The sequence below is a fragment of the Rhizophagus irregularis genome, chromosome 7 (assembly GCF_026210795.1).
Source record: "Rhizophagus irregularis chromosome 7, complete sequence".
In the NCBI taxonomy this organism is placed as follows: Eukaryota; Fungi; Glomeromycota; class Glomeromycetes; order Glomerales; family Glomeraceae; genus Rhizophagus; species Rhizophagus irregularis.
The window spans coordinates 1,239,135-1,364,178 of NC_089435.1; the positions used below are offsets into that span (position 1 = coordinate 1,239,135).

A 125,044-nucleotide genomic window follows, 5' to 3' on the forward strand; every position below is an offset into this window, starting at 1 on the left:
CCCATATGTGCTCCTACAAGTGTGTTGCCAAGTTGACGAGCATACTTGAAGGAGGGCTTGCGAACTTTCTTAAGGAATTTCTTTTCATCATTTTCATTGATCATTCTCATAAGCTTGACATCCTGATACTTACGTACATTCTCCATAGTCTTGCCATAGACTGAGTTATTCATGAGTTTAAAGAAGTCTTTCTCAAATGAATTCTTGGATTGTTGACGTAAATTTGTATTTTTTGCAATATAAGGAGCTAACCAGTTATCTTGATCAAATGATAGGACTTGTGTAATCTCATCTACAACCATGCCTAACTTAATGTAATACTGGAGCTCTTGGTAATGTATAACATAATCTTCATGTTTACTAAGATGTGGAACTAACTTCTCTGTTTCAGGAAATCGCCCTCCATCTAAGTTATCAACAAGTTTGGTTATATATGGGCTTAACCTATCCTTTTTTACAGCTATACTATCAACTGCAGGAGGTAAATCTTGTAGATAATCATGAGTTTTAAGGGGGAAGTGCGCTTTGATATTTAGGAAGTAACCACGGGCAGCATCTGGTTTTGTATTAAGAATTACATTAAGTATCTGCTTCTGCTTATCTAGATTCTGTTTGAAATATTCTGGAGATGCTTCCCATCTGTAGTTACCAATAGGCAAGTACTGGCTCATAGCCCATCCATACAGATTGTTTGCATCTACATAGGAAATCCAGGTAGTAGGTTTAGAGGGATTAAAGGAGTCACCCATCTTAGGGTTATTGGCTTTTAAGAAACGGTGTCCTGCCATAGCTATTCCTCCACGTTTAGCCTTTTCAGTAAAATCATGCATGGTCATGTCAGTGAATAGCTCTATTTTAACTCCAGTCATCTTAAGCATGCCATCCCAAGAAAGTGCAGGAGCAGAGACATAATGACTTGGGTCAAGTCCATAATGATGCATCGCTGTCTGTCTAAATTTTGTCCAGACATCTGCTAGGAGAAGAACATCAGTCTTAAGGTAAAGGTCATGATACTCGCCCAAGTTTTTGCAGCCAAATTCCTTCCAAACTTTTTGTGCATGTTTGTAATTATCCTGAGTGATCTTTCCTCCAAGAGTACTATGAAAGTCATGAATAGATGGGAGTTCTGTCTCCTTGAAACGATCATGTGAATCAATATATTCATAAGGATAAACCCCCTTACGTGTGATTAAGTCAATATGTTCAGACGAGAAGTTGTTGAAGTGTCGCTTTTTAAGGGGTTTATCTGTCCCTAAATTCTTTGCAAGGTTTGCAAGACTGGAAGCCATGAACTGCATGCTATCAATGTACTTGAATTGCCCTACTTTCATGGATTTGTAACGTTCGAATGTCTCTGCAATAACTTTAATTTGATGTGCTCCAATTGATCGTCCAACAGATTCACAAACTAAATGGGAGTCATAGCCACGGAAGTTATGAAATACTACAGGAATTGGAGTCTTCCATGCTTCGATTTGAAGCTTAAGATTGCATGCATTATGAGCAGCCCCACGAAACTTACCTGTGATGTGGCAGTGATCCCAAACTTTTTTGTCTTGCACGTCCTGATTGAAATTCCCATTACATATCCAACAACTAACTGCTTTAGTGAATTCCTTTTTAGCTTCCTCTGTTACAATACGTTCTACTTTTACTTCTAAAACATCATTAATCCTTTTTAATTCTTTATCAAGTCTGCTGACAAACTCTTCTGTTGCATTTGGTCCTCGGTATAAGAATGGCCCCCATGTCTCATCAGTTTCAATCCAGTGGACCATATAGCAGAAGCTGTTAGCCTTTTGCTCCATAATCTTATGCATATTTCCACCATAGTTTTCATTACACTTTCTGTTATCAGCCTCAAAGTCTGCAATAATTACACATGGGGCATACATTGTTCGGTTAAAATTCTTAAACTCCTCAAAATCATTCTTACCTTTAACTGGTAACTCAACTCTTTGTGGTGACTCACCTAATCCAAAACACCATTCCTGATGATTAGTTAAAGATTTAGACGATGGAAAGCTTTGGAAGCACCGATTGCAAAGATGCTTCTTTCCCTTGTGGGATGTATCTTTGTATATTAAAGCATCAGGATTCTTAATCCAAAGGAAGTGATTCTTCTGACCATACTTTCCTTCATCTGATTTTGTAATATCTGTAAGGGCCATAAGGTGAATGATATGTTGACGGTTGTAATTCTTACTTGCAATAACAGGTTTTGGAATACCAGTTTTCTCCTCCCATTCCCATACATTAATGGAGATCTCAGGATTGAGGTCCTCAATCTTGCTAAATATGCGTGGACAAACAGGAGTGGGCATGGGAATTGCATTGAGATTGACTTGTTCCAAGTATGGCTTAAATTTTTCTGCCCGAAAGATTCGCTCAAGTTTTTGTGTATGACCATCTTTATATGCAAAGTAAGCACCTAAAGCCCCTTGCAAACATTTTTCAGAAGGCAAGCCTGTGTCTGGATCTATGAGATCTTTGTTATCAGGATTGATAGTGCACTTCTTATTTGCAAGTGCCTTAGGTGTAAGAATGTATGAGCCTCCTTTTGCTCGGCGGTAAGTATACGTCTCAATAGTTAATATATCTATACTAACAATTTTCCAACCAGACCCTCCTTTCATAAATTTGACAATTTTATCCGTGATATCTACTGCTGATTTTGTTAAATGATCATCTATATCATTCTTTAAAAGAAGTACACGCATGACTCCTCTATGATAAACTTGCTTATATGTTCCACTATTATCTGTATATGTAGCCAATATAGTGATAGCTGATTTGATTTGCCCCTTTTCTTCAAGTTCCCTCTCAAGAATTTCTGTTATTTTCTGGCGGGTATCAGCTATTATACTTGGAAAATATGGTATATCTCTAACATTTGGTTTAAGATCAGCTTGCCATACTGTCTTATGTTTTAGAGATTTATGTGGACGTGCAGGATCATGACCTCTTTTTACAAATTGAATATCACACCATCTTCCTCTATAATCTCCTTGCATATAAGCAAACCATTCATTATCTGTTTGTGGAACTCTTCTTTTTCGTGGAGTATATTGATTGTAATCACCAGGTCCTGCTAACCATTTTGCTAGTTCATCAATTGTTAAGTTAGGAGTTTTCTCTGTATGAGCTGGGATAACTTCAGGTGTGGGATCCTGGAGTTGCTCCGGTTGTGGTTGCAATTGTACAATCTCAGGTGTGGGATCCTGGAATTGCTCCGGTTGTGGTTGCAATTGTACAATCTCAGGTGTGGGATCCTGAGGGTTAGCTGTAGACTTGCATAGAAACTTTCTATTTTGATGCCCACGAAGCTTTTGTGGAGTTGCAAAAGTCTTTCCACATCTATCACAAGTTCGATTGCTTGTTGCCATACTGGTTGTGTACTAATAACCTAAAAATTTTTTTCTTCAATTAATAAATTCTAAAATGTTTCCCATCTTATTACTATCAAAATCGGTATGAAAATAGGCTTCGTCAAAGAATCAGAGCAATTTATGATTAGGGTTAAATTTTGGTTAGACTTTATTGTCCCAGATTTTTTCGTATTGCAGGGGAAGCTTTACAATATGTCTAGTTGTCTTCCTGCTGTATATTTTTTGGTTAGACCTCGGACGGATTTTTGGTTAGACTTTTGGTTAGACCTGTTGTCCCAGATTTTTTCGTATTGCAAGGAAAACTTTACAATATATCTAGTTACCTTCCTGCTATACATTTTTTGGTTAGACCTGGGTCGGATTTTTGGTTAGACTTCGCTGTCCCAGATTTTTTCGTATAGGAGGAAAAGCTTTAAAACATATCTAGTTGCCTTCCTGCTATACATTTTTGGTTAGACCTGGGTTAGATTTTTGGTTAGACTTCGCTGTCCCAGATTTTTTCGTATAGCAGGAAAAGCTTTACAATATGTCTAGTTGCCTTCCTGTTAAAAATTTTTGGTTAGAGCATGAATGGCTTAAATTATCGAATGAATCCATTTTAGAGTATCATAAAAATAGTATGCCACAATGGATTGCTGAATCGTGCTATCAGTATTACAGACACTTCGTGTCTGTAATACTGATAGCACTTATAAAGGCAATCTGATATAGCATAAAATTATGATACCCTGGAATAGATCCATGTGTGGTAATAATGTTTAGGAATATATGATTTTAATCTTATCTACAACGTTTGGGGTTCTTTTTAGCTATCAAGTAATAACATATCAGGAATCAAGGTTAGGTGGTCTGGGGATAGAAAAATAGGTATAGTGTTATCATATCAGAAAACAAAGCTAGGTGGTCTGAGGGTACACTAAATTATGGTTAGACCTATGTGATAGCCGCTGTCCCAGAACCCCCAAGTTTGTCCTACTATCTATTACTAAAAAAAATCCAAAGATTTTTTTATATGCATCTATTAGCAATATCAATCAATTATTATTAAAAAAAATCTCAAATAAATTTATTATATCTGTCTATTTTACTACCAATAAATTTGTCATTAAAAAGATCTCAGAAATTTTTTTATACTAATCTATTGAATCTATTGTTATTAGAAAAGTCCCAGGGAATTTTTTTAGATCCATTATATTATACCAATTTATTGTTATTAAAAAAATCTCTAAATAATTAAAACAAATAAAAATATTAAATAAATTAGCATATTTTTTATTATTTATATATAATTAAAAATAATAACAATTACTCCTTTTTTTAAATAATACCATTATTTAACATTTTTCTATATGCAATTTTACAATTACTAGTATTTAAACAACTAAGGATATAAATTCATAATGATGGCATGTAAACAATTTACTCTAATCTAGTATTTAAAATATCATCAACTATGTCAATAGGATTAAATTCTATATTTCTTTATAGTATTAGGTATATTTAGTTCTTCACACAATCCATTTTCTCCATCCTGAAAGATTGGATTTTGTAAATCTATAAAATCTTAGTAGTAGTATATGGCGATGTGTTAAATTTCGAATTTAAAAAATTTAAAAGCAGTTTTCAAATAAAAAAAAAAGTTTATATTAATGTTAAGTATATTAAGTTTAAAAGTAGTTACAATTATATAAAGTCTAAAAAATATAAAAGTAATTACATAAAAAGTTCAAGTCTAAAAGTCTAAAAATTCCATATGGCAAAAGTCATTTATGGCACCATACAACAATGTGACAGGATGGTCGGGATGTTGAAAAAAATGACATAACTACCTAAGGTTCAAAAGTCTGCACCACTACTAAAAAACAATCATTAACTTAATAAGTTAATAATAGTCTATTACCAATCTACTGTTATTAAAAAAGAGTCTCAAGAATTTTTATTATATCTATTTATTGTCTACTGGTATTAAAAAAAAAATTACCAAAACTTTTATCATATCTATTGTTATTAAATAAAAAAAAAATCACAGAAAATTCTATATCTATATATAATACTATAAAACCCCAGAAAATTTTTTTATATCTATCTATTGTATTATACTGATCTATTGTTATTAAAAAATGATTCCAAAAATTTTTTATACTTATTGTTACAGTATTGTTACTAAAAAAAATATCAGAACAAAGAATTTTCCATCTATTATATTCTGATAGAAAACTTATTTTACCAAATTATTTTTTTTTTACCAACCTATTATATTAAAAAATTCCAGAAAATTCTTTTTTATACCATACTGATCTATTGTATTAAAAAAAATCCCAGAAATTTTTTTTGTATCCATTATACTATATTGATCTATTGACTCTAGTCTACTTTAGAATTAATTGATTGGCATTTTGATCACAAAAACTAAAAACTAACAAAAATTTGCGATTAAAGTTCAATTTTGAGCAGATGATTTATTGATCGTGATAAACTATTAACCAACCAATTAATTAGTATTTTGTTGTTTTTGTTTATTTCTGTCAGTATTATCTACTTGATCAAAACGATCTACGTTTTTGGTGGTTCACGTTGAACGGTCAGTTGGTCATAATTTTTAGTGTAACAGGACCCCGAAATATACATAAAAGGGTCAGGTCAGAGTTTGCGTATAATGAGCCAAAAAAATCATGTAGATCATTCCTTTTATGGATAATTCCAGTCAAAATAATATTTCCTAATTTAGATAATGGCTGAAATTATCGTAATTCTGGCCCTGAAAGAATGCGTATTTTGGACCACTTCTGGACCTGACCTCTACATATATATTTCGGGGACCTAGTGTAACTGATCAAAAATCACGATCAAAAGTAGAAAAAAAAATTCAGAAAATTTCTTTATATCTATCTATTATATATACTATACCAATCTATTATTAAAAAAAATCCCAGGAAATTTTTTATATCTATCTATTGTATTATCCTAATCTATTGTTATTAAGAAAAGATTCCAAAAAATCATTTATACCTATCTATTCTACTATACTCATCTATTTTTACTAAAAAAAAAACACAAAGAATTTTCTCTCTATTATGCTATACCAATTAATTTGTCATAAATCTCAGAAATTATTTTTTTACCAACTTATTGTATTAAAAAAATTCCAGCAAACTTTTTATATCTATCCATTATTCTATTGACTCTATTGTTAAAAAAAATCTCAAAATATATTTATACCAATCTATTATTAAAAAAATTCCAAAAAATTTTTTATATCTATTCATTTTACTATACCAATCTAATATAAAAAAAATCCTAGAAAAATTTTTTTATATCTATTTATTGTATACACTGATCTATTCTTATTAAAAAATGATTTCAAAACTTTATCAGTAAGTTTCAAAGCAAAAAAGTGCTTTGAGCTTTTTTTAAAAAATTAAATTAATATTTTTTTGTTGTTTATTTGAATTAATAAATACCACTTTCCTATACTAAACATATAAGTAAAAAAATTTTAATATTTTTTTTTTATATTAACCAAATTAATTAATCAGCTATGATCAGTAAGATTATTAATATTATTATTGAATCAACCTCTAATTTTTAGCATAAATTTTATTTTCAGCATAAAACTCACAGATCCAAATGCACACTATTTTTTTATTAAAAAAAATGGATCATCAGATTTTTTAATAAAAAAATTGGTTCATTTTTATTAAAAAAAAATCAGTTTTTTTTGTTAAAAAAAAACATCAACATACCGATTTTTTTAACAAAAATCATTTCATTTATTAAAAAAAAATCAGTTTTATTAAAAAAAAATCGGTAGTCTATTTTTTCATTAAAAAAAAACTGATATACCAATTTTTTTTGTTCATTTTTTATTAAAAAATGAAAAAATCATCAGATTTTTTAATAAAAATCAGTTTTTTTCATTGAAAAAAACTGAAATACCAGTTTTTTTTAATAAAATCGGTTCATTTTTTATTAAAAAATGGATCATTAGATTTTTTAATAAAAAATTGGTTCATTTTTATTAAAAAAAAAACTAAGACCGATTTTTTTAAAATCAGTTCATTTTTTATTAAAAAAAATTGGTCTATTTTTCATTAAAAAAACTGATATACCGATTTTTTTCAATAAAAATTGGTTCATTTTTATGTATTAAAAAAAAATCGGTCTATTTTTTCATAAAAAAAACTGATATACCAATTTTTTTTAATAAAATTGGTTCATTAACACAGATAATCATTCGCATATTTTCTGCAAAAAATGGATATTCCAATTTTTTTTAATAAAATCAGTTTTACTTTCATTAAAAAAAAATTGGTAGTCCAATTTTTTAATAGTTTTTAACTGATATACTGATTTTTCTTAATAAAATCAGTATTATTTTCATTAAAAAAATCGGTAGTCCGATTTTTTAATAGAATCAGTTTTTTTACTAAAAAAAAAACTTATATACCGATTTTTTAATAAAATCGGTTTTACTTTCATTAAAAAAAAATCAGTAGTCCAATTTTTTAATAAAATCAGTTTTTTTATTAAAAAAAACTATATACTGATTTTTATTAAAAACCATGATAGAACGATTTTTTTATTTTTTTATTAATATAATCTGATTCGGACCTATCAGATCGGACACCAGTTCGAATCAGAACAAATCTTAATCCAATCCGTTCTATGCGGAATCTTAGCTGTAATGCTGGAAAAATTTAGATCAGATAATCAGATCAGATAATCTTTTTTTACTTTGATGAAGTAAATGGTGAGTCTCGTAATATTTTATTACGAAACTCTAATTTTTTTTCTAAAAAAATTTGAAACTTTTATTTTAAAAAACATTTTTACCATTTTATATAATATATTATAAGTATTTCAACTTGTAAAGTTACAGGTATTTTGTACAGTTAATAGTACACAAGTTTTTAAATTTTTTTTACTTTCTCATATTGATTTTTTAACTTCAGGTTATAATTTCATCATTTTAGCCAAATAAAATCAACTTTCTGCAGGATTGAAACTACTTGAATATTAACTATCATGTATATAGGTGTAATACTTGAGAAAAAGTTGCATTTTTCTTGATGATATTAACTCTCTTTTCTGTTTTTTAATTTAGAGCGTATTATTTCCATTTTGGACAAATGAAATCAACTTTATTTATTAATTGAAAGTTGTTCAGGCAGGTTGAAACCACTTGAATATTAATTTTCATGAATGTAATTGTAGTGTTTAGAGAAAATTGCATTTTTCTTGATAATATTAACTCTCTTTTCTGTTTTTTAATTTAGAACGTAATATCTCCACTTTAGTCAAATGAAATCAACTTCCTTTATTAATTGAATGTTGTTCAGGCAGGTTGAAACCACTTGAATATTAATTTTCATGAATGTAGGTGTAGTGTTTAAAGAAAATTGCATTTTTCTTGATGATATTAACTCTCTTTTCTGTTTTTTAATTTAGAACGTAATATCTCCACTTTAGTCAAATGAAATCAACTTCCTTTATTAATTGAAAGTTGTTCAGGCGGCTTGAAACTACTTGAATATTAATTTTCATGAATGTAGGTGTAGTGTTTAAAGAAAATTGCATTTTTCTTGATGATATTAACTCTCTTTTCTGTTTTTTAATTTAGAACGTAATATCTCCACTTTAGTCAAATGAAATCAACTTCCTTTATTAATTGAAAGTTGTTCAGGCGGGTTGAAACTACTTGAATATTAATTTTCATAAATGTAGGTATAGTACTTGATGAAATTGCATTTTTCTTGATGATATTAACTCTCTTCTCTGTTTTCTAATTTAGAGAGTAATATCACCACTTTAGTCAAATGAAATCAACTTCCTTTATTAATTGAAAGTTGTTCAGGCAGGTTGAAACCACTTGAATATTAATTTTCATGAATGTAGGTGTAGTGTTTAAAGAAAATTGCATTTTTCTTGATGATATTAACTCTCTTTTCTGTTTTTTAATTTAGAGCGTAATATCTCCACTTTAGTCAAATGAAATCAACTTTCTTTATTAATTTAAAGTTGTTCAGGCGGGTTGAAACTACTTGAATATTAATTTTCATAAATGTAGGTATAGTACTTGATGAAATTGCATTTTTCTTGATGATATTAACTCTCTTCTCTGTTTTCTAATTTAGAGCGTAATATCACCACTTTAGTCAAATGAAATCAACTTTCTTTATTAATTGAAAGTTGTTCAGGCATGTTGAAACTACTTGAATATTAATTATCATGAATATAGGTGTAATACTTGAGAAAAAGTTGCATTTTTCTTAACGATATTAACCCTTTTCTTTATTTTTTAATTTAGAGCGTAATATCTCCACTTTAGTCAAATGAAATCAACTTCCTTTATTAATTGAAAGTTGTTCAGGCGGGTTGAAACTACTTGAATATTAATTTTCATAAATGTAGGTATAGTACATGGAGAAAATTGCATTTTTCTTGATGATATTAACTCTCTTCTCTGTTTTCTAATTTAGAGCGTAATATCACCACTTTAGTCAAATGAAATCAACTTTCTTTATTAATTGAAAGTTGTTCAAGCAGGTTGAAACCACTTGAATATTAATTTTCATGAATGTAGGTGTAGTGTTTAAAGAAAATTGCATTTTTCTTGATGATATTAACTCTCTTTTCTGTTTTTTAATTTAGAACGTAATATCTCCACTTTAGTCAAATGAAATCAACTTCCTTTATTAATTGAAAGTTGTTCAGGCGGGTTGAAACTACTTGAATATTAATTTTCATAAATGTAGGTTTAGTACTTGATGAAATTGCATTTTTCTTGATGATATTAACTCTCTTCTCTGTTTTCTAATTTAGAGCGTAATATCACCACTTTAGTCAATGAAATCAACTTTCTTTATTAATTGAAAGTTGTTCAGGCAGGTTGAAACCACTTGAATATTAATTTTCATGAATGTAGGTGTAGTGTTTAAAGAAAATTGCATTTTTCTTGATGATATTAACTCTCTTTTCTGTTTTCTAATTTAGAGCGTAATATCACCACTTTAGTCAATGAAATCAACTTTCTTTATTAATTGAAAGTTGTTCAGGCAGGTTGAAACCACTTGAATATTAATTTTCATGAATGTAGGTGTAGTGTTTAAAGAAAATTGCATTTTTCTTGATGATATTAACTCTCTTTTCTGTTTTTTAATTTAGAACGTAATATCTCCACTTTAGTCAAATGAAATCAACTTCCTTTATTAATTGAAAGTTGTTCAGGCGGGTTGAAACTACTTGAATATTAATTTTCATAAATGTAGGTATAGTACTTGATGAAATTGCATTTTTCTTGATGATATTAACTCTCTTCTCTGTTTTCTAATTTAGAGCGTAATATCACCACTTTAGTCAAATGAAATCAACTTTCTTTATTAATTGAAAGTTGTTCAGGCAGGTTGAAACCACTTGAATATTAATTTTCATGAATGTAGGTGTAGTGTTTAAAGAAAATTGCATTTTTCTTGATGATATTAACTCTCTTCTCTGTTTTCTAATTTAGAGCGTAATATCACCACTTTAGTCAAATGAAATCAACTTTCTTTATTAATTGAAAGTTGTTCAGGCATGTCGAAACTACTTGAATATTAATTATCATGAATATAGGTGTAATACTTGAGAAAAAGTTGCATTTTTCTTAACGATATTAACCCTTTTCTTTATTTTTTAATTTAGAGCGTAATATCTCCACTTTAGTCAAATGAAATCAACTTCCTTTATTAATTGAAAGTTGTTCAGGCGGGTTGAAACTACTTGAATATTAATTTTCATAAGTGTAGGTATAGTACTTGGAGAAAATTGCATTTTTCTTGATGATATTAACTCTCTTCTCTGTTTTCTAATTTAGAATATAATATCTCCATTTTGACCAAATGAAATCCTTCCTTTTATTAATTGAAAGTTGTTCAGGCGGGTTGAAACTACTTGAATATTAATTTTCATGAATGTAGGCGAGTACTCGGCAATTTTCATGAATTTTCTTTTTATTTTTACTTAAGTAAAGTGTTTACTAATATTTGGTCCTCTTTTTTGTAAGTCCAGTGGTCTATTGGACTCCATTTGTAAAGTATAACCATTGAAAACAAAATTTTTTTATTTTTATTTGATAAACATTAAAGCTTATTTTACATATATCATTTTTAACATTTTTTTATATTATAATAAATGAATAAATGGAAATTATAAATATTACCCAATTAATAATTAATTTCATTATATTAAACAATATGGACAATTGGACATGACATAAATAAATTTGTGTTAGATTTGTATTAAATTTCATTACATATGAATATAATTAAATTTATGATGTACGTGCATGCATGATTCTTAAAATTTACTTTTAATTTAATATACAATTTTTTATAAATAATTTTGATTTTTTTTTTGATTTTAAATGTAATATCTATATTTAAAACAATTAAACCATATGCATGAGACTTTTAACAATTTAAATCATGTATTATCAATTTTATTTATAAATTGATATTTTACAAAAAATAATAATAATTAATCCTTTTAATATTCTAATCATACCCATACATATATGTATATTTATTTATATATTAAAAACTCACTGTACCTAAAGTACACTAGTTATAATTTAAATAAAAAACTAAATTAAAGCAATTGCTATTGAACAAACGTGCACTACTTAGTCTTCGAGTAGCTTGAGTAAATCAGCGCTCTACAGTAAGTAATTTCTGTTATTATAGTTGGTTGGTTAATTGTATTTTGACATTATGATTTGCACTCGAAAGATTTAATTTGACCCGACTTGACTTTAGATCGGCACAATATTTACGACTCGAAACATAATCGTTAAGCTAAAAAATAATTATTATTAAATTACTATTATTTTATTTAATCAATAAGTAAAAAATTATATGATTATTTTACCTCATTTAATTGGTTAAAAGTTTCGGCAAGTTCCTTAAGAGCAACTGTCATTTCACCTTTACGTTGTTTTGCATAATTCCAATTAGTTATTGGACCATTGATCCAAGTCTCTTTCAAATCCTCCTTCGGCAATCAATATATTGTATTCTATATCCTTATATTTTTCATAAGGAACAAATTCCATTCTAGAAGCGTGTTTTATAAAATTATCAATAAAAACATTTCCGCTTTATTTTGTTTGATTCATAATTCATCTTTTTTTTTACAAAAAGAATTAATTTTATTTTTTCTCGAAATTATCTCTATTAAAATATAGAACAAACACGTAGACTAACTAAAAAAAAATTTAATTCAATAGTGGATCATAAAATTAATTTTTTAAATTTTACTTTTCTTATTTATTTTATTTTATTTTATTTTTTACTACAATCATTTTACGTAAATTTTACGTAATAGAATTTTTAAATGACTAATTGTTTTTAATATAAAAAAAGAATTCATCATAAAAATTCGGTTATTGAAAGAAAATTCTAAAGAAACAATAAAAAGATCGTGTAATATCGAACATAATTTCTAAGTACTTTTTAAAATCATAGATGGGAATTTTTTGCATTTATTATAAGAACTACAACTAGACAAAAAGGAAAAACATTATTACAAAAAAAAATATCTAAACTAAAATTAGAAATTAATCATTTTTCATTTTCTTTATTCATTTAATAATCAATATTCAACTCATAGCCTATGGAATATAAAGAAGAAACTTCACACGTCGTGCTACAAACCAACGTTAACTCATTTCCGAAACCCTATCTCATACTATCCAAAATCATTTTAGTGCGAAATAAAATTATGAATATGTGAAAAATGTTGTAATGACATCAGCACTGAAATCGATTATAATGGAATTTGTACATATTTAGAATTTAGCTATCATTTTTTTTATGTTAATTACTTTTACGAAATTATTTTCCGTCATTTGTGCACAATACTTTCAATATAATATTGATTTTATTAAAAACTTCTTAGTTGTTTTAATTCTCTTAAATTGATTATTTTAAATAGTAAAGTACTTTTAGGAATAGTCAAAATTGTAAAACAGCGGGAATTATCATGAAAAGAAATAACAAAAATGAAAGGTGATGGAAATAATAAACCTCTAAGAAAATATAATAAGTACATCTAATGCCTAATTACATCCACGCGTTTACCAACTTGTCCTATATCTCATATTTTTTTTATATGTCCAAATTGAACAACTAAATTTTTACAATTATTTTTGTAATAATTAGTTTTTATGAAGCGCCGGCGGAAGGTTCCTACAAAATAAAAAATAGTTAAAAATATGGTGGGTAGCTCATCGGACATATAGATTTATCAGATTGTATGTGTTAATGTGCGTTCGGTATATTAAAATATTCACATTTAAAAACGACAAAAATAGGTTATCAGTTATACAACATTTTCGCATAATTATTTAGTATATATTCGTTGTGTTCGGTGTAAAATGTTCGACACGGCAATAAACCGGAAAAAAAGTAATAGCAAGATTAAAAAGCGGATAAGCTAAAGTTATGTAGTAAATAATCGTAAATCAGCAGTAAATCAGCACAGAAATTAAAAATAAATTTGTAATTTATTAAAACAGCTATGACAAACGATTTTCTTACAAGTGAACACTGCTAATAAAATGATCAACAAGCTGCAAGCAGTTTTACAAGTATATAAGGGTTAACCGTTCAACAAAATTGTCAATCATTTTCTTTTCATTTCTTTTTTAAAATTTATAAATTATGGATGATTATAATCTCTTACCAAAATTATTTCAAAATTTACTTGAAATTTTAAATGATGATGAATATTATGATGTTACTATTGAAGTTGGTAATGATCCTTATATAAAGATATTTCGTGCTCATATGGTTATCTTACATTATCGTTCCACGTATCTACGAAGAATGTTGTCAACAAATAAAAAGAATAATGATGGGACCTTGGTTCATATAAAATTACCAAATATTTTACCTGAAATTTTTCAAATAATTTTGAGGTAATAATTAAGAAGAAAAAATAATTAAATTAAAAATTACAAGATGAATATAATGTATAACAACATATTTAAATTAACGCTTTTTTATTTTTTAGATATATTTATAGTGGAAGAATTTCCTTGGAGGAATATGATACTTCGGATATAATTAGGATCTTGATTGCCGGGAGTGAACTTGGTCTTCAAGAACTAATCACTTATATACAATCCTTCTTGATTAAAACTAAGGCAAATTGGATGGAACAAAATTTTAATTTGATATATCAAACATGCTTTGAGAACGATTCTTTCTTGGAACTTCAAAATTTTTGTACTAATTTAACCTCCAAAGAGCCAGATAAGATATTCAAATCTCTAAATTTTGCTTCAATTCCAGTAAAACTTTTGATCACAATTATTCAAAGTGATAATCTTCAAATGGAAGAAATTCAAGTATGGAAGTATGTGCTTAAATGGGGACTTGCTCAAAATCCAGAACTTCCTTTTGATCCCGCAAATTTTTCAAAGGAAGATTTTAATACTTTGAAAAATAGTTTACATAATTTTATTCCATTTATTAGATTCTATAATTTAACTTCTGATGAATTTTCAAAAGAAATATTACCTTATAAAAAAGTTTTACCAAAAGAATTATATAAAGATTTATTAAAATATTTTTTGGATTCTAACAACCAATCAATTAAACAATCAAAACCTCGTATGACTACTAAGAAAAATTATATCGATATTGATTCTAAAATCATTACAACTCAACATGCTGAATTAATCTTGAAATGGATCGATAGATTAAAAATTACAGATGAAATAGAAACCGCGTACAAATTCCAATTGTGATTTCGTGGATCTCGTGATGGATTTACAGCTATAAAATTTCATGAAATCTGTGATAATCAGTCTAATACTATAACAATTGTTAAAGTGAAAGATAGTACTGAAATTCTTGGGGGATATAATCCAATTGAATGGAAATCTGATGATTCTAATGGCATTACTAAAGATAGTTTTATATTTTCTTTTAAGAATAGTGATGATATTGAAAGTTATATTTTAAGTCGCGTAAAAAATGAAAGATTTGCTATATACAACTATTATGATAATGGTCCAAACTTTAGTAATTCCCTTACTTTAATGGATAACTTTGGTTTTTGTGAAAATGATTATTACGAAAATCAAATCAGAGAAACTTATGATAATTTTTTTATGGAAGAATATGAAGTATTTCAAGCTATAAGAGAAATTAGTTCGTAATAATTGATATGGCTGCTTTGTAAATTTTTTAAAAAGAAATAAAATATAATAAATAAACATATAATCTTCAGAAATTAGAATAATTATTAGAGAAATGTTGTTATGTTATCTTAATGATTGATTGACTAGTTTTTGTATGCATATTATTAAAAATTATTTTAGAAATACTTTGGTCGCAAATTGTTTTTAATTTTACCTATATATTTAGCTGTTGAGAAATTAATACCGTTACCGTATTAATAAACAAAAAATTTAAGTTTGGAACATGTACATATCTTTGGGCTGCATTGGGTTGTGGGTTGCATTATATTGAATCTGATCAAAATTATGGTCTTAACCGATTAACTAATTTTTAAGATTAGTATCTACGTCAAAAAAAATAAAGCTCATTTATAGTTATAATCAGAAATAAATATTGTCATGTGATTTTTTATTATTATTGTGATTTCATCTTTCGTTTTTGTAATTAATGCTTAAGATTGCGATCATTATTTAAAAATATTCCAGAGCTTAATTTTGAAATAATTGAATAATTGACGGTCAAACTTTTATTCTTTTAATAACTTGGCGAATATACTTAAAGCTTTAATCACTGACCATCAGCACTGTCTTGAAGATGAATATAAAAAGTTTTTATATTATTTATTTTGATTTCACAAATTGGAGATGGTTTTACACTATATGTATAATCTTGATAATTTATATTTAATAATTTGATAAGTTAAGAAAAATCAAGATTTATTTAAATTACAAACTAAGAATTTTGTAAAATATTCATTACTCTAACATTAGTTTTTAAATAATTCTGAGTAAAAAAAAATAAAAAAAGAATATACAGTATATATTTAATATTTGGATAAGCCATATAAAAAAGAATTATTTAAATTACAAACTGAATTATAAAACTAACATAATCTTAAAATTATTTTTTTGCACATATTTCTTTCAATAATTTTTCTAATTCCTTTAATTTCTCTAATTCCTCTAATTTCTCTAATTTTTCATCATAAGATTTTAATTTCTCCAATATTGCCTCATTGTCAATAGGATTATGTTCAATTTCAAGTTTTTTTAATAAAATATTCACCATCTCTGTGAATTCCTTTGTATTCCATTCACCCTCTTTAATCAATCTTTGAACTTCTCCTCGAGTCTTATCAAAATCGGCATAATAATGTCTTGAAAATAAATTTGAATAATTAATAAAATTAATAAAATTATAACATTAAATTTTTTTTAAAAGTAAAACTACATACATTACTTCAGGGAACCATGTTTGCCAACGTCTCTGATGTGGTAATAGGTAAAATAACTCAATCTCAGCCAAAATCTTCAAAAATGAAATCAAGATATATTAGTATATTTACAGAAATGAAATGTTTAATAATAATATTATTTACCTCTGCCTTCTGCATCAAATATGAGACTCTATTATTATCTTCTTCAATTGCATCATTGAGTAATCCAATTAACAAATTCATAAGATATACAACAACTAAAAGGGAAAATAAAACAATCAATACTGCAATTGATGGATTTTCTGTATATGTCCAATTGGATAATGCACTTGAATCACCTATTGATAAGAAGAATTGCTTAAAAATATTAGAAAATATCATATATATTTACATAACTATGAAAAATTAAAATATACCTATTAAAAATAAATATATAGCAAAAAGGGAAGTTTTAATATTCATAAACATGTTTGTATTTCCATCAGGAATTTGAATCATAAGTGGATTTGAATTTATATTTCCATTATTATCAATTTGACTATAACTAGGAGCTAAATTCCAAGGATTATTTGGATCATCATTATTATTTGTATTATATTGTTCAAGTGAAAATTCAGATTTTGGTGATAATAAAATATAAAATGCATGTGCAAAACTTATTATAATAATGAATAAGACTAATAAAAAAGAAAAAATCTTTTTTCCAACACTAATAATTATTGCAAAATATACACCAAAATATTCAAATGCTCTAAAAAATAACAAAAATTTTATATCCAAAAATAAGCATGAAAAAGAGTGAAATTAAATTAGATACTTATTATTGTTCTTATCATTTGTTTGAAGCCAATAAATAGAAGTGTAGATTGAAAGTACATAAGCAATTATATCTACAATATTAAAATATTATATAATTAATTTCATTTCTTAAAACATAGTAAATAAACTTTTATATTTACCAAAAATATTCCAAAAATTCTTGAACCACTCAGTAATTTTATAAAAAAATTGACGAATTTCTAAAATCAGATGAATAAATCCAAGTATAATCGAAGCAATAAAAAGTTGTTGTCTAACTTCTTCATTAATATATTTCTGAGGAACTGTTGCAGCAGTAGTAAAGCATCCAAGCAAAACCATAAATAACATCCAAATCATTGCATAATAATATTTTCCATAAGCATTCCATTTAAAATTAATTAATGCTTCACCATTCCATGTTTTATAAATATTTCTATTTATTGTTTCAGTAAATGGACTAGGTTGAGGTCTAATTAATTCTAAAAACCAATTATAATCTTTTGAATAATTAACAAATTAATATAAGGAATCATAAAAGTAATTGTTGGTGTCATTGTTATGTATTTTTTAAAAATTTTAAAAATTTTATGTTCAGTATAAAAATAAATAGAAGAAAATAAATCTTCATCATAAATATTATTGATAAAATTGTATTTTGATAAAATATAAAATGTAGCCAAATAAAGGGGTAAAGTTAAAAGTATTATTAAAGCTTGCAATATATTAATAAACAATAGTATTCCTGAATCAACAAAATAAAATTAGTATTTTGTCCATAAAAGAGATTTTGACAAATTAGCTATTTGAGAAGATTGAAAAAAAGAATCAAGATGTAAATTTTTATTTTGATGCTCTATACTATAAAAAGAAGAATCTATGATCATATTCGTTTCTGATGAATATTTTAGAATATATTCTGGATAATATTCATCTAGTAATGGCATTGCGGAAGTGATAATGCTTAAAAATGACTTATTGTTCATTAAATCCTCTTTAAAATAAGTCATACATTTTTTATAAATCTCATCAATTAATTCTAACTTATGTTCTTTAATTGCAAATGTTAATAATTGAACTCCATATTTCAAAAGACTTGACTTATTATTTATTACGTCTGAAACCCATCCATCTAATCTAAAACTATCATAATTTAGTAATGGTAAAGTAGATTTTGAAAACATTCTTTTGTAAAATTGAAGTGTTTTCGTATTTGTATAACTATAGAATTTCATAAAATAAAAATAGTTTAAAAAAATAGATTTGTCTTTTTCACTAGATTTGTTATTTTCACTAAAAGTATAAATAAGAATACCAAATGTTGTCAATATAACAATATCATCATTACTAAATAATAAACTCGCAATTAAATAATGATTATTGCAGAAATCACTACCATCATATTTATAAGGATAATAATAATTTTCAATTCTTATGTTAATTAATTTCCATTTAGTATTAATTTTAGAGCTCCGAACGGGAATCGGGTAGGGTCGGGTAATTGACTTAACCCGACCCGAGGGGGAGTCACGAATTTGATGACCCGACCCGAATATCACGGGTCAGTTCGGGTACCCGACCCGACCCGTTGACCCGATATTTTGGATCAAAAAAAACGTTTCGGCGTTTTTTATATATCAAATTATAAGAAAAAACTCCAAACGTTTTTTTTTTACAATTATTTTGTGGAAAAGAACGGTTTGGCATTTTTTTTACATATTAGATTACGCCAAAACGTTTTTTATATCGGGTTGGGTCGGGTACCCGACCCAACCCGTTGATGTTTAAAAAAAAAACATTTTTTTGATTCATTTAATGAAAAACGTCGGGTCGGCTTTTTTTCATTAAAAAAATGTTTTTTTTTGATTTATTTAATGAAATAACGTCGGGTTATACGTTTTTTCATTAAAAAAACGTTTTTTTTTATTCATTTAATGAAATAACGTCAGGTTCGGCGTTTTTTCATTTAAAAAACGTTTTTTTTATTCATTTAATGAAATAACGTCGGATTCGGCGTTTTTCATTAAAAAAACGTTTTTTTTTATTTATTTAATGAAATAACGTCGGGTTCGGCGTTTTTTCATTAAAAAACGTTTTTTTTTCATTCATTTAATGAAATAACGTCAGTTTCGGCGTTTTTTCATTAAAAAACGTTTTTTTTTGATTTATTTAATGAAATAACGTCGGGTTCAGCGTTTTTTCATTAAAAAAAGACGTTTATTATTATTATTTTTATGAACAAACGTCGGATTCAGGTCAAAAAAACGGGTTGGCATTTTTTATATATAAAAAACGCTGAAACGTCTTTTATTGACCCAAAATATATTGGGTCAACGGGTCGGGTCAGGTACCTGACTTGTGACTGACCCGACCCGAGGTCGGGTCATTAAATTTGCTACCCGACCCGAATTTTTCGGGTCAACCCGTCGGGTCACCCGGGTTGACCTGACCCGTTCGGAGCTTTAATTAATTTTTTTTGAAAACTTCCAGTTTAATTTGACCGTTACCAACAAGTATATCCCATTTAATTAAATTTCCAGCTAGTTCAGTTGATTCTTTTTCTCCATCAATGGCTTTTTGAAATAATGTAGACACAGTATCCGTATATAAATTAAATGAATGAACATTTAAGTATTCATCACATTCAACAATTTTGTTATTTTCTTTATTTAATTCATCAAAATTTTCAGATGAAAAGTTCATCTTTGACATCTTTTCGTCAAATTTAGATTTCCAAACACGTTTATTTTGAATTCCAAACGCAAACTTTGTTTGATCATCAGTTGGTTCATAAATTGATATATCAAATAAAGTGCGATTAAACTTAGTTTTGTATTTATTGTTCCAGCAATTTTTGATTTCTTTATCTGGGGTATAATAAAATAAAGAAGGTAAAAGAAATAAACCAGTATGATTCATAAAATTATAAAGTTGAATATCTAAATATAAAATAATGATTTAATATGAGTAATAATTAAAGTATAAATGAAATTTTTAAAAATGGTTACCATCATTTATATCCAAAGAAGCAATAGGAATTCCCAATTCGATTGAATAAACGATGATTTTATCATTGATTTTTAGAAAAGTAAATTTTTCATAATTACTGAATATTCCGATATTTTTTGTTTCAAACTAAAAAATAATTAGTATTTATATATTTAATTATAATTTAATATTGATTGGAAAATAAATTTTATAATATTTATTACCTTATTCTTATCTTTATTATTACCAAATATTTTTACACCTCTCTCAGTATTAATATTCCATTCATAAATGTAATCATTTGAAAACAGGTAAACTTTATCATATTTTGATATACCAATTAATTCATAATCTTTGGGTATCTCGTAAAATCTCTTACATTCCCATTTGTTATTTTTAGTTTGTGTGGAATAAATCCAAATAATTTTACGTTCCGAAACAAGGCTATCATTACCATATAAAATAAATTCACCTTTTAAATTAAAGGTACAATAATAATGATAATGCTTTAGATGATAATCTTTTATATTTAAATCCAAGTCAATATTTTTATCTTCATTATCTTTATTATTCATATCAATTACTAAAAAAAATATTAAAATAAATATAAATTACCATAATTTAATAATTACATAATCAAATAATTATTACTTACCAGTAATAGTAGCAAAATAGTAACTAATACAAGCAAGTTTCTTATCATCAGAAACGCATAAACTTATGATTTTATCTTCATTAATTTTAACAGCTTGATGAAATTTAAGTTGAACCTTATCTATATTTTCAACATTCCAACCGACAATTGAACGATCTTCTTCACTTTGAGTAATAAGGTATTTTTCATTTGGTGATATTTCTATCATAGTAATAGGTTTACCATTATGTCGTTCATCATCGAAGGTAAAAAACTTATCAACAACATTTTTATCAACATCGATTTCGATTTTGTCAACATTATCGTTAACTTCGATTACTGAATTGTCACTCATTTGGAAATCGCTTATAAATATATACTAAATTTCTTACCAAAGAAATTATTTTTTTTTATATCGTCCATTAGCGATTATATAGTTTTTTTTTTCATTTGAAACACGTGTAAATATGCATGGTTATACGACTTATACGTACATAAAAAAAGAATTTTTTTTTATTGTATAAGCTAATTAAGTTTATATATTGAAACACAAATCAAATATTCATTGCCGTACGCAAAAATTTTGCCTCTTGCATGAAAAAAAAATTTTTTTTATTGTGAAAAGTTAATTGAGCTTTTTTTATTTTGAAACACATAATAAATATGCATGTCTGTACGTAAAATTTCGCCTCTTGCATAAAAAAAAATTTTTTATGAAAAGTTAATTGAGCAATGATCAACTTTCGACATAAAAATTTTTCATTGTGAATCAAATTTAAGTATTTTTTTTCTTTTTTGTGTGTGGTTGTACATATATACTACAAGGAAATTTTAAATAAATAATTTAAAATAAACAGAAGTGCCATTTTGGAAAAGCGTATTTTTATTTATCTTAAACTATAATAAAAACCTCACTGCAAATAGTAGTACATGTTTTATATAAACATCAAGTTGTCTTAGCCATTCTAATTTCTAAATAGTTCCAAATAAGAATAATAAGGCGATACAAAAAAAAATTGGTTCTCATATCCCGGACGAGTCACTGGAGTGGAAAATCTATCAACCAATAAAAATGCTCCACAACATCCATTTGAACACAAAAAAAAAAATAAAAATATTCCGGTTACATATGGATATCATTTAATATCACGTGTCACACTTAGTGCGATGATATAAGTGCTTAAATTTAATTTTATAATAATTTAATAATCTAAACCTATCTTATGGATCATGTATTACCCCTCTCTTCCAATGAATTAACGCTTTACACGACCGTCATTTGACTTTGAACATGACCAAAATCACTAATATCCATAATCGTTCTCTCCATGGACACCTAACGAAAGCGATTTGGCATGTAAATAACGACGCCCTGAAAGCTTGGGAAATAGTGTTTGTATCCGGATATAGCAAATCCGGTTGTATTAATGGATATCTGGTAAGAAGTGGGTATCCGGATAAAGGTTTTTTTGAGTTGACGTTATCCGGATACAATTTTAGTCTAAACGGATCCTCCGGATATATCCGTTTATGTTAGCAGATCAATACATTTTAAGAAATATTAAATGCCAATCTGCACAATGTAGTAATAATTGTCTCAATGTCCAATATTTCGCTACATGAATCACCAAGTAATAAAAATACTAAAACGCGTTAAACCACTTTTTATCTTGCTTATCGTCATTTGTAATACTCCATTTTCCAGTATGACACAGCGCAAAAGCGATCAATATTACTTCTTTTTTGACTTCTCCCTCTCCAAATGCGGCATCTACTCCCTCAGAATGACTGTTCTCAGACGCGGGAAATCTTTTAACTGTTAAGAGAACATGAATGAAACCTGAGTTATTTAGTCGTGTTATGTTCTTAAAACGGAATAGTCCCCATTTTGCTAATATTCACCCAGCTCAACAATTAACTACTACTCCTATTGATGTTTAAACTATACCTTATATAAATTACACAAATAAATTCATGCTTTTGAGATAAATTTTATTTTTTTTATATTTACAAATTATTATACAATATTAATGATATATGTATAAATACAATAAATTATATTAAGTTCACGGATTTTATCCGGGTATAAACTCGCTAATGACCCGTTAGACATCCACGAAGATCACGGATTAATCCGGATGGATATCCGGATTTGTAAAAAATATTTTATCAGATAACCGGATTTGAAAATTCTTAACGGAGACGGATTTATTTATCCGGATGATATCCGGATACAAACACTATTGGGAAAAAGGTGTCAAGGTCACTAAACTGACAAGACTCGATATTCACGAAACTTTCCAAATATAAATACCTCTTCAATTACCCAGGTCGGGTTACACAACATACACCTTCGACGGACGCTCCGAGCATTTTTTGTCAAGGACATTTCGTCCCGTTATGGGTCATTTATATTACTTATAACTATCTTCAAGCTGGTGGATGGTTCACGAATATTTCTAGTTTCGATTCTTTTGATACTTTTTATAGGGAATATAATAATTTTTTTTCTTTTTATAGTACTTTTTCTTCTTTTTTTAATTTAGGGTTTAGTAGTAGTTTTAATTATCAGGGTTCTAGTTTGGTTTAGTATTTCTTTTTCAATACAAGTTTCTATTTTATGTTCGCGAGAACACTAAATATTGTAAATTTTTACTATAAAATTCATTAATAAACCGATAAAACTAGTATTTTTTTTTCTTTAAAAATAAGAATCAAATGTATAAGAATGACGTAGTAGTCTTTTTATTTATTGATATTTAGTCTTAAAATATCATCAAAATATTAACTTTCAAACCATTAATCAGTGCATATCTCTAAATTTTGATATCGTATACCATTTAAATGAAGTTATGAATAAATTATGTCTAATAAATTGCAACTATATATTTCATCCATATTCTTTTACCTTACAATGCCGATAATATTGGTATATAAATTTTCTTATATATTACAAGTTAGCTATACTAATGTTTATATTCGATCGAAGCCATAACTACATATTTATAGGAAGAAATGCTATGATTTATAAAACCATTTTAATACAATATAGAGCAACGTATAATCTTTTTGAGTTTTTAACTTAACTTTCTTGATTAAAATTTATACCTCCAAACCGTAAGTGAATTTATCTTATTTTAGTTTATACTCAACATTTTGAATGGTAATACAAACGATTAGGCGTTAAAAAATAAAGATAGAATTTTATACAAATAAAATACATTTTTTATATTGCAACTTGTTAAATAGGAATTTACAAAATTATTTAAATTTATAAATTTAACTCAATTTATCATAGTAATTTTTTAGACTAGATTGAGTTCAGTTATAGAGGGATCTGCTTCTTTCTAGATGTTTTAATATTAGGCCGGGCAAAAAAAAATTTTTAGATTCTCGTGACATAAAATTTTTAAAAATGACCCGGCCGGCCGGCATTTTTTTTTATATTTGTAAAATTTTTTCATATGTAAAATTTTTTTACGCCACATTGGCCAATAACATGATAAAAATTTTTTACTATAAAAAAAAAATTTCCATTTTTCGAAAAACTGACCCGGCCGGGTAACGAGAATCTAAATTTTTTTTTTTGCCCGGCCTTATGTAATCAATTTATTGTAATTTTTGCATAATTAATAAACGCGCTTACTGTGTTTAAATCTTTCATGTGCCAATGTAACTACTTTTTTTTTTTTTAAGATGTTCTAAAAAAAATCAAGCTGAAAAAAATTATATTATTTGTTAATAAAGTTATTAATTTTTAAAATAAAAACATTGATTTTTGCAAAGTATTTTAAAACCTTTGCATATTAATAAAAGTTTTTTACTTTAAATCACTGGGATGATCATCACCGTTGGCCAGAATTATCAATTTTTACCGGCACTATATTCTTTAATGCTGGTCAATCGTCATAATTTCAGTCACTGGTGATCATCACTCTCGGTGATAGAAAAATTCTTAATAAAAAATATTTAATTATTACTTGATTATCGCTTTAAACGTTAATAAAAACAAATAAAACTTAATTTTTGCGATATAATTTTAAAAATTATTACATATTAATAAAAAGATTAATTAAAAGTACCCTGGATGCTGCAATCCGGGATTTTTGATCTACGGCGCTTCAATCGCTTCATATATAAATATATACACCTACCACAGTTACACAGTACACCTATTTTTTAAAGTATCACCTGGAAGTGATCGATAGTTACTGTACCTCCTGTACCTCCATGCACAATTACGTTTTGGTAATACCAGTCCTTATAATAAGCAAACTTAATATTTTTTTTACATTTTTTCATTCAATTTATCTTCGTCAATAAAACCCAATAATGTCTAATAACACTGAATCTAATATACCCGTAAAATTTACTGAAAATTCAAATAATGAGTGGATTAATTGGATTGAAGAAGCCATTGCAAAAGATTACTTTAAATATTATGAACTCAATCATTTTAGTAATTTTCAAGAAATTGGGTTTGGAGGGTTTGGGAAAGTTTACCGTGTGAACTGGAAAAGTTCTCCTAATTATTTGGCATTAAAATCTTTTTTCAATTTTAACAACGTCACAATTAAAGAAATAGTTAAAGACTTAAAGAGGTAATAATAAAATAATTATTACCTTATAATTTATATAACTTCTAATTTAAAATTCTATTTAGCTTAAAATTCAACGTGAAGTGGATTTTCATGAGAATATTATTCGTTTCTGTGGTATTGCAACAGGTACAATATACTTTCTTTTCATGCATAATTTGATTGTAAAATCTAAATTTATTATTATTATTTTTTTTTACAAAGAAAATCAAATTGATAATTCAAAAAAATATTGGTTAGTAATGGAGTATGCAGATGGAGGTACTCTTCGAGAATATTTGAAGGAACATTTTGATAATCTTACTTGGAATAATAAATTTAATATGGCACTTCAGTTGGCTTGTGCTATATTATGCTTACACGATGAAGGAATTATTCACCATGATCTGGTAATTCATTTGTTTACATTTTGTTATTTCATGTTTGCTGAATTGTAATTAATGAATTTATTGTATTTAATAATATTAATAGCATTCCAAAAATGTATTAGTTCATCAAAATATGGTTAAATTAGCTGATTTTGGTCTATCAAAAAGAATTGAGGAATCATCCAACCTTTCTTCAACGAAATTATTTGGAGTAATTCCTTATATTGACCCGAAAAGTTTTAGTGATCAAGATTATAAATTAAATAAAAAAAAGTGATATTTATAGTATTGGGATACTTTTATGGGAGATAACTAGTAGCAATCCTCCTTTTTATACTGAAGGTAAACCGTATGACGTTTGTTTAGCAATTAATATATCACAAGGTCTTAGAGAGACACCCATTCCTGATACACCCGAAGATTGTGTAAATATTTATACTGGTAAATATAATTAATAATTAATTTTATGTTTATATTAATGTTAATTAAATTAATTCTATCTTTTTTTTTTAGATTGTTGGAATAATGAACCAGATAATCGTCCAACTATCAATCAGGTAGTCTTTAAATTAAATGCAATTATTCTGAAGAATAATAATATGGTTATAAAAGATTTTCGGCAGACAAATGATTCTTATACAAACCAATTATCCAGTAAACAACAACTCGATTTGAATGCTTTTGAAGATCCTATGAATAATTCATCACATGGAGAATTATCCAAATTTATTCAAGAGTTTAACAAGATGAATACTAAAGAAATAGATTCTTCAATATCATCAAATATTAACTTTATGGTGACAGTTGATGAAATGGTTGAACTTTCTGATAAGTTAAGCGTAGATGATGATGAATTAGAAAGACTACTTATTTATAATTATCTTAATAATCATAATATGACCTCACAGGAAATTTATATTTACTTATTAAATAATCAAAATCATTCAAATTCTATTGTTTTACTTGGAGATTTTAATTATTTAGGAATTGAAATTAATATTGATAAAAAAAAGGCATTTGAATTATATCAGGTAGCTGCAAATTCAGGAAGTATTATAGCACAATATAATCTTGGTTGCTGTTATCTACATGGGAATGGTGATTATAAAGATTACAATAAAGCTTTTGAATTATTTAAAAAATTAGCTGAAAGAGAATATTCAAAAGGAATAAACTATTTAGGATTTTGTTACAGAAGAGGAATTGGAACTGATATTGATGAAAAAAAAGCATTTGAATTACATCATAAGGCAACAGATTTAGGAAATACGATTGGAATAAATAATTTAGGACATTGTTATGAAGAAGGAATTGGAACTGATATTGATGGAAAAAAAGCATTTGAATTATATCAAAAGGCAGCAGATTTAGGAAATGCATATGGAATAAATAATTTAGGACATTGTTATAAAAAAGGAATTGGAACTGATATTGATGAAAAAAAGGCATTTGAATTATATCAAAAGGTAGTAGATTTAGGAAATGCGATTGGAATAAATAATTTAGGACATTGTTATGAAAAAGGAATTGGAACTGATATTGATGAAAAAAAGGCATTTGAATTATATCAAAAGGTAGCAGATTTAGGAAATGTAATTGGAATAAATAATTTAGGACATTGTTATGAAAAAGGAATTGGAACTGATATTGATGGAAAAAAAGCATTTGAATTATATCAAAAGGCAGCAGACTTAGGAAATACATATGGAATAAATAATTTAGGATATTGTTATGAAAAAGGAACTGGAACTGATATTGATGAAAAAAAGGCATTTGAATTATATCAAAAGGCAGCAGATTTAGGAAATATTACAGCTCAATATAATCTTGCTTTTATGTATGAGAGTGGAACAGGAATTCTTAAAGATATTAATCAAGCAATTTACTGGTATAAAAAATCTGCATTACAAGGAGATAAAGATGCTCAAAATAGATTAGAACAAATTCATGCAAAGTAAATTGAGAATATTTTTGCTTAAATGTTTAAATAAAATAAATAAGCAGATACTATTATAGAATTTATTTCATTTATTTCATTTGTTTTTTTTTTGAAGTATTGTATATTAAAGTAATAAGATTTATCTTATAATTGGAATTTTGATTTAAATTTTACTTCACGTCTTGTAAATTTAAAAAGTTTAAAAAACATGAACCTTATAATTTATCATTTGGAAAAAGTTTCTTTACCTATAATATCTTTTATTATTTCCAAATAATATACCGATTTAACAAGATTCAAAAGATTTCGTTATTGGTTTTTACTTCAAATTAGTGTTTCGATCCGGGCAGAAACCATCATCCAGATAAATTAAAAAAAATATCCAGTTTCTATCCGGATTATCTGACTCGGATAAGAATCCAGATATATCCGGGTAGAAACCGAAATCCGGATAAAATTATTTAAATTTTTTTTACTGTAGATCATTTTTAATAAATAAAATTTGTGGCATTCATTTAATTTAATGTGGCATTTAATTAATTAAATATATGGCATTTAATTAACTACTAAATTCGTGGCATTTATTAAATTTATGACAATTAAATTTCGTGGGATTGATATAAAAATTTATTTATAGCATTTATTTTTTTATTTATAAATTTAAGTACAGTTAGTTAATGTAGTCCTAAGCCCTAACCAAAATAAATAATTACTGTAATCATTTTCTTGGATTTTTTTGTAATTTCACTTGAAACATATTTTTGAATAGTGGAAAATAATTCATAAAATTATGGAAAACAGTAACGTTCAAGATTATATTACTCTAAGTGAAAATGAAGAGTCCAGTGATGAAGTTACAGAAATTGCTCTAATACTAAAAAGAGGATGACCTAAAAAATTATCTAGGACACTTGGAAAATAAAGGATGATAAGTGCTAGTAAAATAAGTTAACTGTACTTGAATTAACAAGTCAAATATCAAATAATCCAAATCCCTTTAAACTAACTACTACAATGACTAAACCACAAACAAAAGTGAGTTTGGTATGGGAATATTTTGTTAGAAAACAAAGTGAAAATGGAGAAATACGTGCATATTGTCAGTTTATATCAGATAATGGAGAAAATGTACAAAAAGTTATAAATATGATGGATCTGTTGTTAAGCATGGAATAACACCACCCACAGAACACATTATATCTGAAAACAAATCAATAATAAATGCCGCGAATTTAATATATTAAATTCAAATTATGTGACAAATCTTGTGACATAACTTAAAATTTTTCCTTGTGGTTAACGAATAATTGAAACAATAAAAAAATATCTAAAGTAATCATATATATTTTAACTCATCTGAAAATATATGAAATGTTATGATTTAAATTTTTTTAAAATTTTTTTTTATTTTTTATCCAGATTCCGGGTCAATCCGACCATTTTTTATCCAGATATTTATCCGGGTAAAAACTGTAATTATCCGGATACCTAAAAAAAAAAAATTATCCGGGTTTATCCAGTTGAACCCGGCAATAGATCGAAATAGTGTTTCGATCCAGGCAGAAACCGTCATCCGGATAAATTAAAAAAAATATCCAGTTTCTATCCGGATTATCTGACTCGGATAAAAATCCGGATATATCCGGGTAGAAACTGAAATCCGGATAAAATTATTTAAATTTTTTTTACTGTAGATCATTTTTAATAAATAAAATTCGTGGCATTCATTTAATTTAATGTGGCATTTAATTAATTAAATATATGGCATTTAATTAACTACTAAATTCGTGGCATTTATTAAATTTATGACAATTAAATTTCGTGGGATTGATATAAAAATTTATTTATAGCATTTATTTTTTTATTTATAAATTTAAGTACAGTTAGTTAATGTAGTCCTAAGCCCTAACCAAAATAAATAAATACTGTAATCATTTTCTTGGATTTTTTTGTAATTTCACTTGAAACATATTTTTGAATAGTGGAAAATAATTCATAAAATTATGGAAAACAGTAACGTTCAAGATTATATTACTCTAAGTGAAAATGAAGAGTCCAGTGATGAAGTTACAGAAATTACTCTAATACTAAAAAGAGGATGACCTAAAAAATTATCTAGGACACTTGGAAAATAAAGGATGATAAGTGCTAGTAAAATAAGTTAACTATACTTGAATTAACAAGTCAAATATCAAATAATCCAAATCCCTTTAAACTAACTACTACAATGACTAAACCACAAACAAAAGTGAGTTGGGTATGGGAATATTTTGTTAGAAAACAAAGTGAAAATGGAGAAATACGTGCATATTGTCAGTTTACATCAGATAATGGAGAAAATGTACAAAAAGTTATAAATATGATAGATCTGTTGTTAAGCATGGAATAACACCACCCACAGAACACATTATATCTGAAAACAAATCAATAATAAATGCCGCGAATTTAATATATTCAATTCAAATTATGTGACAAATCTTGTGACATAACTTAAAATTTTTCCTTGTGGTTAACGAATAATTAAAACAATAAAAAAAAATATTTAAAGTAATCATATATAATATTTTAACTCATCTGAAAATATATGAAATGTTATGATTTAAATTTTTTTAAAATTTTTTTTTATTTTTTATCCGGATTCCGGGTCAATCTGACCATTTTTTATCCGGATATTTATCCGGGTAAAAACCGTAATTATCCGGATACCTAAAAAAAAAAATTATCCGGGTTTATCCGGTTGAACCCGGCAACGGATCGAAACACTAGATCGAAACACTACTTCAAATCACCGGGGGTGATCATCACCGTTGGCCAGAATTATCAATTTTTACCGGCACTATATTTTTTTTAATGCTAGTCGATTGTCATAATTTCAGTCACCAGTGATCATCACCCCAGGTGATAGTTAGAAAAATTCTTTGTTAAAAATGATTTTTGTTTTTTAATATAATGATATTTTAAATTCACCAATATATTTTTAAATATATTTTAACTATATACTTTTAATTAAACGCTTTTTTATCGATACAATTTTTTGGGCTCTTTTTTATCTGTGATTATTGATAACCATGTGATATAACGCTTCAGAGATGTCAGATGCCAAAAATTTAAAGAATAGAAAATTGATAACAATATTACAAAACAATCCTTCGCCTCATTCAAACGAAAAGGAAAACATCAAAACAAGGACGCTTTGTTGTTTTCCAGGAACTATTTTTCCTCACGATTTATTTACTGTAAGATTACTGATGCAAAATGGATGATACACACATGTGGATTTATTTTACTTCTTCTGATTTTTTACATAATGTACCTTGGATTAAATCTTTGAATTCCTTTTTAATTTAATATTTAACCCCTTCAGGTTTGTTTGTTACTTTCTTTTTCTTTTTTAACTCAGGCGGTAGCGTATATCTCCTGTCCTGCAGATTTATTTTTCTGAAGGGTGGATATGATTCGATTGTATTTCGGATAGGTATTATAGCTCAATTTTTAATAGTCGGAGTAGTTGTTCCTATATCTGCGAAATAGATTTACTAGAATAACTGCTCTTCTTAAAGTAAAATAATTAAAATAATTAAAATAAAATGTAAATCATTTGTTAATATACATATTTTCTTTTTTAATCAATAAATGAATAAAACGCCATTTTATCATAAAACAACTTTTTTTCGTAGTCCTTAAAATATTACCAAGTATAAAAGGTAAAGAAAAAGAAGCAGTAATTCTAAATGTTGAAAATGATGATGCAGAAGACGATGAAACACCAGAAGAAATAAATGTTATTACTAATACTAGAGAAGCCTTGAATAGTTTAGAAAAGGTGATTAGATATTTTAAAAATCCGCCTGATAATATTGCAACAAATTATACAGAATTAAAGACCTTTAATACTTTAAGATCAAAAATTAATGGCGAATTCAAGATGTTTTAATTGCATGAGTATATACATTAATAAATTTCAAAAAACATTTCGTTATAAGATTTTTTTATTTTTATATTAAGTTTACTATAATGAGATTTCTCGCTATTGTAAATATTCGTTATAGTAAATAAAAGTAACTGGAACCAAGGGTTTACTATAACGAATTTTGACTGTAAAACAATCCTTTATTTTACGACCTGTGTCGATCAGCTGCGGCAATCACTAATATATCAACCAAAAATTCAACTAAGATAATCCGAAACTAAACTAAATTAATCTGATCAACTATTGATACTACTAGATTGAACGCCTTTTTATATTTTTAAAAAAGATTTAGTGTATTATAAACCACACTTTTTTAAAAAAAATCCTACAAAACAAAAAGGTATCTCAAAAATTTTTATATAGAATAGGATCCATCGTCATAATTGTTTAGACTATGTAGCAATCAGTCTAATTAATAGCTGCATGATCGTCGCGTTTTATGCTAAATAAAAAAAAAAAAGTTCCCAGCTCACGTTACACACTTTGCGCCATGCCGCCATCCTTAGGTATAAATGAAGTGATACTTGTAAACCGTAGATTTTCTTTTTATAAAAAAAAAAATGTTGAAACTTAATAGAGACATTATTTTTTTAATTTTAAAAGAATTACAAAATGATCACAAATCTTTTTATTCATGTCTCTTAGTTAATAGAACTTGGTGTGAAATGGCAGTACCAATTTTATGGAGGGATCCTGCCAAAATATTTGGATGTTGTTTAAATATAAAACCGTTTAAAAATATATTTAACGTAATACTTTCACATTTATCAGAAGAATCAAGAGATTATTTGAAGATTCAAGGAATTGATGTTTTTAAAGAAATATATCAACAACCTTTATTTAATTATATTAGTTTTTGGAAATGTTTGGATTTATGTTTTTTAGATTATATGGTTGCATTAACAGATATTGAAGAAAATATGAAATATATTTTAGGAAAGAAAATATTGAAATTATTTATTAATAGTGATTCAAAATTTTTTTCTCTTTCTATTTCAGAATTACAATATTTAAATATTTTAGGGACTGAACAGTGCTTTTCAGAAATCGAATATTTTTATTCTGATAATAATGCTAATAGTAATATTTTAAAAGGATTGGCTAAAATAAATACATCAATTAAAAAATTGGAATTTTATATTATGTATATCGACGACGATGATCATGGAATCGTTAAATTAATTGAAGTTCAAAAAAGCTTAAAAGAAGTCATCTTTAGGAATTCAAGGGGAACTAATGAAACCTATTGCAAATTACTTGAAAACTCACTAATTACGTATGCAAATAGTGTACAATATTTGAGAATAGATTGGAAGCCTATCACAGAATTTCTTTCAAATTTTGTAAATTTAGTAAGTTTAGATTTAATGGATCATTCTTATGATTATTTCAAAACTTGGAATAATTTAGAAAAAGCATCATTTCCTTTTTTAAAATTTTTAAAATCTGAACGAGTTCCACCTTGGGTTTTAGCAAATTTAATTAAAAATACAAAAGGTCATCTCATTAAAATTAATATTTTTAATTATCAAGATGTTGATGATGGAAGACTTATCAAAGCAATTTATCAAAATTGTCCGAAGCTTAATTATCTTAGATTACAATTATCAAATGAATATGTTTCAGATTTTGAAAGTTTATTAATCAATTGTCAATTTTTATTTAAATTAGATATTATTGGTATGGATAACTTTAATTGGAATAAATTATTTGACATATTGACAAAATTTTCACCAATTAACTTGTACAAGTTTACATTTTCTGCTTTTAATTATGGGGGTCTTAAATTAGAATCTTTGAAATTATTTCTTGATAATTGGAATGAAAGGCATCCTGTGTTATTAGAAATTCATTCGGGAGATATAACAATAAGAGACTTAATGAAAAAATATAAAACAAAAGGTGTGATTAAAGAATATGTTCTTAGTTCGGATGAGTGGTTATACATTCAATTGGATTATTAGGCATGTAAAAAGATGGGCCAATAGTTATGGCACATAGACATCAGCAAGGCCATCTCATTGATAATGAATAATATATTAAAAAGTAAAATAGCATAAAAATTGGTGACAAAATTTGTCACCATATACGATTATCTCTTATTAAATAACTAAATTTGATTAATTATTACTTTATGTTAGGTTGGAGATGATATAACTGTTCTAAGAATTGCTGTAGAACTGTATCTTTTTTTCCCTCGTGACTTTTTTCTTTAATTTTTTTTTTCTACAAGAAATTGTTACTTCACTTTATGTTAATATTGATTTTACTTATTCATATTACAATAAAACATTTTTAACAAATCACTTTATAAATATATTTACAATATTATTTAATCAAAAAATTCCTATATATCAATATCCGTATTTTAATTGTAAACAATTTACTTAGTTTACAACTACAGTACTCTTGACTTACACAATACGTCATACACGACATGCATTTTCTGTAGAGCCATTTTGTTGATCAAAGTTTAATTGAGGAAAAATCCCGAATTTTTTCTAACATGCAAGCACAAAATAGAGGTTTTTTAATGAATTTATTTCACTTCTAAGCTTTTGAAAAGGTTCTCAATCAGCTAAAAGAATCGAAGGGATGAAAAATAGGAAAAAAGAAAGTTGGTAAGGATAATGTGGCCCATGGAAATCATTTGAAAGATACTCTCCCCCAAAGAATAATAATATAATGCAAAATTATATTCACGCAAAAGCTGTTGCTAGGGATTATTAGAACCGGCAGACTCATTAGTGATTCACCCCAATTCGGTTCAAATGTTGAACTGATAAATTAAAAAATAACGAAAAAAAAATATATTTATTATACGAGAATGAACACTTTTAATCAGTTTTTGAATGCATCTAATAATCCTCTTAATAGGCTGGTTTCAATTATTTGGAAAATCATTAAAGTGAATTTGCATATTTTTTTAAAAAAAATATATCCTTAATGATTTAACCAACATTTTCTCAATTTCTTGCATTGTTGGGGTTAGCTATTTGGTCACGACCAAACGACCAAACGAGGAACAATTGGCGGGTATGTCTTTTTTTAATGTAGGTTTAACCAACATTGGATTAGATATTTATGCAGTTATCGACTTTCGGCTAACTGGTTAAATGTTACTGCGAGATAAATATTTATCTTTTTATATTAATTAATAAGATAGACGGGATTAAACGATCTGGTGTTAATGTATATTTTTGGATCACTTTATGAATTTATAAATTTATAATAAAAAAATTTATTCTTTGAAAATAAATAATAATGATAATATTAATTACAAAAAACCTTATGAAAACAAATATGATAGTATTAATTTTTAATTACTCGAAATACTTCATAATCAACTACTTTCATCGTGTTTGGTAAATTAAGTGTAGGATAAGAACTTACACGACTATACCAAATATTAGTAGCAATATTATAATCAACATATAAATCAAAATTACCAAATGCTGGACCATAATTTGAAAGATATCTTACAGAATATTGATCACCATTACTATAAACTACTTTTGCACTCTGTAGGTTAGTTTTATCAGTAAATGAAAATATAAAATTATCTTTTGTAGACATATTTTCACCACTTGAATTCCATAAAAGTGAATTATATCCGCCAACTATTTGTTCTGAATTTTCAATCTTTACTACAACTATAGTAGCTCCCTTGTTATCACATCTAGTATGAAATTCTTCAGCACTATTACCATCTCTGCTAGCTCTATATAAAAGAATTAATTTATAGTTAACCTTTCCCTTTTTCCTATCAATCCAATTTGCAAATAATAAAGTATGTTTTGTATTAATTAAAACTGAATCAACGGAATTTCTTAATAAAATATTATTTGGTGTATATCCAGGAATCATGTAAAATTTTAAAATTTCTCCTTTAATTTCTTTTGGTAAAATTTTCTCGAGAGGTCTAACTTTATAAAAATAATCTTCAGAAGAAATATCATAAAATCTAATTAATGGTATAAATTTATGAATTATTTTTTCAAAAGTATTGAAATTATCTTGATTCCATTTAGAAACATCTTCGTTAAGAGTTTTTTCTTGTGCTAAACCCCATTTAATTAAATTTTCCCAAATTTTAATTTCAATCAAGTTTAAATCATCTCGGTTCAAAATAATTTCCAATAAAGGAGCAGGTAAATTGACAAACTTGGCAGAGTTAAAGAAATTTTTAGGTTCAAAACAAATCGATTTTAAACAAAATTCTTGTATATTATTACCAAGAGATTTATTGTAATAAACCATTTGAAGAACTTCAACTGGATCATCTTGTAAGAAATTTTGATTTTCAATAAGAGAATCTTCAATATGCCTAATTAACTGGTTCAACTTTAATTCATCAGAAGTGATCATAACGTTTAAAATCTCAATTCCAGTTTTATTTTTTACGTTAATTTTCCCAGTAGAAAGATACCTGTTTAGATTAAAATTAAATGATTGTATTAAAATATAGACGAATATATATAAATATACATATTATAATGATTAAATAGTTACTTAATAATAACATTAAAGACTTGAGGGGTGGCATCTGGTATCTTTATTACATATTTTTCATCTTTTTTCTCAATATTTTTATCGGATAAAATTCTTTTAAAATAATCAGATTTACTACGCATAATTTTAGAATTCGATTGAAATTCTTTAAAATCTGGTTCTTTTCCAACGTAAATAATAACATCGTTATCTTTGACTTCTTTAGGTTCTTTAGTTTTAAATTTACTGAAAGCTCTCGTAACAAGTTTACGTGACATGTTTATAAGTTTACTATTTTTTTAAATAAAAAAAAAAGATAAAAAATAACGCGGACGAGGTTTCATGAGCATTTTCTATAATAGTATTTATAATAGCATCATTATAAACACAAATATAGACTTCATTGCATCATTTGTTTTGTAGATCATTGTCACCTGATATGGTAGATATCTATTTACTATAAATACGTGACTACGTGATGTAAAATTTGTGATCTGTAATTCATCACTACAAATATTTCCAAATATCCAAATATAGTGAAAAAATAAAAAAAGGATCTACATTATTAAGATTTACTGTATGTCACTTTTGAGTAATATCTATGTAGTTGTATAATTAAATATATAATCCACCTGATATCAAATGATTCGAGTTACTCACGCAACTTTAGAAAGGTAGCAAAATTACTATGATATGATGCGTTTTTAATATATTGAGTATATAAAATTGAAAAAAAGAAATTATAAATAATTATTTGAGGAGGATTTATGAAATTTGGCAAAAACCACTGCTACGCCCTCGGGAATTAAAAATGACTTACAGAAACATGTGATACATGTGATATCGATTAAAAGCTTTTTCCCTAAACAATGTCAAATAATGACATCTAATTTGAATAATTGAACACATTTATTATTTTGCTTATTCATATTAAAATTAAAATTATTATATTCCATGAATTTCTAGTTATAAACGAATAAATATACATAAAATTTTTAAGGATATTATGATTTAAAATTCTACCCAACATTGTTCCCACTCATTTAATTTGCTACATTGTTAAAAAAAAAATTCAGTTAAACTACTCCAAGCCAATTCTTTGTTTGACAAAAAAAATTATTCCCGTTTTGTGGTTACAAACAATATTTTTTTGGAATTTTTATAAAAAGTTAACATTATACAAAATTTTAAACTTTAAAGACAGGAAAAAAATTCAAAAATAAAAGGTTTTATAATTTTATAGATAAAATGTAAATGGGAAATTTTTTTATTTATGATTCTCGTTCCTGACATTTGCTTTGCCGTGAATTTAACATTCCGATCTAAATAAATAAAATAAATAAACTAATTATAAATAAAAAACAGTACCAAATTCACAGATAATTTATTTAAAATATTAAGCTTTTTTAATAAAATATAAATAAAAAAATGTGAGTGTAAAAATAACTACAAATAAATTTTTGAAATGTTATTTATTTTAATCGTAAAATTATAAATTCAGATATTTATGTCATGGTACAATGATATTTAGTTGGATATGAAATACAGTTATTTATATTTTTTTAAAAATTCTTTATGTAACACACTCACACTATCGGGTGAGATCAAAAAGGAAAGTGCAGAGCTGAAGGAAGAGAACGTGTATGATCACCGAAAAAATCTTTCATTTTAAATATGGTAGTGACCCGAATTATTACGACTAAATATCCCTATGATTTCATACTGTGCACATTTTATTTGTTACACTCATTTACGCCATATAAAAATTAAATAAAGGGTGGGTTAAATTTTCTTCAATTTAAAAAATGTCGAAACTTAACAAAGATGTGATATCCCTAATAGTAAAAGAATTGTATGATAAAAATAATACACTTTATTCATGTCTTTTAGTTAACAGGTCTTGGTATGAAACGACTGTACCAATTTTATGGAAGGATCTTTATCGATTTCTCTTAAAAGACAAAGCACTTAACATTATAATTAATGTGATACTTTCATATTTATCAGAAGAATCAAGTGATACTAATTTGAGGAATCAAGATATTGTACTTATAAATACATATCAACAACCTTTATTTTATTATATTAGTTATTGGAAATATTTAAATTTAGATGTATTAGAAAGAATGATAGAGGGTTTTGTAATAGATAAAACAAATATTGATCATTCCAAAATTCCTATTATAGAATCAGAAATCATAAATATATTTAATAGGAATACAAAATTTTTTTTCGGGTACAGAACTTTGTATGGATCCTTTTGTAGTAATTCTATTAGAAGCAACGACATTTTAGCAGAAGAATTGGATATATTAAATACATCAATTAAAAGTTTGAGTTTTGATATTTTATGTGATGGTGATAATCCTGATATCATTAAATTAATTGAAAGTCAAAAAAATTTAAAAAAAGTTAAATTATATTTGCCGATTAATAATGAAACAATTGTCAGACCAATTGAAGAGTCACTAATTAAATGTGCCGATACTATTCAATATTTGAGAATAAATTGGAGACCTGACACAAAATTATTTTCATATCTTGAAAATTTATTAAGTTTAGAAATAATCCAGACACAAAAATTGGAATTATTTGGAAAAGATATCTTTACCTCTTTCAAAATATCTAAAAGCTCAACGCGTCCCATCTAAAAATTTTGGCAAATTTAATTGAAAATACAAAAGGGAATCTTATTGAAATAAGTATTATTTATGATCAAGATGATGGAGGAAGACTTATCCGGACAATTTATTAAAATTGTCCAAACCTAAATTATCTTAAATTATCATTGTTTAACGAGAATATTTCAGAATTTGAAAATTTATTAATTAACTGTCGAATTTTAAATGGATTAGAAATTATCAATAATAAAAATCAAATTAATTGGAAAATTTTATTTGAAGTATACGAGATCTGCACAAATTAGTTAAATTTGTATATTATACTTCTCATTCTTATTTAAATATTTATTTGAAATCTTTTAGATTATTTCTTGACAATTGGAAAAATAGGCGTTCTATGTTATTACAAATCTTTTCACTAGACGTGACGCAGATGCTTTAACATCAGCCAAAATTAAATGATTTTTTACAAAAATATAAAACAAAAGGAATAATCAAAGATTATGTCACTGATGGGGATGAACCTGAAGATTTTGAATGGATTTAATGAAAATTCTACACGCGCACGTTTATGAAAAATCGCAATTTAATCAATTCATATGTTAGGGCTTTTATCATATTCATAAATATTTAGTTTAGAAATATCAATTTGTCTTAAAGATAGCGATGCTAATTAATAAATAAAGTTTCATTAACAATTTTACAATCAACATAAATAAAATTAAGCAACCTACTGGTATAGTTCCGTCTGTATTATTACCAATTACATAACGATTATTTTTCAACATAAGTGATTCTTTAGGCCGTTGACTTAAGAATTTTTTGATTTCTTCTGCTTCTGTTCGACTTAATGGATTTGGATCTAAGCATCTTTTAATTAAATCACAATTAATTGTACTTTGATATTAAACCTTAGTCTAAGTCCTTTACAAATTCTTATTGTCATAACTTACATCGTGATATGGAGATAATTCAGAAATCACTTTATTCATAATTATATCAATACTATATATGTCTGATGCTTTGGTATAATTTTGACCTCTTAACAATATATGGTAAAATACCATATATATTGTTTTTGATGCATTTATATAATCAGCAGGTTTCCCATATCAGTTAGATTTTTGAACCTTAGTATATTACTAATATGTAAATCTTGATGAATTAATTCATTTTTATTAAGATCAAACAAAACATTATCATATTCTTGACTTTTTTGTTTAAATTATAAATATTTCTTTTTTTGGCTTGGTCTACAAAATTTTTTTTCGAACTTATTTTTCGGTTTTTTTTAGCCATCCTTTTCTCCTTTTTTTATTTTTTCGGTTTATTTTTAAGACCGAAATTTTTTTTATTTTGGTCTTTTTTTTAACTGACTTTTCGATTTGGTTTTTTTTAACCCAATTTTTTTTAATTTTTTTCCTTTATAATTTATACTATTTTTTATATAATTTTTTCATTTAATTTTATATACTGTATTTTACTATTATGGCTATATAAGTACATTAAAAGTACATTATTAATTAGTATTCTTTTTTTTTTTTTGACTTGAATCTAAATCAATGATCGGATTGATGTTGCAGAGTTATGGTAAACACTTTTTTTTCAATCCTTGTTTTCAATAATAATTTTTTTCATATTTATTTTTTTTACTAAAATTATTTTTCATTCTTTCACCCACTATATTTGGATCAGTGATCAGAAAGATGCTGTGATGCTATAGTAAATACCTCCGATTTTTATTTTAATAATATTTTTTTTTTCAAGTTATTTTTTTCCTTTCCATTATTTTTCGTTCTTTTACCTTTTAGGCTTGGCCAAGGTCAGTTATGTTTAAAGTTTTAAATATTAGTTTAATTATTTTTAAATTGAATTTTTTTTAATAAAAAAAATGAATTTGTTAATTTTAAAATATTACAAATGAAGTAAATGAAAAAATGAAACAGTATTAATTTAAAAAAACAGTCATAGATGGTTAATTATATCTTTCAGCTCAAGCAAGTTTTCCATTTCTTTTCTTGAAAAATATTTATCTTTAAAAGTTTTTGGAACATTTGGATAAATTTTATAAAAATTTGGTAATAAATCACCTATACATATGTTAGGAATATAAGTTATCTCTTCTTCATTATGCCCATATCGAACATAATCCATTTGCTACATGAATAAATAATGATGAGTTACTTAAATCAATTTTCTTTTAAATAAAAAGTTCCAAGTAAAATAGAAATATACCATATTGATAGAACCACTTATTTCAATTGAAGTTTGTACATAATATTCATTTACATTTTTTGGAAGCTGATATTCAATCCAACCACATCCCTCAAGTCTTAACACTTCTTCATATTTTAGCACATGTTCATAATGTACTAGTTCAGAATCCTTATACCGCTTAGAATTCTATAATAATCCATACATTAGTTAAAAATAAAATTTTAATAGTGAAAAAAGAGATTTTAGCAATTAATAAAACTTACAAAGCCTTTAATTATAAATTTTATAAAGCAATCTTTATTTAGTATTTCTTTAACGTTTATTTTCCAAATAATATAATAATGACAATTAAGATATAGCATGGGCAAATTCATTTGAAGCTCTTTTTTTTTTGAACTTATTATCTTTTCTGATAAACTAAGAAATTCAAAGTTAAAAAATTGCCACAATTTTTGAAAATCTTAAAATGCATAATAAATATAATAAATACATTATTAATTTACCTATTTATGTCATTTTCTTGAAGTTGATAAAGTTCGCTATTTAAATTTACCAGATTTGATATAAAATAAACTTGTGATACTAAATAATTTATTTATCAATAGATTAATTATTAAACATTATAAGAAGTTAATAATAAATTAAACATTCTCTTACTTTCATACATGTGTTTACTAAATCCATTAACAATTCCAAGTTCAGAAAGATCATTATTGTTATTAACATTTAAATATAACCAAAAATCTGTGTATTCTCGTAATAAATAAATATATGAAATATATGAAATATATAGATAATAAATATCATTTTTATCATATAACAAGTTCAAGTCTAACATTGCTTCATGATACATTTTTAATTCTACATATACTTTGCATCTAACAAAAAGTAGTAATTCACTATCTTTAATATTAGAAATTTGGTTAATTTTTGTTAATATATTATTTAATTCTGTAGAATTATTTTTATTCAGTAAATATTCCAGATGAAATAGTAGAGTTTTTGCTTTTATATCATTAAGATCTAATAATTCTTTACACTTTTCAAATACCATTATAGCATTATCAATATCTTTTTTTGTATAATAAATTAGACACTTGAGATAATATGCTAAATTATTTAATGGATCTAATTGTATAACTTTATCAAGATCTAATAAAACTTTATTATAATCTTGAAGAATATAATATCCAATAGCTCTCTTATTTAAATTATGAGTATTTTCTGGATCAATAATATTTGCTTTTGTAAAATATGATATAGCTTTACTATATTGTTTCATATTACATAAAATTTCTCCATAATAACATAAAATTAAAGAATTATCCTTGTTGATATTCAGCAGTTTATCTAACATATTTAAAGCTTCTGAATACATATGCCTCTTTTCATAGCTACATGCATTATTCTTAAAACATAAATAATTATCTGAATTATTTTTTAATGCAAAATTATAACAAACACATGCAATATAATAATCTTCACTAAATAAGAAACTATTTCCAAGTATTATATATAAGTTATTTATTTTAGCCTTATAATCTATTGATTTTTGTAAATTATTTATTGCTTCTTTATAGTTACATTGCCAAAAAAATATTTCTCCACAAATTAAATAAGCAATTGGTTGTTTTGGTTTTAAATTAATGGCTTCTTTCAAATAGAAGTGTGCTTGTTCATAATTTTTAAGACACCTATAAATATAACCTATAATGCATCTTAAAGAATAACTTTTAGAAAAAAAAATTAAAAATTCTTTGCACAATGATTCAGCTTTTTCATAATGTTTTTCATTTACTTCTTTTATAATATTTTGATATGTTGGATGTTGTTTTTTTGAAAATTTTGGAAGTATTGATGATAATGATATATTTGAATTTAATTTAATAATTGAATTTATAGATTTCTTCTTTTTAGCTAATATAAGATCAGCTTCTGAATTATCTGAATCATCACTATCATATATTTGATCAGAATTTTCTAATTTAATTGGAGGTATCATAATATGACCAGATTCAGAAAATTTAGTATATAAATTTTTAAATATAGAACTTTGTGGTAGATATCTGATGTCGTTTTCTTCAATTTTTTCTCGACATTTAGGACATATTTTTTGTTTTAATAATTTTAAATTATTTAATGATAATGTATGTTGACATTTTAAAATACATAATTGATCCTCTGGTTCACTACTAACTGGACAAGTCATTTCATCTGCTATAATATCTATAACATTAGAATTTGATATTTGTTCTCTCTTTAAATATGAATTTTGATTTATACTTTTTCCTTTTCCTTTTCCTTTCTTTTCTTTTCCAATATTTTCACTTAAAATCTTTAAGTCTTCAACGTATTTTTCTTTAATAAATAATAACAAATTTTGAAATTTTTCTGAAAAATCTGATGATTTAATTTCTTTTAATTTTTTTATATATTGATCAAAATCATCATCAATCATTGAAAACATTTTACTATCAATATTATGTAAATGTAATAATATTTCAACTGCTTTAAATTGAATGAAACTACTTGGAGCTTTATTAAGTGATTCAATTGCTAAATAATAACAAAGACCATGTGTAGCAGTTCGAGTAGACTTTTGAATAAGGTTTTGTGCAAGATCCAATATTCCAAACCATAAGGTATGTGGTAATGCAATAGGTTCATTTCCAGCGAGATCATTCATGAAATATCCAGTATTTTTTAAAGCTTTAGTAACTTTATTTGATACTTCATCAAATTTTGTTTGAGAATCTAAAATAGATTTATTAGTTACATCAATCCATTCCCTTTCCAAAAAGCTCCAAAGATATTCCATTAATACCAATTCACAGAATTTTTTACTAATTATCATTTCAGTACCTTCAGACCAGGTAAAAAGATTATGTTGAATTATCAACATAATTCTCCAATCAACATAATAAGATGCTACAGGATATTTAAAACTTAAACTTTCACGAACTTGATTAAGCATTGATAAGATTGAACAATCACTTGGAAGATTAGTTCCTGTTATTGTTGTTAAAATTCCTGGTGTGATATTCAATGCAGTTTTAAGCAATTTTTTAACTCTTCGTATAATTTCTTGAAACAAAGTTTCATCATCACGCAAACTATGTAATGTGTCTCGTAAGTGGATTAATAAGAAGTCAATGTTATAATTACGCTTTTTGGTGATAATTTGGTCATCTTGATTGTTGTTTTGTTGGTTAAATTGGTTAAAATTTGATTTAAAATTATTATCAACTCCTATTTCAAAAACTTGAGTCGTTTTACGATGAATTTCTGCAAATTTTGATAAAGAATTATAAACTTTATCTCGAAGTTCTTTACTAAGTATTATTGGTGAAAAACACATCCGTTCTAAGACTGTTACCCAAGTTCTTAAATGTAACTCCAATCTAGTCACACTTTGTTTTGCATAAAAATCGAATGGGGTCGGATCCGCCAAGGCAACCAAAGTATCTCGGAGAATTTGAGGTGAAAATTCATTTTGTAAATTTTCAAAAAGTAATTTTAATGCATATAAATATTTTATGTTGGTCAGTCTCTTAATAAGTTCTTCTGCCTTTTCATCGGGAGTTGTAAATCCATTCTCTTTTAATTTTAAAAGAATACTATTATTGAAGAAGTTTTCATGCGAAATCGTTTTATATGAAAAAACAGAGTCGTGAATTTCTGGAATAGTATTGCAAGAAGAACTTCCGTTCTACATATTTATAAAATTATTATAAACTTAATTTTTAATTAATTAAAATATTTATTTAAAATTATAATTTACCTGACTTGAACTTCCTTCCATATTTTTTTTTGTTGCAAAAGAATTAAATCTCTACCGGCGTAAGATTAATATTTTCGTTTAAATGTAAGTTTGTACAACTGCAAGTTGGCGTAAATTTACATTATTTACATTGTAACAAACGTCCATTCAATATGAACTTATTTAGTAAGATTGGTGCCTCCCAAACAGTTGCACATCACTATTCAATGATATCATTACTAATATTGTGGCGTAGTATCAAAGTGTGATGGAATAAAATTTGTAAGTCCAACATACATTTCATGTATTTTATTTCATTAAAGAAAAAGTTGTGTACTGTTTTTTTTAATTAATGTAATTAATGTGAAACATTATTAATAAAACCTCGGGATCGGCAACCCTAATTTAAATTATGTTACGTGATCATCTTAAAGACTAGAGGTTGAGGTTCAGTTACAAGTTGGTTAAAAATTATTTGGACCATAATTCTGGTCAGAGTTATATAGTGTTTTATAATGTAGCCACAATAAGTATGTTACTGCGATCATTTGTTCTTATAGATTGAAGATATTGTACCAATTTTTTTTTATTTTTGGTTAACGAAATTAATGAAAATATAACTAAATATGGATCCAAAATGCTCCAAAAAATATTCCATTAAACCAATACGCAGAATTGTTTACTAATTATTGTTTCAGTATCTTCAGACCAAGTGAATAGATTATATTGTATCATCATCATAATTCTCTAATCTACTTAATAAGATAATGCTACATGATATTTAAAACCTATGTTTTTACGTATTTGAGTAAGCATCGATAAGATTGAACAATTATCATTTGACTCCTTATATTGATAAAATTCCTGGTTCAATATTGAAACCAAGTCTCCGTCATCATCAAGCAAACTATTAACGATGTAACGTATCTCGAAAGAGATTAGTAAGAAATCAATTGATTGTTGCTTAGTTGGTTAAATTGGCTTAAATTCGATCTAAAATTATTATCAAGTCCTATTTTGATAACTTGTGTTGTTTTACGATGAATTTCAGAAAATTTTGATAAAGCTTTATCTCGAAGTTCTATTGGCGAAAAGCATATCCATTCTAAGACTGTGCCCCAAGTTCTTAAATGTAACTTCAATCTAGTCATACTTTGTTTTGCATAAAAATCGAATGGGTCAGATCTGCCAAGGCAACTAAAGTGTCTCGAAAAGTTTGTGGTGAAAATTCATTTTATAAATTTTCAAAAAGTAATTTTAATGCATATAAATTCTTTATTTCAGTCGGGAGTTGTAACTTGTAAATCCGCCCTCTTCTAATTTAGAAGGATATTATAATTGTTGAAGTAGTTTTCATGTGAAGCAGTTTATATGAAACAGAGTCGTTAGTTTCTGGTATAGTATTGCTAGAACTTCCATTCTACATATTTATAAAATTATTATAACCCAATTTTTAATTAATTAAAATATTTAATATTACTTAAAATTATAATTTACCTGAATTGAACTTCTTTCCATATTTTTGTTGCAAAAGATAATACCGGCGTAAGATTTTCAGGAATAATATTTAACATTTAAGCGTAAGTTTGTACAACCATAAGTTGGTACATATGGGCAACGTGAAAGTTTAATAATAGGTTTTTAAGTTTTTAATGCGTTTATGGTATAACAGACAATTTCATATTGTTATAATAAATAATCATTTATGAGGTTATAAGAAATTATAAAGGCTAAACTTGGATGATTTTATTTGTTTAAGTAGGGGTACGAATATCTGCAATTCTGCATTATCCGATGGATATATCCAGGATATCCAGGACATTTCGAAGTAATTAATTTTAGTAATTTAGAATTACATAAAGAATCCATTTAAAATATTTTTTTTTTAATTAATAATAAAATACTTATATAAAAGATTCACGTATGACATACTAACATACAGTATAACTTCTAGTGATACTAAAGGAAATAAGTATAAATTTTGTTGTCAAATAATAAAAATTAGTAATAAAAAGTTTTTTTTATCGATTAATAGTACACTCATTTGAAATTTCAATACTAGCTTATAATAAAAGAATAATACAAATAAAATGAAATTAATGTTACTCTTTCCTTGGTTCTTCAAAAACGTGAATGGGGTGTAACTTTCAACGATCAGTTGATTCAGTTCATATGATTGATTATTTGACGTGGGTGCAAATCAGAAATATTAAAAGATTTTTCAGTTTGCTGAAAATGTAAGGCATTTTTTTCTTATAATATACGTGTTTTTTTAATAACAGAAACCGATTTTCATTTTTTTTAATCCAAACAACCACTCAATTTTTATTTTTTTTCTTTATAAAAAACAACTGATTTTTGTTTTTTTCGTACACTAATTATCGTACGTGATAGTATTGTTTACTGATCATTTCCATAATAGCTTAAAGATTTTAAGTTTATTGGCATAATGGTGTAGTTAGCCGAAAAATAATTAGCCGCAACGTGATCCGGACCAGCTCAGGCGTAGATCGTCATGGAATTCCAGAGGATTTTCTGCGATTAAACCAGGTCCAGATGATCAGCAATCAGGAATTCAACTATGCCTGCTACTATTATTGATCAAAATACTATTACTAATAATTTTTTCTGTTATAATATGTTTTTCTAAATTTTTTATTTTTTTGTGTTTTACGCCTTCTTTTTATTATAGTATCCTTGTCTGCTTGTCAAGCGTTTCGCTATTTTTTTTTGTCTTTAAAATCCAATTTTAATTCCTTTTTTCCTATTTCTATAACTCGTTCACATCTTATCAACCAAATATATTTCCGTACATTAATATATTGAGTTTCCCATAACTCCTGTACCATCTTTTTTTCTTCTTTAATATAACTTATTTTGTTCAGGTCATTATTATAAATGCCTCGTGTAAGTTCACGTAATTTCTTATATCTTTTCCAATCTTGATTCTAAAACTTTAGAATCACTTTCCCATTATTTGAACATATTCTATTGTTATCTTGTTTACATAAAAATAAAAAATTATTTTGAAAAAAAATTTTTACGTATTACTCAATATATTACACAACATAAAATTTATCAATTTATCAAATAAAAAAATTTTTAGAATTTATTTCATAAAAAAAAAATTTACGTGTTAGTACAATATATTTGTTATTTATGTAAAAAAAAATCTTTTTTTTTTGGTCCGTTGCTATGTATTATCTGTATAACAAGTTACCGTATATTTTTAATTTGCAGTTCAAGAACGACAGATAGAAATAGAACAATTTATTCAGTTTAGTCAAATACGCAAGAGTTCAATATTTATAGTCCGCTTATGATAATGTCTAATAAAAATGATGTTTACACTTAAACCATTAACTTAATGGAATATATTTTTTTCTCAGCTCTTAATAAATTATTATATTTAAAAATCATGCAAATCACAGATCGATATAAAAGGATATTGAATAATGAATAATTTCTTTCTTTTCAAAAAAAATGGGGCAACTGATAATAAAAAGAAAAGAATTTTTGCGAAAGAAAACTGTTAATTTATTTTCACTCCAAAATTTCGTGATATGAAAATTGTACCAAAAAAAATATTGAAATTAGTGGATTTAATAATTTAATCAATGATTGATCAAAAAAAAAAAAATTGATCACGTTTAATTAGTCACGTGTAATATAATTGATTGGATATACACATGATTAGAAATCATTCACTAACAGTGACTGCAACGTCCGTGAGAAATTTATGGTGAAATTTTGTATTACAAATTTCCTATATTCATTCATTAATCAAACGTTTCTTTGTTGGATGATTGTACCACAGTATTCAAAGGAAAATTGAAGTAGTTGTATATTTTAACATTTCCATCATTTCTGTTTTTATCCTATAGAACATATTAGATTTTATGATTTCTTTCTTTTGCCACTCATTAATTACTTTAATAAAAACTGTCTTATAACACCTACATTATAAGCAACTTACATATAAATAAGTCTATTAAAAAACATTTATAGACTTTATATTGATCCTTCATAGTTCATACTAATAAAATTATGCAGTGATTACTTTTGACATTTAGTGATTACAAACTACGGATTCTCCCAGTGACGTAACGTAAGAATTTGGTTTTATGATCCGATATGTGAAGAATTTAAACAACTTAATACTAAAAAAAAGCATGCACCGTACATTATTGCATAGTAGTTAAGTTAAAATTCTAAATAATTTTTAAGAGTTGAAAAATTGGAATTTCGATACTTTATTAATTAATTCCAAGAATCTCAAAAATCCAAAATCCATACGTAATTTTAGTAAAATTGTGCAGATCCCACTTGACCTATATATTTTGTAATTAATCGATCATGAAACATAATTACCTATACTTATTTTTTTCGGGTATATGAGTTGCGTTATTACATCATTACTAATAAGCTTAATAACTTTTTAAACTTGAATGTTGTAAAATGATACATAACTTTTCGATTATTCCGATATATTAGTATCAATACATTTTGAACAAATAAAAGATTTTTCATTTATTATTAATTTATCAAATATCAATTTTTATTCTTCAGTTAAATCCCAATATTTAAAATTAAAAGAACATTATAAAGAGAATGTTTTATGTAAAGAATGTAAACAATCTAATACGAATTATAATTGGTGTCAATTATGTAATATTAAACATTTTCAACAAAATTCTAAAAAAATTGGACAAGTGGAAATTCTGACATTGATAAATTAATTCAAGAATCACAATTTAATGCAAAAAGTCCTTATGAAAAATTAGAATGGATTGAATATGATAAATTTGAAGATATTGAATATATTGCAAAAGGAGGTTTTGGATCAATATATAAAGCAATTTGAAAAGATGGTGAAATAAGAAGATTGAGAAGATAATGAGATTATGAAACAAATCAATGGAATAGATATGGAAAAATAATTGTTGCTTTAAAATGTTTATATAATTCAAAACTAGAATTTTTAAATGAGGTAGTAATATTATATATTAATTCACACTTGAAAGTAAATAATTCAGCTCGTATTATTAAATTTATGGTATTACTAAAGATTCTAAATCAAATAATTTCCTGATGGTAATGGAGTATGCAGATTATGGTAATTTAAGACGAAATTAGATAAATATTTCAATTTATAAAGCTTGAAGAATAAGCTCGATATTTTGAGTGATATTGCATATGGCCTTTATAATATTCATAAAGTGGGATTAACTAATCGAGATTTTCATAGTGGTAACATATTAAAGGTTTACTCAGTTATGCCAATATTGCTGATTTGGGATTATGCAAACCAGCGAAGGAGAGTATTACCACATGTAGAAACCAAGGTTTTAAAAGGAAGAAAATTATAAATGACCTGATTTATATTAATACTTGTTAATAACATTATGTAAAGGATTATTTATTACTATGTTTTATTTATGTTTAATTAATGTAAATATAAATTAAATTCAACAGATTATAGATATAGATAGCGTTTTAAATGATGGTCGTCGTTCTACTATCCCCTGGCACAATTTATATGATTATGCAAATGTAGTTATTAAATACTATTTCACTTTGGAAGCACTAAAAAAATATAAATTAACAAAAAAGTTCACGTTAATAAAGAGAATGGTGTTAAGATAAATGGAAATTTTTAATTTATTTATATTTTTATTTTTATAATACTGTAACAATAATTATTTTTATTTACCAGCGGTTGAATTTTTCTTTCATGAACATATATTATATATAATTGATTTCATTTTTTCCTAATAATGACTAAATATTTTTTTTTAAATTAAATTCACATTAGAATTGTATAGATTTAAAATTTTTATACAAAATATATTATCCAATTAACTTGATATCTATGTACTGTACAGAAATCTCATAAAATAATGATGATCAAATAATAAGTGAAATTTGTATTACGTAGAATAGGACCCCGAAATATATATAGAAAGGTCAGAGGCAGCCAAAAAAATTTTACTAATAGCTGTACGCATTCTTTCAGGGCCGGAATTATGATAATTTTGGCGAGTGACCAAAAAAGGAAATATCTTTTCACCGGGAATTATCTAAAAAAGGAAAGATTTTCATGTTTTTTTTGGCTGGATGTACGCAAACCCGGATCTGACCTTTTTATGTATATTTCGGGATCCTCGTAGAATATAAAAAGAAATTTCTTGACGGAATTATTTTTATCAGCTGATTTTTTAAACGCCCAAGGTTTGTCGATCGCTGCTGTGCGACTGTAATACGTTTTAAAATGCCGTGGGTTTTTTTTTTAAAAATAAAAATCTTTTTTACTCTGTTTAAACATAAAATTAATATCACTTTTATTATTCAAAAAATATGGAAGAATTTATGCTCAGCGGCGATATAATTGAGCAAATAAAAGATTTTTACCATCGGGAATTAACGGATGAACAAAGTTTGCTAATTGATAAGCTAATATTAAATGAAGAATTAAAAAAACGTTATAAAATGAATGGTTTATGCAAAGATTGTAAGCAGCCTAAAATTACTGGTGCTTGGTGTCAATGTAAATTTCAACAAAATTTCAAAAATTGGACTAGTGGAAATAATGAAATTGATAAGCTTATTCAAAAAGCACAACTTAAAGCTAAAAATCATAAGAAAATTTTGGAGTGGATTGAATATGATAGATTTGAAAATGTTGCATATTTGGCCAAAGGAGGATTTGGAACTATTTATAAAGCAATTTGGAAAGTATATATACAAATGGGATTTTGAAAATAATAAATGGATAAGAAGTAAAAATTGGGTTGAGGATTACGAAAATTTTCCAGTTGTCTTAAAATGTTTACATAATTCACAAGATATTACAATTGATTTTTTAAGAGAAGTAAGTTACTTATTTATAATTTTTTAGATATTTTCCTTTTGTGAGTACTAAGCTGACTATTATTTGTCATTATATATGAATGATTTTTAGATTGAATTACATACTACAATTGATTCGTTTAATGTAACTTTTTGTTATGGTATTACTAAAGATCCAGAATCTAATAATTTTATGATGGTAATGCCATATTCAAAAGATGGCAGTTTAAGACAACGTTAAAATAATAGTTTTAATTCAATGAAATGGGAAGGAAAGTTGGACTTTTTACAAATGATTACAAATGGACTTAAGGATATTCATAGTAAAGGATTAATTCATCATGATATTCATTGTGGTAATATATTAAACCATGATGATTTTATTCGTATTACTGATTTAGGATTATGTCGACCAGCAAATGTAAAATCATCTCAAGATGAGTATAAAAAAGTATATGGAGTATTACCTTATGTAGCGCCTGAAGTTTTAAGAGGAAAAGAATATACTCAAGAAAGCGATATTTATGGATTTGGAATTATTGCATATGAAGTCTGTACAGGGCTTCCTCCTTATCATGATATTGCTCATGATAAAATCTTAGCAATTAGCATTTGTAAAGGGCTTAGACCAAAATCTGATTACAAAATTCCTCAACTAATTTTGGACATAATTAAACAATGTTGGGATGCTGATCCTTTAAAACGACCTAAAGCAGATAAATTATATAATTTATTATATGAATTACGTAATGATTTATATGGTTATAGTGAAGTCAAAAAGCAAGTTGAAGAAGCAGATAAAATTAATGAAAAGTTTACTTCCTCTTCATTACCATATAATGGTATTACTCTTTCATATACTACGAACCCTCAAGCAGTGTACACGAGTAGACTTTTAAACTTTAAAGATCTACCAGAACCAAAAAATGCTGTTGATGACAAAGATGATGATAATTCATTTGAATATTCAGGTAATTAATGTCTTTGTTTATTTTTATAAAATTCTTAAAATTCTTGAAACTATTAATGTAAAATTATCTTTATCCTATAGAATCCATAGAAGCAATAGATTTCACTAAACTCAACCTAGGTACTCATTTATATTAATTTGTTTCCTACATGTATAATTTACTAATAATATTAACAATTTGTTTAATAATTCATTTTATAGATAAAAACAGCTAAAGAAAAGAAAAGGAATATAAATTTCTTTATTAATATCTATTTTTTACTATTTATTTTCTTTATTACAGTATATGTATTTTATTGGAATACTAGTATCGTGCCGTTGTTTCGCATCGGGACTAATGTTTTTAATCAATATTATATATGATAAATTATAAGCATTGGTATGAATAAAACAATCTATAGATTCATTATTTTAGTGAAAAATAAATAGTGACTAGTACTATTTGTTGAAATAGTTTTTTTTTATTTTTATTCAAATTTAAAAAAATGATTTTTTTTTATCTTTTTTATATTGATCGCTTTATCGTAGTACAACTTGTACATTTATAAAGGCAACAGCCAGTTGATTGATCCATGTAGTATTTACAGTAAACTGATAATAATGTATGTATAGTTACTTTTATTAGCTAAATATACTGTATAAGGTTTAATTCATAACTTATAGAATGTCAGATAGATTAAGGGATAATAAAAATGATTAATTTGTTATTAATGGTTTGGAACATTATTCCAGTTGGTTCGATTCCAATAAACAACTATTAAAACTAAAATAAATAGAAATATTAGTATATGATGTTTTTCAAGCAAATATCAAAAGAAAATTTGCATATACATAATACACTTACCATGCATTATGGAAGAATTCAAAGAAGCTGAAATCTACAAAAGTCAAAAAAAAGAAACGTTAGTACGTTTCTTCAATATTAAAAAAAATTCCTCCTTACATTATCCATATCCAGAGTCCAGGTTCTTCTCGTTTCCAAGAGTCTGGCACCCTAAAAATTGTTTCACAACGTTTAAAATGGAATCTTACGAAACTTTGAGAATCTAGAAAAAAAGATAAAGTGAAACGTTTAGTAATGATTCTCTTGTTTCGTAACGGTTGCGAAGCTTACCATTTCTAAAAGTCCCCATCCGGAAAGTCAAAAATGTTAAAAAAATTTTAAAATAATGTTTCGAAATAACTTTAATTTCGAAACATACTTCACACCCTTCTTTACATCTTTCCGCAAGTGTCAGCATAAAATATGTTCAATTAACTAATTCCTGGCGAGGTCGTTTATTGAGTGTAGATTTATACGTCACTATTGCAAATGTCGAATACAAACATAAATGGTAAAAGAATGGAAAAAACAATTAAGATAAAAAGTTTTGCTTAAAAAAAAAAGCCAAACCGAAAAAGAAAAGGGAAAAAATTTTTTTTTGGTTTGGAAAAAAGAGCCAAGCCGGAAAAAGAAATGTGAAAAAAAGTATTTCTTTCAAAAAAAAGGGCTGAAAAGAAAAAAAAACTCCCGAAAAATGAAAAAAAAAGGTTCAAAAAAAAATTTCTCAAAAAAAAAGAAAGAAATTTATTTTCGAAAAGAAACAAAAAAAAAAATTCAAAAGAACTATTTATTATATGTTATAACTTATAAGTGATGGCGGTAGGGATGAATTTTTAATTTCTTTATTATATAAATTTTCATTGTCTCGAGTGAAATACAGTATATCATAATAAACAATCGATTTCAGCAAATTTCCTTACTTTTCTTTAATTAGAAATTGTTGCTCTTTGAAACTGGCAAATTCTGACATTCTAACGTTAGCGAAGAATTTTTATTAAATTTTCAGAGAAAAAATTTTGTAAATAAATAAAAGGTCGAGGAAAAAAGAAGTCATTATTTTTAAATGTTTCAAATTCATTTCGTGCCGTACTTTTAGTTGAACCGATAATTAATTCTGTTTGCAATAATTGGTAACATTTTTTCAGGTTAAAGAATGTAGAGACTAGAGATATGTGCCATATTCTAGATAAATTCATCTAAAATTTATTAAACTTTAAAATAATTTTTAAATAAATATTTTTAATAATTTTGCTAAGACTATTTTGTGTTAAATAATTTTTTTTCTCGTGGTTATTTGAAATTAATACTCGCACTAAAACCAAAGTCTTACATATATAAATCATAGATTTTCTAATTTGGATAACTTTCACCTACTTATCTAATTTTCCGTAATTAAATTACGATTTACTATTCAATTATTTTAAAATCCCCTAATCATCATATAACGTATAGAATTTACTTTGAATCCATTCAAAATCTTCAAATCCAAAATTATTAGTGTTATAATTTTTGATTACTCCCTTTGTTTTATATTTTTGTAAAAGATCTTTTAATTTTAGCAGATGTTGCTTCTGCTCCACGTTTAACATAGATCCCGATGAAAAGAATTGTAATAACATAGAACGTTTATCTTTCCAATTGTCAAGAAATAAACTTAAAGATTCTAAATCAATTTTCAAATAAGAATTAATAGTAGAATCTATAAATTTAAATTTAAATAAACTAATTGGTGTAGACCTCGTCAATATTTCAAATAAAAGTTTCCAATTAATTTGATTCTCGTGTGTACCGATAATTACTAATCCATTTAAAATTCGACAATTAATTAATAAATTTTCAAATTCTGAAATATTCTCACTAAACAATGATAATTTAAGATAATTTAGGTTTGGACAATTTTGATAAATTGCATGGATAAGTCTTCCTTCATCATAACTTCGATCATAGATAATACTTATTTCAATAAGATTTCCTTTTGTATTTTCAATTAAATTTGCCAAAATTTTAGATGGGACGTAATGAGCTTTTAGATATTTTAAAAGAGGTAAAGATATCTTTTCCAAATTATTCCAATTTTTGTGGCGAAAAGCGTGTATTTCTAAACTTATTAAATTTACAAGATATGAAAATAATTTTGTGACAGGTTTCCAATCTATTCTCAAATATTGAATAGTATCGGCACATTTAATTAGTGCCTCTTCAAGTGGTCTAACGATTAATTCCTTATGAATAATCGGAGATCTATCGTTGAATTTAACTTCTTTTAAGTTTTTTTGACCTTCAATTAATTTAATGATACCAAAATTATGAGTATTATTATATAAAATATCAAAATTCAATTTTTTAATTGATGTATTTAATATAGCCAACCCTTCTGCTAAGATGCTGTTGTCTTGAGTAGAAGTACAATGAAGGCATCCAAGTTCTGAGAAACAAAGTTCAGTACCTAGGAACGAGGAAGAAAAAGAAAAATCATCACGAAGAAAATAAAATTTTGTATTCCTATTAAATACATTCATGATTACTAATCTTATAATAGGAATTTTGGGATTAATAATATTTGTATCTGTTAAAAAAGTTCTTATCATTCTTTCTAATATATCTAAATTTAAATATCTCCAAAAACTAATATAATTTAATAAAGGTTGTTGATATGTATTTGTAAGTTCAATTCCTTGATTCCTTAAATTATCTCTTGATTCTTCTGATAAATATGAAAATATTACATTAGTTATAACGTTAAGTGCTTTGTCTTTTAGTTGAAATCGAAAAGGATTCTTCCATAAAATTGGTACAGTCGTTTCATACCAAGTCCTGTTAACTAAAAGACATGGATAAAGTGTATTATTTTTATCATACAATTCTTTTAATATTAGGAATATCACATCTTTGTTAAGTTTCGACATTTTTTTAAAAGGAAGAAATTTTGTCCTTTATTACCCTTTATTTAATTTATATATGGCGTAAAGAAGTGTAACAAATAAAATGTGCGCAGTGTGAAAATCATTCGAATTTCGGGTCACTTCCATATTGATTTATTCGGTCATACACTGATCATACGCAAAGGTCCGATTGATCAACATCTGGAATTTTTTGATTTGTAATCATCCGGACCCATGTCTTCTGCCATCATAACATGGAATCCGAGCTAATTTCACATCGGATCCAATGGGAACCTGGGGCGAAAATTAGTATAACCACGCAAATGTTTGTTATTCCCCGAACTACTTTCTTCCTTCAGACCTGCACTTCCTTTTTTTGAATAATGTTCTCACTCGATAGTGTGTTACATAAATCAATTGCACTCAGAGAATTTTTTTTTTTTTTTTAAGAAAAAATTAAAAATTTTAATAAAATAACTGTATTTCATATCCAACTAAAGAATTTTAACCACCGGTAGACGTATCTCTCAGTAAACAAAACGTATCTTTCAGTATAAAAAACGTATCTATTTTTTTTATAGGGAATACTATAATCGTAACTCGCTTCGCTCGCAGGGTTTTCCCAGTCAATTTTCAGGAGCAATATATGATAAAATACTATATGTATTATTTTTTGTATTTTCTGATGCTTTATAATCAGCAGGTTTACATAATCCCATATCAGTTATACAAGTGAGATCTTTGAACCTACCAATATGTAAAACTCGATGAATTAATTCACTAAAATATAATTTATTACGATTTTTATTTAAGTAATTTGGCAAGTCTCCGTTCTCTGCAACCCTATAAAATAAAAATTTTTCAGAAAAATGATCACATGTCTTAGTTATTCTTCGGAATAAAAATTAGAAAAATGATCATTTATCGAAGGTTTTTCCAGAATTTTTTTTATAGGGCAAAAATCTAAAGCCATAATAGCCATAATATAATTCTCTGTTTATAGATCTTGAGTTATTCCATACTATATCTACTCGATCGAATAAAAAAGTGTAAAAAATGTGCATAAATTTCTATTTATTATTTTACAGATCTATCAAGCAACATCTGGCATATTAAATAGTGCAAAAAGGAACTTTACTTTTCTGTTAAAAAAAATTTAGTTTTTACCTTTTATTAAAATTCATTAATTATTCTCAAACATATTATAAGAATATTTTCCAAAAAATTAAAATGTATTATAAACTTTACTAATTTTGAAAATCGTATATTACGTATATTACTTCAATTTGATATTTTTTAAGTCATGAATTATGATAAACAAATTGCTACCATTATGATAACTTTGTATAAATTACCAAGCAAGAATTAGTAAATTAGTAAAATTACCGGCAACTATATCAATGAAATTTTAAAGGCTTGCAACGTGCCGGGTCAGAACTGGCCGATGCAAACCAATAATAAAAAGAACAATATTAAAAATATTAATTAAAAAAATTATTAATTTAAATTTTTTTGGTTGGATTAAATCATATTTATTATTTTAACTAAAAAAACCAAATAAAATATAATTATTACTCGAATAAAAAAATATTTCGATTATATTGCTAACTGAAAAATACAAACCTATAGGATGAAAGAATGAAAAAAAACATTAGAGGAAAAAGAAAATATTAGTAAAACAAAATAATCGCAAAAAAAAAAATTTCGGAAATAAGGTGCCTTACCATGGCACCGCAGCATCGATCCAAACTTAAATGGTAAAAGAAAAAAATGTTTCGGTTTAAACCGAAAAAGAGAATTGAAAATTTTTTTTTGGGGGGTTTGGAAAAAGAACCAAGCCGGAAAAAGAAAAGTGAAAAAAAATCCGAAAAATGAAAAAAAGCTCAAAAAATCCGAAATCAAAAAAAAAAAACTTTGAAAAAATACCAAAAAGGAAAATTAAAAAATATTCTGTGGCGGTCATGTGGCCGATTGCAACACCATTATATGGTATAATTGATGGCGGTAGTGATTTTTAATTACGTTATTATATAATTTTCATTATCTCGAGTGAAATCTATCATACTAATAAATAATTGATTGCAGAAAATTTCCTTACTTTTCTTTAATTAAAAATTGCTGCTCTTGAAACTGGTAAATTCTGACATTCCAACATTAACGAAGAATTTTTATTATATTTTCAGAGATAAAATTTTGTAAATAAATAAAAGGTCGTACTTTTAATTGAACCTCTGTTGAACCGATAAATCAATTCTGTTTGTAATAATTAGTGACATTTTTCAGGATAAAGAATTTAAAGATATGTTTATTATTATCCACCATATTCTAGATAAATTTATCTAAAATTATTTTAAAGTTTAATAAGATTCTTTTGAGTTAAATAATTTTTTTCTCGTGGTGGTTTGAAATTTTTTTTTTTAGAAAAAATATTAATACTCGAAAGTCCTATATATATATATAAATCATAGATTTTCTAATTTAGATAACTTTCACCTACTTATTAGACAATAGACATTAAAATTCCTACTGCTAATAAAAAAACGATCGTGAATACTGCGCCTCATCCCAGCGACAATTTTGACAAAAATATTAATTTAAATACCGATCTTTCATAATTAGATAAAACTTTAGTTATTTTACAAACTAATATTCTAAATAAATTTTCTAATTTTCCGTAATTAAATTGCGATTTTCTATCAATTATTTTAAAATTCCCTAATCTTCCTTTAATCATATAACGTACAGAATTTACTTTGAATCCATTCAAAATCTTCAAATACATACCTATTAGTGCAATAATTTTTGATTACTCCTTTTGTTTTATATTTTTGTAAAAGATCTTCTAATTTTAGCTGATGTTGTTGTATCTGCTCCACTTTTATTAGTGAAAAGATTTGCAATAACATAGAACTTCTATCTTTCCAATTGTCAAGAAATAAACTTAAAGATTCTAAATCAATTTTCAAATAAGAATTAATAGTAGAATATATAAATTTAAATTTAAATAAACCAATTGGTGTGGACCTCGTCAATATTTCATATAAGATTTTCCAATTAATTTGATTCTCATGTATACAGAAAATTTCCAATCCATTTAAAATTTGACAATTAATTAATAAATTTTCAAATTCTGAAAAATTCTTATTAAATAATGAGAATTTAAGATAATTTAGGTTTGGACAATTTTGATAAATTGCATGGATAAGCCTTCCTTCATCATCACCACTTTTATCATAGATAATACTTATTTCAATAAGATTTCCTATTGTATTTTCAATTATACTTGCCAAAATTTTAGATGACACGTAATAAGCTTTTAGGTATTTTAAAAGAGGTAAAGATATATTTTCCAAATGATTCCAATTATTGTGGAGATAACCGTGTATTTCTAAACTTATTAAATTTACAAGATATGAAAATAAATTTGTGACAGGTTTCCAGTCTATTTTCAAATATTGAATAGTATCGGCACACTTAATTAGTAACTCTTCAAGTGGTCCGATAATTGATTCCTTAAAAGTAACCAGATATTTATTGTTGAATTTAACTTCTTTTAAGTTTTTTTGACCTTCAATTAATTTAATGATACCAAAATTATGAGTGTTATTATATACAATATCAAAACTCAATTTTTTAATTGATGTATTTAATATAGCCAATCCTTCTGCTAAGATGCTGTTGTCTTGAGTAGAATTACAATGAAGGCATCCAAGTTCTGAGAAATAAAGTTCAGTACCCGAAGTAAAGTTATAGTAAGAAAAGTTGCAAAGAAAATAAAATTTTGTATTCCTATTAAATATATTCATGATTTCTAATCCTATAATAGAAATTTTGGATTGATTAATATTTGTATCAGTTACAAAAGTTTCTATCATTTTATCTAATACAGCTAAATCTAAATATTTCCAAAAACTAATATAATTTAATAAAGGTTGTTGATGTTGATATGTATTTATAAGTTCAATTCCTTGATTCCTCAAATTAACTCTTGATTCTTCTGATAAATATGAAAGTATTACATTAATTATAATGATATGTGCTTTTTCTTTTAAGTGAAATCGAAAAGGATTCTTCCATAAAATTGGTACAGTCATTTCATACCAAGTCCTGTCAACTAAAAGACATGAATAAAGTGTATTTCCCCTATCATATAATTCTTTTAATATTAGGGATATTACATCTTTGTTAAGTTTCGACATTTTTTAATTTTTTAAAAGGAAGAAAATTTGTTCTTTATTACCCATTTATTTAATTTATATATATCAGATATGGCGTAAATGAGTGTAACAAATAAATGACGGAATAGTGGGGGACTCTTTCTGCTGATCATTACGACCATTTTTCACACGACTTCATAAAATCAAAAATTTCATTTTTCTCGTTATTCCAACTAATAAACTCTCATTTTTTCTTCATGAAATGGATTCTAAAACGAAAAATACCCTTAATACTGTCCTTTTTAATGAGTTTTAAGTGTTTTAGTAGAGGGTTTACCAACTGCCGAATTTTTCTAAAGCTTCGTAACGTTAAGTTTTGGCTCCTAATAACTTGTTGTTTCGGAGAGTTTTGCATAAGGAAAACCTTTGGAGCAGTCCCTGGATAATACTGGAGACGGAGTCCCTTTGGAATATTGGTCTTTGGAAGTTGCGGAGTTCTTTTCTTGGAGTTGAAGTGGGTTTTTGGCAGAAGGTCTAGCGGGCGAAGGAAAGTGTTAGTCTTGGGAGGTGGTTAGCTTTTTCTGGTGGTTGTTTTGGTTTGGTGTTTATTACCCTTTACCCTTTTTTTCTTCTTTTCTTTTTTCCTTTTCTTTTGGTTTCGTTATTGGTTTGGCGCAGTAGTTTTTTTTTTTAGCGCATATGTTAAATATCCCCTAAAGGTGGTGTAAAAGGAGTGGCCTATCCGCTTTAGGTAAGTGTTTCAAGCAGAGAGTATCAATCAAAATTAAGGTTACGAAGATGTCGATCAACATTGGGGAGGCCAATCACACCAAGTCGCGTGTATAGTTCGGGCCATGCAAGTCTGCGCACGTTACATTGGAAGCCGTTGACGTAATTTTGATGGCGGGCGGTGCTCGCATGCGAGAAAGCTAACTAGAGACCGCAGATTTCGCCAAAGGAAGGTTTTACTTTGGTTTACCAGGGTATAGTACGGAGGGTATCAATCTGTCTTTAGTTAGATAACAATCTTAGATAAATTTCATTTAGGGTTTTTTTAGCGATCTTGCTTTTCCCTTTTTGTTTTCTAAGTAGTAATAATTTATTTTTTTTTGTATATATGTATTTTGTATATAATGGTTCGATTACTCAGTTATAGGGTTTTGAAAATTTAGTTTTCACTGCTCTAAGTGTTTTTATGTTTGATTATAGATCCTCGGATCATTAGATAATTAATAAAACGCGTTACTGTTTAAAAAAAAAAAAAAAAAGTGTAACAAATAAATATGCGCAGTATGAAAATCATAGGGATAGTTAATCGTGATGATTCCATATTTAGAATGAAGATTTTTTCGGTGATCTCATTTTCCTTTTTGATCTCACCTGATAGTGTGTTACATAAATCAATATCTTTTTTTTAAAAAAAAATTTTAATAAAATATTAACTGTATTTCATATACACCATGACATATTTTATGATTTAAAATAAAGAAAATTTTTAATTTTATCTGTGGTAAAATTAACGGTATATCCATTATATATTCATGTGGCTTTGGTTTAATAAACAGGGCGGACATGCTTATTATCAGTTATCACTTTGCCGATCATTTACCGATCATATATATATTGATTATCACGTTTATTTTGAAGCTCCGAGCAAAATCATATTTGCTAGAAAAATTGTACTAATTGTTTTATTTGGTAGTTTAGGATACCCAAAATATAATATAAAATTATTGTGGCAAAAAAGGATAAAGTTAGCTTTGAGCCGAAATTTTTAATAATTATAGTATTAGCCAATCATATGCCGATCATCTGCTAATTTAACATCTAGCCTAGCGTTCCCCCAAAAAAAAGCACTGGTCACGTGTCCAAGTAAAAAATCATCACATCCGTCACACCCCTCAGTGTTTTCATTGTTTATATTTATCTGACTATCTGAGGGACTTAGTTTTTTTCGAGTCGAAAAAACTTATTCGTCACACCTTATCTGTCACCGCACTGTTCACGTGACAGTGCATAATTCCGCATAATGCCGGCCACCAGTGCTTTTTTTTGGGGGAACGCTAGGGTAGTTTATTTTGACTTTGAAGCTTCGGGCGAAGCCACAGATGTTTGGGCGAAACTTGAAACTTTTATAGTATATTATTTAGGTATTTAAAAAATCCATGGCTAAAATAAACATGAATAATTTTTGATAATCAAGAAGTTATCATTAAATACATGCTTGCAATTATTGTAAGATTAATATAAGGCTAATATTTGGTAAAATCTTTATTTATATACTATTAATAAATTAATTCATAAAATAGTTCATGAAGTAAATAAAATCAAAATTTTATACATTATTAGTAGAGTTTGTAAAAAAAAAATAAACTCAACGGAGATCTCAATTTTTGTGCATAATTGTGGTTTCATAGTTTAAAAAGATAACTGTCAGTTCAGAAGGGGATTATAAGTGCCACATGCGTTAGTTATGTTTGCATATATAGATTTTTGTTTTGTATGTATTTTGTATTTAGTATCGATACTCTATTGATGTCGTGCTAGAAAGTCCAGTGCTTTGTGCTAGTGCTTTGTGCATATGGTATGGTTCCACGTTACATGGTTTTTTTTTCACTAATAAAGGAGTAAAAAAAAAGTTAATATTTCGTTGCATAAAAATGAAAAAAAATAAAACATTTTCAAAGCTTATACCTTCAAAATGAGTACAGCCTTTGAAATGGGTCTCTTTGACCTACAAAAAAAATGAAAATGTTAGCAAAACGTTTTGTTAAAAAAAACCCCCTGAAAGAAAAAAATTTGAAGTTTTACCTTCAAAAATGGTAGTCTGCTTCGAAATGAAGTAAAACGGAGTTCTGGATCTAAAAAATAAAAACAAAAACATTAGCAAACGTTTTGCTAAAAAAATCAAAGAAAAAATTTGAAGATATTATACCTTCGAAGCTGGACCTAAAAAAAGAAACGTTTGTAAAACATTTCATTAAAATTTCACCTACCGAATTCTCACGTGCAAAAGAGCCAAAGAAATAACATGGTCTAAGAAAAAGAAATAAAAAGAGAATTTAGTAGTTGTTTAAAAAATGGAATAAAGAAATTAAAAAGACATGCAAAACTCAGCGAGATACCATGTTTAAAGAGTCAGGGAGCCGCCTAAAAAAGAAAAGGAAAGGGGAAGGGCAAGGGCAAGTGGAGTAAAGGGAAGGACAAAAGAGAGGGAAAGGGGAAGAATGAGAAGTAGGGAAAGGAAAATACAAGGAGGGAAAAGAGGAGGAATGAGAAGAGAAGGGGAAAAGAGAAGGAAGAACGAGAAGGAGGAAAGGAGATAATGAGAAGGGGAAGGTGTTATGTAATATAATTAATTTACAGACTGTAATTTATTATTAAGAAGGTTTTAAAAGAGTTTTTTGAACGTACTGTAACTCATTGAAGGTATAATTACTATTAAATTTATAATTTATTGAAATTATAAAAGAAAATGCTGGAAGAACGAGAAGGAGTGAAGGGGAAGAATGAGAGAAGAGGAAAGGGTAATATAACTTAAATTGAATTTAGCTTTAACTTTTGAATATAGTTTAAAATTTAACTTTCGATTGAAGAAAAAAAAATACAATTTAACATTTGTTCAAAATTATCACAAAAAAAAAAAATTCTTTTGTTTAAGAATATCACTTAACCATTCTTAGTAAACTAATATGCAATTATCAAAGGTCGGAGATAAAAATATAAAGCCACACAATATCGATAAATTTCTATATAGATATTTTCAATTAAAGAAATTAAAGGAAAAAAATCAATATATTTTAATTAAAAAAATTAAATAATAACGTAATTAATACATTTATTACAAAAACAATTCTATTGTTAACTATTTATAGTAAACTATTATGCTAATCGTTACGTGTTAAGAAAAATATCAATTAAAATAATACAACGTAATATTATTTAAGAAATTGGTTTGTTACATATAGAATTCACATGATTAGGACACTGAATTTATGATGATTACTAATTTTATCACAAAATTTACCACTTAAGCTACAGTTTATTGCTAGTTATATTATAAAATTAAATATAAAAATAAAATAAAATACAAATATATTATGAAAAGTTCTTTCCTAACTATTGCAAACTAAACAAAAAGAAACTTTAAATTTTCTAGTAGTTAAATCCACTTCTCCTAACTACCTATAAGTCTAGATTAATCCAAGTCTTCTAGTATCTAAAAACCTAAAAAACAAAAAAAAAGAAACATAAGAATGTCAATTAGGAGCCAAACTTCCCCTGTAATCATTCAAATCTCCAAGAGTTGGCATTTTTAAAGTTTGGAGTAAGAGTAACAGAACGACCCACAAAAAAGAAAAACATGCTGAAGCATTCCACAAAAAGAAACAATTTACAAAAAGAAACAACTCATGAAAAAAATTAACCCATGAAAAAGAATTGACCCACGAAAAGAATTGACCCACGAAAAGAAACAACCCACGTAAAAAGAATTGACCCACGAAAAAGAATTGACCCATGAAAAAGAATTAATCTACATAAAAATAATTGACTCACGTTAAAATAACTGACCCATGAAGAAGAACTCACAAAGAAAAATCAACCGACAAAAAAAAAGAATAAAATATAAAATAAAAGAATTTTAAAAAGCCTAAAAAAGGGGAATAAAAAATTTTTTTTTAAAAAGGAGGATAACAAAGTTAGGAAAAGGACAATGAGTAAAGTTAGAAAAAAATTTTTTTATAAATGGGGAGACAAATGAAAGGAAGAAAGAAGAAATTTTTTCTTTAAAAAAAAAAGGTAGCGAGTGGGAAATAAATATTTTTTAAAGGGGTGACGAAGCTAGAAAATAAAAAAAGAAAGGGGGAATAAAAAAAAGAGGATGACAAATAAAGAAAAAGAGTGTGACAAAATAAGAAAAATAAAGGAAAGAAAGGAAGATCAAAATCATATACTGTATAAAAAAAAAAGTATCACAAAAAAAAAACAATCACGTGATCGCGTATTATGATAGATAAAATTATTATCTAAAAAAGATTAAAATGAATTACGGTCTACGGGCGGTTTGATTGCAGCGTAGTTTAGGGTAGCGTTTGGCTGATTTAATATTAGTTCTTGTCTACCTTTCTGTAATCTTGATCACTTGAAATTTAAAAATAAAAAATAAAAATAAATTAAAAATGAATTACGTATTAAACATATGGAATTGTAACAGATTTTTTATAGGGTATTGAGGTCTATAAAAGTTTAGTCTATTTATATCTTATTAATTTTTACAAAATGATATTGTTTATAATTTATTAAAGTTAAATTGATTTTTAAAAAAAAATAATTAAATAATTAAAATTGTGATTCATCGTCAAGTAATATTTAATGCATCGAAAAAATATCTTGAATTGATTTTTTCGGCTAAATTTTGATGACAATTACCATCTATTTACCACTTATTCATCACCTATTTACCACCTATTTAATAGCATTCAATTTCACAAGATCGTTTGGTACCACATCGTCACATGTTAGATAATAGATCGTTGTGATTTGATGGCGATTTCTTAACTGCATGGTAACAAATCACGGGTTTCTGCAAAAATGTAATGATATGTTTATTATTATCCACCATATTCTAGATAAATTTATCTAAAACCTAAAGATTATTTTAAAGTTTAATAAGATTCTTTTGAGTTAAACAATTTTTTTCTTGCGGTTATTTGAAATTTTTTTTTTTAGAAAAAATATTAATACTCGAAAGTCCTATATATATAAATCATAGATTTTTTAATTTAGATAACTTTTACCTACTTATTAGACAATAGACATTAAAATTACTACTGCCAACAAAAAAGATCATGAATACTGCGCCTCATCCAGCGGATTAATCTTTTTCTCAATAGCGACAATCTTGACAAAAATATTGATTTAAATACTGATCTTTCATAATTAGGTAAAACTCTAGTTATTTTACAAACTAATATTCTAAATAAATTTGCTCAAAAATATATTAAGAACTTTCTAATCTTCCGTAATTAAATTGTGATTTTCTATCAATTATTTTAAAATTCCCTAATCTTCCTTTAATCATATAACGTATGGAGTTTACATTGAATCCATTCAAAATCTTCAGTTCCAAGATTATTAGTGTTATAATTTTTGATTACCCCTTTTGTTTTATATTTTTGTAAAAGATCTTCTAATTTTAGCTGATGTTGCTTCTGCTCCACGTTTAACATAACTCCCGATGAAAAGATTTGCAATAACATAGAACTTCTATCTTTCCAATTGTCAAGAAATAATTTTAAAGATTCCAAATTAATATTCAAATAAGAATTAAAAATAGAATATATAAATTTAAATTTAAATAAACTAATTGGTGTGGACCTCGTCAATATTTCAAATAAGATTTTCCAATTAATTTGATAATCATGTACACAGAAAATTTCTAATCCATTTAAAATTTGACAATTAATTAATAAATTTTCAAATTCTGAAAAATTCTCACTAAATAATGATAATTTAAGATAATTAAGGTTTGGACAATTTTGATAAATTGCATGGATAAGTCTTCCTTCATCATAATCACTTTGACCATAGATAATACTTATTTCAATAAGATTTCCTATTGTATTTTCAATTAGACTTGCCAAAATTTTAGATGGGACGTAATGAGCTTTTAGATATTTTAAGTGAGGTAAAGATATCTTTTCCAAATGATTCAAATGATTCCAATTTTTCTGGCGAAAAGCGTGTATTTCTAAACTTATTAAATTTACAAGATGTGAAAATAAATTTGTGACAGGTTTCCAGTCTATTTTCAAATATTGAATAGTATCGGCACACTTAATTAGTGCCTCTTCAAGTGGTCTGACAATATATTCCTTAAGAGTAACCAGATATTGATTGTTGAATATAACTTCATTTAAGTTTTTTTGACCTTCAATTAATTTAGTGATACCACAATTATGAGTACTAAAATATAAAATATCAAAATTCAATTTTTTAATTGACGTATTTAATATAGCCAATCTTCCTGCTAAGATGCTGCTGTTTTGAGTAGAAGTACAACGAAGGTAACCAAGTTCTGAGAAACAAAGTTCAGTACCCGAAGTAAAGTTATAGCGGGAATAATTGCAAAGAAAATAAAATTTTGTATTCCTATTAAATATATTCATGATTTCTAATCCTATAATAGAAATTTTGGATTGATTAATATTTGTATCAGTTACAAAAGTTTCTATCATTTTTTCCAATACAGATAAATTTAAATATCTCCAAAAACTAATATAATTTAATAAAGGTTGTTGATATGTATTTATAAGTTCAATCCCTTGATTCCTCAAATTAACTCTTGATTCTTCTGATAAATATGAAAGTATTACATTAATTATAATGATATGTGCTTTTTCTTTTAAGTGAAATCGAAAAGGATTCTTCCATAAAATTGGTACAGTCATTTCATACCAAGTCCTGTCAACTAAAAGACATGAATAAAGTGTATTTCTCATATCATATAATTCTTTTAATATTAGGGATATTACATCTTTGTTAAGTTTCGACATTTTTTAATCTTTTAAAAGGAAGAAAATTTCTTCTTTATTACCCCTTTTTTAATTTATATATATCAGATATGGCGTAAAGGAGTGTAACAAATAAATATGCGCAGTATGAAAATCATAGGGATATTTAGTCGTGATAATTCCATATTTAGAATAAAGATTTTTTCGGTGATCTCACTTTCCTTTTTGATCTCACCCGATAGTGTGTTACATAAATCAATTGCAAATTTTTTTTTTTTTTTTTTTTTTTTAAGAAAAAATTAAAAATTTTAATAAAATATTAACTGTATTTCATATACACCTTGACATATTTTATGATTTAAAATAAAGAAAATTTTTAATTTTATCTGTGGTAAAATTAACGGTATATACATTATATATTCATGTGGCTTTGGTTTAATATTGAACTTAACGTAACCGTAACTCGCTTCGCTCGCAGGAAATCAATTTACAGTATTAAAAATAAAAAATTTTATTATAAGGTAAAAAATTTTGATGCATGATGATTGGCAATAATTTAATTTTCTTGTTTCCTATTACAGGTCAGAATCATAAAAAACAAAAAATACATATAAATATTAAAATACTAATACTATCATAATAATTATAAAAATTTCCAATCATTTAAAAAAATTCCTAAAATAGTATATATAATTAACAACACTTTTTTTTATTTGTTCCATTCAAATTCTTTAAAACCAAATCCATCAATATTATAATCTTTAATTATACTTTTTACTTTATATTCTTGTAATAATTCTTTTAATCTTTGCCTTAGAACATGTTGTTGTTGTTGTTGTCTTCTAGGCCTGAGAGTTAAAAATCTTATTGCAGTTGTTATATGTAATAACATAGAATGTCTATCATTCCAATTATCAAGAAATAATTTTAAATGTTTCAAATTATCTTCCCAAATATCAAAATAAGCAGTAAATTTAAATTTAAATAAACTAATAGATGAAAATTTCAATAGTTCAAGTAAATTATCCCAATCAATAGTATAACCTATAATTTCTAATCCAATTAAAAATTGACAATTAATTAATAAATTTTTAAATTCTAAAAATTCATTATTTGATAATTTTAATTTAAGATAATTAAGATTTGGACAATTTTGATAAATTTTTCGAATAAGTTTTCCATCATCTTCAATTCGATAAAGAATAATAATTTCAATAAGATAACCTTTTGTATTTTCAATTAAATTTTCTAAAACAATTGGTGGAATATTTTGAGCTTTTAAAAATTTTAAACAAGGTAAAGATACATTAATTAAATGATTCCAATCTGAGTCGCAAGTAGATTTTATTTCTAATCTTACTAAATTTACAAGATATGAAAGAAATTTTGTAACAGGACTCCAACTTATTTTCAAATATTGAACAGTATCTGCACATTTGATTATCGATTCTTCAAGTGCTTTACGATATGGTTTATTCCTTGGCATTGTTGAGACGAAATTGATTCCTTTTAGATTTTTTTGAACTTCAATTAATTTAACTATTCCATGACTAATGGTATCATTGTACTTATAATTAAAACCCAATACTTTAATTGAAGTACTTATTATAGCCAATCTTTCCAAAATATTACTATTGATATCATTATAATCACAACCAAGGTATTCAATTTCTGAAAAGCAATGTTCATCCCCTGAAATATGACAAAAATTTGTTTTTGGAATAAAAAGTGAAACAAATTTTGTTTCACTATTAATAAATAATTTCATTATTTCAATTCCTATAATAGATTTTTTAGATATTTCAAAATTTTTTATAAAAATATTCATTATATATTCTAAAAAATGTAAATTTAAATGCCTCCAAAAACTAATATAATTAAATAAAGGTCTTTGATACTTTTCATAAAAAAAATCAATTTCTTTATTTTTCAAATTATTTCTTGATTCTTCTGATAAATGTGAAATTATTACATTAAATAAAATTTTACGTGCATTATCGGTTAGACGACATTGTTTAGAAGGGTTCTTCCATAAAGTTGGTACCGTCAGTTTACACCAAGTTCTACTAACTAAAAGACATGAATATAAAGATTTAACATCATCTTGTAATTCTTCCAATATTAATATAATTATATCATTGCATAGTCTTGACATTATTTCTACGACAATTTTTAAAAGGAAAGAAAGTTTGACGGATGGCGTAAAAATGTGGTATGACTATGGCTATCAATTATTTATTTAATTAAAGTATCTAATTTGATTTAAACAAATTAAGTAAAGTCTAGTTTGATTGTGATCTACATATATTGTTAACCGGATTGGGTATTTGCTGCGCTTTTTATGTATTCTTTTACTAACTTTTTAGAAATTAGTAACTGTTATTCTTCGCTTTTATTTGAAATAAAAAAAAAAATAAAAATATGTCACGACGTCACGCATATCTCATAGTTGTTTTCGGACTATTATAAGGTTAAGATTAATCTAGATTAATCTATAAATTATATTTTAATTATGATGTTGTGTATTACGTGATACAAAAATTATTTATATAACTATTATTTTTATTTATTTAACATACTCTGTGGGGAAAATACCATTCAATATTGTCGTATTATCGAAAAAAAAACATATTTTATGATTATTTTGGTCGGAAAGATGTAAAATAATATTTATATAATTATGTGACATATTTGTTGAATGTATTATTATATATTTATTATAAAAAATATTTTAATATATTATTTACGAATAAAATTTTACATCAAAGTCGATAAAACAAAGGCAAATCACATGACGATCAGAGGTAATTTTCTAAACTTATACTACTAAACTTATAGAAAATACACCCATTCGTACAGCTGTTAATAAAAAATTCGAAAGTCACTTTTACCTCTTTATATTTCGGAAAGAAAATGATTTTTATAATGTAATAATAATAAAACTTGTCTTTATTAACAGAAAAATAACAAATATGGACATGAGTAAACATCAAAATACTACTGGTGTTATTACGATAAGTTAACAACAGATGAACTAAATACAATATATTTTAAAACATATGAAAGTATTTAGAATAAGTTAAATGATACTTCTCCAAAAGGAGTACTTAAACCCATTTCCCTACCAAGTTTAAAACCAACACCCACAACCTTAGCCTCTATACCATTAGGGCCAATTGATCCTCCCGTGTCAGCATTGAGTCCAATTCTTGATTTAAAGCCTCCTGATTCACAATTTACCAAATCAACACCCACTTCAAGCTTAGCTTTGACGCCATCAGTAGCATTTGCCGCAGCTTTTGCTCCAACTCCTGTACTTAAAACTTTAAGATCTGTATTTCCATCACAGTATCTGTATACTGAACTACCAATCTTTACTTCTGAGGACATCTCGATATATTATAATATATTTGAAGTTTGGATTATTTTAGATTTTTTTTTCTTTAAGAGTGAAATATGTTTTTGAAGTTTTTAGTCTGAAAGGGTTCGTATTTGATATGCCTTTATATTAAAAAAATTTTCTCTCATCGATCAATTAGGTTGATCCATTTACAATCCAATTTAGAATAATAGAACACGTTTTAATAAATTTTAAGAATCATTTAAGACCCGATTTGGTACGTCAGAAGAGTAAAGCCATTTAATGATAAATTTTGAAAAAAATATATCGTTAACGTAAAACGTGTTCTATACCGTTTTTTCTTAAAAATTTTATACAAATAAAACCTTCTATGAATTTAAGTGTTTAAGAACATATACGGCTTGTTTTGGAAAGCCTTACATTTGCGAATTTCTTAACCATTCACAGCTTATTTTGGAATAAGTTACGACTATTAATTTCACAAAATCTTCGTGAGAAGAAAAATTATAGCTAAATAACCTGTTACTTTCCAAGTAAAAAAATATTCCTGTTATTGCACGTCAAGATTTGAGATGAATTTATATTCTTTAGTAATAAAGTGAAATATCTTTAAAATAATCATGTGTTTTATCCATATCATTATGTTCCAGACTTACGATAGTTTCCATTCCTCAATAATCATATTTTACTATGGCTGAATCATTTATATTCTTTTTAATTTATATTTTATATGCCTGAGCACCTTTATGTACCGATCGCTTATATACCGATAATGATAAATTTTTTATGTCCCGTTTCACAATTAATAAAAAAACTTCATTGTACCGATATTATATATAGTTTCACGATGTAACATGTACCGATACTTTTCTTTGTCCTTTTATAATTCTTTTTTTTTTAACGAAGTCAAATTATTACTTTCAGTATTTAGAAATAAAGAAAAATTACAAAAAAGGAAATGATCTACATTATATAACATTTAGTAAAAGAATACGATCGAACTACACTAACTCGCTTAGGGCAATTGATATTTATTACGTAATATAAGTTTCCTGTATGTAAGATATAGTGTAACCAATTAAATTAAAATATTGAGATCACATGATTGTTCATTAAGTATAACGTAAGATTTTTGCTAATATCACTGCCCTTACCACCGATAAATATTTACCCCGTATTACATTTCATTTATTTTTGTAAAACGTCTCCCGGTTTTTATGAAGACACAATATTTAAGTCATAAGAAACTATTATAAATAGATTTGCATACTTTCACCTGCGGGAATGTTAACTAAAATGACTTTTTTTTTTTGACGTTAACTTATTTTAAATTAGAAGTTTTAACCGTTTATTATCTGTTATATGCAAATAAAAAAAATTATCTGATTCAGATTCGGTTAATAAGCGTTTATCGCGTTATAAAATATAGTTCAAATATTTATTTATATGAAATGTTTTCTTATTTTTTCATTATTGTTCAGGAATATGGGGGAATGACCAAGCTAAAAAAAAAAACTTTAATTTGAATTTTAATTTATTTATTTTATTTATTTATTTAGTTCTAGAGTAATTACAAAAAGTAATTTGAATTTTTAATACTATTAAAAACATTTTTTATTCAAATTTTAATTAACACGTGATATTTAAATAATCAAAAATATGCAATTTAAACCGAATTGATGTTTCACAATTTAATCGATTGTCTCCTCTTCGTTTTTCTTCGATTTGTCATGAAATGTGCTTTTTCAAATTTTTCGATATGAGCAAATAATCTTCTAGGCTGTTTTCTCTATTAAATTATTCTTATGGTGTTATATAAAATAAATGTATTTTCCATCTTATAATCTCATTCATATAAATTTATGATATAAATCACAAAATCCTTTAGCAGCTAATACAGAATGGGTGCAGTATTTATATAGAGAGAAAATTGAATTTTTACCCTTTTATATTATAAATATTAATATTATTCTACTTCTGCTCCATATTAAATTTAACGATTAAATAAACGTAATTTCAATCTAGTAAACGTAATTTAAAATTTTTGATAATGTATACCAAGTGAAGTTAAAAAGATTACGCTAATAAAGCCTTGAATAAGGATAGAAACAATACAAACTTCGCATCAATAACTAAAACGTGTTCCTTGGACAATTTTCTCGTAAATTAGTATATCTTCCCGTATTGTATAATTATCATTGAACAGCTGTTCTAGAGGATCTATGTCTACAAAACAATTGATTAATGAGTTTTTAAGAGAGCAAGGGTAGTAAAAAAGAATTGCCCAAAGTTGAACCTGTTTCCTGGTCATCTTTTATTAGGGGTGTTAAAATATCATCCGAAAAGCAGTTCGGTTAACACCCCTAACCGTGTTATCCTGCAGCCGCCGATGATAATGCTTATACTGTAACTATTTACGTTTAGCGTGACATGTTCTTCACCCTAATTATCTTTACCATCATCAACCTGATTATCTTCTTCAGGCACCTGTTCATCATGCTCTTCTAAAAATGTTATAATATAGTTTATATCATATACAAAAAAAATGTATTTCTATACACTTCTAGACCCTAGACACAAAGAATGAACTTCTACCTTGATCCAGTAATTCTTAACGCGTTAATACTCCTGTTAATTCTTGCTTCAAGACCGAATGAGGTGAATCTATAATGATGTGAGTATAATCTTCAAGAGGTCGACCCAAATCTCCTCCCCAGAATCCATTTAATTCTCCTGCTGCTGTGAATTTGTCAGGTTATCGCCTCAGCAAGAATGAGATTTATAATAGCATCCTCCGGTTCGTTGGGCATCTCAGTTTTCCATAGGACTATATCTTACCAGTATCTTACCCTATGAGGAAGTTAACATCATTCCCAGTATTCACTCGAATGACATTCTTTCCCGGTCTTGTATGAAGATGGCAAGACAACTCAATGTTCTGTACTTGTTACCCATAATTAATAAAAGCTACATAGTTATATTCTGATTTTCAAAACTTCCACTTTCCAAGTTAGTCACTACAGTTAATATTATAGAGAATCATATCCCTTTTGGTACTTTCATAAGAAATAAAGTTTGTAGATCTTAACAATTGCAAAGTTTTCACGGACCTACAACACTTTATTCTGCTGGATGACCTTGAAGCACTTATTTGTTTTTATTCCAGAAAACGTCTAGTATTTCTTCAAAAAATCTTCTTTGTTCACATATGTAAGATAAAACTAATACCAAAAAAAGATTGCCAACTTGCTGCTGCAAGAAGCTAGCACAGATATTTGTGAATAATGTTATGTACAGACCGGGTGAGAGGCGATAATTTATATGAAAAGAGTATGTCCAAAGATTGTTGACATTTCTGTTGAATATTGAGAATGATTTCTTTGTCCTTATAACTTATGCGAAATTCTTTTGTATTCCATCAAGAATTATTTCAGTGATCACGATTTTTCTAGGAAATTAAGGTTTAAGTCATGCGAAAACTGAAGCAAACAGCAAACTACAAACACGATATCAGAAAAACATGCAAGTATCGTCACAATCACCGTACTTCCAAAATTTTCATATATGATATATTGATTCCCGGAAACATGTGTTGTGTTATATTATGTACCTAAAATACAATATTCTTACAAAGAAGAAATATGTGACGTTGATTATGTTGAAGCTATACAACTTATATAGGTTACACAGAATTTTCATATTCAGACTCAAAGGCTGCAAAATACATTTTTCTACACATCAACGAATATAATATTGGAAGCTGCTGGTAACTTATTCAAAATCACAATTTAGAAATGTTTATGTCATGTTGAATTATTAAGATATAGACATATTATTTGTTCCCATACCCTGATTTGAAATGAAGCATTCAACAATAGACTTTATTTATGCCATACATAAGCCTTACTGTCATTAATATAATATATAGTCTCTATTCTCATGAATTACGAAATACTATATAAGACTATATTGTCCCGTGTTGTTTTTTGAATCTGTATTCTGTAAAACTAATCTCATTTGATATCATGACCAGATTACCAGATTATCAACATTTTACGGTAAAAGCGATGTGAGATTGTTATTGATGAGTCACATGAGTCACAATTAGAGATCTAGATTTTACCGATCTATAGATGATAAAAGTAGCTTCACATGATAATAGATAGATAGTATCCTATAATTATTAATAAAGACTGATATTTTACCAATTGTTCTCTATGTACTTTTGTTGTAGTACTGACAGACAATTCCAGAAATATATTTTGTAATAAAATCTTTTAATTTACCCTATATTTTATTTTTGTTTATACAAACTATTCCAGTTAAGATAACAACATGTGAACTATAAGGGAGTAAATCATATTAATCATGCATTATAAGCCACAATTATACATTATTAGTCATCATTAAGCTAACTCATATTATTAGATTAGATGTAATAAATGTGACTCATACAAGATCTTGATTTTTTTTATGAATCATAATAAATTATTATTAGTCACATAAGATTTTAAAAGTATATATATACCCTTAAATTTTCTCAAGGAAAAATCAAATTTTCAAATTTTTCAATCAAATATTAAATCCAAATTTTCTATCAAATATTTTTCAAACACAAGTTTCAATCAAATATTAAATCTGAATTATCTATACAAATATTTTTTCAAACAAGTTTCAAAAATGTCTTATCAATTGTGTCCTAACTTTATCAATACTGTTCTCAATGAAATTCCCCTCAACAAATGCTACCATCAACCAACTGAATCAACCTTCCAATATCTACCATCATTTGCCATATATATTTACATTCTTTTTATTATTTTACTCATGTCTACTGATATTATCAAGCATATAATTATCCTAATTCTTCTTTCATTAAAACTCTCTTGTGCTGTTACAACCTTCCTTCTTACCCGACTTCTTTCATTTCCCAATGTATTACATTCTTTTGAACATTTATTATTCTCTCTATTATTATCACTTCTTCTTTATTTATTATCTATATTATTATCAATCCTTCTCCATTTTCTTTATTTTCTCAATTGCATAATTTATATTCTTCTTTTTTCTTATCTATTTTGTAAATACTTTTCTACTTTAATCCCACAGTAGTTTAGTCATCTTTTTCTTCTATTATTTTCAATTGACATATTTTTCAAAATTATCTTATATTATGTAGCTAGGTCCATTGCTTACCAAATATAGCATGGAGACATAATCTTTACCCTTTGGTCAACTTGGGATTACTTGGCCATTCTTAGATAGATAATTTTTACAAGGGGATCGTTTGCATCGCCCTTAATTGGTGTCAGAGAGATCCTTTGTCTTGTAAAAATTTACCCTTTCTTGATCATTTGACCATTCTTAGATAGATAAATTTTACAAGGGGATCGTTTGCATCGCCCTTAATTGGTGTCAGAGAGATCCTTTGTCTTGTAAACATTTATCTTTCTTTGGTCATTTGATCTATCTCATGTGATTTCATTCTTCACATGTGATACCCTTTATTTTATTCTTTTGTTGAGTTCTTTCCTTAATAACTTATTAACTCAACAATTATCCATCACCGTTGGTTCCACAATTTCTGTGTCCAAGTTCAATTCTTGGAGGTGATTTTCTTACTTGCTAATTAGTTTATTTTCAGTTTTCCATTGGGTTTGGTATAGTGTCTTCCTGTTTGTTAATTTATTTCTCTATTCATTGTAATCCAGCGTGTTGTGAAACAATTTGCTTTGCCACATGTATGTAGTATTTTTTTGCGCAATTAATTTTTATTTTTTTTATTTTAACATGATGACAGAATGAAGGTACAACATCATGTATCACTCTAAAATAAATAAATGTCAAAAGTGATGGTTTTGAGGTTGACATTGAAGGTAAGATTATTGTTGTCTTAATTATTATAATTTAATTCAAAAATGCGACAATCAACATATTTATTGAAACATATGATCGTTACTTTTATTTGCTTTTCTTAATTCAATATATTCTGTCTTTTAACCTTCCCATGCACACTCTTAAAAATAATTGGGTTTTAAAACAAAAATCGAATTTAGTTAATATGAAAAACATTATACTGCATGATTATAATATCGAAAAAAATCATAAAATTATAAAGGTATCAAACAACCATTGACGTTCAAATAAAATCTTTTTATTTTTGTCAAATTCAATGAAATTATAGTATTCAACACAGGTCAAAAAGTGAAAAATCAGGCATCAATCAGTCACCAATCAGTCACCAATCAGGCACCAATCAGCTACCTGATTGGTGACCGATTCCTGATTTTTCACTTTTTGACCTGTGCAACAATAGTTGCATTCCTGATTTCCAAGCACCCAGTCACATGTCAAATGACTAAAAACAGGCAAAAAAAATGGCTAGAATTGCATAAACTATTCGCAAATTTATATCAACTATTTACAAATAGTATAGGTTAATTCGCAAATAGCCAAAAACAGCCAAGAATAGCCAAGAATAGCCAAGAATAGCCAAGAATAGCCACTGCTTTTCACGCCATTTTTTTTGCCGATTTTTAGCATTTTGACCTGTGAGTCCCAGCTCAAACATAGATTGTTGTGGAATTCTATAATGATTAAACAGTATTTACCATGGTTACTTTTGGTATTTGATACCATGTAATAGTTATTGAGTTTAACCCAGGTAAATATTTTATAAAGAGTACCCAAATACCCATCCGCTGTACATGAAGTTTTTATTGGGCCATAATTAATAGAAAGTATTTTTTTTTTTAGATCATTTTTTGCGTTGCCCTTGAGACACCACTACCTGCCTCATTTTATATAGCGAACTGACTCCTTTATCATAGCTCAAAAATACAATAAAAGCTTTCCTTTGATTTTTTATTTTTTAAACATGTGTGCTTTCGTGTATATGTTCTCTGTTCTCATAATGTTTTTTTTATTATATACTGGAGGATAAAAAATAAATACAAAGGTTCAGATCAGCGCCCGGCCGCCCGTACATGTAAAAATAAATACAACTCCTATAGAGCGCTTCATAGAAGACAATGATAATGAAAACTCTAACAATACTGATAGTGAAATTCTACTAACAACAATGATAATGAAAATTCTAACAACATTGATGACTTTGAACAAAATTTAAACACCAATTTTGTAGAAGATAATTATGAAGATCAAAAAATTTACACTTTTTTTTTTGTTTCTTTTAATGAAAAATGTCAGGTTTGATGTTTTTTCATTAAAAAAAGTTCTTTTAGAGGGTACTGTTTTTTATTAACTAAAAGCAGTAGTGCAAATCATTATGTAATCCTTTTAAAAAGTGGCTGGTATATTTGTATATGTTTACAGCTTGTTAATAGTGGGTGATATGTAGACATTATTTTAAAGTGATGATGGATAGTAATAATGCTAAATTTCTAATCTCGTTAATCCCTAGAAGATGGTATAAGGAAAATCTTTAAGATGATGAACAAAGTTTTATCAACTCTGACAACATAATGCTTGGAAATGGTGTAGTAGAAGCAGATGGACCTGAAGAATTTGTAATCAGATTTAATCAAGATAAACCTTCATTTTCTCAACAACATCATGATAATTACACTCAAAAGTGATATGAAAAAAGAATGAGTATGCATCAATTATTGATCTAGCAAAAGCATCAGCCACTCTATTGAAATTGGAGATCTTAAAAAAATTCTATCAGATTATCATGATGAGTTATTATAAATTAAAGAACAACAACAAGCTCATATTAGAACATATTGCAAAGGAAAACCTTCTGCTATTAAAATCAGCCACCAAAATAAATAAGAGATTTAATAAGAAAATAGTGAAAATACTACATATGTGGAAAATGTAATAAAATGGTCATAATGCCAGAACATGTAAAATTAGTGTAATCATTATAATACAACAGATATATATTTTTTGATTCTTTAATTGCTAAATAAAATGTCTTTTATTTTTTTTAAAGCATTAAAATAAAACATTTTAAGTATTTGTAAATTGATCAGTAATACACTAAAAATAAAAGTTTTACTGTATTTTTGTCCAATCAAAATGTGTATTAGATTCTATATGATGTAATGGGGTTATGGATAAATTTTTCAATTTAATTATAAAAATATTTAAATTTTTTCATATGAATAATTATATGTTATTTCTTCAACAGATTTCCATAAAATACGTCAAAATCCAATTACTAATATAACAAATCCTTTTAATTTATTATTAGGATTTGATTTAGTTATTTTAATTCTTTTATCAAATATTCCTGAACTATAATAATCATTTGGTTTTCCTTTTGAAATAATATTCATATATGATTTCAATTGTTTAATTCCATTATTTAATACTTCTTCTATAGTTACTTTTTTAGTTTCATTATGTTCTTTTGACCAATATTCATATGATCTTTTTAAGAGAATTTTTTCATCTTCTTTTTCAATAATTTTATCTAAATTTTCTAAATCATTTGTATTAAACTTCTTTTTTTTAATTAATCCAACTAATGAAATATATTTTAATTCTAAACTAACATTATTATTTCCTATTCCTTTTAAGATAAAAATATCTGAATATCCAAATTGGCCAAATCCTTTTAATTTTGTACCATCCATTACTAATGATAATTCAGGAATACGATATTTTAATGGTAAAAGATTTTCAACAATTGCCTGAAGAACAGGTTCATTTGCAGAAGATAATGATATTTGTGATCTTGTTAATAAAAATGTTTTTAAAAGTTCAATAAAAGGTAAAATATTATTTGCAATAAGATTTTCATATGCTGAAGCGATAAGAAGAGCATCATTCACAACTTGTCTATATACTAATTTATCTTTATTTTGTTCTAAAATTCGAATTTGTTTTGTTATAAGTTCTAAAAATAATTATAAAAGTTAATAAATAATATAAATATAAAAAAAAAAATAATAAAAATATTATAATTTACCAGAAGATGAATCAGTATCATTATTTCATGTTCTTTTTAAATTTCCTTTTTGTTTAACTTGAAAATCAATTTTTTCAGTCCAAATCTTATTAAAAGTTGATTCCAATTCTTCTCCTAAAATATGCATTTCACTTCCTATATCATTATATATATAACAATTGCGAAATATAAGACGAATATCTTTTTCAAATCCTTCAATACTTGCATATTGATTATTTTCTAATTTTGAAATTATTGTAAATAAATCCATTGAATTTTTTATATTCTCATTTGAAATTTCATAAAATGGATGAATATTAGATTTAATATCAAGTTCTTGAAAAATATCATAACAAAAGTCAATAAGTTGAGAATTTTTAGAATTATTTTCAGTAGAAATAGAATGAATTTTAATAGGAATTTTGATTTTTTTTTGAATGAGATGAATTAGAAATAGATTGATTTTTAATAGGAATAAAGTAATCATAATCAGTATTTTCAATAATTTGTTGTGAATAAGAAGAATTAGCAGATACTATGTTTTTCTTTTTTATTATATTTTTCAACATTCTTTTTTGAATGGGATGAATTAGAAATGTGTGAACAAGATGAATCAGCAAAATCAGCAAGCACTATGTTTTCTTTTTCATTATTTTCTTCAATAAATACTTGATTTTTTTTATATTCTTTAATAATTTCTTGGCAAAATATTTTTAATGTTTTTGCATATCGAAATCGTTCTGCAATTACCTATTATTAGAAACAGTTTATTAGTAGTGTGTTAAAATTTATTTAGTAATATAAAAAGGTACATAGCCAATTCCTTCTCCAGAATTAGCAGACTTATATCAACTACAAAGTTAGGACACCTGAACCGAGAAGCTTGGAGTGGTTACCACGACTTGTCAAATCCAGTAAATTCCCTAAGTTAAGTTCTGATTAACTCTAGGGGTTACCCTAACTTTGCAAAATAAAAAAAAAACACACCTTATCTTTTAAATCAGGAAAATCTTTTTTAAGGAAATCTTTTTTTTCTCTCAAAAAACGAACAGCCCAAAGATTATCAAGATTTTTCCAATTATCTAAATTTGAAGTAGTATCAATTGAAGCAATAATAATATCACGGTGATTTGTTAAGAACCTCCAATATGATTTTGTTGTCCTATTGTTATCTGATAAATAAGAGATAAGAGCTAAAAAGATTGAAAGAATTGGGTTAATTATTAATACTACAATCTACAAGTTAAAATGCAGTTCACAAGATTTACCATTTTGACCAATGAAATCTTCAGATGTGGTCATGTTTGAAATTGATAAAGATAATTCAGAGTTTAATAATTTAATAAAAAAAATTGATAAAGATAATTCAGAGTTTAATAATTTAATAAAAAAAGAGAAATTGATGAGAGTTTAATGTCTTAAATAAAAAAAATCCTTTGTAGATAGTATGACTCAGACTGACATATTGATTTATCAAAGTGAAAAAAATTAACACTACAATTATAATAATTAAATCTATTATTTATCGTATTAACAAGAACTTAATCATTTTGCCAAATATGGTATAGTATAATTAATATAATTATTGATTAAAATCATGTCATTAGAAATTAGACATATAGCTTAAAGGTGATTCATTTTAATTCAGTTATTTTGTTAAGCAAATGACTCAACTTTCATCATTTTGACGCATTTGACATATACGCGTTTAAAAGATGAAACAATTGAAACATGTTGAATGATACATGTATAGTAGGTGTTACAAAAAAACACGTTTGGTCCTATTTTATATATTTTATATTCATTGACTGCGAAAGTAACATATACGCGTTTAAAAGTGAAATTACTGAAATAAATTGAAATATGTTGAAATATATTGTGCACTATCATTTTTTTTGTATCACTTATCACTTATAGAAATATTTTTATGACAATGATATGATTCACCGTATATATATTTGAAAATTAAATATACTTACAATATACGGTTTTATAAGATAAATAATATAAAAAACAAAAAGTTCTTAAGAACAAATTTTAAACTCTATAAGAATAATAAGTATTTAATATTTTTATTTTCGATATTTTTAGTTGAATAAATAATTTTACGATAATTATTAAATATAAAACATAAAATCGTCTGAATTCAAAAGCTCGGGACTTTTCTCATGATGCATGATTTAACGACTGACCCACGCTATGCTAAGACTTAACTACAGTATCCGACTTTTCCGCAAGACTGCCCAATGATCTACACTTTTTATTCCTCTAAATTAACAGCTGAATCCGCCTTTTGTGGTTCTTCCAATAACCAGATAATATGACCAAGGACCTTCTCAACCATGTCTTTCATACCCGCGCAAAAAGAGGCGGCTTCGACAATTTAAACGATAGTTTCCCTTCAGCGTCTTGCGTACATTCCATGAAAGTACCATTTCTCCGCATCTGTTACGATCCCCCATACTTTGTCAAACCCATGTCCATCATCCATTTCATTTGCTTTGCGCTTACGACCTAGTGATGAATCCAATTGTACGATAGCTTCTGCGAAACCCTGCTTAAAGTCATCTTTTTTGACCTCAATTAGACCGATAATTCTCCCGGTCGTACATGATTCAATACCATAGTCAAGATTCCCACACCCATTTTTTCCCTCAATCAGCTTCTCTTGTAACTTGACTTGATCCTTGAACGGGTAAGTTGCAGAGACGAGATAAGTATACGAGTAGATACTTTTGGTGGCCTCATGGGATACGTCGATAGGAGTTGTTGCAACTCGAGTCTCCAAATTTACGCAACGCTTCTTTATATTCCTCATTCTTTGTGTCGACACATCCACAAAACGGGATACACGTTAATGTTAGGGTTCAGATCATCACTTCGTTGAAGGGCTTCGAGGGAGTCTCAATGAGTACAGTAATCTTTGAAGCTGCTTTTTGACACGAACAGCCGAAGCATTTCACGAAGGTCTTGATCGGTCCTAGGTACATCAAACTCTGTAGTGCAACAACCAGGTTAAGACAGTAAGTAATTTAACGTGAAGAATCATTTCCCGAGGAAACAGTTTCATAACCTGAAGATTTCACTGACAACCCATCGGCCAAATTTCTTAGCAAAACTTTATACGTACCATGAGCTAACTTGTTTTATTTAACTTTCCATAAATTCTATTTTTAATCCACTTTATAAGCTTTATTTAAACTTTCTTAAAAAATATTCATTTACACCATATTTTTTTACTCCACTTTATTATATCAATCGTGTTGTTATTGTTATGTCCTAATAAAAATGTCGGTCTATGAAAATCTGCATGATCTTATTGGGCTGAACGATAATTCATAATTATTTATTTATTTTAAATAAATTCGAACGTATATATAATTGGTTGTAAGATTTATTTCTAAGAACCAGAAGGCTGAAAAAATTTCATTTACTTCGGGTAAGGGAAATCACGTGAATAATTTTTCACTGACGGTCACATTTTCCCAAAAGTACCGAGGGTGTTCTTCTTCGGATAATATTATGGAAGAAGAATATCCACTTCAACGAGGTTCCCATAATCTTAACTTGCAAACGTTTAGTATGTTTAGCATTCAATTCTTGATAATATAAAGTTTTACCATGGGTCAATATTTTATTCATCTATAACTATCTTATTAGTTCAATATAAAATAACCATTTAAATAGATATGATACTTTATTTAAAGAAATATATATATACTGTATATCAAAAATATTAAGCTAACTAAATATAATTTTCAACTATTTAAATTCCTAAGTATATTTTTTTCTCCCAATATCAAACTTTTTAATTATACCTTTTGCCTTATATTCTTGTAAAAATACATTTAATCTTTTCCGTAGCTTTACATACTGTTGTAGTTGCTGACTTCTCCTTATGAAAAAATAGCCTATATTTAAATGTAATAACATAGGATTTCTATCATTCCAATTATCAAGAAATAATTTTAAATATTTCAAATTAAGATACAAAACCTTAAATTCAGTAGAAAATTTGAACTTAAATAAACTAATCGGTGAAAATTTCAATACTTCAAATAATTTATTCCATTTAATAGTATGATCAATAATTTCCAAACTAATTAAAGATTGACAGTTAATTAATAAATTCTTGAATTCTGTAATATTCTCTTTATACAATGTTAACTCAAGAAATTTAAGATTTGGACATTTTTGATAAATTTTCTGGATAAGTTTTCCATTATCATCAGGATTATATTGATGATATTGATAAATAATAGAGATTTCAATGAGATTTCCTTTTGTACTATCAATTATATTTTTACAAATATTTGCTGGAACATCTACTACTTTTAAAGATTTTAAAGATTTTAAAAGAGGAAAAGTTCCTTTTACTAAATAATTCAAATATATTCTATCAGTAAAATTTATTATTTCTAGACTTACTAAATTTATTAAATATGAAAAAAATTTTGGGACAGGAATCCAACTTATTTTCAAATATTGGACAGTATCTGCACATTTTATTATTGATTCTTCAAGTGTTTTGCAAAATAGTTCATCCCTCGGCATTTTTGAGTTGAGGTTGAGACTGATTCTTTTTAGGTTTTTTTGAACTTTAATTAATCTATTAATTCCATGATTACTGATATTGTCGTACTTATAATTAAATATCAATTGTTTAATTGATGTATTCATTATAGCCAATTTTTCCAAAATATTGCTATTGGTATAATCACAATCAAGATATTCAAGTTTTGAAAAGCAATGTTCAGAACCTGAAATATGACACAAGTTTATTTTTGGGATAGAAAGAGAAACAAATTTTGTTTCACTATTAATAAACAATTTCATTATTTCATTTCCTATAATAGATTTTTTAGACATTTCAAAATTTTTTGCAAAAACATTTTCCATTATATTTTCCAGGACATATAAATTTAAATGCCTCCAAAAACTAATATAATTAAATAAAGGTCGTTGATATATTTCTTTAAAAAGATCAATTCCTTGATACTTCAAATTATTTCTTGATTCTTCTGATAAATGTGAAAGTATTACATTAAATAGAATATTGCATACTTTATAGGATATGTAACCTTTCTTATTAGAAGGATTCTGCCATAAAATTGGCACTGTCAATCTACACCAAGTTCTATTGATTAAAAGACATGAATATAAAGATTTTGTATCGTCTTGTAATTCTTTCAATATTAGTACAATTATGTCATTGCATAGCCATAACATTTTTTCTGACATTTTTTTTTCAAAGGAAAGAAAATGACGGATGGCGTAAAAAATGTGTACGACTATTAATTATTTACTTATTAATAAGGATCTGATTTGATTTAGACAAATTAAGTAAGGCCGTATGTACAATTTATTTGGTACTTCTCGGGGACTTGCTTTTTTGGTTAGTCAAAATCCTATTTGTCACACAATTATTGTTTCATGTGATCACGTGTTGGGCGATGTTTTATTAGTGAAATCTATTTATAGAAGCGGGAAGCGGGATGAAAAAGAAATATACCGTGATTACCGTCATGCATATTTTATAACTGTTTTCCGGTTTTTTATAATACTGTACTAGTAAATGAAAAATTCAAATATAAAATTATTAAGATTACGCTACTATTTAAACGTCATATGATAATACCCAAGATATAGTAAATAATTTATTTAATATATACAACTTCTTGTTAAATACAAATAAATTTATAAAATAATAATAATAATGATAATAATAATGATAATGATAATGATAATGATAAATAATAATAATAATAATAATAATAATAATAATAATAATAATAATAATAATAATAATAATAATAATAATAATAATAATAAAAAATAATTTACACCAATGTAGCCTAATCCTTAATGATAATAATAATATGAATATCTATGACGATTTAACCTACAAAAGGTAATTTTAGGTAAACCTGTCACGTTAGCATTGTATGCGCCTATCATGTCAATTTTTTTTTCATAAAAAATCTTTATTCCTTCCAAATATCGACAATTACTAAGAATTAATTTTATTGTTTCTGCACAATCTCTTTTAACTTTAGTAGAAAGTTTTATAAGGTTTGGGCAGAATTTAATTATTGCCAAATTTAATGAATTATCATTACCTTTAACGTATAATTCTTTTAAATTTTTTCCATTATTTTCCAAGAATTTTATTAATAATTCGTTCCTTGGACATTCTTGTTTAAATTCTAAAACTTGTAATTGTGGAAAAATAGCATATTGTAATTTATTAAAATCTTCATAATGCTTATTAAATGATGTTAATGTAAGGATTTGTAAATTTGTGAATCTAGCGATGAATGATAATGACATGTTGTAAATCCATCTTCCTTTATAAATATTTAATGTAATCAAATTATTAGGAACATTTGCTATCAAAGCAAATATACTTGCAAATTTTACGCAAATATCAGATTGCATAATAAACAAGTGTTTTAAATTTCGTTGAACAGAAATTAATTCTTCTAATCCATTTGAAATAAATTCGTTAAATTTTATTCTTAGCGTTTGTAGGTTGTAACATATTTGAGACAAATGATAGAAAAGTTTAGGACTAATATTAGAATAACAGGTTAATTCTGAGAGATACTTTAAACAATCTTTTGCTCCGTGATATGATGTAAAAAGTGTAGTGTTGAATGAAGTCATAATTTCTACTTTTCTTAAAGAAGTAATTTGTCCCATAAGGAATTTATATATTTCCTTCATCATTATAACTTTACTATCTTTTAAATGTTGATGAGTAATATGTCGTTTTGTAAGAAATTTCTCAACCTTGCAATTAATTTCATAAACTGATAAAAATTTACAAAATGAAGCATAATTAAAAGCTGGAGGATTCGAAGTTAGAATGGTAATTCCATTCTTACACAAGATTTCTTTTGATTCATCCGGGAAGAAAGCAATTAAAGCGCTAAGATTTCTAATTTCTCTCCAGTAAATCCTGACAGAAATTTTACACCAAAGTCGATTTATTAATAAACATGAGCGTAAATTAACTTTATCTTCATTTAAATATTCAACAATTTCATTAATACAATCACCAGTAAGTTGCGACATTTTGAATAAAACTTAACAGTATAACGGGAAAAAATGAGACAAGAATTAAAATCTCATTATGTGTTACATTAGGTTCATGGCGTATTAATTTATTTATGAAGTTGTGTAACATTTTAAAATGAGGTAGAAGGATTTTCCTAATCGTTTTTGATTGGTACATCTTATCACATGATTTTAATATTATATGACTCCGGTCGTTAATTTTAATCATTTCAATTATATACATTTACCGAAGTTGTACACCAAATAAAAATTTTCTTCTCATCACCCGACTACTAACTCATTTATGTTGGTAAATTATTATTCCTAAATTCGTTCGTTTATTAATTTATGCAAATTTAAATTTTGGCTCATGGAATTTGTCAATTAATAAATATTTTATCTGAAATCCTACTAATCACAAATAAAAAACGAGTGCATATATATTTAACTTATAAACGTTTATTAATTTTAATATCTATTAATTTTGGTACATCAGACTTGATAATGTACGGTATTGATACGAAAAAAAGTTGTCGTTCATATGATTTAAATAAAAGGAGGAAAAAATGCATTTTCTTATCAATTGCTTTCTATTTACCATCCTCATAAAAAAAAAATTTTCTGCTAATTAATAATTTTCTTTATAGATTTAAAAATATATATAATTAGTATCATTATGGTTGCGTTAATTTTCGATTAAGGATGGGTAATCGATCCTACCGGTCCTACTCGGTCCTGGACCGGTCGGTCCCGGTCTTGCATTTTTTTGTGGCGCAGTAGGTACTGCATATCGGTCTTCATATAATAAATGATTTTTATATTACAACTGATTTCAAAAAGGTCGGAACGCTTAGCAAATTTTCAAGAACTCGGAAATTTTCTGTAAATCTTGATATAAAATAAAAATTATACGCTAATTTTGGGAGAATGGTGGCTTTACCGAATACTTCCGAGTTCTTTAAAATTTGCTAAGTGTCCCTACATTATGAAATCAGCCGTAATTCAAATAATTAATATATTCCCGAATCTGAAAATTCACTATTTATTTAAGAGGTAAAAATACATTAATAAAGTGACTCTAATCTGAGTAATCTCTTGATTCTTTTGCTAAATGTGAAAGTACTACACATGCATTATCGGCTATGTTATGTTGCTTATTAAAAGAGTTCTTCCATAAAATTGGCACTGCCGTTTCGCACCAAGTTCTATTGACTAAAAAGACATGGATATAAAGATTTAACATCGTTTCGCAATTCTTCCAATATTAGTATATTATGTCATTGTGTACGTAGTCTTCTGACACTTTTTCTGACGTTTTTTCTGACTTTTTTAAAAGGAAAGAAAATTGACAAACAGCGTAGAATGTGAAATTATTAAACTATTTATTAATAAGGATCCGATTCGATTAAGGCAAATTAAGATTTACGTTTTATATTTTTGATCTCATTACGTATTTGCGGCCTTACTAGCCTTACTAGCGCTTATTATGTGATTTCTATACTTTATACGAACATTTTCAATAAATTAGTAACAGTTTACTTTTATGAAATAGTTCAAATACAATTTAAAATTAATCCTTTCTCTTCACGAATTAAATCCATTAGTCGGTATGTGAATTTTATTACATCTGTAATTACAATTGTATTTTTTTTTAAAAAAAAAAGATTATAAAGATTCGACATCTTCTCGCAATTCTTCCAATACTACTATATCCTGACATTTTTTCTGACATTTTTTCAAGGAAAGAAAATTGGCTTATAGGACGGATGGCTTAAAATGTGTATGACTAATCAATTTTTTTATTATGATTTGATTTAAGACAAACTAAGTAAAGTCTAATTTAATACAGTTATAATTTTATTATATACAGTATATAGTTTAAGCTATCTGCTATGTGATCTACATAATGATATTTACTAGCGTTTTCAAAGAAATTTTCGTTTACGGTGTATAATATCGAATTCGAATGCACCGCGTATTTTGCAAAAGGAAATATGAGGTAAGTATTCAGGTAAATAATTCTTAGTTAAACCTTTCGTAATGACAGTAATATTATTTTTCGTAAATATTGATTTTTCATAATAAACATCAATATACTTTAAGTATTGAAAACTATTAATAAACAATTTTAATATTGGTTCAATATCATACATAATTTTGGTAGCAATATAATTAAGATTTGGACAAAGATCTATCACTGCTAAATTTAATGTGTGGCCATTCCGTTGGACATGGAATCTTTTTAGATTTTTGCCATTGTTTTCCAAGAACTTTATCAATAAGTCGTCCTCTGGACATTCAAATTTGAATTCCAAGGTTTGTAGTTGTGGAAAAATAGCATGTTGTAATTCTTCAAAAAAACCTTTAATATAAAATGTTAATGTAAGACTTTGTAAATTTATGAGACTAGGAATACATGTTAATAGCACTTGAGGAAATCCTCTCCTCCCATAAATATCTATTGAAATCAAATTATTAGGGATAACTTCTGCTAAGGTTTCTATTCCTCTCAATTCTGTACTATAACCATCTCGAATTAATTGCAAATGTTTTAAATTTTGTTGAGCGGAAATTAAATCTGACAATCCATTCGATACAGAAGTTATGATTATTATTTCTAACGATCGTATATTATGACATATTTGAGATAACTGATGAAAAAATGCTGGATTATAATTCGAATAAACTTGTAATTCTGAAATATTCTTTAAACAGTCTCTCGCTCCGGGGTATGAGGTAAAAAGTGGGGTTTCAATTGATCGAACCAAAGTTTTTAATGTTTTTAAAGAATATATTTGGCTCATAAGAAGTTTAAATATTTCTTGTGAAACTATAACTTTACTATCACTTATATTTTGAACCATCTGTTTTTTAAGAAATCGCTCAATATTGCAAATAATTACACCCAATGATAAAGATTTACAAAATGACACATAATTAAACAGGGGATTTGAAGTTGGAATTAAAATTCCATTATTATTTAAGATTTCTTTTGATTCATTCGGAAGACAAGCGATCAAAGTTTTATAATTTCTAATTTCTTCCCAGTAAATCCTAACGGTTGCTTTACACCAATATCGATTTACTAATAAGCATGAAATTAAAGTTCGACTATCATTTGTAAAATATTCAAGAATTTGGTTCATACAATCAATAGGAAGTTGTACCATTTTTAAATAAAATGTATAAAATTTATAAAATATTTGCAATGTAATGAATGAGAAAAATGAGAAATAATTTGTACGGTATTTAAATAATTTCTAATGGTGTAACTAAATATTGTAACTGTGGCTGTCAATCAAACGTTTTACTTGGTTGAACGACTTAAAACTTGATTTCAATTATTTTAACATTGTACAAATTTTTTAAATAAATACAATCAATATCCTTACACCTTTGTTTCATATTGTTGTTATAACCTTGTTACTATTATCGCCATTGTTACCATTTCCACCATTTCCTTTTTATGAGACATAAAATATATAACAAGTTAAACCCGAAAGCAGTTTCAGAAAATGAATCATTTAATTTTAATTTATCTATTTTTTATATAAAATTTTTTGAACAATTCCTGGGCTTGTTGAACATTTTTGGTCTCTAGTAGTGCCTATTATGTCTTTATCCGAAAAATAATAATAATAAATAAGAAAAAATTTGATTGGTTGTTTAATGAGATACCAGATATGGTTATTGATCCACATAACGTACATTGACCACATAACGGGTAATATTATTGTACATCATTTTGAAACTTGATTCCAAATTTAAATAACTCATTATCAAATTTATTTGTTGTCTAAAAAAAGAAAGTAGTTCTGCATGGGAATTTGGATTAGATAAACAAAATCGGAATTTGATTTGGTCTACCAAACCCAATAAGGAGGTATTGACTATTGAAAAATTAGAAAATCAGATAATTTGTTATGTCATTTGTCGAAAAATCCGGTTTCATAATTCCGGTTCTCTGTTTACAATTTCTTATTTTATCGAATTTTTGACGTAGTGGTTCGTTCCCGGATAAAACCTATATGAAATTATGGCGTGAAAAAATTATTATAATATATTATTATTTCAAAAGTTTGTATTAATTCTGGTAGTTCCAACCTAAATTAACCGTAGATACCAGATAATACCGAATAAAACCGCTACGGGCCGAAACTAATTTTGACGATTATGTTTAGTGAATTAAGAATTTATCCAGCAGGACGTCATAATGCGAAAAATCTTAGATTTTTAGAGGAAATATTAAATCAAAATATATACATATGTATCAAACAGGAACTTGATTCTGACTAAGAGACTAAGAGAGATCGAAAAAAGTTTTTGACATTTTTTATGAGGTGAAAATTTTTAGCAAATGATTTTTTACGCAGTTACTTCGTTTAATTTTTATATTGCTAATGTTTACAATAACGGTCAAGTAAGAAAAAAAAAAAAAAATTTTTTCAAAAAGAGTTTGTACATTTATGGTATAATATGAATTTAAAGAAAATAAAGATATTATTATCTAAATCCGTAACCACTTGAAAATGTTTTAGGGTATATTATACGTAAAACATAAGTTTAGATTTTAATTTTTCTTATGTAAATTCAGAAAAATAAAGCACCAAGAAATGGAAGACCGCCGAAGACCATATCCTAATAAATATCGGTACAACTCCATAATCCAAAAGCACTAATGATGATGGGTTTACTTCAAAAAGTTTGTTACAAAAATGCGAAAAATTATTATATTCATAAGCGCTAAGAAAATCTTGGCCTAGTTTAATCGTTTCTGTTTTTCGGAAACTGTTTCATGAGAGATTTTTTTTTTACATGTTATAATTGTACTCTGCCCAGCGGCTTTAAAACTTTGTAATTATAAAACATGGGAGAAAATTAGTAACTTTCTTTACTATCACTGATCATAAAATGAGGTCCTAAATTATACCACGGATCCCGTGACTTTTTTATTTGATTTAGAAGAGTCTATTGAAAGTTAAAATCATATATATTAATCCTCGTTATTACCGACTTTAAGTCATGTTTAAAAAATAAATAAAATAAATATACTTTAAAATACAACTGTAAATGATAATTATCTTATAATTTGAAATACTTCATATTCTTCCATAAAAAATATATCGGTAATTTCTCTGATTTTTTTTTTGTAATCCCATTTAACACATTTACCACTGGTTCCATGTATTTTAAGATCACCATACGCACCGAATGATGGACCAAAAGCATTATTATTAAGTATAGCACATTCTTCATTTTCTATGCGACTTAAAATATAACTTTCAAAGTTATGACTATTCTTAATAGAAAATATAAAACTCTCTTTAGTAATACCATAAGATTTATCAGATTTCCATTCAATTGGATTATATCCACCAAGAATTTCTTTACTATTTTTCACTTTAATTATTGTCACAGTGTGAGATTGATTATCACATGTTTCATGAAATTTATTAGCTGTAAATCCATCACGAGTTCCACGAACTAACAATTGAAAGTTGTATATATTTTTTGTCTCATCCGAATTTTCTAATCTATCGATCCATTTTGAGATTAATTCAGCATGTTGAAATGTAATGATTTTAGAATCAATATTAATTTTCTTAATAGTAATACGAGGTTTTGATGTTTTAATTGATTGGTTATCGGGATTCAAAAAATATTTTAATAATTTTTTATATAATTCTTTTGGTAAAACTTTTCTATAAGGTAACACTTTATCTGAAAATTCTTTAGAAGTTAAATCATAGAATCGAATATGCGGAACGCAACGTTGTAAACTATTTTTCAAAGCATTAAAATCTTCTTTTGAAAAATTTATAGGATCAGAAGGAAGTCCTGGATTTTGAGAAAGTCCCCATCTAAGCACACCTTCCCATACTTGAATTTGGTTCATTTTAAGATTATCACTTTGAATGAGTGAAACCAAAAGTTTTTCTGAAATTGAAGAGAAATTTAGAGATTTAAATATCTTATCTGGTTCTTTTGACGTTAAATCAGTACAAAATTTTCGAAGTTCCAATAAATAATCATTCTCAAAACTTGTTTTACATATCAAATCAAAATTTTGCTCCATCCAATTTGCCTTAGTTTCAATCAAAAAAAATTGTAAATAAGTGATTAATTCTTGGAGACCAAGTTTACTTCCAGCAACTAATATTTTGATTATATCCGAAGTATCATATTTCTCCAAAGAAATTTTTCCACTATAAATATATCTAAAATAATAAGCGTAAAACTTAAATATTTTTTATGACCAATATTTCAAAATTTTAAATTTAATTCTTATCTCTTTAATCCTTACCTTAATATTATTTGAAAAATTTCAGGTAAAATATTTGGTAATTTTATATGTATCAAAGTTCCATCATTTTTCTTTTTATTGGTTGATAAAATTCTTCTTAAATAAGTAGAACGATAATGTAAGATAACCATATGAGCACGAAATATCTTTATATAAGGATCATTACCAACTTCAATAGTAACATCATAATATTCTTCATCATTTAAAATATCAAGTAAATTTTGTGATAATTTCGTTAAAAATTTATTATTATTCATGATTTGATAAAATTTAAAAAAAAAGAAATGAAAAAGTATTAACACAATATTGTTGAAATTTAGTATTATAATTTCCGCTGCAGCTTGTTGATCATTTTACTAATTTATGCCCCAGTTTCCGATTGGTTTTCCTTATTCTGCTTTCTTATTTGTCTATTCTGCAGATTAGACGTAACAGTGACGTAACTGCCGTAACAAAGTTACGTTAATAACGTCACTGTAGATTCTCACATAAAAATTTTATAATAATTTATATAATATCGAGCTACGTCACGAGTTACAACCTTTCATTAACTTAATGTTGACAGTTTGTGTGTTACGAACTCCGCAGATCTTTAAGAATTTCACAAATGATTCGTCGTGCGTTAATCGAGCTTTTTTTATCAAGCTTTTTTTGGTTTTTTTTTTCAAACCGAAAAATTTTGTTTTTTCTCATTCTTTTCTCGTTTAGGTTTAAATTTTTCCCAAACTGAAAAATTGTTTTTTAAATAATCACCATTGTTTCGGTCTTTTAAGACCGATTTTTTTTTATATTATTTTTTTTCGATCTTTTTTTTTAGACCGTATTGTTATTTTTTGGACCGAATTATTGTCCTTTTTTTTCAGAATTTTTTTTCAGTACTTATTTTTTTTTCGGATTCCTTTTTTTTCGGAAATTTCCCTTTTTTTAAACCGGTTTCTTTCCCCCAAATTTTTTTTAAATTTTTTTTTCTTTTTCTTTCAATTTTTTTTTATCATTAAATAAAGAAATAGAATATTATATTTAATATATTTACAAAATCATTATTTTTTTAAAAAAAATCAATATAGCATATAGGAAAATTGACCGACGCTGATAGAAAGATAATTAAGATTTTTTTTTTCAATTAAATTGAGCGCTGGATAAATAGTTTGATTATCAAATTCATAAAAATCAAAAAAAAATTGAAATTTTTACAATATTATTCTATAATTAATTAATTGAAGAAATTTTTGATTTAATAATTAGATTATTATAATCAAATCCATATCCGGAATTCTCTAGATAATTACCAGATTTTTGAATAAAGATTTTAATTCAAATGGTTTATTTATATTAATGATTTGACTTTTTGAGTGTAGAATGAAATTCGGATTAATTAAGGAATTGTAAGGAATTGTGAAAAAATAATTATCAATAAAAATTGATTGATTTTTTAGAAGTATTTTCGAAAAAACTTTAATATTTATATGAAAATACTGCAAATATTTTTATTAATTTATAATTATTTCTGATTATTTATATTACGTCAATCTTAAACTTATAACCAACTTGGGAAAAATATTTGAACAATTAAATGTATTAAAATTTGTTCGTTTCATTTATTATTATTCTTTTAATACTTTTGATACTCATTTTACTTAAATTATTAATTTAACTAACTACATATAATTTAATACCTATTATTTTATTATTTTTGTTAACTAATTATTACCATAACTAGAATATGCGATTTGCCAGGGGACTTCGTCCCCCAAACATAACATTTATAATTAAAAAAATTTTTTGATATAAATAAATTGAATTGTATGTAAAATATTACCAAATAATAAAATTTTATTATAATTAAACCTATAAAAAATCATGTTTTTAATAAGGTTTTATACAATTTTTTCTTAAAAATAATGTTTCTAATCTATATAGGGATACGGAAAAATGCACAATTCCATATCACAAAAATGTATCATTTTGCATGATTTGACCATAATTTATGCCGAATTTATATTGATTTGATCACAGAAATTACATAATTTAAGCATAGAATTTACACGATTTGGTTAATGAATTTACTGCTTAAATTACAATTATTAATATTAGTTGCATTTATATGAATTTGATTTTAATAATATTTTACTAAATTATTAAATCAAATATAAAAATAAAAAAAATCCTTAGTATCATGTGATTATAATTAGCCAATAATATAAATTAATTCTTATTATTTAAAATAATGACGTATCTTCTAGTAATAAAATAAAATAAAATAAATAAATAAAATAATGACGTAAGTTGTAATAAGTGTTTTAAAGTTAATACAGCTACAAAAAAATAAAATTTTATGAAAATTAATATTCAAGTGCTTTTAACCTGCCTGAACAACTTTCAATTAATAAATAAAGTTGATTTCATTTGTCCAAAGTGGAGATATTACGCTCTAAATTAAAGAAAAAGAAAAGAGAGTTAATATCATCAACAAAAATGCAATCTTCTATAAGCACTACACCTACATTCATGAAAATTAATATTCAAGTGGTTTCAACCTGCCTGAACAACTTTCAATTAATAAATGAAGTTGATTTCATTTGTCTAAAGTGGAGATATTACGCTCTAAATTAAAAAAAATAGAAAAGAGAGTTAATATCATCAAGAAAAATGCAATCTTCTTTAAGCACTACACCTACATTCATGAAAATTAATATTCAAGTGCTTTTAATCTGCCTGAACAACTTTCAATTAATAAATGAAGTTGATTTCATTTGTTCAAAGTGGAGATATTACGCTCTAAATTAAAAAAATAGAAAAGAGAGTTAATATCATTAACAAAAATGCAATCTTCTCTAAGCACTACACCTACATTCATGAAAATTAATATTCAAGTGGTTTCAACCTGCCTGAACAACTTTCAATTAATAAATAAAGTTGATTTCATTTGTCCAAAGTGGAGATATTACGCTCTAAATTAAAAAATAGAAAAGAGAGTTAATATCATCAACAAAAATGCAATTTTCTCTAAGAACTACACCTACATTCATGAAAATTAATATTCAAGTGGTTTCAACCTGCCTGAACAACTTTCAATTAATAAATGAAGTTGATTTCATTTGTCCAAAGTGGAGATATTACGCTCTAAATTAAAAAAAAATAGAAAAGAGAGTTAATATTATCAAGAAAAATGCAATCTTCTTTAAGCACTACACCTACATTCATGAAAATTAATATTCAAGTGGTTTCAACCTGCCTGAACAACTTTTAATTAATAAATAAAGTTAATTTCATTTGTCCAAAGTGAAGATTATAATGTATTTGGAAAAGAAGTTTAATTTAAAAAAATTTTATATAAAAAAAATGTAATATGAAAATTAAGAACTGAGTTGACAAAAATTTGAAATAACATGAATTTTAAATTAATTCTTTCATTAATTATAAATTCAAGTAGTTTAAAATAAAAATAGTAAGAAAAAATATTTTTTATGAAATATCACATTATTTTCTAAAAGAAAGTCTTATAAATTTAATTTGTAATTATGTAATATCCAAATATTTAATCTTACAAATAGAAAAAAATGTAAAAAAAATTTATGATGTTTTATAAAAAAAGAAAAAATTTTAAATTTTTGAAAAAAAATTTCGTCTAACACTTTTTAATTGATTATCACAAGATCTGCATGATCATCTACACGTTTTAATTTTTTTAACGAAAAAAAGAAATATATTTGAATATTTTATTTCTTTGAAAATCAATAACGATCAACAAAATTAAATACAAATATAAAACTTATTGCTTGATGCCGCAAGTTAATATGTAGTAAAAGTGGCACAAAAATGAATATTTTGTAATTTTATTCTAATGATATCAAAGAAGCAATATTGCAATATTGCAATATTGCAATAACAACGTCTATAGCAATAGCAATAGCTATATAGCTATATAGCTATAGCAATAGCAATAGCAATAGCAATAGCTATAGCTATAGCTATATAGCTATATAGCTATAGTATAAGATTCAACTACGAAGTTCACATGGTGCATTCCCAAAAAGATGAAAATCTGCATGAAGATCAGAGGACAAACTACAAATTAAGCGAAAAAGTGAATGAATAAGGAAGGTCATGCAGGATGATCACCACTTCAAAATCATACTATCGCCAATTAAAACAAAAAACTACTGCAGAATTGTACGGTACTTCTTCTTCTTTGTATTCAAGACCATTTTTACTGCGGAATTTTTAAAGGAAAAAGTTCAATTTTAAGAGTAAGTTTATTAAGTTTTAACTTGTTCGAGATGTCAGGGTCGCAACCTAGGGTCCACGCCACTCGGTCAAGTACAAGACAGCAACAAGATAAAGAAGTTAACAAACCAGGACAACAGCAAACTCTTCAAGACTCGATACATAAACCAGTCTTCAATATCAATCCTATTATTCAGGATTGGCAACCTGCAAGTTCTCGTAAAACTAAAAGAAAAGATAAAGAAAAACAAGTTGAACAAAAACAACAGAAAAAACAACCTCGTTTGTCTTTTAGGCAACATAAATCTACTGAAAAAACTACTGATGATATGGATATTAATCAAGATACTTTTGCTTCTTCATCTGAAAGCGGTGGCGCAGCAAAATCCAATACAGATAATCAAGTAACACCAGAAAATCTAGATGCACCAATTGATGGTGAAAAAAATGATGAAATGATCGTCGACAATGGAAAAATTGATAATCAAACAGATGATCAATCTTTTAATAAGGATAATCAGAAAAATGGTGATACTAATGACATAATTAGTGATAATCATTCAGAAATTTTTAATAAGGCTAAACCTATTTTAGTTAAAATCAAAAAAGATTCTATTCCAGGAAACAATATTATTCAAAAAAAGTTTAATTTGAGAAAACAACTAGCTGGAATTAATGTTACCCTGGCCGGGGGAGTTATCTTAAATAAGAAAGAACCCGAATTTATCATTTTACCAATCATGAAAAATGATTATGATAAAATTATTAATCTAGAAATTGATATTATTGATGATGAACAGTCACATGAAAATGGTGAAGATGCAGAGTCGAGTACTAATAGTAAGGTTAAGGAAATAATAAAATTTACACCATATCAAAAAACTAAAAAAGTTTTTACTGAAGAAGAAATTAAAGATAGAAATTGTAGAACGATTAAAGTTATAAATATTCCAATTGAAATTCCTAATTATCAAATTAGAGCTGTATTTAACAAATATGGTGAAATAGAAGAAAATGGCTTTTATACCAGAATTAGAAATTTATATATTCAAGCTTTTATTACATATAAAAAAGAAGAAAGTCTACAAAAATTTTACAAAGGCATATGGTCAGAATGGATTGGAAAACATCAAGTACTTATTGTGCCAAAAATTTTGTCAGAAGATGAAATAGAAAAAAGATCAATGTATACAGTTAAATTAACTGGATTACCATGGAATTCAACTGCTTATGATATACATGAAGCTTTAGAAGTTAACAATCCTAAGTATATTTTTATACCACGTAATCCAAATAATAATAAACCATTGAATTATGCAATAGTTTATTATGAAAATGATGAAGATATAGGTATTGCAGCAGAAAGAAATATTATTTTTTGTAATAGAACGCTTCATTGGGGAACTCCAGGTGAAAAATCATGCCATAGATGTGGTTCCTTTGATCATTTAATTAGTAAGTGTGATATTGAACCATCTGCTAAACCACGTGTAATGAATAGAAAGCAAAAGCTTAAGGAGTTTCGTCAAGAAAATAACAAGAAGTTTAAAAAAGGCAGTTATGCAAATGTAACAAAACAAAATTCATTTGAAAAACGTCAGCAAAGTAATAATTCAAATAATTATTCTAAATATAATAATGGAAATATTAATAGATATTGGAATAAAAATATTTCACGTAATAGAAATAATAACGTTAATGAAAAGTCACTTGATCAAGGAATTTTCACGCAAATTAAACAACTTAATGAGAATTTGAATAAATTAGCTAATGATTTCAAAAAAATCCAACAAGAAAACTATCGTATTAAATCTGAATTTTATAAATATAAAGAAAATAAGTCTACAACAAGTTCAGGAAAAAATATTAAAGTCAATCAAGATAGAAGTACAATCGCCTTACAAAATGAGAATAACAAAAGATCAAGAGTTGATAATGAACAACTTGAAGCCTCAGGATCTTCAGATATAGAAAATAGTTTAAACAAACAAAATAACGAAATTAATAGATTCGGTGATGCTTTATCAACTATGAGTAAAAATATCTCAAAAATTATGGAATATTTTACTTCTGACAATAATAATGACGTTAATAATTTTCAAGGGGATAAAATTATTGACAATAATGAATCCCATGAGGATTAAATACCCCTTTAAATATTATTTTTAATGATGAACAATAAAAAAACACATTCTTTTAAGAAAAAACATTATAATAATCCTTCCCCTGTTAATCAAAAATCACGTTCAAATTTAAATAATCAACAAATTTATCGTCCGAAAACACGTCAACGACTCAATTTATCAGATATAATTAAAATAGCTTCATTGAATATTAAAGGTATAACTGATGTTAAAAAACAATTCTTAATTGATATATTAGGTGAATATAATATAACTATTTTGGGTCTATCAGAAACTAATATATCAAACAAAATGGCAAAACATTCTTTTAATTTTTATAGAAATAATTATGTTACTTATTTTGCAAATGAGGAAACTAATTATAGGGGAAATGGTGTAGGTCTTATTATTAAGAAAAATTATGCACGGCATATAGTCAATTATAATAGCTTCAAAGGAAGAATTATATATGTTAATTTTATTTTTAGTGGAAATAAAAAAATGAGAATCATTAATTATTATGGAAAATCTGGACGAGTTACTTTAGATAATTTTAATCAAGAAGTTAAAATTTATTTTGATAAAATCAAAGAATTGGTTAGAGAAAGTAAAGCACAAAATGCAGAAATTATTCTTCTTGGTGATTTTAATCTTCATTATGAAAAATATCTGGATGATAAAAATAATAATCGTAAAATGAAAAAAGAACATAAACTTTTTGAATGGATTGAAGATGAACAAAATTTTTATGATCCTTTCTATATCATGTTCGATAATTTATCACAACATTCCTTAAATACTTTCTATCCTTTTAATACAAATCAAAATCCTTCTAGAATAGATTACATTTGGGTAACAGAAAATTTATTTTCAGAAACACAAGAATGCAAAATTGTTAATACAACAACAATTAATACTGATCATAGAATGTTAGTGTATTCAATATGGTCAGAAGATTTGATTGGAAATATTGCTAATATCAAACGGAAGGAAGGATTTAAAGAAGTTTATAAGTATGATAAAATGGATGGAGAGCAATGGGAATTATTTCAGAATGATCTTAATAAATACATTTCAAATTCAGAAATTTTAAAATTTAATTTTAACGATAAAAATAATATTAATCATATATGGGATAAGATCAAAAAAGGTCTTGTTCAAGCTAGTAAAAATTGTATTCCAATAGAAAAAATCAAATTAACTAAAAGTCAAGTCAACCCAATGAAAATATCTAATGCATATAAAGTAATGAAATTTTTAATAAATTTCAGACGTTCAATTAAAGATTCAAGAAAAAGAAATCATGTGATCAGAAATTGGATTACATATAGAAAAAAATTATTGGAAATTGGAAGAGAAAAAAGTGATTATTGTTGGAATAAAATTCCTAAGGATGATAAAAGTGTCAAGGAAATTTTTGAAGAAATAAAAAATTTATATCAAATTTATTTAATCCTATATAATCACGATCTTTTACAATTCAAAGAAGAAAAAATTAAACTAGCAATTGACCAACGCTGTGAAGATTTATTAGAAAATCAAAAACGTATGATTAATAGTGTAATGGAACGTGAAATTAAATCCATTGTATTAGACAGAGTTCTAATTAAAGAAAATAATGAAGATAAATTAATCACTGATGAAGAAAAAATAAAAGATATTGTAAACGATCATTTTCAAAATATTGCAGGATCAACAAACCAACCTAAGATTTTATCAGAATATTGGGCAAAATTTTATTTTCCTCAAGATGAAATTAATGATAAAATTTATAAAGATTTGATGGTAGAGCCTACAAATGATGAATTGAATGAAGCTTTAAATAAATTATCAAATAATAAAGCTTCTGGACCTACGGGTATTAGTAATGAAATGTTGAAACACGCATCTCCAGAATTTAAAGAAATTATTAGAAAATTAATTATTTTAATTTTTAATAATCAAGAGATACCATTAGAATGGAAATATGCTAATGTTTATCCTATACCGAAACCAAAGCCATGGGGTTGTCAACTAGTTAATACACGCCCAATAACTTTGTTGGAAACGGCTAGGAAATTAATGGTATCAATAATGAATGCAAGATTATCAACAATTCTTCAGAAAAACAAAATTCTTAAAGGTTTACAATTTGCTGGATTGCCTTTCAGTTCAACTTTTGAACCATTAAGGATTATTAATGAAATAATTCAAGATGCTAATGAGAATGATAAGGAACTGTGGATTTTATCATTAGACATGTCAAAAGCATATGATCGTGTTAATATTTTTATGTTAGAAAAAGCTATGCAACGTCTTAAAATACCAAGTTCTTTTATTAATTTAACAAAAGAGTTATTTTTAGGACGGAAAAATAGTGTATTTACAGCAGGAGGATTAAGTAATCCATATGATGTAATGGTTGGAATCGATCAAGGGGAAATAATCTCACCACTTTTGTGGTGTATATATTATGATCCACTTCTTACTGCCATACAGCAAGAACACTTTGGATATCGTGTAAAAGCAAAAAAGAAAATCAATTTATATGAAAATATAGAGGTAGAAGTAAAACAAAACATTACCAGCATGGCATATATGGATGATACTAATATGTTAGCTGGCAATAAAGAAGAATTAGAAAAAATATTAAAAACGGCTGATGACTTCTATACTCTTAACGATATTCAAATAAATAAAGAAAAATCTGAATTGTTACTTAAGAAAAAGAATTTTAATTTTAATGAAAAAATAGAGTTAGAATTTGGCAATCAGAAAATCAAAATCAAACCTAAAGGAAAAACAGAAAGTCTTAGAATCTTGGGTGTTTGGTTCAATATATATAATGATAACAATTTTATCAAACAACAAGCCTTTGATGAAGTTAAAAATTTAAGTAATAACCTGCTGAAGAACAAATGCATAACAGATAAAATTAGTTCCTATATTTTTAATGCTGTAATATTACCACGTATCGAATATAGGACACAAACGATAATACTATCAGAAAAAGATTGTGAAAAAATTATGGTTCCTTATAGAAAAAATTTTAAAAATAAATTAAAGTTAGCTTCAACTGCACCAAATATAATTATGGAATTGAATTTATTATATAATATTCGTTCAATTTTTGATAATCAATTGCAAGCTAAGGTTAATAATTTTATAATTCAAATTAATGATCAAGGAATTCTAGGAAAAATAATGGAAATTCGTTTAGTAGATATTCAAAATAAACTACTTTTACCTTTCAATCCTTTAATTAATTTTCCTTTTTCTAATAAAGATTTAATCTTTATGGGTCAACATTTGCGAAATAATTTTATTATTAATAATTTATTATTAATGAAAAGTTATAATTTTAGTATAGAATTTAATAAACACAATATTGGGAAAAATAGTACTGTATTAGGAAGGGGTCGTCATATTATGGAAATTGTTGGAACTGAAAGTTTTTTGAAAAATATAAAAATTTTACGTATGAATAATTTATACTTTTTGGACCAATTTTTATCTCCTGATAACAAAACTCTTCTGACATGGTGGAATATAAAAAATAAGATATTTGCTCTTAGTAATAATAGAAATAGTAATGTAGTTAATACGCCAAATATATATAAAAAAATTCAGTCTTTAGTTACAACTAATGGAAAAAATTATAATGTTAAAGAGGAATATATAGATAATAATGTAGTCACAAATTTGGGTGGTTATGAATTTTTACCAATTAATATTCATATTAATAATATTATAACATCTTTTAATATGTTTCATTTTGAAAATATTTATGGAAAAATAATTGAAGAAAAGCCCTTTACATATATTTTTGAACATTTTAAAAGAATATCAGACACAAGTGAAATTAATTTGTTTATTAAAGTATGTAATGGTTGTGAATATAATATTGGTCAAATAGAGGGTAAATGTATAATAGAATCAATGAAAACTGAAATATATGAAGTGAGATATAAAAGACTTATTAAATGGAAGGGATATAAGGCATATCTTCTAAAGGAAGCACAACATAATTATATGGAAAATATTATAAGATATGATCAATTTTTTAAACGAAACCCTTTATATTACTCTTCATATGATAATTATCAATTACGTTTTGATGAAAATAGTTTAGATATTATTGAAAAATATATAGATTTATCATTAGATAAACAGAAATTATTTGATTCAAGAAAAATTTTATATGATTCAAACATTAAAGATTTTGTTTGCTATACAGATGGTTCAATTAAAGATATTACCAAAGAATATGTATCAGCTACTTTTGGAACAACTTTTTATAATTTGTCCTTGCAAAAAATTTTGGAATTAATATCATCTTATAATAATTGGATTTCATCAACACGTGCAGAAATTTTTGCTTTATTAATTACTTTGCTAATAGCACCTTCTAATAGTAATTTAACAGTTTATACAGATAGTGCTAGCGTTATTAGTAATTTTGAAAAATTTAAATTTTATAATTTTACTTTAGTTACTAGACAAATTTTTAAAATTAGTAATAACAACATTCTTTGGAAAATAATTATGGATATTATTAAAGAAAATAATTTATCTGTTAATATATTTAAAGTTAATGCTCATACAGATGATTCTTTAAATAATTATGTCGACAATATTGTTTCTTTGGCACATAATGATCAAAATTTAGGAATTAATTTAAATTATAATAATTTTTATGATCTTCCTTGGATTCCCAAATGGAATGGCATAGTTATAGAAAAATCTTTAAGAAAGTTAATTACATTAACAACCAATACGAAAAATTTGGAAAGGTTTTTAAATTTAAATAGAAATGATAAGTATAGAAAATGTGAAATAGATTGGTCAATTTTTTTTAATAATTTTTTGGGAGAAAAACAAAAATTATACACTGATTTCAAAGAATCAAAAATTAGAAGACGCAAAATTCAGTTGATGATTGAAGAACTTCCTTGCATTGAACAAATTAAAAGAACTTTATTTTCATTATATAAAGAAAGGTTTTGTCCTATGTGTGAAGAGGATGAAGAAGATTTCAATCATATCTGGTTTTGTGAAGAAAGACGAGAGGATATGGATGATTTAATTTCAGGAGTACAAAATTGGCTTCTTTTAGAAATTAATAAAATTTTAGATCCTATTAATCATATTACTCTTGAACATATTAAAAATCTCAATGATATTTGGAAACTTGAAGTATCAGAGGATCACATAACTTTTATAGATTTAATTAAAGGTTTCTTTCCTTGTTCGTTAATTAATTTTTTTAAACAATTATTATCTACGAAATCAAAAGTTGAAATTTTGTCATATAATTTTAGGAATGAAATTTTGGATAAATCTATGATTTTTTGGAAAGTGAGGTGTAATAAACTTAATGAAATTGATAGAGGTTTGGGAATTGATAAAAATGTTAAAAAACAACATTTTGGTAAAGAGCAGTTTATTGACAAAACGCGTAAATCAAAAAATAAGAAATACTTTAATCTACAAAGTCTTCAAAGTCATATTTATTTTGGGGGTAATACAATAGATTACTATAATATTGTTGATTACGGTAGTGTTTCGTAGTATTATTTTTATTATCTTTTGATGTTGTAGTAGTAATTAAAGGAGTTGTGGTGAGTTTTTATATAACATTACCGAAGTCCATACGAATAGTAGTAGTTATGCGGATAGTTTAGTGAACCTATTTGGGTGAGCAGGATGGTAGATAGTTCTTTTGAACATAAAATCTTAAGTCCCTAATAATATTATAGTACTAGTTCGATCGTGTTCTTTACTAAATGTTATATAATGTAGATCTTTTCCTTTTTTGTAATTTTTCTTATTTCTAAATAAAGTTGACTTCGTTAAAAAAAAAAAAAAAATTAAAACAAAAAACTACTGTAACCATCTTTAACTTACTTAGTACATATCGGCTGATCAGAAAAGCCCCCTATAATTTTATATTTTACATTAAGTAACCCATCAGTTATATAATGAATCAATAAACTGAGCTTAAATATTAATTGGCTTGGTTTTTCCAATCAGCCGATATGATTACATTATAATATAAATTTTTCTATTTAAACAAACTCATTGGTCTCGGTGCGAAGCTGCTAGTTATAAACTAAAAAAACAATTATAAAAGAAAGAATTTATAAATTTTACATTATGTTTTATCATAAAACAAGTTCAAAATAAATAAAATAAATTATATTTATATTTCATATATTTTACATTTACATTTTATAGTCCTAACTCCCCTTTAAACATGAACTATTGTTAAATATTAAAAATAACTATCGATACTCATTGACATATTGATTATTAGTCAGCAGGTTATGTCGGATCATTAAAATTACAGCAAACGCGTATTTATTATGCAAACTTTATTGTGGCGTAATTTTAATAAGCAAATCAAAAAAAATTATTAGAGGAAACATTACTAACATTTCCTATATTTTTTTTGTAGTTTGGCATGTTCGGAATACTGAAAACAGTAAGTTTTGACACGTCGAAACTTAAAAAAAAAAAAATTTTAAAAAAAATTTCTTGATACTTTTTTTTCGACTTTGGAAAATGAAATAAGTTTTGAAGCATCATTTTCACTAAAAATAATCTAAGTATCAGTGACCACCTTTGATGGTATAAGTGACGTGTAACTTTGTTTTTAAGCAAAAATGGTTAGAAGACTCAGTTTTAATCGTAGAGCAACAACACGTTCTTAGAGAGTCTATTAGAAGGTCAAGGAGAAGGGACCAATGACAAATCCAAGGTATGTATGACACATCTTTGGCGTATTTACGTAGCGGCAACCAGCGGCGTTTGCGTTGGAGGTAGTCTTATCATTTGTATCTTTACGTGTTTATCATAAATTTCGTTTCACCTTGTCTACCATGTAGGTCTTGACCTTGTAGACATTGCAGACATTAAAAGCACTCGTGATATTGATGATGTACTCAGTTTTACTGACCATACATTAGCTAACATTTCTAGGGAACCCACTCTCTTATTTAGAGGCTACCGCTGGTTCTGGCTTTAGATGCCATTATATGAAAAGATACGATAATGTAAATAATAGTGGTGTGTGTAAATTTGTGTAACTTAGTTTTTAAGTAAAATGGAAAAATTTTTTTCTAATTTCTTCTTTTTAGGAAACATTACTAATGTTTCCTATATATTTTTGTAGGCGTGTTTGGTAAGTCTAAAAAAAACAAAAATATCTTTTTTAAATTTCTTTTTAGGAAACGTTTCTAACGTTTCCTATATTTTTTTTGTGTAGGACCTTCGGAATGTTCAATTTTGGGATCTTGGATATAGCAAGTTTCGAAGTGAATCATGAAACTTTAATTTTTTTTTTAATTTTTTATTAGAAAACATTTTTTAAACGTTTCCTTCATCCTTTTTGTAGGACCAGAGAGTTCAGAACGGATTTGTAAGTTTTGTAGCATTTCGTTTCATTACGAAACTTAATAATATTTTTTTTATATTAGGAAACTCTTACTAATGTTTCCTTTGGTCTTTTTTAGTTTTGACAAACTTAATATTGGAAAAGGGTCTTTTTTTTTGTAGGCCTAGATTTTCTCTTTCGGCTCTGGATTTTTCTTTTGTAGGTCAACTTGGATGGTTAATAGGTAACTTTGACCTGGATTTTTTTCAAAACTTTAAGTCTATTTTAATTAAAGAATCAGGTTACTTTAATAATTTTGGAGGTTCGTTCTTTGGAGGAGTGAGTATGGTCGTATGGTTATGTGAAAGCTGACTCTTTTAAACTTGGCCTTTTATTTAAAAATAGTTTACTAACTGTTTTTCAATTTTTCTTTTCTATAAGATCGGCTTTGGATTGGATCATTAACCAAATGTAAAATTGAGTTGTAATAATGTACAATATCTTTATTATTCCGTGATATAACCTCGTGATATAACCTGTCAATGAAAGGTGAAATTACTGTTGATGAAACAATTGTAGGTGAAATAATCCTGTCCGTAAAATAACTGTAAGTGGATTGATTTTCAGTGTGACGATATTCGGTGAAATAAATGCATCCCTAAAGATAATTCTGGAAGTATAGGGAATACAACTTTTTTAATAGCTGCTTGATTTCGTGATGAATGGTTATATATTGGGCGATAAGAAGTTCTTTCATCTTTTCATCTTTTGCACTTTCATCAACAAAGATTAACCGTTCAGATTGAAAATACATTCTGAAGTTCATAATATAATATCTACACAAAATATCATTTCTTTGCAGCTTTTTCTAGCTTTAAAAGAGTAATTGTTAAAATATAGAATAAATAAACTAACTGTTTTCATGTAGTAATTCCACAATATATCAAAGATGTTGTAATTGAAACAAAATTTCCCGTTTTTAATGCCATTTATTAAAAAAAATTTTTTTCATCCCAGTACTTTTTCTCCTAAATCTTTTGACATTATTCCAAAGTAAATAATAGTTTATATATCAACAATTCAAAATTGTGTTTTGCACTTTTTTTTTGTTTTTTTCGCTTATATACAATAATCTTTTACAGAAAAACCTTCATCACACAGATATATAATTCGTCATTTCAAATCCTCCTCACTAAAAGCTTTTGCCATAGTGTTAAAGAATATGTTAAATATAAAAACAAATGAAATGTTCTATAGATCTAGATGTTACACAAGATTCAAATTATTGATCGTGATTCAAATTCAAAACAACTTTTATATCTAAAGGCACACTTTTAAACATTTCTTAAAGAATTAACTAATGCCTTCTCTACTTCTTTACCTTAAAGTCCGGTATTCCTACAAAAATAATAATAGAAGTGAAACGTTAATACGTTACTATAATAAATAAAATAAAATAAAAATTTTTTACCTCCAAGACTGGTTTGTCCTAACAGGTATTCCTACAAAAAAAAAAAAGAAACACTAAATTAATAATATTTTGATTTGTCAAATATATCTTAGTACTTTAGTAGTAGTTCGAGTTCGAGAAATGAGAAAAAAAATGACTAATTTTAATAAAAGTTTAAGTTTGACATTATTAAACTCGACTGTTATTTAAATGATGAAAAAGAAATAACTCAACAACATGTCGATGGTAGGTGAAAATTTTACGTAATAACGAACAATTAACAATTTTAATACTATTTTAATTCTATTTACTTATCTTACAGATGATGACGAAGTATATAATAATTCAAATCTTCATTCAAAAGAACAAGATGAACTGGAAATTCCTGATGGTAAGCTCTTAAAAAAGATAAATTTCTTTATAAAGCAAATAATTAATTTATAATTTGTTATTTTTTATCTTTAAATGGATTTTAAATTGACTTTTGATAAATCAAATCATATATATACTGTATATAGGGTTTAAATTTTATACGCAGGTCCATAGCAACGCACCCCATATTATGTTATATGTAAAAGTCAAAATTAGTATTCTAAACCTTTTTAGTCTTATAAGTAAAGTTATAGAGCATTAAAAATTTCTATAACAAGTACATAAAGTTTACGTCGCGTTTATTCAAAAAAAAAAAGAAAATGAAATTTATGATATCATGTGATCATAAATGATCGGCAACGCCTTGGGTATCGTACAAGTTTAACAATCTATATAACTAAAAAAAAATTTGTATGACGTTTAGAATAGTCTCTATATCAGATATAAATAATTTGAATCGTGTAACACTGTAACATGAAAACCCATGACATCTTTTTATTAAAGCCATATATTTTATTCAAACCTATATTTACGATCCATTAAAAAAAAAAAGTAATTATAATTCTACAAAAATTCTTTGCTTAGTTATGGACTTTTTAGTAGAAATAATAAATTGAATGGTTTCTTACAATCATTCATGTCCATTATTCATCACGTTGTTTATTTAAAATAAATTCAATTGAAAATAACTAAAGAAGATTGACTTTTATAAATCATGTTTATATTGATATTTAAATAAGATTTAAAATAACTACAAATTAATAATCTATTGAATAACAATCATTGATTTTTGTTTATCAAATTATTTAATATTAATCAATATACTTATCTATTCATTTAATATGAAAATCAAATTTGTTAAATACAAATCGTAATCGCTGAAAAAAATAAAAATAAAAATAAAATAAAAATAAAAAAAAGAGTAAATTATTATTTTAAATTATTATACTAAATATAAAAAAAAAATTAGAAAGTAAATGGTAGTAATATTTTTCTTTTTTTGGTTATGAAACGTAAAACTGGCGTAAAATACTACGCCTCAAGATCACATAATTCAACATGAAGTTTGATCAACATTGCATTTTACTATTTTATCACAGAGTTGATGAAAAAACTTATGCAATAAGATTCTTAACTAAAAATTATGATCGAAATAAAGTTATGAATAATGATGGTGCAAGAAGAATTTGTGAAAATTGTAACCTAAAATGTTTAGCTACATTATATTGTGAATATTGTGTTCGAAATTATTTAAAAGAAAATTTTTCAAATTGGACATCTGGAAATAATGATATTGATAATTTAATACAGAAATGTCAATTGGAAACACTTATGCCAAATGTAATAATTGAATGGATCCCATATAGTAATTTAAAAAGTATTAAATATTTAACAAAAGGTGGATTCTCAGAAATTTATACAGCAGATTGGATTAATGGAAGTTATGAAGAATGGGATTTTGGAAAAAAACAATTAGAAAGATTTGGAAATCAAAGCGTAATACTTAAAACGTTAGAAAATGTTGAAAGTGCAAATCAAAGTTGGTTTGAAGAGGTTTGTATAATTATATTCTATATTTTATAAAATTAGTGCAATTTTTTGTATTAGCACTAGTATTTTTACAATTTATTGTCTTTTAGGCTAAATCACATTTAACTATAAGTAATAAATGGGCAGATGTTGTTCGATGTTATGGTTTAACACAAAATCCATCAAATGGAAATTATATGCTTGTAATGATGAAACTGGATATAGATTTAAGAAAATATTTACAACAAAATCATAATAAACTTACATGGAAAGATAGAATGAAAATTATTGGTGATATAACTCTTGCACTTTATTATATTCATAAAGAGAAAGCAATTCATAGAGATTTACATTCTGGAAATATATTATATTCGCAATTTAATGATCGATGGTATATTAGTGATCTTGGATTTTGTGGACCTGCTGATAAATCTTCAACAAGTATATATGGAAACCTTCCTTACATAGCACCTGAAGTTATTGTTGGAAGAGAATATACTTTTGCATCTGATATTTATAGTATTGCAATTCTTATGTGGGAAATTTCATCTGGACAACCACCATTTATAAATTATGAACATGAAAATGATATTGTAATAAATATCATTTATGGTATAAGGCCAAAAATTGTGCCAGGAACTCCATTAAAATATAAAAAGTTAATGAAAGAATGTTGGAATGCTAATTCATTAAAAAGACCTGGCGCTAATACACTTTGTAATAAAATACAAAAGACTATTTTATATTATCAAAATATGTCAGATGAATTAATCAAATCAGAAATAGATAATTTGGAAATGAATAAAGTAGAAGAAAATTATACAAGTAGCAGATCATTTACAAGTAAAATTCACAACTTTGGAAATCTATCTGAACCAAGAAATGCAACAGAAGGTATAAGTGTATAATATCTTATTAATAAAGTGTATTTATTTTAAATTATAATATTAATGTTATCTTTTTTATTATAATAGAAGAACAAGAAGGTATACCCGTATAAATAATAATTTCTACCATTTTTTTTAGTTACTATAATAATTTACTTTATTTTATTACTAATAGCGTTTCATAGTAAATTGTATGATTTTAACATTCCTAACAATAGTAAGTATTTATTAACATTACAAGTGTTGAATTATCGTATAATTATATTTAATAATTGATTTTTCATTTTAGTTGACGATTTTAATAAATCAAATGAGCGGAATAGCAACAAATCATCAAAAGTAATTACTCTTTTTAGAGGTAATATATTTTAATTATTGTCAAATAGAGATTAATTTATATATTAATTCTATATCTTAAATTTTTAGATAGTCGTAAAAAATTATCTAAATTATTTAAAAAGTTGCAAATAAATTCAAATGGTAAGTAAATTACTAACAAATAAAATTGCTATACCAATTTCATTTATTAAACGTGACTTTTATTTAAAATTTAGATGATGAAAAAGAAATAACTCAACAACATGTTGATGGTAGGCGAAAATTTTATGTAATAACAAACAATTAACAATTTTAATACTATTTTAATTCTATTTACTTGCAGTATCTCTTACAGATGATGACGAAGTATATAATAATCCAAATCTCCATTCAAAAGAACAAGATGAACTGGAAATTCCTGATGGTAAGTTTTAAAAAAATAAATTTCTTAATAAAGCAAAGAATTAATTTATAATTTGTTATTTTTTTATCTTTAGATGGATTTTAAAATTGACTTTTGATAAATCAAATTATGTATATATATATACACAATATTTTTTTTTTTGTATTTTAAATTATTATCATTTATTTATTTATCTTAGATTATTTAAACACTAAGGCTAGAGTAGTAAATGTTTTACAAAATTCTTAGTTTGTAATCTAAATAATTTTAATAAATTTATCCGAATTATAAAAATACTTACTACCGTATATTGATTTAGGCGAAAATTAAGTATCTTATCATAAATTTATGTCATAAACATTGTAAAATCATGACAGATCATTCCATTCGTTATACACGAATTTATTGAAAGAATAATCTAATGTCATCTTTAACCTCATGAAAGTATGATAAGAAGCGACGTTTAAAATACAAATATTGTGGACACGTTCTACATGAAGTCATCATGTGCATGAGTAATGTATTCTCATTATGGAAAATACCATCATTTTGTGATGCTGAAAAAAATTTATATCGCTATAATTCCATCTTAATTAGTATAAAACAAATTAATTTAGTAGAAGAGGTTAATGTGAAAAATTCGTCAATCTAACTTACTGTTTATTATGAATAAAAATAAAATTTTAACATTGTTTAAACTTACATTAAAATAAAGCATATTAAAAGCGTTAAATCGATATTAAACACATACACGTTTTAAAAGTCAAAGTAAAGATTTTTAGGTAATAAATGAGAAAGGACTGACCGGCTAAATGATAGAGAAGCAGGCAGTTCCTTCCCCGCTACTCCGCATTACTGTCTACCCATATACCAATATCATCTAATGTGCTAATGTAACCGCCTCTATTCTTGATATTTCTCTCATAAAACCCTTGAACCGTATTAGCAAACGGAGCCATGTACACATCCTTTCTCTTACTTGTAAGAACATAAAATGATATTTATCTATTTGACCTAAAGAATAGAGAAAAGACTGACCTAAAGAGAAAATCGACCTAACTGACCTAAAGAAAAGAGAAAATACTGACTAAAAGAAAAAGCAATAAAATTTGATTTTATCCCCTTTTAATTATTGTCTCATCGTATAATTAATTCAATGCTTTCAACCTACTTATATGATGTAATCATGACAACTAATATATTGTCCATGATGAGTCATGTTACAATTTTACATTTTCCGTTGGACATTATGAGCATAAAAATAAAGATTATCAATCAGTTACAATACAATACTTTCAATTATTATTGTCAATCTTCATATAAATTAAAATACACTGATCGTATATATCATCCTGATCTTCTTCCAAGTTACAATATAAAATTGCGCTTACTCCTTACACTTATTTGAAAAATAATTATGAAACTCAACAGAGATTTACTTTTAATGATCTCAGAAAAATTTCAAAATGACAGAATATCACTTTATTCTTGTCTTTTAGTCAACAGATCTTGGTGTGAAGCCCTATGAAAAAAAATCATCCAATTTTTGTACGATATTTGTTCAAGTCCGTGTGGAAATTGTACAATTATTGCAGATTTTTGGATAAAAATAGCTATGAAGTTTTTCAAAGCATATTAAAAGTATGCAATTTTTGTACAACTTAAATTTAGAATATAGAAAATGTTCAATTTTTGTGTGATCTTTATACAACTTAAATTTAGGATACAGAAAACATTCAATTTTTGTACAATAAAAATTGTGATTATTGTACAACTTGAAAATAGGCTTAAATTTAGGATACAGAAAGCAATTTTTGAGTAATCCTACTATACTACTTTCCATCTTACCTGTATGGTTACATTTGACCACTTTTAGGGTCAAATAGACCACTTTTAACCATTACAAATAGATTTTCCTAAGTAAAGTGATTTATGCAGTAAGGTTACACAAATTTCAACTGCATATTTGCTTATAAACGGGCATCTTTCGGACCCATTGGTGAAATTTTTGTATCATCTTGTAACTAAAAAAAAGTCAAAAACTTTTTATTAGGTTACACAATTAGTTTTGACTGGAATTATAATTTGGCCAGAATTATGCGGTAAAAATTAACTCTTAAATTATATATGTTTATCACGTGATCTGATCGTCAAAATAAATATGATGACGCGAAATGTTTTTGTTTATGTTTTTTTAACCTTTTAACTTTTCTTCAACTTTCTTTTAAAAAAAAAACTTGTGTTCTTTATCTTTTTATTTTCCTAACTTTTTACATTTTAATGTTACTAACTTGCTTTTTTCACTAACTTCATACTTTTTTTTTATTACTAACACTAATAATTTACTTTTTAACACACTAATTTGCTTTCTTCACTAACTTCATACTTTTTTATTTATTTAATACTAATAATTTACTTACACTAATAATTTACTTTCTTCTTTGATACTACTAATTTACTTTCATGTTATTAACATACTTTATTTTATTTTATTTTCTTACAAATTTTTATATTTATGATTATATCAAATTTAGTATTTTATTTATGAAATATTGTGTATATTTTTTATATTTTAAGTCAATAAAAATTCATAATTTCACTTTATAAATTGCCTGTTATTACTGTAAAATTTAACCTATAATTCCTAAAATATGGCCTAAAATTTGGCTCAGAAATCACACAATAATTGTATAAATTCAGGTCAAAAATAGGATAATTATTGAATGAATTACCATGCAATAATTGTGTGATTTATTGCAATTTTTAGCACAATTATTGTATGGTCAAATATACAGAAATCGTAGTGAATTTAATTGAATGATTTTTCAACAAAAATCACACAGACTTTTTTCATAGGGAAGCAATAGTACCAATATTATGGAAAATTCCTAGACAAGCTATTTTAACTGAAAAGGCAGAAAATATAATATTTAATGTAATACTTTCGCATTTTTCAGAAGAATCTAGAGATAATTTGATGAAACAAGGGATCGATCTTTTTGCTGAAATTTATCAGACACCTTCATTTAATTATATTTATTTTTGGAGACATTTAGATCTACAACTTCTAGACAGAATGATTTCCAGAAATTTTGATAAGTCAGACATATCTATGATGAGAAATGAATTATTAAAATTATTTGTTAATAATAATACAAATTTTATTTCACTTTTTTTTCCATATGATTATAAATGTCAAGTAAACTGGAATAAACAATGCTTTTCAAATCTTAAATTCTTTTATTTTTGTAATAATATTGATCAAAATATTCTAAAAGAATTAGCTACAATAAGCAAATCGATTAAAATATTCAATTGTGATGTTATGGGTTGTAATATTTCTGGAATCATTAGATTAATTGAAGATCAAAAAAATCTAGATAGTGTCCGTATTAGTAAATGTTATCAATATGAAACCTGCTGGCAATCTATTGAAGAAGTACTAATTAAAAAAGCGATTACTATCCAAAATTTATATTTATCTTATAATTGGAATTTTTATGTTGATTTAAAATTTTTTTCACATTTTGTAAATTTAAAAAGTTTAGAAATAATTGAATCTTTTGGGCCTCCAAATTCAAACAGTACTATTCTAAATTTAAATCAATCAGAGAAAATATCTTTACCTGCTTTAAAAATCCTAAAAACTAAAGAAGTGTCATTTATGATGTTGACAAGATTAATTGTAAGTGCAAATGTACAACTTACTGTAATTAATATTCATTTTGATGATGTTTTTTATGAGGTTGATGATGTTAGAAGACTTTTCCAAACAATCTATCAAAATTGTCCAAATATTAAATATTTAAGCCTTCCGATTAAAGATTATGTTCTTATTGAATTTGAAAGGTTATTAATTAATTGTCAACATTTATTTGAGTTAGTTATTAAGGTTGAAAGAGGTCTCCAATATAAGAATTTATTTAAAATATTAACTAAATCATCACCAAGTAGTTTGATTAAGTTTGGATTTACTTTTAACCGAAAGTTTGGGGCTAAGTATAAATTATTAAGATCATTTCTTGCAAATTGGAAAGGTAGACATACTATGCTATTACAAATCTGGCCAGTAAATTATATTCTAGGACATGAAAAGGAAGTTAACCGATTATATGAACTAATTGAATATTATGAAGCAAAAGGAATAGTCAAAAAAATTGATTGGGAAATTAATTGGTATAATGAATCAGAAGAATTTAATTGGATTAAGAAAAGATGTTTTCGTTAAATGTAAATATGTATATTCTATAGTGTTATACTATCCAATGCAATTTAATATATATTAAAATAAAATAATCATTTTTGAATGAAAAATAATTAACTCTTAAGTATTCGTTCAAGAATCTGTATTGTAGTTTTTGGATCCATTAAGGATATGTATGGTTTTTAATGATAATTTTGGTGATTAATATTATTGTCTGGAGTGAAATGAAGGAAAATATAATTCTTCTTATTGTGAAAATTTTGTGATCACGGGTATTTCTCATGACTGCAAGCCAACAAAATTGCATATTTTTGGGATTCTGTTTTCTAGTTTGAATAGAAATTTGATAATTGACCCTAATATCATTATGCAAAAAGCAATTATATAAATATCTCTTATTGCTAAATTTGATTTGAAATAGCCAAGATTTGATGAAACTTTTAGAAAATTAAAAAATTTAAAGGTAATATATAAAACTTGATTATCAAAAATAAATATGAAAGATTACAAAATAATATAAATATACAAATACACGTACTAAATGAGTATGATAAAGTTATTAATTAGTAATTTAGAAGTGTATAAAGAAGAAGATTTCACTTATTAATCAGCAATTACTTATTAATTAGTTAATTTTCATCCCATTTATTAATATATTGTTGTATAGATTATAGAACAAATTCTTAATGCAAATACTGTATATAGTATTGCTTGTAAACAATAAACATAATTATATCAATCTCTTACTCAATCATATGCTAACTATTTTTCATGGGAAATGTATGCTAAAATTTGCTTGTGAATCACACATCATAAAATCCTAAAAACATTTCTAAATATATAATGGAAATATATTTAAGTTTAAAGCAAAAGTATATAGGTTGAAAAGTCCCACCATATTTTTTATTTTAAATTTATTCATCCTACTAATAATTCATTTAACAAATAATAAGTAGAATATAAAACAATAAATCAATAAAAAATATTTATGTTAATTCTCCCTATGCAATCATAAGTTGTGTTACTGAGAAACTAAAAAATACAAAAGGATTAGTATGGTGGTAAACATACTATAAACCCTACGAGAAAGTACTATCACACAAGAGAACAAGGTGTGTAGAGGTACCTCATACAATCACATGCTATAGTTGTGAAATATCTACACTAAACACTACATAAATACAACAAATAAACTTAAATACAATAAATAAATTTAAATGCAATAAATAAATAAAGTTCTCATTTAAAATCATATAAAATTAATTTGAAAATCTAAATTCAATAAATAAACTCCTATATAAAACAAATTAAAAATCTAAACAATTAATAAACTGTACACTGCCACAATGTTTATAACAACTATAGAACCTCAGTTTCTCACAGGCTACAGCAACAAAATATAATTTTGCCTAGCAAACAGAGCCATATACACATAAGTTTCTTTCACTTGTAAGAACATAAAATGATACTTACTTAACCAACATGCACTAAAGAGAAGTCCCAAAAAAAAGAGATAAGATCAACCCAAAGAAAAGAGAGAAGACTAACTAAATAAAAGTGAGAAGACTGACCTCACTAAAGAAAAGAGAAAAGAGTGACTTAAAGAAAAATGAGAAGTCCGACCTAAAGAAAAGAAAGAAGTCCGACCTAAAGAAAGTGAGAAGTCCGACCTAAAGAAAAGAGAAAATACTAAGAAAATAAATACAATAAATTTAATCAATATCAATATGATTTAGATATGAAGATATTCACCCTTAGGTAATTTTATTTTTTGGTTGGTCTAGTCCCCAACTATAATAGTATTTTTTAACTGAAGGAAAAAGAAAATAAGTAGTGTTAAAACATCACTAAAAAAAACAAAAAAAATATTTTCTACCTAAAATCTAATTTGTAATTTCGTCTGGAACTCCCTATAAAAGAAGAAAAAAAGAAGATAATCTAATTAATAAGAAAATCACCTCCAAGAATTGAACTTGGACACAAAAATTGTGGAACCAACGGTGATGGATTTTGTTGAGTTAATAAGTTATTAAGGAAAGAACTCAACAAAGGAATGAAATAAAGGGTATCACATGTGAAGAAGGAAATCACATGAGATAGATCAAATGATCACAAGAAAGGTAAATTTTACAAGACAAAGGATCTCTCTGACACCAATTAAGGGCGATGCAAACGATCCCCTTGTAAAATTTATCTATCTAAGAATGGTCAAATGATCAAGAAAGGGTAAATTTTTACAAGACAAAGGATCTCTCTGACACCAATCGCTATGCTTCATGGGCGATGCAAACGATCCCCTTGTAAAAATTATCTACCTAAGAATGGTCAAGTAATCCCAAGTTGACCAAAGGGGAAAGATTACGTCTCCATGCTATATTTGGTAAGCAATGGGCCAAGCTACGTAATATAAGTTTATTTAATTAAGATATTGGGAGATTAAAAGGAGAATAATATTCACTAAATAGGTTATTTTATAAAGTAGAGAATAAGAAAAGATGAGAATCTGAATTATGCAATTGAGTAAATAAAGAAAATGAAGAAGAATAGATAATAATGTAAATAAAATATGAAAAAGAATTGATAATAATAAATGTTTAAAAAAATAAAATATATTAAATAGATATGAAGGAAGAGAAGGGAGTTGGTTGAGAGAAATGATTATAGTGCACATGAATTTCAATAAGCGAAGAATTAGGACAATTGTATTAGTGAGAATGTTGGTATATATGAGGAGAATTATAAAAAGAATGTAAAAAAATCCGGTAAGTAATGGTAAATAAGGTTGAGATGTTTCAATGATAGGTAAAGGATTATTGTAACATTTGTTGATTGGAAATTCATTTAAGATAGTATTGATAGTATTTGGACACAAATGATAAGACATTTTGTAATTGTAAGTTATAAATTTGAATTGAAATTTAGGTGATTGTAAAAGTTTTGTAAGATTTGTAAGATTTGAAAAATAATAATATTGAAATTTGTTTTTGATTTTTTCCTTGAGGAAATTAAGGGTATTTATATATTTTTTAAAACCCTTTGAATACATAGATACATAGTGAATATATAATAATAAAATAGATAAAAAAAATCAAGATTATCTATGAGTCACAATTAATTTATAAGTTATTTAACCTAAACTAGTAATATTAATTGATTTAATGATGACTAATATGTATAATTGTGGCTTATAGTACATAGTTAATATGATTTACTCCCTATAAACTATATAATTAAAGAATATATGATATTGTGCAATATTCCCATATTATTAAAGCTTTTATTATTGTTAATTAAATAAATTTATTAAAAATTTTTATTCAAGCTAAATTTATTTTTGATATATAGTTTAGAAATTGTATTAGTATCTCTTGAGTGTACTAGTGTACTTAACACATGTGATATACATAAGATTAATTAAAATACTGTATACTATAGTATTATTTAATAACTAATTATTATAGACGCAAAAACTGACTAAAGTTTCATTTCGGCGTTTTCATATGTAAACCCGTGGGAACTAGGGAGATTATCAATTATCTGGGTTTATTTGGACTGTGAGACTGAGTTAAGAGTTAAGATTAATTAAATACTTATACTATAGTATTATTTAATAACTAACTATTATAGACACAAAAACTGATTAAAGTTTCATTTTGGCGTTTTCATATGTAAACCCGTGGGAACTAGTGAGACTGGACTGTGGGACTGAGTTAAGATACTTATATTATAGTATTATTTAATAACTAATTATTACAGACGCAAAAACTGATTAATCATTTTAGCGTTTTCATATGTAAACCTGTGGGAACTAGGGAGACTATTGACTATCTGAGTTTATTTGGACTGTGGGACTGAGTTAAGATTAATTAAATACTTATACTATAGTATTATTTAATAACTAATTATTATAGACACGAAAACTTCATTTTGGCGTTTTAAAAAATGAAAATTTGATAGTTACACAAGATCTTAGAATTTAATATTCCCTAATTTGGAGTTGAAGTGTTGTACTATGCTTATGTTTCGGACTATAAAAAAAGTCTATCTAAGTTATATAGAAAATTTGCAGGTGTAAATATAACAAATTTATATACTGATTATAATATACTGCGTATCGATATAATATTGTATGTTAGTTTGCATTATTACTCATATAAAGTCAACGATATTACAGTATCTAATCTCTAATCTTATATTAATATTTTATCTAATAAAAAAACTTATTATAATATATCAAATTTTTGGAGAAACACGTAATATAACTTGCCAATCACCCATTTTATTACTTTTTAAATAGGTAAAGATCAATTTTTATTGTAGTATATAAGATATACTATAAGATATGATTATATGAAAATACTTTGATATTTTGTTATTAGATGATGTAAAGAGACATGAGGTATAGTGTAACGATATAAAGTTTCTTCGGATTTACTCAGGTGGGCGGGATATGAAAGCAAAATGGATTTTTTTTAATTTTAGAGACTGTTTTGTTATTGAAATGATTAAAATACGCAGTAAATAGAAAGTTATTTACTATAATCTTTATTTAAAGTAGTAGAAGTTATACAAAAATAATATCCTCTTTAATTTATTAGTTAAGAGAACTGCAATTACCCATAGCAGGTCTTTGACATTTATCAAAATAGAAATAATTCCAAGTTATTGATGAAATTAGTCAAGGAATTGAATTATAATTTATACAGTGCCAATTTTATTTTTTTAATTTCTTTTTAAATTTATCCTTATTTTCACGTGATAAATATATACTACGGATGTAAAAAACTATTTCTCACAATATTTCAGTTCTGTGCAAAGACTCCGTACTTGCTTCTTTAAGTTATATTTATTTAATAATAATTAAATTTATAATATTAAGTCACTCATTTTAATAATGAATATAAATAACATTAATATGATAAAATATAGAATAAATAATAGATTATACAAAATATATAATAATTATAATTTTAGAAAATAAAAAAAATAATCAAAATAGTAGAATGATAGAAACGATTTTGAACTATTATAAAAATATGATTAGACTGAACTTATAATTACTAGTCTTTTTCGTGCATCTTCATTTTCTCTGTTAGTAGCATCTTTATACAATTCAACTGCCTTTTTATCAATTTCGGTTCCAATCTCATTCTTATAATAGCTTCCAAGTATATATATTCCATTTAAATATCCTTTTTCAGTTGATTTTTTAGATATTCAAAATGATTATAAGATTGAAACAATGCAATAACAAGTAAAGAGACTTCATATCAATGATGATGGTATGATGATAAAACAATTATTTAAATTCTTATAATAATTATTCTACAGTATTTTATTATTTTTAATTTTATATTTGATAGACGAAGATGAAGTACATAACAATCCTAATCTTCATTCAGAAGAACAAGATGAATCGGAAATTCCTGATAGTAAGAATTATTTTTAAAATGTTTAAAATTTACCATAAATTATTAAATTACTAAATTTAACGTTCTTTTAGATATTTAGATACGGATGAATTATATAAATTAGATAACATTATTATACCTGATTTTTTTTGCTTATTAAAATTATTTAAACACTATGACTTATGAGATTTTTTTCAAAATTTTTAGTTTGTAATTTGAATAATTTATTCTTTTATTTTTATCTTTTTCTTTCTCATTATATTGTTATATTAGTAGCGTAAACTGAACGCGTTTATTAATAAATTTTAAAGTATATTTTAAATTTAAATTTTATAATATCTCATGCGTGATAATATGATTCATACAAGAAAATATATAAATATATAAAAAAGTAAATTCATTAAAGTCACGGTGATCGTTAATATGAATTGTTGCAAAATTTCTTTGATATATATATATATATCCGAAATTACCAGAATTATCATAATTCTGAATCCAAATCACATGATATACTATTTGCTTTTTACGACCGCATCTTCGGTAATATAGCGCTCTCACTAACTCATATATTTTATTTACATTTAGAAGAAAAAGGGGTTTAAAATTAAATTTATAATATTCGTTTATTTAGATGTAATTTTTTTTTTAAAAAAATAATTGCCTTACAATAAAATATTCGTCATTTCGTCTCTTGTTTATGAAAACTATGTACATTTTTTTATTAAATTTTTATCTATTATTTTTAAACATCTTATTTATTTATAAAATTATAAAACACATAGTAAACAAATTTTTATATAATTAAAATTTTTTTAAGGGCTGTACAAATAAAAAATTTTACATCTAATAAAAATATAATGATGCCTTATTTTGTAAATTGTAGCATGTATAATTAATTTTAAATAAGTTATGATGTCAATATTATAAATAAATTGAAATTTCTAGAATTACTGCTTAAATTAAGTTTAAAAGTTTAAACAAGTAATAATTAGTGAATAATGTTCCTAATCAGTTATATACTTAATTCGGCCTGTGACAAAATATTTGGCGAGAATTACTTTTTTTTGAAAAAGTTTTCAAATGTTTTATTCAAACCGAAACATTTAATTTTAGTAATTTGTTTTATTATTCAAATAATAATAATCCAATAATTTATAAATAATCAGAGTTAGTTTGTCTTATAACTCTACTTTTCATTTAAATTTTTAACCAATTTCAAATTATATTCATTAATTACTAATAAGTTATACATACTTAATTGTTAATAAATTACTTTGAATTATTATTTATTGGTTGGCTCCCAGAATTTAGATCCAAATTGAATCAGAAAAACATAATTTTTTAATCACTGTATCTTATTTACATTTTTTATATTTATTTCTGTATTAATTAATATTTTAATTATGATATCCTAATCTCGTGATTCTAGACTCTAAATTCTAATTTGTTATTCTCGTATATTGAAATGATAATATTTTGGTTTAGAAAACAAATATTCCTATAACTCATAAAAAAAAAAATTAAAAATACAATAAATTCTAAAATCTTAACATTATGAAAGCACTTACTAGTATTAATATATTAAAGTCTATATATGTTTGCTATATTCGGAAATATTACTCTATAAATTTCATATTTATTATTCAGTTTTATATAAACTTCCTCATAATTATAATTGGATGTACTTGTAAGTATGGAAGTTGCATAATCTTACCATTTTTCTAAGAATTTCCCTAATACCTATGGTTATTAAAAGGAGAGGATTTTTGGTAAGTTTTGAATATAAATATGAAAAGAATTCAAATTACAGTTAAAATATTTATTTCATATAGTCAACAATATACTCCTTAAGTAAACGGTGTAAAAAAAACAATTTATAAATCGTAAGTTGACCTTTTTTCATTTGAAAATTTCGATTTAAAATCATTAACTTTCGGGCGGCAATATCATCAACTATCATCAACTTAATAATATCGATTTTTAAATAAACTTCGAGTTTAAAAGTTCATAAATTACTTTCTAATTGTGAAAGAGGGAAAAATTTAGTTGAAATCTGAGGTTATATTATTTTATCGTTATAGTCTGGAATTTTTTTTTTTATATTTTCAATAAACTTATAAATAAATTGCTGCATACTTTTGTTGCGTACTTTAGCTATATAAAATAAAATTTTTTTTATTAACATAATTGTTTAAATTTTTATCAAAAAAATCAACATCCAAATGGTCACACCGTACACTTAGCGTTAGAAACTTGATGTATATTGTATCTTAGGCTGATGATAATGAATAAACTTCGATTACGAAAATGGAAACATATTAGTGAAACAAGAAAATCAAAGTAAGAATTGAAATTCCCATGCTTTGAATCCATCAGTTTGTCACTTACTTTATATTTATTAAAGAGGACACAATGGTCAGCTTATTAAATAAAGTGCTAAAGGCGATCAAATTATATTCAAAATGCAATCCATTATAATTTTATAAATTGGATTTTTAAGTAAACTGCTTTGATTTAACATCGATATACTCTCTCTTGTTCCACCACTTGACGGTAATATTTTTTAAACAACGATCTTGTAATCAGCTTGGTGCTGGTAGAAAACATTTCACGTTAAGATGGAGTTCCATTTATGATTCAACAAAAGATGATGTATTTTATTAAGAAATATTCACAAATATATTCGTAAAAATACTTTTATTGCTCTCGAGGT

At 25.8% G+C, this 125,044-nt stretch overlaps 25 protein-coding genes across 26 annotated transcripts; 8 read left to right on the forward strand and 17 right to left on the reverse strand.

Annotated features, from left to right (window-relative positions):
* Positions 1-14,086: 14,086 nt before the first annotated feature.
* OCT59_027086 (uncharacterized protein) lies at positions 14,087-15,678 on the forward strand (the record flags this gene model as incomplete). Its single annotated transcript, XM_066136706.1, has 4 exons — positions 14,087-14,343; positions 14,439-14,783; positions 14,904-15,173; positions 15,273-15,678. The coding sequence occupies 4 exons, from the start codon at positions 14,087-14,089 to the stop codon at positions 15,589-15,591; spliced, it is 1,191 nt and encodes a 396-aa protein (XP_065993168.1). The 3' UTR covers positions 15,592-15,678.
* Positions 15,679-16,513: 835 nt separating this feature from the next.
* Positions 16,514-17,297, reverse strand: OCT59_027087 (uncharacterized protein; the record flags this gene model as incomplete). Its single annotated transcript, XM_066136707.1, has 4 exons — positions 16,514-16,769; positions 16,848-16,921; positions 16,992-17,167; positions 17,246-17,297. The coding sequence occupies 4 exons, from the start codon at positions 17,295-17,297 to the stop codon at positions 16,514-16,516; spliced, it is 558 nt and encodes a 185-aa protein (XP_065993169.1).
* A 1,094-nt stretch (positions 17,298-18,391) lies between these two features.
* On the reverse strand, positions 18,392-18,811 carry OCT59_027088 (uncharacterized protein; the record flags this gene model as incomplete). The annotated part of the gene is made up of 1 exon (XM_066136708.1): positions 18,392-18,811. One exon carries the CDS (start codon positions 18,809-18,811, stop codon positions 18,392-18,394), a length of 420 nt encoding a protein of 139 aa, XP_065993170.1.
* Positions 18,812-20,093: 1,282 nt separating this feature from the next.
* On the reverse strand, positions 20,094-21,604 carry OCT59_027089 (uncharacterized protein; the record flags this gene model as incomplete). The annotated part of the gene is made up of 4 exons (XM_066136709.1): positions 20,094-20,566; positions 20,636-20,762; positions 20,840-21,198; positions 21,271-21,604. 4 exons carry the CDS (start codon positions 21,602-21,604, stop codon positions 20,094-20,096), a joined length of 1,293 nt encoding a protein of 430 aa, XP_065993171.1.
* Positions 21,605-25,581: 3,977 nt separating this feature from the next.
* Positions 25,582-28,173, forward strand: OCT59_027090 (uncharacterized protein; the record flags this gene model as incomplete). Its single annotated transcript, XM_066136710.1, has 7 exons — positions 25,582-25,736; positions 25,841-25,850; positions 25,913-25,976; positions 26,052-26,236; positions 26,319-26,451; positions 26,558-26,656; positions 26,729-28,173. 7 exons carry the CDS (start codon positions 25,582-25,584, stop codon positions 28,171-28,173), a joined length of 2,091 nt encoding a protein of 696 aa, XP_065993172.1.
* A 3,070-nt stretch (positions 28,174-31,243) lies between these two features.
* Positions 31,244-32,088, forward strand: OCT59_027091 (uncharacterized protein; the record flags this gene model as incomplete). The annotated part of the gene is made up of 3 exons (XM_066136711.1): positions 31,244-31,390; positions 31,599-31,629; positions 31,832-32,088. The coding sequence occupies 3 exons, from the start codon at positions 31,244-31,246 to the stop codon at positions 32,086-32,088; spliced, it is 435 nt and encodes a 144-aa protein (XP_065993173.1).
* Positions 32,089-32,609: 521 nt separating this feature from the next.
* OCT59_027092 (uncharacterized protein) lies at positions 32,610-34,429 on the forward strand. The gene has a single exon (XM_025322711.2). The coding sequence runs from the start codon at positions 32,685-32,687 to the stop codon at positions 34,086-34,088; it is 1,404 nt and encodes a 467-aa protein (XP_025165643.2). The 5' UTR covers positions 32,610-32,684; the 3' UTR covers positions 34,089-34,429.
* A 3,991-nt stretch (positions 34,430-38,420) lies between these two features.
* On the forward strand, positions 38,421-39,266 carry OCT59_027093 (uncharacterized protein; the record flags this gene model as incomplete). The annotated part of the gene is made up of 1 exon (XM_025328656.1): positions 38,421-39,266. The coding sequence occupies one exon, from the start codon at positions 38,421-38,423 to the stop codon at positions 39,264-39,266; it is 846 nt and encodes a 281-aa protein (XP_025165641.1).
* Positions 39,267-41,201: 1,935 nt separating this feature from the next.
* OCT59_027094 (uncharacterized protein) lies at positions 41,202-45,255 on the reverse strand (the record flags this gene model as incomplete). The annotated part of the gene is made up of 6 exons (XM_066136712.1): positions 41,202-41,393; positions 41,472-41,639; positions 41,717-41,870; positions 41,957-42,035; positions 42,111-45,162; positions 45,235-45,255. The coding sequence occupies 6 exons, from the start codon at positions 45,253-45,255 to the stop codon at positions 41,202-41,204; spliced, it is 3,666 nt and encodes a 1,221-aa protein (XP_065993174.1).
* Positions 45,256-46,151: 896 nt separating this feature from the next.
* OCT59_027095 (uncharacterized protein) lies at positions 46,152-46,787 on the reverse strand (the record flags this gene model as incomplete). The annotated part of the gene is made up of 2 exons (XM_066136713.1): positions 46,152-46,410; positions 46,711-46,787. 2 exons carry the CDS (start codon positions 46,785-46,787, stop codon positions 46,152-46,154), a joined length of 336 nt encoding a protein of 111 aa, XP_065993175.1.
* A 4,783-nt stretch (positions 46,788-51,570) lies between these two features.
* Positions 51,571-53,247, forward strand: OCT59_027096 (uncharacterized protein; the record flags this gene model as incomplete). Its single annotated transcript, XM_066136714.1, has 5 exons — positions 51,571-51,948; positions 52,175-52,223; positions 52,464-53,033; positions 53,114-53,152; positions 53,234-53,247. The coding sequence occupies 5 exons, from the start codon at positions 51,571-51,573 to the stop codon at positions 53,245-53,247; spliced, it is 1,050 nt and encodes a 349-aa protein (XP_065993176.1).
* Positions 53,248-55,285: 2,038 nt separating this feature from the next.
* On the reverse strand, positions 55,286-56,761 carry OCT59_027097 (uncharacterized protein; the record flags this gene model as incomplete). The annotated part of the gene is made up of 1 exon (XM_025328653.1): positions 55,286-56,761. One exon carries the CDS (start codon positions 56,759-56,761, stop codon positions 55,286-55,288), a length of 1,476 nt encoding a protein of 491 aa, XP_025165635.1.
* A 2,702-nt stretch (positions 56,762-59,463) lies between these two features.
* OCT59_027098 (uncharacterized protein) lies at positions 59,464-60,936 on the reverse strand (the record flags this gene model as incomplete). Its single annotated transcript, XM_066136715.1, has 1 exon — positions 59,464-60,936. The coding sequence occupies one exon, from the start codon at positions 60,934-60,936 to the stop codon at positions 59,464-59,466; it is 1,473 nt and encodes a 490-aa protein (XP_065993177.1).
* Positions 60,937-63,409: 2,473 nt separating this feature from the next.
* On the reverse strand, positions 63,410-64,022 carry OCT59_027099 (uncharacterized protein; the record flags this gene model as incomplete). Its single annotated transcript, XM_066136716.1, has 6 exons — positions 63,410-63,510; positions 63,589-63,628; positions 63,706-63,755; positions 63,830-63,843; positions 63,902-63,930; positions 64,020-64,022. The coding sequence occupies 6 exons, from the start codon at positions 64,020-64,022 to the stop codon at positions 63,410-63,412; spliced, it is 237 nt and encodes a 78-aa protein (XP_065993178.1).
* A 2,946-nt stretch (positions 64,023-66,968) lies between these two features.
* On the reverse strand, positions 66,969-68,450 carry OCT59_027100 (uncharacterized protein; the record flags this gene model as incomplete). The annotated part of the gene is made up of 1 exon (XM_025328652.1): positions 66,969-68,450. One exon carries the CDS (start codon positions 68,448-68,450, stop codon positions 66,969-66,971), a length of 1,482 nt encoding a protein of 493 aa, XP_025165633.1.
* Positions 68,451-69,117: 667 nt separating this feature from the next.
* On the reverse strand, positions 69,118-70,563 carry OCT59_027101 (uncharacterized protein; the record flags this gene model as incomplete). The annotated part of the gene is made up of 1 exon (XM_025332898.2): positions 69,118-70,563. The coding sequence occupies one exon, from the start codon at positions 70,561-70,563 to the stop codon at positions 69,118-69,120; it is 1,446 nt and encodes a 481-aa protein (XP_025165632.1).
* Positions 70,564-71,081: 518 nt separating this feature from the next.
* On the reverse strand, positions 71,082-71,886 carry OCT59_027102 (uncharacterized protein). The gene has a single exon (XM_025328651.2). The coding sequence runs from the start codon at positions 71,796-71,798 to the stop codon at positions 71,478-71,480; it is 321 nt and encodes a 106-aa protein (XP_025165631.1). The 5' UTR covers positions 71,799-71,886; the 3' UTR covers positions 71,082-71,477.
* An 8,057-nt stretch (positions 71,887-79,943) lies between these two features.
* Positions 79,944-81,991, reverse strand: OCT59_027103 (uncharacterized protein; the record flags this gene model as incomplete). Its single annotated transcript, XM_066136717.1, has 5 exons — positions 79,944-80,638; positions 80,912-81,025; positions 81,226-81,439; positions 81,677-81,882; positions 81,958-81,991. 5 exons carry the CDS (start codon positions 81,989-81,991, stop codon positions 79,944-79,946), a joined length of 1,263 nt encoding a protein of 420 aa, XP_065993179.1.
* A 1,099-nt stretch (positions 81,992-83,090) lies between these two features.
* On the reverse strand, positions 83,091-83,507 carry OCT59_027104 (uncharacterized protein; the record flags this gene model as incomplete). Its single annotated transcript, XM_025329038.1, has 1 exon — positions 83,091-83,507. One exon carries the CDS (start codon positions 83,505-83,507, stop codon positions 83,091-83,093), a length of 417 nt encoding a protein of 138 aa, XP_025164280.1.
* Positions 83,508-84,349: 842 nt separating this feature from the next.
* OCT59_027105 (uncharacterized protein) lies at positions 84,350-85,944 on the reverse strand. Its single transcript, XM_066136719.1, has one exon. The coding sequence runs from the start codon at positions 85,928-85,930 to the stop codon at positions 84,464-84,466; it is 1,467 nt and encodes a 488-aa protein (XP_065993180.1). The 5' UTR covers positions 85,931-85,944; the 3' UTR covers positions 84,350-84,463.
* A 607-nt stretch (positions 85,945-86,551) lies between these two features.
* On the reverse strand, positions 86,552-87,766 carry OCT59_027106 (uncharacterized protein; the record flags this gene model as incomplete). Its single annotated transcript, XM_066136720.1, has 1 exon — positions 86,552-87,766. The coding sequence occupies one exon, from the start codon at positions 87,764-87,766 to the stop codon at positions 86,552-86,554; it is 1,215 nt and encodes a 404-aa protein (XP_065993181.1).
* A 1,907-nt stretch (positions 87,767-89,673) lies between these two features.
* OCT59_027107 (uncharacterized protein) lies at positions 89,674-91,327 on the reverse strand (the record flags this gene model as incomplete). Its single annotated transcript, XM_066136721.1, has 1 exon — positions 89,674-91,327. The coding sequence occupies exon 1, from the start codon at positions 90,916-90,918 to the stop codon at positions 89,674-89,676; it is 1,245 nt and encodes a 414-aa protein (XP_065993182.1). The 5' UTR covers positions 90,919-91,327.
* A 1,299-nt stretch (positions 91,328-92,626) lies between these two features.
* Positions 92,627-94,309, reverse strand: OCT59_027108 (uncharacterized protein; the record flags this gene model as incomplete). Its single annotated transcript, XM_066136722.1, has 4 exons — positions 92,627-92,716; positions 92,801-92,829; positions 92,921-93,966; positions 94,053-94,309. The coding sequence occupies 4 exons, from the start codon at positions 94,307-94,309 to the stop codon at positions 92,627-92,629; spliced, it is 1,422 nt and encodes a 473-aa protein (XP_065993183.1).
* Positions 94,310-97,742: 3,433 nt separating this feature from the next.
* OCT59_027109 (uncharacterized protein) lies at positions 97,743-100,423 on the forward strand (the record flags this gene model as incomplete). Of its 2 annotated transcripts, XM_066136723.1 has the most annotated exons (2): positions 97,743-99,984; positions 100,047-100,050. In XM_066136723.1, exons 1-2 carry the CDS (start codon positions 98,333-98,335, stop codon positions 100,048-100,050), a joined length of 1,656 nt encoding a protein of 551 aa, XP_065993184.1. In that variant the 5' UTR covers positions 97,743-98,332. The 2 variants fall into 2 exon arrangements, with proteins under 2 accessions (XP_065993184.1, XP_065993185.1); XM_066136724.1 differs by having other exon boundaries at positions 97,743-100,423.
* Positions 100,424-115,792: 15,369 nt separating this feature from the next.
* OCT59_027110 (uncharacterized protein) lies at positions 115,793-116,944 on the forward strand (the record flags this gene model as incomplete). Its single annotated transcript, XM_066136725.1, has 1 exon — positions 115,793-116,944. The coding sequence occupies one exon, from the start codon at positions 115,793-115,795 to the stop codon at positions 116,942-116,944; it is 1,152 nt and encodes a 383-aa protein (XP_065993186.1).
* Between the last annotated feature and the right edge of the window lie 8,100 nt (positions 116,945-125,044).

Bases quoted from the DNA above. Each gene is read 5' to 3' on its own strand.
- OCT59_027092 (XM_025322711.2), top strand. From the start codon at position 32,685: ATGTTGAAACTTAATAGAGACATTATTTTTTTAATTTTAAAAGAATTA.
- OCT59_027105 (XM_066136719.1), bottom strand. From the start codon at position 85,930: ATGTCAGAAAAAATGTTATGGCTATGCAATGACATAATTGTACTAATA.
- OCT59_027102 (XM_025328651.2), bottom strand. From the start codon at position 71,798: ATGTCCTCAGAAGTAAAGATTGGTAGTTCAGTATACAGATACTGTGAT.